Genomic DNA, 144179 nt, shown 5'->3' on the forward strand with positions numbered 1-144179 from the left:
GTCGAAAAGTGGCCGTTTCAGTATACGGAAACGAACAGTAATGAGACCTATATTTGGAGAAGAAACAATGCCTCATATTGTCAGACATTGATTTTCACATTCATATAATAATAATATAAATACTTTAAATAAATGGTAAAACAAAAACAGATTTGTTCATCCAACTCCAAATAATGGCCTGCTCTCGCCAATTTTCATTTCACGTGAAAATTGGTTGTCTTTCAATAGTTACTTGCTCCTTCTGGTTTCACATTCAGAGATATCGCAAAATAAAACTATGATGGAATCCCCCCATTCTCAACAACTGAACTGATTTTGCCTAATTATTTTACCTTTCTGCAAGCATAGCTGGTCAATCAGAATGGTCTTTTGTAGCAATCAGTGCTGTTAGTGTACCTAAATTGCCAAAAATTAAAGAAGTTACATTAAATAAATTAATACTATTTTTGTAATAGACAAGCTGCTAATCGTCGAAATTAGCTAAAATTAATAATAATAAATAAATAAAAAGAATAGTTAAGGAATCAACTTCTTCAAATGATCAAACGAATCGTAATATATATATATATATATATATATATATATATATATATATATATATATATATATATATATATATATATATATATATATATATATATATATATATATATATATATATGTATACATATATATATATATATATATATATATATATATATATATATATATATATATATATATATATATATATATATATATATATATATATATATATATATATATATATATATATAAGTTTGAAAAACGTTCATAAATTACTACTCAACCAAACATATAAAATGAAATGGAAGAAATAATATACATAATGTATAGTATACGGTCAGTCAAGATGAACATGTATAAATTAATGCATAACTGAGTTCATATCTCATACTCTGTCTCTTCATCTCTCATAAAATGATTTGATTAACAACAAAAACTGTGAATCACTCGTCATAAAAATATCACTGACAGATAAGATTACTCAATTATGACCTTTTTGGTCAACAACTGCAATACCAAAACTCTTTCAATTGCGCACTAACATAATGAAAAATCCATATTAAAAGACGAAGGCCAGATAAATTCTTTGATATCTATAGAGAAATCTGCGAAATATAAAAAAAAAAAAGGTAGATACATTGCATTGAGATAAGACAATGAAAAGTGATAATTTTCAAAACACATAATAAAATTAAATATATATTAGCTAATTATCATAATTACGTATGTCTGATAAATTTATCAGAAAGAATAAGAATATCTGCTTTTTTGATATTGTAATATGATATCTTTATATTTTATCTTTTTTTGACTAAAAGCAGTAACTTAATTTGAAATTCAATAGAAGATGTTACTTATTTTAAAATGAATTTAATAATTTTATTTTTATTAAACATGAAACTGTTTTATTTTAGCTCATTTGGCCTCTTTTGATTTGGTATATTGCTTTGATATTGGAGGGTAAATTAAAATTGTACAATTTTCATTCAAACATTATTTTGAAAAACGATTTTCAGTATATTTTAATAAAATATATGAAACAAAATTGTACATTTAAAAAAAAAATTAGCTGAATATTTTGAATCTACATAACTTCAAATTCAATTCAAATACGCACTACAATTAAAACACAAAAATTAATAAATCAGTAAAAAATATAAATATTAATCAGTCATACAAAAATAAAATTAATTTAACATCAATATAAATATTAAATAAAATTATTATAGTATTAATATAAATATTAAAATAAATATAAATATTAATCAGTAAAAAATAGATTCATATTTTATTTCATGTCACTTTTTTATCCCTTCCCCTTTTTAATTTATATCTACATTACGAGGTATATCTACACTATTGCTGCTACTACTTATTAATTTCTTAGTGGAAAGGTATTTTCCTATTTCATTTTCCAGGGTAGTGCAGGAATTGATTTATTATTGAAATCTCTCTTTAAAATTTTCAAATCAATTTTTCAAATACCACTCAAACTTTGAAAATTCTTGATTTTTACTTCCGTAAATGGAATCAACTTACATTGTATATCAAGTGCGTCGAATTAATTTAATTTTTAAAGTCATTACAATTTTCAACTGCGGAAAGGGGAAGTGACATCACAGCTCTGCGTTAGACAACGTGAAATTAGGTATTAAAAAATACGTACAATTACATTTGTCATATTCCTGTGAAGTGATTTGAATTGTCACTATTACTATAAAAATGTCTTCAGTATTATTTATAAGTATCGATATAAAATCGAAATAAATGAGCATATTTTTTAAAAAAATAAAATTCTAAGTAATTTTGAAAATTTAATGGGAAAAAATATTGATCCAAGAAAAATTAGTTATGCTACATTTCAACTAAACAAATTTCTCCTTAGGTATAAATAATTTGTTTTTATTTTATGAGTGATTAATAATAAATTCAATTAGATTTATTTCTATAAAATAAAGTTCGAACTTACTTATTTATTTTGTTTCAAGCAGAAATGAGGCATGATAGAAAATGAATGGCTGAATAGAAATCATCAGAAGCAGTATGACGCATTTCGTCTTCTTGCCATGTGTAGTAGATATGAGACAATTATCCTACTTCATCGGAATTGAATACCCTTCATTAACAGCAAGAACATATTTAGAGTCACTTATTTCCCGATTGATGACAATTTCCAGATCTTTATGTTCCTGGAATTTATCTAAGAGGGAATGTTCTGGCGAAAGGAATACGAATTCCTAACAATTTCACAACCATGCTAAAATAAGAAAAGAGAAGAGGCAAAATGAATTTTCTTCCTTCTTCGTTTTTTAAAATTAAGTATCAGCAGAGTATATAAACTAGTATAATTATTTTCAATAAAAGAAACACTTTCATAAAGTTTTTTTTTTTTTTTTTTTTTTGAAAAAATAATGTTTTATGGAATTTCTTAATGCATACTTAGAATAAGAAAGCTATACTTAAAATTAAGTATAGCATTAAGAATGAAAAATCAATATCAGTATTTAATGAACAATCAGCATATTCAACACTACTTGCTGATACAAAATTTTAAAAATATCAATAAATTTTATCCAAAAAATATTATTATTTGTATTAAGACATTTTACAATTTTAAAACGTTGTATTATCACGACGTTTTTTTAAATCAGTATTAAGGAACATGAAATATTCCATTTTCTTAGATTTAATTTTATTAGTCTTTTAGTCAGAATTACTATAAAGGTTTAGATTCGGGCCGCGATGGCCTGTTGGTAAATACTTAATACTTAAGTTGGTAAATACTTTGGCCTGTATACTTAAAATTAAGTATAGCATTAAAAATGAAAAATCAATATCAGTATTTAATGAACAATCAGCATATTCAACACTACTTGCTGATACAAAATTTTAAAAATATCAATAAATTTTATCCAAAAAAATATTATTATTTGTATTAAGATATTTTACAATTTTAAAACGTTGTATTATCACGATGTTTTTTTAAATCAGTATTAAGGAACATGAAATATTCCATTTTCTTAGATTTAATTTTATTAGTCTTTTAGTCAGAATTACTATAAAGGTTTAGATTCGGGCCGCGATGGCCTGTTGGTAAAATATCGGCGTCAGAACCGGAAGGTTTCAGGTTCGACATCCGATTACACCGAAGAACCATCGTGTAATCGGAACTAGTTCAGTGTATACCCGCCAGAGGCGAACATCCTCCCTCTATGAGGTGTGGACGTTTGGACATGGGATGCCAGCTCAGGTGTCGTTCTCGTCATCTGACTGCTGTTCAAAATTACGAGATCCGCCCGAAAATAGCTCAAGTGTTGCTGTAAAACGGGACGTTAATGTGACTAAACTAAAACCAAACAAAGGTTTAGATTCAAATAAGTTATGAAAAGATAAAACCTAGAAGTAGCCTTATTATTCATGAATTCTTGGAAGTCATTTCACTTTGTTACATCAAAATATACGCACCAAAATGAAAATACTTAGCACATTTTTGAAATTTCATTTCGATCTTTACTAATAACAAAAGTGAGGAATATATATATATATATATATATGTTATTTAAAATTAAAATATGACTTTTCAATGATACCAATATAATTGCGGCATTATACTTCCATAATTTTAGCAAATTAAAAAATTTTTTTGTATGATTCGCAAAAATATTTTCATTGTTATAAGTTGTAAATTTAATTTCATAATCTGTAAATATTTCTAAATTTATTAAAAGTGGATTGTAAAGAAAAGTTGTACACATAATTAATTTAAGATTGCATTATGGTTTTGCATTTTTAATAAGTACATAGCGTTCTTCATAATAAAACGAATTTCTTAACATTTTCTATGCTATATATATAAGTAGCTTGTATTACATCAAATGCATACTGATAATTTTTTTAATAGTAAATATATCTGGAAAACATAACACTAATTAACATTTTTTTAGAGAAACTATAAGCTCCCAAACCACAAATTCTTTAGAGAGTATTAAAATGCAGTTTTTTCTTTAAAGAATATGCCAAAACTTATCTTAAATATTACTTTTTAATATTTTTTAGTAATGTAAGTAATATTATCGCTTTTAAATGTATAACTTAAATCTTGGTTTTTTTAATGTTGATTTACTTATGTATATAGAGTTTATATGTACTTAAAACTTTCTTTTGTTAAAAAAATTATATAAAAATGAAAGAAATACATTTATATATATATTTTTATTAAATAAATAAAAAGATTTATCGTTCATCAAATTGAAATTTCAGATTTAAAATTTTGTTATAATTTTTTTAAATATATACAATATTTCCCTAAGTATTCGTATTCTTGAATTTTATTGAAATAATTATGTATTTATTATACATTTCATATTGCCTAGAGACAAATTTTAAACATTATCTGTATTCTGTTTTTATAGAAAAGCGCATAGTATGCTTAACAACATACTATGCATTTTTAAAAGATCGACACTTAAAAGCTTTAAAAAACCATCAGAAAAGTTTTAGAATACTTTAATAAAATGCTAAGCATCAATAAATACAATTTTTTGGTAATTTGTGTTTAATAGAGTATTTTTGAAAGCCACATTAGTTTTTAATGTGATAGCTTTTTACATTAGTTTTTTAGTTTTAAAAAATAGGAAAATGTTGAAATACATTAAGGAATAAAGATGTCAACAAATCGTATAAATTGTTATAATGTACTAAAAAAAACCTTTATATGAATCGGTACTATTTAAATCTGTGGAAAATTACCTAATTTTAGTTTTGCAGCAAAATAAAAAGCTTGAATGAAGAATAAAGGAATATCAATAAAAAAAGCAAATCAATCAATAAAAGTAAATCCAGTATATTTCAAATAATAAAAGAAAAAATATATGATATTCTTTTTAAAGTATATAACTTTGATGCAATTCAACAAATAATTTAATTGCGGGAAAGTAAAGAAAATCTACTGCTGAAAAATCCCTTTTTTAACCTAATCATAATATAAATATTTTTTTTCTGCAATTGATAAAAAGAAACATAAAGGTGATATTATCATTTACCACTATGTACCGTTCTAACACAACTTACCATTATAAAATATCCAGCTATGAAACAAAAGGTATCCATAAATTCAGAACGGCGAGCTTTATATGAAAAATGTTTGGATTTTTGAAAGTATAACAGCAAGACAATAACTACTTCACTCAAACATTTCTTTTTCTTGTATGCCATTAGAGATGACTACGAATGTTATTATCTTTTCAGTAGTTATTTCAAATGAAGATATTCTTGTGATGCTTCAGATGACGTACAAAATTCATTAATCCAGAAAAATTTCCTCATCATATTATTACGAACAAAGATAGAAAAAGTTGCATGATTATACAACAATGTAAATTATGTACATGTTTTACGTTTTCTAGGTAGACATGCAACGGTAATTGTATTTTCTTTGATTTGTCACGCCAGAGTGTTGAATTTAACCCACGTGCAATGGAAATAATAAACATTGATTTTTAAAACACGTTTCTACTTTTTAATTTTTTGGCTTTATTTTAATACCTTTCATCCAAATATTTCCTAAAAAAATATATTCAGACATGCATAATAAAATTTTTTAAATTCACCGTTTCTCATAAGTGTTTCTAATATAGTTAAAAAATATTCTGAAATATTTAATTCTATATAATGTACCTGAAAGTATGACTTTTTTTGGGAGACATTTTTTGAAAAATGCTGGAAAATAGTCATATTTTTGAATTTTTGCATAAAATGGATAAAAACAACAACAATGAAATTAACATTTACCAGTTAAATGACAAATATTCGAGTTAAATTAGTATGCAAGTTTTCAAAATATTGGGGAAAAAATGAGTTTTTTTTTTTTGGCAAGAAAAAGTATAAAATTTTCTTGAAGAAATTAGTGAAACAATTCTTTTTCTTGTTTAGAAGTTTATCAAATGATTTATTCAAAATATCACAGGTATCTTAAGAAATATTCCTTCCTACTTAATGAACTAAAATATAAGCTTATTTTTATTTATATATTTTATTTATATTTTTATTTATATATTTTATTTAAATATTGGGGTTCCCTTTGATAAATGGCATGAAATTTTCAATTTTGTTCGCATTGTGAAGCATTGGAACAATTATCAAATGTTTCTAAATTAACATATTGCTTATTCTGTAGGTTTAGAAATATTCACGAACTACAAGACATGCTCAAGAATTTAAATACAAAATTTTAACAAAAAATATGGATTAAATTTTAATTAACGAGATTTTTTCTAAAAAAAATTTCATAAAAATTTAAAATTTAAGGTAATAGTATTTGAAATTGAAAATGGCATAAAAACGTGAATTATGCAATCAATGTAACTTTTCCAAAAATGAATTTAGAAACGAAATTCAATAGTTTCTTTTAGAAGACTGTTCAGAAATTTAGAGTACTGTATGAAAATAATTAATATTGTCACAAAAATTCGACTTTAATCATATATGATATTGCATTGAACGTTATGGTATTAAACTAAATAATGAAGTGTACTCCAAAATGTATAATTTTGGATTAAGCTTCATAATACAGTGAAGAAATTGAGCATGCATCCTAAAAAAGTATCTCTTCTTGTTGACGATTAGGCTAAAATTCTACAGATACATACAATTTTGCAGACAAGATGACAATTTTTTTCATTTAGTTTGCTGCTTTTTTTAGCTGAGCATACTATAGACACGTAAGTAAATGGATTTGTTTCACTAATTTGCAGTTGATCTACAATTTTAATGCAAGCCTCATATACTAAAATTCACCCACATAGTCTGTTGTGTTTTTTGAGTTTTCCCTTTATGAAAATATAAAGATTTTGGAACAAAGGAAATCATCAGAATAATTTGATTAGTCTAAACTTTGAAATGCATGCACGATTCTAGTGATAAAAACATATGTTAAATATACCTACATGGCCTTATTGAATTTTTTTAGTTATCAAGTTCATATGAACATGGATAGACAAATGAATAGACTTCCCGTTCACAAATTTTACACGAAATCTGGTAAGAATGTGTAATTTTGGCATAAAAACTAAATTTTAAATCTAATCCATCTAACATATTGTTTTTTGAATTATCTTTTTCTCAAATTGACTGAATAAATGAATTAATAGCAGAAGTGTGTTTTGGAATACAAAAAATCATGTATATATATATATATATATATATATATATATATATATATATATATATATATATATAAACATAATTTTTTAAACAGAGGACGAAGAGATAGAAGACATTTTCGAATTTTAAACTTTCTTTTATTCCATCCCGGGGTGCAATTTATGTAAAAGCAGAAGCGATAAGGTACATCAACACAGAACAACATAAGAGCGAAAAGAGAAAAAGCTAATGAAATATTTATCCCCATGATTATATACTGTTAGATTTTGATCGGGATTTCTTAACACGTATCGATTTAGGTAAGGGAATTAATTATAGGAATCTTTTAAAAGATCAAATACAAATTTTTATCTCTTCACTCGGAGTGTGAGAACTTGTTGATCTCAGCAATTTTACAGAGTTTCTGTTGCATTAATTAACTAAAAAAAGGTTGAATTGGATCAGGAAATAAGAGAACATTTTAGAATGAAGTCAATATGCGTTAAATTAAGATATAAAATTAGGAAACTAATTAAGATTAAATGAAATTTTAAATTATCATTACACACACACACACACACACATATATATACTCGTAAATAAATCATGCTCAAAGTGGTTGGAAATGGTGGGGAGCTGAATACTTTATTTTCTTATAACTCCATTATGATTGAAGATAGGAAGATACTTCAAAATAACATACATTTAACTTAGCGAATAGTTTTTGTACTGAAATTTTTTCGATAGTTGAAATAACTTAGGGATTAGGGGCAGAAAAGCGATTTTCAACCCACTTACTTTGACTTCTTTTTTAATTTAACTTTCTAGAAGAGAAAATGACGAAGGGCAGTTCTCTTATACTTCTGGGCAAACGAAATCTATTTTCTTTTTCCCACACTTGCCCACAGAAATTATTAATTTTAATTCTGTATTTCTTCACTTTCAAACATTTTGACGGTGTGTGTGTGGGGGGGGGGGGTCAGAATAAAATAAACTTTAAAACTTTTAATTTTCAAAAAGTTTTATTTGTGAAAGTTTGGCAGTTAGCTTTTTATAATAGATATTTGTAATATCTTTCTTGGCGCAATTTTCAGAAAATTTCATTAATTTTTCCACTTATCATATTATTCTTCCAACCGATCCCACCGCGGGTACCTCAGAAATGAGGATGAGAGTTTTCGGTTTGGTAGTTAATTCTCGTCACCCTAGTGGGTACAGAAATGGTGGGGCTCTGGTACCTCCTACCGATGACGGGATGTACTTACCATGGGAAGGGTTGTACTGTGGCCGGTGATAGTTCCTAGGACTCAACCATAGTTCCCGCAAGTGTTGCTGTCATGGTGGTCCGGTCTTTCTGATTTTTCCATGTGCCTTTGGGCGGGTCGGAGTAGCCGGTTAAGGTATTCCTTCAACTGACCAGTGTAGACGCAGTGACCTAGTGGTAAGATCTCGGCTACAATGTCGACGGGCTCCATATTTTTATTTCACTAAAGATCCTCTGTGTGTGCAGGTCTGGTGAACGTTAAACCAAATATCTTTGATCAAACGTCCTTCGATTAATGCAGTGTGGAAGCAGGTACCAACACAGGTGCTGCCCTGGTCATATTACCGGGGTTCAAAACTAAGTGTGTGCCAAAAGCTCCTTAATGTAGCTTCCAAGTGATATTCGTATAACTAAATTTAACTCTATATTTAATGAGGGAGTTAATTTGCAGCTTTTTTTGTTAATTTGTTGCTGTTAGAATTGGCAGCAAGCAGACATTTAGTCCTAAATATTTAATATTAAAATGCTTTTATTTGAAAACAGGCATAGAAAAAGGTTATTAATTTTCGCATAAATTTCATCTGCCATTAAATTCTATTTTCCTACTCGATCAAGCCACAAAGGTGAGAATTTATATAATTATGCATACCGTATTAATAATTTATCAGCTAGGAAGGCAAATATCTAGAAAGAACAGACTGACCGCCAAAGGGGGATATTTTATGAATAAAATTATATAAAAATTATTAAAATGTTAAATAAACTATATAAGATGAAAGGCGCTTTCGAATTCAGATGGTAAATCATGTACTTACATCTCTTTTCATTAATGCAGAAGATGATGAGATTCAGCTACTAAAGATGTTGAACAACAAAAAAAAGAATTAAAAAAATCTTTTGGCCGACTTTAGAAAAAAAAAAGCAGGGTGGAGGGGGTGGAGCGATTTATTTTCTTCTTAAAAAAGCACATTTCAGTATTAGTTTGTTTCGTGCTTATGAGTTAAAACTTTTGAGTTTTCTTTTCAACGGCAGAAATAAATGACACTGTATTTTCGCTAAGTCATGTTTTATAAGGAGTTTGTGAAACAGCAAAACGTAATTTATGTTTTATGAACATGCGCACTTGTATTTAATACTTTTATTTTGTTTGCAACTACAAAACCGACTTCCATTATAGTATTATTTATAACTTAAGAATGATTTCCTTAGATTGTCTACACCGTTTATTATTATTATTATTTTAATTTTCAAATGCTGTATTCTCATTAAAAAAAATCCCTTTTTTTTATATTTCTTCTCCCGATAATTTGCTCATCTTTTCTTCAGAAGTTTGAAATGATATTATTATTTTTTTAATATAAATAATAGTGCTGTCTAAAATTTAGACAAACAACAAATTCACACAGGTTTCGAACAATATGTCCTCAATATTCCTAACAATATTTTAGGTTAATTTGCTCTCTATTTCTACTAATAATAAAGATAAATGAATGTATGCATGTGTGTATGTGTTAGACTGCATATGTGCATATGTAACTGTTTCTATGCGTATGTATGTTAACTCTCTACAGACAAATTACTTGACTTACAACCACCAAATTTAGCATATATATCTTGGAAAGAGAGAATGTGCGTCTCGGTGCGATTTTCCATTTTTGAAATTTTATTTGATTAAACTGATTTTCAGCGTTTTCCCACGATAACTTCCGAAAGTATTATTGCACAAAAATGAATTTTACACCATTTAAAATTTTTAAAAATTGTCATCTTAATGATAATGATGAATAAAAAAATTGTCTTTTTAATGATAATGGGCACAAGACTTTTTCCTAAATTTTGGCAATTTTTCAAAAAAAAAAAAAAGTGTTTGCTCAATTTTTTAATAGTTTACATTGTTATGAAATTCAAAACGTTTTCATTGTTTCATCAAATATGAAATCAATCGCTCGATTTTCTTCCATTGTAGGAAATTTTTTAAAAAAAGACTCTGTTTAATATATGTATAGTTTGCAAGAGGAACAAAAAAAATGGCGTTACAATACTGCAAAAGTTAGAAGATAGAAGGTATTTACGTTTCTAATAGTGCTTTGATGTCATAAGATGTCTCCATGAGAAAAGACTCATGTAATAATGAACAGAGCTAATATGAGACTATTAAATTAATATGACTTTGAAGTTTGACAATTTGACAGAATTATGACATTTGTTTATATCTAAACGATTTAACTGAAATTAAATATAACCAATATTCTCGGAGAATTAGATGGTAGAGAAAGGCAACTAATATGCAATATTTTTAGCAGAAAACGTTTTCTTTTGTTGCATGCATTATAAACTGCTATTTGGTAACAGAACATAAATGGCATTGTCTCAAAGGTTTAAGAAAAATACAATTAAAATAAAATAAATTAAGATAAATGTCATATAAAATGTGACTGTATTTTCATTCTTGTTAAATAGTTCATAAATAATGAGCTTTCATCATCGAGATCCAAACTATGCAAGATTTTTTGTTGTATAACAACAAATCTTGCATAGTTTGGATCTGGATTTCTTAATGGACTTCTTAAATTCATTTACCGAAAAAAATTGTGTATTATTGCCATATACTTAACGTCGCATTATGTCTTCTAGATTCTCGATTAGATGAATACAAGCCTACATATTAGTTAACAGAGAATTTTATTTTGCTAATTAAATGATATTTTGGTGTTGTTTGTAAAGTAAAATGAAATATTATTTTGATCATATTCAAATTGAAGGCCATCTAGAAGATTAACAAATGGGATAAAATCATTCTGTTTGTTCCAGGTAGTTCCCCAGTGCAATACAGTTATATGAAGAGATCACTATTATAGACGAGAGGTATTCGTACATCGTAGCAAAATACGACCCAAAATATTAACCAAAACACTGCTTTGTTTGTGACTACATACATAGACATACTCAAGATTAGCCATCTTGAGAGCTAGAACGACTTCTACTTCCTCCAGATTTGACACTTTTCATTGCTAAATATCAATAAATAGTATAAAGCCGAATATTCACATTATTTTCATGTCTTACCGAGTTGTGGTTTTGGAGTTGTGGCACTCCAAATTAATCAGCAATGCGAAAGACTGCCTGCAATGGTATGTACTGAAAGTTGGATAAGTGAAAAAAATCTATCGGTTTTCAACTTGAGCTTGTAGTGGCATGTATGATATTTAGCTTATTGGAAACACATTTTGTTACATACTATTTATTCAATTATTTAATTTCACTGGGCAATATGTTTCTTAAATTTAGTATTTTATCTTACGATTAATATACTTATTTTTCGTGTTATTTTCAAATTTAAAATAAAATAAGTTTTAAAATATGTTTTAAAATTTTTATTTAATATTATAAGCAGCTTTCATTATTCTTCAAGAAATAAGAGCTAGGAGTAAGTAAGGCGGTAACAAACTCACTGAGAACGATTTTAATTTTCATCACAAGTATATCAGCTTTTATTGTATAGTTATACAGAATAATTTTACAGCCACACTATAAATTTTGAGGGTGATACAACTTTCTAAACAAACATTTTTTGTATAAGAATGTATGTTCAGAAGTGACATGTTGAAGCACAAGTACAAAATTTGAAACGTAAAAAGAATTATATTATTTATTTACAACATCTTTACAAAGCGATTTTTACATCAATTTATACAATAAATTCTCAAAATTGTCATCTGCAGTTGTAAATTTGAATGACGGGATCGCGCGGCAGCATTGGCGAGAACTACAGTTGAGCCCTAAGGGCCATCACCGGCCACAGAACAACCTTTCTCGTGGGAAACCCATCTCGTCATCAGTAAGGGGTAGTCGACCCCACATCATTTCTCTACCTACCTGGATGGTGAGAACCTATACCATGTCGGAATCTTCTCGTCCTCGGAATAACAGGTATTATCAACGAAAAGAGGGTCAACTTTCCTGCATTCTGTTCATCCCATATGCATTAAGTGATAAGCCTTTCAATTTTCAACGTCTTTAATTTCCAGTTAGTTTTGCTTTCGCTATAATCTCTATCTTTATTTCTACCTCTACTAATAATAAAGGTGAACGACTCTCTTTTTCTGTGTGATAGCTCTTTGCAGACCAGACCGTTTGATTTAGAGTTACCAAATTTGGCACGTATATAAAATAGAAGACGGGAATGTGCATTTCGGGGGGGGGGGATTTTTTGAAATATTATTTACATATTTAATTAATTAAAAATTAAGCTTTTCCTTGATAAGTTCCAAAAATATTACCGCACAAAAAATGAATTTTACGCTGTTGATGCGCTCTTCCGTAGTTTATAAGATATGCCAGCCTTTGGAGCTACCAGCTGAATTTACTCCTCTTAAATTTCAGAAGGTTGATATTCCAACTGTAAAATCTTAACTGTAAAATCTTTAACATGTGCTGCGCTTTAAATTTGACGGCACGCCTGGCTCCTATAGGAATCCCAATTGTGGAATCCTATGAGGTCTACCAATTTTGTGTGGCCCTGAACTTGCCAGCTGAGTACCGACAACGGTAAAATGCAGTGTCAAATCAAAACTGTAATCACCTGCAGAATATTATTTAAAACTGTCTTCTTCGTGTGCTAGATGCTGTATCAAAAACTACTATCGGCATCTAGATGCTGTTCCAAAGAGTGCCATCGACTATCAGATGCTCAGTCAAAGACTGCAGTCAGATATTAGATTCGATCGTAGAGAAATCAGATGCAGCGATGAAGGGAGGGCGGGGAACGAGAGTAGTGCACCTCCACGTGGTGTTCCCTGGGCAACGGGGCAGTACCCAGGAACTGCAATGGCTAAGAGCTACTCAAACAAAAAATTTAAAATAAAGAAATTTTATTTATTCTAACAAAATATCTTTTTTTTTTTCTTTGGCTTGAAGTTATGCATTTACTTCTCTGTGTCACAAAAATTCAGTACCTGCATTAATTCAAAACACATATAGTTAATATCTTACATTGCATTTTCTTTAAAGAAATTCGATTTTTCTTAGTTGATAATATGTGCAGATTGATGGATTTCCATCATCAATATTTAAATCTTAGACCCAATGATATTACTAATATGAAAAAGTAAATATTATAAAATTATAATAAAACCTTCAAATAAGTAAATAAATATTCTTATTATTATTTAACAAACACCATGTTAAACTGATTGTTTTCTTTGTCAAAAATAATATAAGTTTGGTATTTATCTATATGCTTTAATTAGACGTAAATAGTAAAGATGAATGTGTGTATATGTGTGCTTGTGTTGGCGCTCTACAGGCCAAACCATTTAACCAACAGCTACCAAATTTAGCACACGTATAGAATGGAAGAAGGGAATGTGCACCTCCGAGAGAGTTTTTGAAATATTTAATTATAATTTTAATTAATTAAATATTAAGTTGAATTATGGCATTTTTCTGCGATAAGGGAGGGGACTCGGTACCCTGAGAATTTCGGAAAATCGAAGAATATATCGATTTTCTAATATTGAGAGAAAAATTATCCTTGCCTCTTTGACTTATTAATCTGAAAATTTTTAAAAATTTGGACAAGTATTTACTGAGAACAATAGAATTATTTTGTCTAACGCGATATCAGGTGCCACACGCATTTCCAGTGTTTGCATCAAAACTATTTCATGTGCAAGTAGCCAATTATTAACTTTTATTCAATTATTAATTAGCCAAGTTATTCACTTTTTCCCATGAAATAAAAAGCAAGACAGTTTTTCGATTCTGCAATGGTTAAACATTGTTTGTTTATAGATTTACTGTTCTGCCTTTCTTTTCGATTTAATTTCTCACTGGTTATTTTAACCATCTTCAAAATGACTAATTTCATTTGAAATTCAATAAAATGGTCTAGAATTTTCGCAGTGTATTAATAGATATTTGATAAACAGAAATGAAAATCTTTTAATTATTTTGTCGAAAAAAATTTTATCGGATAAAAAAAAATGGAAATTTTCTAATTTTTTCTAATAATTTCTATGTATGATAATGATCACTAAGAAAATATATACTAATAAATATAATATATACTAATAAAATTTATATCTTAGGACTTACAAATGCCACATTATTGCTCTGAGAAAACTCCAGCTTGAAATGAGTTGCTTTTATTTACAATTTTATTGTGTTAAAAACTTTAAAGATGTTAATCTTGATTTCTTTTTTTCCAAAATTCTGTCTGCTGCAAAATGTTAAAAGTCAATCACATTTTATTGTAATTACATGATTTTTCTTACTTACTTTTAAATGCATGCTTAATTGAATTAGGGATGGTTTTGTAAAAATTTTGATTAGAAATTTTTCTCAAAAGGTTCAAATTGAAAAAAAATTTATATTTTCGAAAAAATTTCACAAAATTTTGAGCAACCTTTTTTTTCTTCTCAATAACTGATATAGATATCAAAATACTGACTCCTAATTCTGTTAAATATATAGTAATGTCTCTTTGAAAAAAAAATGTGGGAAAAAAATTCAAAATTGTATGGAAAGAAGCATTTTTAAAAAGGGTTAATATTTTAAAAAATGGGAAAAATATTTGAATTTGTAACTTTAAATCTGAAAAATATTTTAGATTTGACTTTCTACACAGTTAACATCTGTCTATCACAAAATTTGAAAAAATTGTTGGGAATTGTGGATAAAAATTTTTTCTCTACCGAGTTCCCTTAAGCACAAAAATAAATTTTACACCACTTCAAAATTTTAAAAAAATCTTTTTAATAATACTATTTTTATAGTCGTGCAAAGTTTTTCTGGAAGTTGGCAATTTTTTAAATATACATTTTTATCTAATTTCCAACAACGGATTGTATTGTTATTTTATGAGATATTTAATCGCTTGATTTTCTTTTCATTGTTGAAAGCTAAGGAAAAAAGGATTCAGTTTAAGATTTGCTTAGTTTGTAACATTAATTTAAAAAATGAAAGTGAGAATATAGATGATGACATCTACACCTTTAATAACGCTACGATGTCATGAGGCTGGTGTCGTCATTAGATAAGTTTATATATTCAAAGGACAAAACATATATAAGACAATTAAAATAACACGGATTTAATGTGTGGCAATTTGAAGGAATTATGGTCATGAAGTTGCACCTAAACGTAACAATATCTCACGCGAATCAGCTGGTCGCAATGGCGACTAGTGATTGATAAAATTTAAAATGAATTCTTTTAAGTTGCTGGTATCAATTTAAAAATTCCGCTAAGTTAATGTTGCATATTCTAGAATCGAGACTCCAAGCAGTCCTTACGTATTTGTTCGAAAGGATGAAGTTAAAAATGCAGTGATTTGTAAGTTTTAAACTAATAATTAATTAAGATGAGAATCCGAAACCCTCGTAGAAAATTGAAAAATAGGAATTCGAAAAATCTACAATATAAAAGTATATATTTCTTTTTCTTTCAAGCACATAGAACCAAGCATGGGTGCAATTTTGGGTACAACGACTAATATTGGAATCATACGGCTGCGCTTTGATATTAAAAATCAAAGATAATTTTTTTCATTTCATAATAGTTTTCGAAATAATATATAAAATTTAATTTCAGTGTTATCCAAACCAGAAAGACGAATAATTTTTTTACTAAATAATGCTCTATTCACAAAATGAATTTCGCGCCTTTTTAAATGTGTTTCGATTTTTTTTTTATTTCATCGAATTTGCACATTCTCTATTGCGAGCTTGATTATTGACTCAATACAATATTCACTATATATATTCACTATTCACAATAAATTCACTATGTATATTCACTATTCACAATAAATTCACTATATATATTCACTATTCACAATAAATTCACTATATATATTCCCTATTCACAATAAATTCACTATATATATTCACTATTCACAATAAATTCACTATGTATATTCACTATTCACAATAAATTCACTATATATATTCACTATTCACAATAAATTCACTATATATATTCCCTATTCACAATAAATTCACTATATATATTCACTATTCACAATAAATTCACTATATATATTCACTATTTACTCTATATATATTCACTATTTACTCTATACAATATTCACTATATATATTCACTATTTACTCTATACAATATTCACTATATATATATTCACTATTCACTCTATACAATATTCACTATATTTATTCACTATTCACAATATTCACTATATTTATTCACTATAAGGATATTATACAATAATTGTATGGGTGCTCAAATGTATCTATGCTGATGAGATGTAGCTGTCTGAAGAGTTAGTTGTTGTTTCGAATGTCATTTCCCTTACTTGACACTAGTTTAAATTAATGAAGTCCAAATTTAATGCTTTATTACTTAAAATAACACAAATTTAATGCGTTAGGTTAATTTGTGGTCATTGATATCGCATTCAGTTTAGCTACGCTAACAATAAATTGTCATAGATTTAAATTTTCTTACACCAAAAATTTATCATATTAAAAAAAAAAAAAAAAAAAAAAACACCAATGAAAACAAATTGATTCCAAGGAATACAAAAAGTTATGCTTACTATTACACAAATAAAATAAAAAGAGAATTAATTGACTACACCATCCCTTATTAATAACTTAATGAACTTTCCCACTGCATATTTTGAATTTTTAACTATGTCCAGTTATAATCAATTACTATATACGCCCTATTTATTGTTTCATATTAGTTACTCTTACCGATGCTTTTGTGCAAATGGGGACATAATGAAAAATTAGTTTTCAAAAGTGGTTAACCTTAATGTTTCTATAAAAAAGAAAAGGAATTGTATGATAATAGTAATAAGTATAGGAAAACGAGTAATGCATCAGACTGAAAAAGAGGGCAAATCTATCTTCACACTTTAATGTATAATTTTGCTTCTCATTATGTTCATTTCAAATTACCGGTTTATACAGCTATCATTAGATGTTAAACCTCCATAAAAAATCTTGGAGCAAAATAAGATTCATCTTCATTTCTTTTAACCAGAATAGTAGTTACTTTAATTTTGATTACAAATATATGTTAAATTGTCCGATATTCTAGAGACTTTATTATGTTTTCACTGCAACATTACTTGCAAAATAATAATTTTAACATTAAGTAACAAAACATTTTTTTAGGATGTAAGATTTAATTGATAAGAATTATGTAAACATAGGATGCTTTATTTATAAAGAAGTATTTGATTTTCAGTTAGAAAACTAAAATAAAAATGTAAATAGGAAAGAATTATGATTTCTATTTAACATCTGTTATAAACCGACTCAAAAGAATATAAACTTATATAATATGTTTATAAATAAATGCTAATTTAAAGAGATAGTTAATACACTATAAAGAATTCAATACATATCTTAGAATCACTGCTGAATTTTAAGAAATGGCAATAATTTTATGTATAGATTATTTATTTTAATCCTTAGACTACCATCTATGATTATTTTATTTCTTCATATGCATAAATCCTTTTAGTAGTCTAAATGTTATATAGCTCTTTGTAAACAAATTCAAGTTTGCTTATAGTAATATTTTTTTCATTTGTGAATATTTACGACAAATTCAATTTTTAAAGGTATATCATAACATTTTTGAAGTAATTATTCGGAACAAAACATGTTTCTGAGTCTTTGCCCAACATGTGGTTTCTGCTTTCTCAATGGAAGTCCTTACTTTTGCCACAATATAATAATGAATGTTGTATCATGTGTAAGAGATTCTCTGTCAAACTGATATCTGGCTTATTTTCTGAAGAATTGATAGTATCCTTAAACTTAACAATGAAAGATTTCTAATCTTAACAAAAGGCATCTAATATAAACAAACTGAAAGTAAAAACTATGAATTAAAATTAAAATTTTAAAACTGCAAATTATTAATTAATTTTAATTTGGATGGAACTTATTACAAAATTTTAAAATCATAAATGACTATTATCAATTAATTTTAAAAATTTTGAAATGAAAAATATTTCAAATAGTAATATGATATTTTTATACTTTTAGGAATTCTTTATTCTTAAAGATGCAGAGAAACAAGTTTATACATTAGTGCTTATAATATAAGAATCTTTCTTCTTCTTTTTTTTGATTAAAATAACTATTTGAGTTGATTGTGAAGTTTTGATTTTAAACATGCCGAAAAATTCATATTTTCCTTCAATGTGAGATAAAAACCAGTGTGAGTGGTCTCATTAAAACTTTCTCGCATATTCTCCAATTAAGGTTTTAGCCCCCTCCCCCCTGGCTTAAAATTATGGACTGTGGGTAAGATCACAAATGCTTTGCCTGGCGTTAGCGAAAACTGGTTACAAAATTTAGTTCTTTTCCGTTGTTCACTGAATCTATCTTTCGAATATATATTTTGAACGCGTTTTTTACTGCCCAAATGAAACTAACATTTAATCGGAACTGCAATTGTAGCCAAAAGATAACATATCGAATTTCTTTGATTTAAGTCACTCAGATGTGAATTATGAGAAATGAAAGACCTACAAACGGTAAAACCATGGGTGGATTTGGTTAAAAAATTTTTAAATCTATATTTCAGATATCCAGTATGGGTAACAAATTTTATCTGCCTAACTCTTCGCGTTTTGAAGCTAGTGAGTTTACTTCTAATCGAACAGCCAGATTTACTAGAATGAATTTCATTCAAAACTCAATAGAAACCTTAAAAAGTTGATATTGGTCTGTATAATAAATTTCATCCGTCTAGCTCAAAGCGCTTTTGAATTATTGTGTTCAGAGACAGACAGATATAATGCCAAAAATGTGTTTTTCGATCTCAGAAAGGTCTGGAGATTCGTCAAAATCTCGAGTCCGGCGATTACAATCGTGACCCTCGAGGGTCATGTTACAATATTTCCTGTATATTTCGTTTACGAGATAATAAATAAAAGTGTGTGGAATAAAATGCTGTTTTAGGGAGCGAATGAGACCACAATAATTTGTTAGTTGATTTCAGAATGTGAATAAGAATTTTAAAATACCATTCAAAATATTTTCATCGGCAATAACATTTCATTAATAAAAATAAGACGACAATTTACGAAATAACCCGAAGGAAAAAATTGTTGTCGTAGGAAATACACAGAAAAAAATTAACATTAAATGAAATTTGAAAGAAATTCTACTCAAACAAATAAAAAAATGACTAGAATGAAAAAAAAATCCAAAAAAATCTTGCATACAATTAAAATAAAGGTCACGTAATTTTTAAAATAAATGTCTGAAAATGAATAACTCCAAATATAGGAATTTTATGCTATAAAATTACAAAATAATGAAATAGTTTTATTCTATTAAAGTTTAAGAAAACAATATTGCGCATTTTAATTTAGTTTTATATAACACATGTTAAATTTAGAGATAGCAAGTCACAAAAAATTAACCTGTTAATTAAGTTAAATTAAAAGCATAATAGTAAGATAAATTAAAATGATGATAAATTACCGTAAAAAATCATTTTCGACTCTTTTTCTAAATTTAATTAAAACAAACCATCACAAATTTTTTTTCAACATCAAAAAATCAAATTGTTTCACACACCTAGTTGTATTTCATCATCTTTGAATTCGATTATTTTAAATTTGACAAATGCTGCTGTTAAAGGGAGTCACGTGATTTCTTAGTAATTAATTAAAGTATATAGGAATTTCAATTGTTATCTGCTTTTGTTTTCTGTTTTTTTCACTTTTGCATGACACCATGGAGATTCACAAAGGATTCCAAAATTAAAATAATGTGAGCTACATGACGTTTGTCAGGTGAACAGCAATTATATCTTGATCTGTACCTTGATAACAGGAAATTTAATAACATGAGTTAATTATTCTATCATGCATTATAATTTTACAAAGAAAAATAATTCAAGATAAAAAAAATCCAATTTTTGAAACCCATAGTAATTAATTTTTTCATTTAAATTTTATCATTTCTATTTATCGAAATATTTCAGTACATTCGTGATTCATTATCAAGAATAAGAAGCATCTTTCCTCCGACTTATTTAATGTTCTATCCTTATAATATATGCTGAAAATGAATAAAATTAATTAAAGTTTTTATTGATGGAAGAAAATGAATATTCATAATCGCTGTTCTTGCAAAGAGTTTGACTTGGTTTCTTTTTTATTCCAAGAATTTTTTTAAACATAAAATGAGCAATAAAACCTGTAAACAAACTTTAAAGGTCCTTAACATTAACAAAATTCAGACATCGCTAAAAGTAAAACCTGATAAAAATAGAAAAGTTTGGATTGACTCCAATACTCACAAAATAAAATGTTTATTCTGAGGATAAAAAGCAGAACTTCTCTTCTACTATAAACTTGTATTAAGGAATACTACAGAAATTTTCATATTTATTACATTTTCATATCGGGGATTTTTGAATATCAGTCTGAACACATATCTGAAAGCGATTTCTTTGGCTTGATCTGTATAAGATTTGATTTAGTTATTAGCCATCTTTGGTGACCAGTTGGTTTATTCGAAATTAATCTTCCCAAATTGTTCACCTTTGGTGGTCCACTGTCCAGTACCACATATTCTTATTTGGTTTCCATAAATTTATGTTGAAATGTATTTTTTTTTATTTAAGGAAATTGACTTATTTCTTTCTATAAATTAACTTGGATCTGCCTACCAGCACTTTAATAAAATCAATGAACTGTAAAGATTAAAATATTGATACGAAATGCCCAAATATAAATTGCATGGTTGTTGTGAATAAAACTGAGAAATAATAACGGAAAACTGAAATACATGTGAAAAGGAATAACATTTTTGCTAAATTTACTTTCGAAATAAAGAAAAAAAAATCATTGAAATAACAGTTAGATTTCAAAGTTATTTAATCTAATGCCAAAATTCGTGAATTATTGTTTCAAAAAATTCAAATACGATGACATTACCATATTTTTAAATGTAACCAAAATATCATTTAAAAAAGAACTAATTATCAAAATTTTCGAAATAATAAATTTGGTAAAGAATAAAACGCTCTTTAATTTTTTTCATCAAATTTTCTAAAAGGAAAGAAACCAAAAATACAGTGAAAATAAAAATATGTAATTAAAAATAAAACAAAAAACAAATGTCATTATCACATTAAAAAATGTATCAAATTGTAGATAATGAAAAAAAAATCACTATACAATTTTATCAAATTTAATATAAATCGCTTTTTTTAATCATCCTGAATTGAGAAATAAATTTTAAAAAGAATATAACAACAAATTGTGAGTAGGTAAATATCTACTTTGGATTTAATGTAATTAGTTAAAGCATAAAAATACCAATTTTGTAATTTTTTTTCTAATTAAAAAAATTATAATTATTAAAACGAACAAAATCTTTGCACATATTTGCAAAATAAAAATCAAAGATAAAAAAATAAATTAATCCAGATATCATAAATTAATAAACACACTTACATGTGCCTAATTTCATCAAGATAGGGGGAAAATTGGATTTATATAAGGATTGCACAGGTTTATATGAAATGAAATGCTTGCCACAGTTTTTAAAGTGACTACCTACTTTTGAGGCCATTTTTTGAAGTTTTGTATGATGCTTCCTAATTAAATAGTACATAAAAATAATAAGAATCTAAAAAACAAATTTCTACGCAAGTCCTATATTTAAATTGACAAATTTGAAGTAAATTTCAATAAAATTTGACCAAAACGGCTAACACTCTACAGAAAATTCTTATAGGATAATCATAATTTTCTTTACACACTAGGCACTTTATATTCTAGACATAGCTAGAATGCAAAGCTAGAATCTTAATGCTTGAAAGAAATGAGAAAATGCTGAAATGACTTCAGATTGCATACTTTTAAGGTTATCAGAATTGCAATCTCATTACAGTTTCGTAATTTGTCTATGCAGTTATCTTTAATTTGACTTTTCCTCTCTTATATTATTATTTTTTAATTTTATAAAGGAAATTCACATGCAATCAAAATGAAATTTGCAATGTGGACAAATGCTCAAGAGAGTGAAAATGTTGTCAATTAATACCTAGAAACTAAGAAAATAAGTTCAAAAAATTATAGCTGTGCACTAGCAATTTTATAACATTATTTGTGAATTAAATCTAAGAAAAATGGTAAAAAAATAAAAACTGCATTTTATTGCGACTTCTGTTTGTAGACTGGAAACTTCCGGTTAACTTAGCAGAATGCAGCAATTTTTTTTATTAGCTAAATTACGGCTTTTAGATGAGATAAAAAGAAAAGAAAAAGTTCTGGAAAGACTAATGTTTAAACTAAACGATTTTTGTAAAAATAAAAGAAAAAAAGGAGAAGGCCTAGATAGTTTTCAACGTAGGCAGTCCTCTTAAATTAATTCCACATGCTAATTAAATTTAGCTAATTTAATTAATCCTTTAAAAACTAATTCTTTAAAAAATAAAGCAAATCTTTTTCCACTATACTTGTAAAAAATGGTAATTCTATGTATTATTTATGTTGTCATTGGCTAGGATTTTTCACTGACTTTAATAGCAAAATCAGAGGAGCTAAAATAAAATTTAGCTAGAAGAAAAATTCTCATTTCTACAATTATAATCTAACTGAACTGCTAGAAACTTAAATGAAACAACATTGATTTGTTCAACGCATTCAATAATAGGAAAATGCCATAATCACAGAAATGACTATTTGGAACAACTCCGTGTTGATTAAACCTTTGCACTCGGATGGTGACTCTCACTCACCATTCAAGACGGTGCATCATTTTGACGTTTTATTTATTTATTTTTCCAATTCCTACTATTAGTTCACACACACACTCTCTCTATATATATCTTGTTCAAATATATATTTTTAAACTTGTAGTGGATGACACTTGATGTTAACACAGTTTTTTTCAAATATTAATTAATTAATTAAATTTTTCCAGTAATTTCTATTTGGTCACCAAAGTCACCAATTCCGTCGCCATGTCGCCAAGCTCTATTTTGCCACTTAATGTTGTAATTCTGTCATATGTATATACATATTTATTTTAATTGTAATTATTTAATAAAAAGTAACCAAAATAATTTTTTTTTGTTGAACTAAGTAGGAATTGACTAATTTATATATATATATATATATATATATATATATATAAGTAATATATATATATATATATATATATAAGTAATATATATATATATATATATATATATATATATATATATATATATATATATATATATATATTACTTATTTAAATTTTTAGTGTTAAAAAAGCCTACAGAGTTGTAACAAGATGTAGATTACTTTTTCGGGAAATTCAACTTAAAACATATATATATTTTTATTTTTCAAAGCACTAAAAAATATAGGTATTTGGGAAAATTACTATGCATCGAATTACTTTTCCGAGTGCAAAGGGTTAAAATCAAAACAGGTGTTATATTATTTGCATTCAATGTTTGTTTATGAGATTATTTAATAGTTTTTGGTTAAAATCTACTTTAGAATATTCTACTTTAGAATATTCCTACTTTAGAATATATAAATCTACTTTAGAATATTTAGAATATATAAATCTACTTTAGAATATTTAGAATATATAAATCTACTTTAGAATATTCCTCCATTTGGATTACGATAGTCAACATCGTAACCCAAAAAACAAACAATCGGAGAAGTTCCGCTATCACTCTTCGGTTATTTTAGCAGCCGTTTTTGCATTAGAGATTTGGCAAGATGATGAAGAATATACAGTACATTTAACAATATTTTTTCCCTGATTTTCTAAAAATTTCTGTTTATTTACTTATTGCCATATTTTCTTGACAGCTTTTTACATGTTATAAATAGGCTTTTACAAAAAAAAAAAAAAAAAAAAAAAAAAGCTTTTTCTTTTATTTTTAATAAAATTATTTATAGTCTTAAAGCATAATTTTTAAAAAATTTTTCTATTTATTCTTGAAAATATTACACACACACATAAACAAATGATCCAATCAAATTGGACACATTCACATAAAATAAATCTTGCTCTATGCAATACACAATATAAATATAACAATAATAGTCATGGATGAATGTACTGCAACATTAAAGATGAATCCAAATCTCATTAAAAAAAAACAAAAGAACAACAACAATATACGTTTTAAATTCAAAAATATCTACTGACATTCTACCAGAGATGAACAATAAATAATAACTAAACAATGGTTATTGGGATAAGCTAATATTTCTTTCCCCGAACAGTTCTAAGATGTTCACCATATACAATATTCAGTATTTTAGATTGAATTATGAAATTATTTATCCTCTATCAATACATTTTTTCCACTAACACCTAGAATAATTAGCCAGCTATGATAGTCAATTATAACTAGAACGATTAGTGTCAATTTTCTTGGAAAAATATCACTGTCATTTGAGATCGTTTAAATAAAAGTTAGTACTTATGTATTAACTGCATACCAGTGATAAGTTGTCCCCCTCCACCTAAAAAAACTCGCCAAAGATATCGTGTTTATTGCAACCAAAGATTAATCGCCACAGCTGCCATGCTAGTATATTGACTAATGTGTTCAATGACATGAAGGTAATGCATAAGTACCCAAAAATTAGTATTGATAAGCATGGTTTATTTTTTTAGCTTATGTAAAGAGTGAATAAATAGCATTTCTTTCTTTTTTGCATTTTCAGATTCAATCAATTTCTATTAACATTAAACTTTCTACTCTTATTAATTTTAAAAAATTCGTTCAATATTCAAATCATTCTTAACCCTATCTTTTTTGATAAGATAAGAAAGCTTCTTAAAAATTTTATTATAGCAAATGAAAACAATTTCAAGTTTAAGAATTCAATCAGTGCAATGCACTCTAAAACTTTGAACTGAATTATTTTTTTAACCTTCTTTCCTCCAATAACCTATAATAATGACTACTGAAATCTCTGAAGAAACATTTTGAGACTTCTGCTGTAAGAGCAATTACGAGGTCATTCGAACCTGCAAAATTACTAAGGTGGTAACATTAAAACAATCATTAAAAGTTTATAATATTAATCTGTGTAAACCAATATCAAATTGAGATAAATAGCGCCTAGGGTGTATGATTTTTTCGACCCTAGTCATCACCAGTGGCAGGATATTTTTTTGATCTTTAATCATATTTTTCTTTAAAAAGCAACATATTCACATTAATGTTTTGTCTGTATGGCAACCCCCTAAATTGCTCCAGTCGCTATGCACCTGATGAAAACACCAGCAGCTGTAGCAGAAACCGCAAGAGTGCAAGCAACAAGATGATTTTTAAAAGCAGAAGATATCATTATGAAATTGGACAGCCACAGATGAGATATGTTTTTTGCTAAAATGATAGTTTAGGAAAAATGATGACAGTATTATGTTAATGATGTAAATATAATTGCAGTTTATACAAATATTTGAATTTTTTTTACTGGATTCCTATTTTAATACATGTTTAACATGAAAATGCAAAATTAAACAAGGGGGAAAAAATAATAGAATAAGTTTTTTAAAGCCAAGAATAAAATTCAATGATTTTTTTTTTAATTTCAAAAAGTAAAAGATGAAGGAGCCAATAAATCAGTGCAATAAACATAAATGAGATTATAAAATTGAAAATATATGATACATATTGCTAACAATTTGCAAGTGGAATGAAACTGTTACAGCTCTCACTACATATTTTATTCTCGATTTACTTGTATGAACATTAATTTTTTGGGAAATATTTAACACAAAGATAAAAACTGCATGCAAATACGATCAATAGCTAGAGATATATTAGAAAAGTTCTCATATTCCATATAGTTTTTGTAAGTGAGAAAATAAGATTTTCAAAAATTAATATATCAACATGAATCATAAATTCTAAGCCGAGATATTTTGTGTGTGTGTGTGCTGTTTGTATTCTATATGAATAAAGAATAGTTTTTTGCTCATAAAATAAATTTTCCTGTAAACTTTATTTAATGTTATAAAAAAAAATCGATTTTGGATAAAAATTCCCATCTATTATTCCAAATTAAAGAAAATAATAATTTCAAAATTATTTAGTTTCAGCAATAATTTTAATGAGCTAATTCACATCCATATAAATATACGGAAATATTTATAATTTCTACAGATAAATAATAGATTTGCTATGGAAGCCCATTAAAGGATTCAAGCATTGCACACTTGAGCATCATACTTTTCAATATATATATAATGATATTTTAAAATCTAATTTAAACTTAATTAATTTCCTAATTTTTAGCTCAATTCACCACATATTAACTTCATTCTAAAATATTCTCTTATTTTCGGATCTTTTTCCACTTTTTCTATTTAATTAATGCAACAGAAAGCTCTGTAAAAGTGCTTTCGTCAGCGGTTCCAACGCTCCGAATGAAGGGATAAAAATTGCTGATCTAAACAAATTCGTTTAAAAGATCCCTATAATTCCCTTATCTAAATTCAACACGTGTAGTAAATCCCTATCAAAATCTCACATTTTATATTCACAGGGATAAAATTTTCATTAGTTTTCCTTTATTCCGCTCTGTGTCGATGTGCTCGTCATTTATACTTGAACATAAATCATGCCTCCTGGGAAAACTGGATTATTACTTAAATATGTAGCATAATTAATAGGGGGAAAAAACCCCGTAAAAATCAACATTTCTTTGTTAAAATAATCGAATTCCAATTTCAATTTAAAGAAAATTGGAAATATTTTCCAACAGGATAATTTCTGGTTCTGAAAATACTTCATTGTTTGCACTAGCAGATATACAAAATGGATATGTCTGACAAGCACAAACTACTGAAATATATTGAGAATTTCAAATATGATCCTCTATCAATTCAGCCTAAAAACTAGAGATTTTAGTCATAACTTAGATAACAATAATATTACACTCACATAAGCTATACCAATTTCAAAAAGTTCAGCCCATACGAATATGGTAGACGTTATGGGATCTGATTTTATCATCAGTTTTTTCCGTGAACAAACTTTTAAATTACAAGCAACATCTTACACAAGATGTTAAGAGTTTCACCATAAATAAAAGCAAAAAAAAAAAAAAAAAAAAAAAAAAAAAAAAAACATGGTTCAACACACATTATGAAATTTTAAAACGAACGCAGAGCCACTGAAAGGCTTGTATTTGATACATCATTTTCTCACTCCTGATTTGTAATCTCGGCTTGATTTCTCTATGACTTTATATCTTACATGACAAAGAAAACTTTGATAATACCAGCATTAAGTTGGGATAATCGATGGTGAAAATAAAATAAAATCTCATCACCAGTTGAGAATCCACTATAGGATGCACAAAGATCTCTAGGATAATGGGAGTGTAGATTGAACAATTTTCTCTTATTCTGTCTTTTCAAGATTTTATTCTATTCAGATTTGCAGCTGATAAATGAGAACTTAGTCTTTCTATTGCTCTCATCATATTTATAAGACAATAAACACTATCCTATCATTTTGCTGACAGCGAAGCATGAATATAAATTAAATGTGAAATTACTATTATAAGATACTGAAAAGTTTTTTTTTTATTTTTTATTTTCAGAAGAAGTGATGAGAGGTAAAACCATTTAGAGAAATACAACATGCCTTTAAGCATTTTCTTTAGATGTGTAAACGAGTTTTCTATTCTTAATTTAAACGAGGGGAAATACTTTTTCAAGAAGATTCAAAGACTATAAAATTACATAGTTTAGAACTTAAAAATGCAGTCAAATAAAATATCAGTAATGTGAAGAATCACCCACATTCTTGGCGTTTTCTACGAGATTCATAAGCAGGTCAGTAATGGAATTCTCAGCGCCTATTTTGTGTTGATTGGTGATTGAAAAGGTTTTTCTTTTCTTTTTTTCCTCCCCAAATCCTTTGACCCCTGATCCTATCTATGCATCCGAGGACCCTACTGTCTTTATTTGGCTGAGCTGACAACAGTGGATGCTTTTTTTGGATAAATTTCCTTTTTCTTTACAAAAATTTAAACAGGTATTCTCAATGACTTCCAAAGATATTACTATTTTTGAAAATGTGAATGAATGCATTTTGAACTTCAGCATTCTGAAAGATTTTTTGCAATGTTATTTGCTTTAGTAAAGAAAGCTGCATTAGAATGGTTTATGAACGAAGGTTTATTTGAATACTCACGGTCTTTTTTCACCTGATTTAATTTTCCTGTGAATTCATTCACATTCATGAATGAAATTAGAGATGAATGCACATTAATTATTTTCTTCTAAAATATTTTTACTATTAATGTTCAAGCATGCCATTACAATCTTATTTATTACTTGAAAATATTGTGTAAAGTGTAAATATTGTATAAGTGAAGAGCTTATAAGACACTTTTTACAATCATCTTACATTAATAAGCCAAAACTTGCAATTCGGATCGGGATACCCTGGTTGGAAGGGCATTGGATTCGCGTCTCTTGGGTTGCGGGTTCGAACCCCTCCGGCCTAAGATTCTTCATGTGTGTGGTGGCTGACGCACAAATAAATCTGCCGTGGTCACTAAGTCCTCCATGTCGAGAGTAAAACCACTGGGGGTACTGGCTCAGGGATGATTGTTCTCTGCTTCAGGTCTAAATTACAATCTGTTGAAGAATGAATGAAGTCTGCCCCGTAAAAAGGGTTCTGACGTGTGTGTAGTTAAGTCGTATTCTTGGCCCTAAATGGTGCCACTGAAAAAACAGGAGACGCACCCTTGTCTTAAAACCACTGACTTCTAAAGTCTGTGGGCTTGTCTATGACAAGTGCCATTAGAAACAACAACAACAAAACTTGCAATTCAAAGTGGGTTTCAAGATCGCAATCCTTACTCTTAAGTCACTGCACAATTTCTACTAAATGTGGTTTCACAAAACTAATACAGGCCATTTGTTTCATAAACACATTCACCCTTTAGGGGAAACAAAATTTAATAAAAAATGTTAAACCTGCAAAAATTTCTAACCTTACCATTTCTCTTAATTTTGGAAAATTAAGAATACTGCAAGAGGCAGGTACAAATTCACAAAACTTTATTTAATATCTATAAAAATGAACAGAGTCTCAAATTAAAATTTACATTGTAAATTATTCTTTTAAAGTTTTGTTTGATTCTTGGAGGAAGAATAGAATTTTATAAATTGAAAATTTCCATTCGTTTTTTTCCCTAACATATTTCTATCGGACAAAAAAAGTCATTTCTCATCATTTTAAAATCAGTTCATTTGTAAAGCCCCCCCCCCCCTCCCATCATTCTGAGACTGCAGTCTTTACGTATTCCATGCTTTCAATAAACTTAGAGAGGGCATTACATATATGCAATTGAATCTCTTTTGTAATTTAGAAATTTTCTACTGGATAGGAATTTATCTACAACTCAACGTCTTAAAAAAAAAAAACCAAAAATATATTAATCAAAGGAAATCCCTTTCAATTATGGCATGACCATGGATTAGTATCATCAGATTCTTAGTTATTTCAATTTCTAAATATTTAAAAAATTGTCTATTTTCAACAATTTGAAATCCTGTAAATTCTACTGAACTGTAAAATACATCATTCAAAAGTTATTAAATTCTTTTCAAATAGAATTGTTTTTCTTGCATTCATTTACAATGTACAAAAACAGGAATAATATATTTCCTCTTGTACTAAGAAATAGGTTTAGCAGAAAATTTTGATCTTCAGAAAATGACTGCAAAATTCATACATTTAGCAAAGTATAGTTAAAACAGGTCCAATTCAAAACTCTACAAATTAAGGTATATATATATATATAATCCTAATTTTCATGTTTCTTGCTGTTTTTCTTTCTACATCCTAATTAATACCCTAGTGAATTCCACTTAGTTGATACTGACATAAGAACTCTAAATTTGAAAATATTAATTTCTCATTCACTTAAAAGTTTCCAAAGAGCAAGTATAACCATTTTGATATCATGTGCTGAATATGGACAATCTTGAAAGAATAGATAATCGATTGGTTTAGTTTAGTTATATTAATGTCTGTTTTAAAGCAACACTAGGGCCATTTTATAGGATGGACCTCATACTTTTGAACCACAGTCAGATGATGAACACAACACATGAGCTGGCACCCCCTTCTCCACACCACACAAGTGGAAGGACATTTGGCCTGGACGGATTTAACGTTTACCAGACCCGCTTTCGGTGGAATTGGGTCACGAACCAGAGACCCTCCAGTTCTGAAGTCGAAACCTTATCACCAGGCCACCGTGGTCCTGAAAAGATCATTGAAGATGATTCGATAATTTGAGTCAACGAAAAGAAAGCCACTAGTTTGACAAGTAGGGTCGTATATTTATTAAACCTCGTCATAAATTTAAATTCTAATAGAGGAATTGCCTTTTTCAACATGTCAATTGCTCATCTAGCAAGAGGTGCATTTTCTAATCACCTTACTCTAACATTAAAAAGATTTTCCTTCTTTCTGGAGAACACCAAATAGGTACATACTGTATAAAAAAGCCAACCTTTCATTCCATCAGCATTTAAATGTACTAAAAAATTATTAACATGCAAGCTTTGCTACCTACATTTATTAACAATGTGGAAAATTTACATTTCATGAAGTAGAGAAGTTCAATTTTCTGAATTAAATATACCCCATATCAAATTTTCCCCATAAAATAGGAAAAATTAACCATTTTTAACTGTGGAATGGCCCATGAAATTTGAAGGAACATATCGGATTTCAATTCTTTTTTAATGAAAAAAATGTAAACACTTTCATAAAGATTTGTTGAAAGCTTTAAACATTAAAATATATACTAAAATTATTCAATTATTACTTATATTTCAAATAAGAAGCATTTGTTAGTCAAAAGAACTTGGATATAGATATTTCCATACAGATGTTCTTGAAAGAAGAGTGCAAATTTGAAATATCTTAGCAAAAATAAATTTTAGTTTTGCATATAAGAATTTGAATGGTATAGTAGTATATCTCCAGCAGTTTGAAATGTTATTGAAAATTCTTGGTAGTTATACTGTGTGTCCACCACCAGAACACTTTCAGACAAATGTCTATGTTGACAGCGGGCATCATAGAAATAGGTTTTGGAAGAGAAGATCCATTGTGAGTAGGAGGAATCAGACGGAAGTCTAGGGGTTCCTTTCTTTTTTTTAGCATCAATTGAAAGAAGAAATTTGTTTATTCGTTTTCTTACTTTAGCCGTAGTTGCATGCATCTTTATCCCTTCTCTTATTTTATAAACCTTTTCTTTGGTTAATATTAACTGCATTTCATTATTAAATAAATTTTTTTCCGTCTTTTAAATTGACATCCATTAAAATGCCTTTTCAATTAAAAAAAAAAAAAAAAAAAAAGACTAAAATCACAAGCACATAATACCGTGCATAATGTTGCAAGCCTTTGCCCCAAAGAAGCTACAGCAAAACCTTTGAAAATTACTTTCACAAGCTATGAAAAGAGCTTTTCAAGCAAGTGGAGTATCGGAAAATAGTATACACTTCAGAAAAAAAATATAAGTTTCTAAAAGTTTCAAGTATATTTAGTAATGAACATTTAACTTTATATTAGAATATAAACAACCTTTTATGAAATGATCACAATTATGCTATTGCTACATTATAGAATTTGATTTTAATTACTTGCATAAAATTTAAAACAAATGAAATAAAGCCGATTTTTTTTTTTTTTTTTTTGACATGCATGATTCGACTTTAGATATCATAATTTTCTTCTTGCGCAGTCATTAGAGATGCAAATAATTATTCACTCTATTCGATTTCCATTGTTCTCAATATACATATGACAGGAATCTGATATTTTCAATATGAGTATTCAAATGACTTTTCAGCATAGTAAATTTTTTGAATTTGGAGTTACATTTAATTTTTGAACCCAAAGATTTTCAATTTTACACTAATCGTGCCAATGCAAGAATCTACCAATGCGAAATGAACTCGTCCTACATTAACTAGTTTCTTTAGGGACCACCATAACTATAGACATTTGTCTGGAAGTGTTCTTATGGTAGGCACACAGTCATCTTGCTTCCCCTTTCCAAGATAATTCTTGGATTCAAGAGAATAATTAGATTTTATATTTTCCCTAATGTTAATACCTTCCCCCTAAAAAAAATATTTAAAAAAGTTTTTTAAGAATAAAAAAAAAAAAAAAAAAAAAAAAACACCAGAGTAAAATTTAAAAACCTGTGAACTGGTAAATTGCAACCCTTTTCCCGTTTTGAACATCATTAAAAATTTGAACCAAGGTCTGAAGTATTGACTGTACAGCAACTATAAAAGAGCTACTTCTGTCTTATAATTATCTGGATTGCCTGCATAGTAAATGAACAGGATTTAAAAACAGTACAAAAAAAAAATACAGCTATTCAAATTAGAATAACTTTTATTGTCATAAAGCACTTCTCAATCACTCACAGAAGAAAATAAGATAATCAACTATAATTGGGTGAATTACAATGAAAGCAGAGACAGTTTTACAGAATAAAATCATGAGATTGGATGCAGAATATTTATAGAATAAATGAAAAAAAAATGAGAAAATTCATTACAAAAGTCATGATTGAAACATGAGGTAGAAAATAATTACAAATAATGCAGTTACATTGAGCAAAAGAAAATCAAAGTACAAAAGGAACTTAAAAAATATCACAAACTAAATATGACTACAAACTAGTTCACTACTAAAAAGTTGATCATGTATAAAAATGCATGTAGCTACAAATTTCACATAAGATTCTTCATTACAAAAAGTGTAAATCTCACCAACTGTAGCAAATGTGGAATGTGATCTATTGCTATTAGTACAAAATTAAAAATATTAAATACTTTGACTGGCAAAAAATATAAACTTCAGTCTCAAAATAGCATTTTCCCCTATGAAGGTTAGATCAAAAAATAATTTTAAAAATATAAAGCTAATAAAAATAGAAAAGTCTATGAAAAACAAGTTACTTTTATGACAATAAGTAATAAAGATTTCCATCTGTATGATTAAAATATCACTGTAAATTAAGAAAATTACAATTTTTACTAAATAGAGTAATAGTTCATAAAATTAGATACAAGATTCCAAAGTTTAAATAAGTAATTATTTGGTGTACAAAATTTGCTATACAAATATTGATCAGTAAAATGCAGTGTAAAAGTACATTCCATACAAATCATTAAAAATATTAAGTGTGAGCTTTGAGAAAAATAAAAATCTGCAATTATAAGTTGAAAAATGCAGACAGAATTGAGCAGTGTTTCAATATATGCACAGCACAAGAAAAATAATACCACATTCTTGATCAGCATAAACAGCACATACAAGCTTCAATTTAAGCAAAAAATGGAATTCCTCAGATCGAAAGAGAGAATGACTAATTCCATTAACTTGCTTCTATAAAAAGAAAAAATTTCATTAATCATTTTAAAAATTGTAAATGATTACTTGAGTACTGAATTTTTTAAAATTAGTTACTTTCTATGGATTTGTTGCTCTTAATAGAAAGTAACTTTATTAATATACTCTTAACAATAAACTAATTTTAAATAATCTTATGACATGCACATAGATTAACTTATGCAGGACCATGATCACATCTACACGATTCACCTACATTATTATACAAGAGACAAGCTTTTCACACCCCAGAAGACCATGATCACGAGCTCCTGGAGTGAACTGAGCAATGTTCAGTGAAACATTCAAATTTATGATGGACTTCATCTAAAAATTTAAATAAAATGTTTCAAATTTAAATCGTATATATACAATTGGTCAATCCCAATCACTATGCTCATTTGGTTCCTAGTTTCTTTAAATTCGATCCATGTATTTAAACAATTACATTTTTTCAGCTCTCTCGAGAGGATTGGGCATTTAAAGGATCTTGACTGATTGAACATTAGGTTTACACTGTATTTTCACTAACTTTATGAAAGATTACTTATTAGTTTATGTGCGTGTAGATTTATCTAGCAAATCTTGAATGCAAACGATAAGTTTTTTTCTTCTGTCTATTTTAGGACAGTTTCATTTTAGTCACTATGGCAAAAAGAAAGAAATATTTAAGTGACAGTGAGATTTTTTAATTGAAAGAATCGGACAGCAAAGCAGAAGGAAGCGATTTTTCCAAATATATGTGGTAGTGAACCCGACTATTCAGATGGTACTGAAATGATTACAGGATATATATATACGATTGATAATATTATTGATTAGAGCGAATTTAAATATGTAGGGAATTGACAAAAAGACAAAGAAACGCTATCTCTGGAGTTTTCTAGAAATAGTACCTACCAAAACGGTCCAGAGGCAGTTAAAGAATAGGACGTTTTGATTTTATTTTTTCACAGATAGAATTCATGTTGAAGTCATTTTCTAATCGTATGTTGATACGGATAGTAAAAAGTCAAGAATAATGTGCAGTATATAAAAAAAGTTCCTTAAAGAGGAGGAAAGGGAACCCGTTCAAGTTATTATAAATGCAAAACAGGGCTTTGTCCTGTATAATGTTTTGCAATGCATCATAGACTTCAAATTAATTCAATATCCAAGTTTCCTAATATTTTCTATGCTTTGAATACTTGTATGTAAATGCATATCATTTTCTGGAAGTATATATTATACATGGAAGTATATATTAAGAAATATATACCGTTTTAATAAAAACATTTCTTAAATTTTCATTAAATTTCACAATTGTTTTTTTAAATATCACAATAATTTTATTATTACAGTATATTTACATATTATCAATAATAAACAAAATTTCAGAAAGATCGTAATAATTCGAATTTTAATAAAATTAGGATCGGGGGGGGGGGGGGGGGGGGGGAGAGAAATTGCCCGGGCCTCAGGAATGCTGCTTTCTCCTATTGCTGGTCATAGACTGGTTAAATCGCTTTCTAAAAATTTTAAAAACTACTTGGACATTTGAAAATCTGATTATTATTAAAAAGAGAAATTTAAATTCTTTTTCTTTCAAATCAAAAATTCTTTTAAAATGGTCAAGACAAGACCCTTCCTATTCTGATCATAATTATTATACTAGGAGTTTGCCGTTATTTATGCGGCTTTCTTTAATAGGTAAAAGTAAAGCTAAAGGGAACTATAGACATTAATTCAATCAAATTCATAATTATATAATAATAAATATAAGAAAAATGTTAAACGACTCAAAATTTTGCTTTATTAAAAAGTTTAACAGATAGTAAGTAACCTGGAACTAAATATGAATCGCAAAGAGATTAGAAAAAAGGCGGTTTCAGAAATGCCATTTTTCTTATTAAATAATGCTTGTTATTTTAAGTGTTTAAATTCAAAATTATCCAAGATTTATATACAATATTTACCAGCAGGAGTATCCTTGTCTTCTTCCACTTTCTGTGTTGGCTCAGTCTTCTTTGCTTTATCCTCACTTTTCTTATCAGCCTTTACAGAATCCTTTCGTTTTTTGCTTTCAACCTGCTCCAATAAGTAAAAATACTCAAAATAATTAAAAATTCACGATTGAAAGCTTTTATTTATGACATTGAACACATTTTGCAACATTTCATACTGAAATAAGTTATGATTTTTTTTTTTTAAATAAGTAACTTATTTTAAAGTATAGAACTCCTTATAAGTCAATTTGAATAAACAGATTCCCTCTTATTTAATCTGACAGGCCTTGTAAATTGCTATAAAAAATACAGTGCAATATTACTATCAAGTTAAGATCTAAACCTTTAAGTTTATGATAATAAATATTTAGGTCTAAATTACAGTAACACGTTTTATTATCTTGGCATTTCATAACTTCCAGTAATAACAAAATAACTAAGATTAGTCTTAATACTGGTTTGAAGATAAAAATCCTCTTTTTTTAGTTTGATTATATTAAACTGATAAAGACAAATGCTCATTTCTAATCATTAATATCTAAACTGTTTTTAATCTATATTTACCACAGGCTTAGGCTTGGGTTCCATAGCTGGATCTATAGTAATTTTTCCAATATTTTTTCTTTCTTGGAGAACTTGCATAGCTTCAGGGATCTATAATATAAAATTTTAAAATGGTCTTAGTAATAAATAATCCTATAAAAACTAGAAGATAAAAAATTTATACGTAAAAAGGAAGATATACTTACATCTTCAAAGGCATAAGTAGAATCAATAATTGGTTTTATTTGGCCATCTAACCACAACTTGAAGATTTTTTCTACAGCATTTTTCACATAATCTTGGCCATTTTGCTTGTAAAGTAGATGCCTCAAGTGAAAGCCAGAAACTGATCTATTTTCATCATACAGCTTCATGGGTTTCAATTTATCTACCTGCCACCACTGCAGATAAATAATGTAAAATTAAGTAATCCTCAAGTGTTTTCTAAAAACTTCAAAAAGAAAGAATAGTAAAACTTACCGATTTTGCTACACTAAAGATGCTTTTTGTTTCTCCAGTTACAATATTAGAATTACCTAGACAAAAATACATTAGATACGATTAGGAAGAATAGTATGAAATTTGAATTTAGTTTTATTGAAAATAAAAATTTAACAGTGCTAAAAACATTTCTAGAGAGAAAAGGATTAATAAATGCTTTAAAAAACACTAGAAAACTAGGTCCTTATTAGCTAGACATTATTACCTTATAAATAGCTTGCAAATATTGAACTGATCCAAGACTCAGCCATGGTATTAATTAGTAATGTTAACAAAAATCAAACTGATCTCTTACCATATAAAATGTATCGGCCCATTGGTTTCAGAAGATCATATCCTTTCTTTGAGTCTTCACCACAAAGACAATCAAGAACAATATCCACGCCAGATGGAGCCAATCTAAAGAATATTAAATTTCAATCTTAAGTCCTGAATGAAATAGTACACGCTTTAATAATAAGAAGGGGAATAACGTCAATCATTAAATAGTAGAAACTTAAAATAAGTAAATTGATGCAAGTTTTAAGTTTATATATAACTTAAAGATTAAAAATTGCAGTTTTCAAAGTAGTGTCATGTTTACAATTGGTGAAATCTTTACATTAAAGTTAGAGAAACTGAAACCAAGTCATTTAAAAAATTTAAGATACATTAAAAGTTAAAAAGGGAAATTGTTTGCAATTCTAGATGGATTGTGTAAACTATTTATTGTTTGCAGCCATTAAAAGTTAAGTTGCATAAATCTGTAGAAATAAAAATGTAAATTTTCGTTTGCAATCTTAAATATCTGAAAGTTTGGGGATTGTGTTGAAATTTTAATATAATGTTGCATTTGAATATGTATATATTCTTATATAGCAATAATACTAGTAACAGGCAAAAATACTTTATATTAAACGGATGTTGCTGTTTTTAAAACAGCACATGTATTAAATATTTCTTATTTTATGACTAATTTTTCTAGATTGTATCATAAAATTGATTTTTCATAGATAGATTTTTGTTTCGATTTAATTATTTTATACAATACTATTTTAGGATCATGCTACATTTATATCATACATTTTAATCATTTTTCAATTTTGTTCTAAAACTCTTATTTTGCAAAGCAGTTGGTGGTGTATTGAGTTGTGTTGATTTATTTTCATTCAAATTATATTAGGAAACTGACCTCTTCAGAAGATGGAAATACGTCAGTATTCTTTAGTAAATTTTATTCAATGTTTTGCAATTCTATAAGTTATAATTTAATACTCAAAGAAACTATAATAATAGGCAAACTATATCTTAAACAGGATACAAGCTTCATTCCTCATATACTGTTAAAAATGCATAACCGAATGTCTTTTGAACAATTAAATATTGTCAACTGTAATAAGTTATTAACATTACTATTGTTAATGATACTATATTACTAAATAGAACAAAAACCAAGTATTAAACATGTTACTTTCTATAGTATAAGTTTTGAATTTAGAGAACAATTAACAATAGGGGAATATGTATTAACGTCGCCCTCAACACATATCTAAATCAAATTTGAGCACTGATTGTAATTATGACGATTGCTGGTTCACCATCCCGAATTATGGGATATATAACTAACATTTTCAAACATAAATATGGATTTTACAACTTTATATCTATAATGAAGTATTTCACGACTATTTGCAATTCCTAAGAACAAATCTTTAAAGTTCATGATCAATTGGGACCAGAGAGAGAAATTTCTTTAAAAATTAAATACTTTTAAGTACCTTGGTAAAAAACATACCCATGAACATGAATATAAACCTGTGTACCTTCTAAGCATTAGATATTTTTTTTGTTTTATAAAATGAAGTTTTTATTGAAAATTTAGAAAAAAAAAATTAAGTGTATATCCTTTAAATTCCAATACTTATTTCTGTATTTGCACAAGTCTTTTGTTATAAAACAAATTCAATCTTTTTGGTTTTGACAAAAACCTAAAATCATGAAAATGAAGAGACAATATCAAAAAATTAAGTCGACTTTTATAAGATTAACAATAAAAATCCGATATTTCAATATTTTAAAAAATAAACTATCAGATTATTTAGATGGATACTTCATTTCTGAAAATGTCGACATCGATGTAGGAACATATGTCCAAATAACATAATGGCAGGTTCTAAATGAATTTTTAAAAATGATTTTATAATAGGGAAGAATGCTAATTGTAGCATTTTTTAAAATATTTTTAAAACTAGCACAATACAGTATCGGAAACTAGAGCGATACCTAAATTAAGAAACTTTTCAAATAAAGAATTTTATTTAACGAGCTGGTTTAAAAACTAAGTTTATGTTAAAGCAAAAAAATACTTATCATGACTTAGCATTGGCAAAATAACATGATTTAATAATTCGAAGCAGCAGTTATATTGTTTTGAATTTCAATATAATAAAAATAACTGTAACAAATTAGATACAAAACTAATTTGAACAACTTTTGAAAAATTGAAGGGGAAAAATGCATTTATTCAAACAAAATTAGTAGAACTGAGAAGCAATTATTCCTGACCTTGAAAACAGTATAAAAATTTGAGTGATTTTGCTTCGATGCCAAAACACGTTAAAATTTTATGTTTAAATTTCTAACAAAAATTTTGAAAAATCTTCTTAGAAGGCTTTAATGCCCAACTTTCATACTCATAACTTCAATGGTTTATGCTGCTAAGTCATTAAAAACTTCAAGTTAAGATAAATATGTGTAAAAAGATTTCATTGAAGGAAAAAATTCTTTAAAAGTTAAAGAGGCAGGGGGGGGGGATGCTTATAAAATGATATAATCCAAAATCCTAAAGAATAAAAGTTAAAATTTTAAGTTTAGCAAGATTGGTCTGATAATTTTTAAATGTATGGAGTCATTTAAAAAGTATACCGCGAGAGAAATCGCATTAATTGAAAATTTACTGCTTTATTAAAAATCATTAGATTTTATGCGATCAACCAACATAATTACATGCCACAACGAATTATAGTTCAGTATAGTACATTTAAATCCTAATAATTCAGGAGATTGCTCCATAACATTAAGAATGTTAATCGAACATACAACATACTAAAGAGACTTCATTGCAAATGTTTTTAAAGACATCTCCTTGGTGTAGCAAATTCATCATGTTGTATTATTTTCTGTTGATAGGACCAATCTGCAGATTGATCCTTAATACATAAAAGGTTAAGCATAAACATAAATAAATTCAATATTGCAGACGAATAATTTTAGTGCTGTGAATATTTTTAAAAATTGAGTTTTTTCCCCGAGTCGCAACAAGTATGGCACAGTCAGCACTTCATACTACCTCTTTTGTATAACTTTTCCAGAACATCAATAAACCATAATGCACATTATTGGAGAAAAAGGAGTGGGGAAAGGAAAAAGGTTTTATCGAATTCAACGTGTAGAGAAAAAAAAAATATTAAAAAATGACGTCTTTATACTTCATTTCAAAATTAAGCACTTTTAAGATACTTAAAAATAGTTTTCAAATTTAAGTACTTTTCTTGATGCTACGCACCCTGAGGAATGCTGTCACCGAATTAATATGCTGCCATTTCTGTTTAAAGTAGAGTTGTGTCATGAACAAAATTATAGTAATGGGTGATCCCTTGTTATACACACAATTAAATACCCGTTGAATCAAGCGTTAGCTTAAGTAACTGCAGCATTGCTACCAAGTAAAATAATTACTTCTATTAGAAATTATTATTGAACTTACAGATTCAAACATCCATATAATTTACAAAGCATCCAGCATTGTAAAAAGTGTTTCCAACATAATGTATTTTTAAAAAAAAATCAACTGAAGCTCTTAATCATTACAAGATTTACACAGTAAGTATTGTAAACAATATTTATGTTCTAAATAATTGCAAGAGATTCCAAGCAATTTCAGACTAATTCAAAACCTGTGGTCGAAATAAAAGTTTGATCTTTCCAAAAATACTTGAAGACTTTGACATAAACAATAAACATACCATATAATCGCCGAGATATTCTTACATCATTTACTGGAAATAGAAAGGTGCTAGCTGATCTAACCTCATCTTAAAATTCATAGTCTTATAATAGCTGCTGTTTAGTAACATCAAAAGAATTGATTGAAAAATATTTTCTTATATTCAAACTAATAAGAATTTGTAGTAACTAAGAGAACAAGCTATTCTAACATCCAATGACGTCTATGAATTTAACACTATTCAGTTTAATAATTAGAGTGAGGCAGTCAGTGTCAATATTATTAAAGATAATTTTTTTTAATTCACTTTATTTACCAGGATACTACCTCATACACTGTAAACGAAAGTTAGTACGTCAATTATGTTGAGAAATATCAAGCTAAATCTTCAATACAATACAATTTAACAAAAAAAAAAAAAATTAATGATCAATAATCTTGACAAGATCTTTCAAAGTTGAAGAAAACCTCATTCCATTCATTCTTACGATTCTAATAGATATGTCAATTCAATTTAAGAGATTACAATTATTTTAATTAGAGTTTGGCTCCGAGTTTTGTTAATGATTGCAATCTTTAGAATCTGGTGGTTTAGATCTGGACGCAGATTGCTTCTTGCATACAAAATTATATGTTCGAGTCAAACCACATAATCTATATGGAGACAATCGAACAATAAACTATTTATAAACACTGATATTAAACATTAGAAATACATTTTTCTTTAATAATACTGAGCTATAGTAATGTATAGCTAGGTACAGTTAGTATGAAATAAATATAAAACAGCTATAAATGAAATAAATTTCAAGACAGTCGTATACTTTAAATTTAAAATGGGAAACTTACTTTTTGACTTCTTGAACATAATCTGCTCCACGTTCAATTAAGTGAGAGTAATAGTTCTTAATAGCTTCATGCTTATGTTTTGATGCAGTACCAATCAAGGTAACATTAGGGATGGTCTTTATGAGTTGCGCTACAGCCAAACCCTGAAAAAAATTTAATAGATAAGGACATACAGAAATTTAGATATAAAAATTTTATTCATTTTTACAATTTTTAAAATATACTAGGTGCTTGCGTATTAACGCAACCAGGCCAAAATTCGCATAAATTGCCAAATTTGGCAACTAATTCTTACTCAAACTTACAAATAGCACCAACCTGGTTGCGATAATACGCAAGTACCATATACTATTCTAGTTTGAATTCTAGGTCTAGAATTAAATCTTTAAAAAGCCAATTTTAAACTAATTTATTTTGAATTGCAAGATTTAATTTATTTTGAAACACAAGAATCGGTAACCAAGAAGATAATAGAAAAAAAAAAAAAAATTTTTAACATTTCTTTATTATACTTTTTACAATAAAAAAATAGATTTGGAAAGGTTTCCAACTATATCAATTCAATGCTTTTTATTAAAATAACAATAAATTCAACCACTTACAACTCCACCACCAGCAGAATGAATAAGAACAGTTTGATTTTCACGAATACATGCAGTATCAAATACTAGGCCATATGCTACAACAAAATTCATTAGCATAGCTGCAGCATCTTGGAAAGTCATCTCTGGAGGAAGTTTATACACAAATTTTGTGCTAACAACAACAAGTTCAGCCCATGCTTTACCATCAGAGAAAGCAGCAACTCGATCCCCAACCTAAAAAGAAAAAAATTTCTTTAACAGCCTAAAATTCTAAGATTAGAAAATTTCATTATATTATAAAGTTCTTTGATAAAATTAAAAAGTTTGAAAGTTAAAAACAAAAATTATTCTGAATATAAAAATACCTAGATATATGATAAATACATTAAGGACTATTAAGATTATCTTGTAGACTATAAGCTACAGCTTCTTATTTAAAATGGGTTTCAAGATCTTGTATACATCTTTATTAATAACTAGATATTGTCATTTACTAGGCAATTTTTATATAAATTAATGACAAGTTCTTAATATGGATTTATATTTCAGCCGAAATTAAATTCATTAATTTTTTTTAAAATCCCGTAAGTATCGGACTTTATTGACTTCGTAAAACAAGGGGAATAATATAAGAAACAAAGTCAAATTAATAAACCTTTATATTAAAGCAAACAAAATTAGTCTGTATATCATTAAAATATTTTTAACATGCAGAGTTTTCTTATAAAAAGACAATTCTTTAAACTATTTGATTCCATTATGCAATAAAAATAGAACTTGCCTTTTCTATTTACCGACTTATTTGTCATCCATTTCTCTATGGGAAAAATGGATTTATACTTTAAATAAAAAGGAGGGTTTTTTGTCAAGATAAAGTTAAAAGATGCGAGAAAATGTTTATTCCACAATGTAATTTAAACACGAATCTACGTTCTTTACAAATATCGCCTCTTTATTTTAATTGAACTAAAAAAAAAAATTCATTAGTATTTTTAGTTTCACAAAACTCGTGTATACTTAAATACATTCATAATCCGATAGGTTGCATGTGGAAACACCTTATTTGATTATTTACATTGGCATCGTAACGTTTAAATCTAGGTTTATAATTAGTATAATTAATCAATATCTATAAGTAATATTTTATATAAATTTATTAGATAATAGCATTTTAAAAAATAATGTTTCAGCTCAAAATTAACAAGACAAACCTGGACATCAGGCACTCCTTCTCCTACTGCTTCAATTTCTCCAGCACATTCATACCCCATAATGACGGGTAATTTTGGAGGATTATCAATCACCCCTTGTCGAAGCATCACATCCAAGAAATTCAGCCCGCTAGAAGACAAAATAAGCAACATTGAAACAAGCTTCAAAGTCGAGGATTGTAAATAGAAATTAAGAGTACAAGAAAAATATACTGAAAATATTTAAAAATACGCGACTAAAATTATTACATCCAAGTTATTGTATTTAATAACTTACAAGATAATTTAAGTTATCAATAAGGTCTTATTAGCTTTACAACTATTTAAAAATCCTATGAAAATCAAGATGCATAAAATTTATATAATGTATTAAAATATGTATATTATACTTACTATTACGGAAGAACAATTAAATATAAAAAACTTTTGTAAATAAAGAACTAGAAATAAGTTTATTAATAAAAGCTTATTAATAACAAAATGTTATAACAAGGTAAAAATGTAACTTTTAATTATAAACAAAGTCTAATCAATATCTGAAGTTAACTTCCATTTTGATAGAAGGGTGTGGTCATATGTACCTTAAGATTTGAAAAGACAAAGCCATTTCTAGAGACCATCAATCGAGATATTTTATAAAGACTTCTAACAAGAGAAGCCAATGAATGCAGTTCTAGTAGATGCCCATTTGTTACAAAATTCAAGTTGGTTCAATCAAGTTAATTCAAAATTCAAGTTAGTTCAATTTTTTTTTTTATTGGTTTAATATTTTATTTCCCGAGTTAAAAATCTTAGGGTTTTTTTAAAATTGTTTGAATTATATATCTAGATTTGTTTTAGATTGTAACATAGAAAAGCTTTGTTTCAAAATTCACGAACATAAAAAAATCTCCTTAGAATATACAAAAATGTAATATTAGTCACATTTGGATATCGTGCATTTGAATAGAAGTTTTATTCTCTTTATTATAATTTACTCACGTAAAAGAAAGTAATATAATGACACACAATATCAAATTCTTGATTTAATTTTTAAAATCTTTCAGTTCAAATTAAGATAATATATTAAGAAAATAAGTTTTTTTTTTTTTTTTTTTTTTTTTTTTACACAACAACATTTTTTTTTTTTTTTTTGAGACAGTTTTCAATTTAACAGTAAATACTAGTAACGCAAATAGAAAGATCTGAATTTAGTTATTCCAGAAACTTTATTTCGCAAATTAAAGTTAATATACTAATCTTAATGAATATCAGATACTAATAGCTCTATAAATTACAAGATTCAGAGAATTAAGATTAATAAGCAGATCATTTCATATACAGTTTGAAAATATCAGATATTCTGAATTTACAATGAATCTCATCAATACTTCTACAGTAAATTGATAATTAATGAACAAAAATGCACGATATTCTGCCTGACACACCCAGTTAACAAATTTCAACATCATAAAACCTTTTCTTTTTCACCATGATTCTATAGAAAAAAAAACTTTATGCAAGATTCCTTTGCTTTTAAATATGTATTAAATTACGAACTTCTGGACATAGAGAGTTATTTAAGAGACAAGAGAATCGATTGCTACAAATTAAAACTCGCTATTAGTCATAGTTTCCAATTATTGCTTGGATTACAAAAAAGCAACAGCTACAATAACGATTTTTACTTTATTATAAAAGCGTTTCCTAGTAATCAAAGATTATTATATCTTTATAATATAAACGGAATACAAGACTTTTTTTTTTTAAACAGATTTCTTAAAACTAGCAATAATCTATAAAATAGCGAAACAAACGTACATGAAGATATGCAGCGCATTTAGACTTAAAAAAAAAAAATCGGAAAAGCTAACTTTGAAGAAGTAATTATCGACATAAAACTGCTTATAAAAAATTCATCGATTATTAAAATTTAAACGCAGTATGTTTATTCGAATGAGTTAGCCTCATTATCAACATGTCAAACACAGGAAGTTCAGTCGGGCTCGCCGGTTTTATAACAAAATGCAAAAAAAATTTTACCATGCTTTCACACGAATCAAAACTTCACCCTCGCCAGGAGTAGGTTCCGGCTTGTTTTGGATTTTAATAGATTTTAAACCTCCAAAACTAGACAAAACCACACATTTCATTTCCTTGGCGGGGGGAGCTTGCTCTTCTATAGCTTCAGCGGCTTCTTTAACTTCATTTTCTGTCTTCTCCTTTGGAGCAGTGTCATTTTTATCTTCTACGACTTCATTAGAAGCTGGTTTATTTTCTTCCTCCATGTCGATTTAGAAAAAGATCAGTAAATGACAGATTAACAAATTTGCCACACCCAAATACGACTTTCAACACTGACAGAAAAAGGGGAGAGGGTGATTATATATAAAGCTTTAAAACCAAGGGGCGGCGGTGCACGGTTAACAAAAGCAATCGATGAAAATGAAAGCGTCACTTGACTCCGAAATACTTGATATGAAAAGTGGATAGTTTTGAAAAATATTTATGTAAAAAAGATAATTCAGAAGAAAAATTTAAAAAATTCTCATGTTCTTTATTTACTCTTGTAAATGAATATTTTTGCTTTTGACATCGAAATTAAAAATTATAGTTATGATTTCATTTTATAAAAATCATTCAGTTGCTTTCTCTATAACTGTACCGGTGGGAAAAACTTGCTGCAAGGCGCAGAGTTTGTATTTGGAAATGAAAATTGTTTTGATGAGTACGTTATATGTCATTTTTCTTCCTTGTATTTTCCGCTATTGTTTTCGTTTTATAAAAATAGTTGTCTGCTTAATGTAACTTTATTTATCTATCAGTTATACTAGATAAATGTCTTTACGACCCGGATTTTCTCAACAATGTGTAAAAACGTTCAACTTGTGTGTGTTATTTTTTTTTTGAAAATTTGCAGTGTGAATTCTCAATGGATTTTTTTTAATTAAATTAATTAGTATGAGAGAGTTTTGATATGATATAAAGACAATAGCTTAGAAAAATAATATTTAAGCATTCTATTAAGTATAGACTTCATAATTTTGTGATTATTCTTTCTTTTTTAAAATCGGACAAATAAAAAAAGATTTTGCAAGTGTAATAAGGTCATTTTCAAAAGAAAAAAAATCCTTTTTCTTTATTAGAAGAACTATAGAAATAGCTGACTGTCAACAGTGTTTAATTAATTTGCTATTGATGACTATACTTTATGTTTCATTGTTGAATTTAAATAAAGAAAAATAAATTATTAGAAAAAATACTTTATATGGAGTTAAACCTAAATAAGTATTATTCCAAAGCTATGTATGCTTGCTATAAAATATTAAATACAAATTTAATTCTGTTTCTTTTAGTTGATTGCATTGAACATAGAATATATTCATAAAGTTTTTAATAACATACTAGAAGCTGGAATTCAGTGTTCCCTTTAAATAAATTAATTTCTAATTTTTAACACTTGTTACTTTTCTGGATAATAAATTAAGATACTAAATAGCCATTAAATGTTTGTTCTTCTCTTGTATCAAAGAAATTTCATGCAATTTACTGTTAAAATTAACCTTAAAATTTTTCTTCAGAATTAGATATCAGTTTTTATGATCCCTGTAATATACTGCCAACCATTCACAGAAAATAAGAATATGCATCAAAGTATATTTTCCTTAACCACATCACTTATGGGGTAGTAGTTATTATCTTTTTATAATACAGTTGTGTTTACCATTAACTAAATCTGTGAGTGATAAAAATACATTATTTTGTGTGTATTTGTAGCATTCTGATTTAATTACTATCTGTATTAATGATCTCTCTGATATCCATATAATGTATATCAGAGATGTATCAGTGTATATATAAACACTCTCAATAATAATTTGAGTTAGGAATCTTAATTTATTTTATTTTAATTAGGGATTAATAATGCCAATATTCTTTAATGTTATAGAAATTTCTGTATGTTCTTTTATTGCTATGTTTCTGAAGTATTTATTTTCCTGTCTTGATATTGCTTTAACTACTATGCCCTTCATATATGCCTAGAATTTTTGTTTATTTAGTGTATTAAAACATTTGTGCTTTATTTATCAAATATATGTTACAGTTTTGTGGAAGGAATGAGGAATATAGAACACTTTCGCATATTAAAAAATAACTTAATATTGTTTAAACATTATTAACAATATTTTTTCCAATAATCTTTTATTTTTCTTTTAGATCTGACTTTAAATCTCAAAAATAGTTGTTTTATTGACAGATTATTATCAGTATGATTATTTTAATTGTAATTGTGTTAATATGTTATTTACAGATCTTGTTTAATCCAAGTTTCTTGTTGTTCATAAAATGGATGTGGATAATACAGGTTTCACCGATTTACTACAGCAAGCAGAACAGCTTACTGCAGATATAGATGGAGAAGGAGAGCTGCCAAGAGTAGAAAGGAATTTGCGACAGATAGTTGATGCAGGACAGCAACTATGGTCTCGTACAACACAAGCTGTCAGTAAGGATACTTGTGATATTAAAGCGTAAGTCTAAATGTTTATCTTTTGCTTTTAAGAAAACTATATTAATATTTATGGAATGGTTGTTGTTGAAAATCAATTATTTTTAGTCCACATGTACCATTTCTATTATGAAACCCTTTTTTTTTTTTTTTGTGTGTGTGTGTGTGTGAGAGAGAGAGAGAGGGAGAGACAAGGCTCTATTAGTATTTAACATATTTTTAAGTATGATTAGTTATTAATTATTTTTTGCCTTATTTGTAAAATATAATTCAAAGCTTTTGTTAAGAAGTATTTATTTTACGAAAAAGATGATGAGTTATAAAATTTTTCTAGTACTTTGTTTTTAAGTAATTCACTCTAAGGTTTTTTATCTATTAAACTTCTTTTTTCTAGTTTATAGTACTATGGAATTTGGATGCATATTGTTAAAAACAAAAATATTTATTCAACTTTTTTTTGTTTTTAAATAATTTTCATATTAAAATTTAGATGTACATAGTTTAAAAAAAAAAAACTGCTTTACTGTCCATCTTATATTAATGAAGCTCTTGTCAGGAACATACTTCTGTTGAATTTGTAATGTGAAGATAAGGATTTTTTTTTTTTTTCAGCAGGAAAACATGCCCCCAGAATTGTAGTTTTTTTTTATATTTTCATTTGTTAATATCTTAGTTTTGGCATAATACATCCATAAATTAAGTATTAGGGGAATGAAGAAACTTGGTCCTATTAGCATGAAAAGTGAAGTAGAATAAAGGTATACTACATTGATGGAATTCTAAATTGTTGATTTAGCAACTTAAAAAAAATAAGAAATTGCTTTATTGAAAAATAGCTCAATTAATTAAAATTGCTAATTATTTTTTCATTGTAAATTATGTGTTATTCTTTAATTGATTTGAGAGTAATAAAAGTGGTACAATTGTTCCAATCATTTTGATTCTTTTCTGCAGCATAAGAACGTTTTTATTTTCTTAACAGTTCAATTTTGCTGGGAAGTAAAGGCTATGATTTACCCAAAATTTCTCAGAAAATTGAATCTTTGACTACCGCAAGAACTTTTGAGCCTATTGAGCCCATTCGTGAAACAGATATACAGGTTAGTTCTAGAAATGTGTTTGAATTTTTTTTATTACAAAACTATAATGTTTAAATATACATTTTTCTTCTTTTTATATTGTTTAAAGTTTTAATTTATATTGCATAAAGCCTTTTGAGATTTTTAAAGCTTTTATATTTGGTGAAAACATGAAACTATATGGTTATATGCTTTTCTTTTATGTTCTTATAGAAATAATTCAGAAATTATTGTAAAATATATTTTTACCAAAATGAATACAAAAAATTTATTACTATACAAAGTATTTCTCCATCATTCTTGATATGATAAATTTAAAGATACTTTGAAGATTAATTACATATGAATAGAACATGTGTAATTAAAGATCAATTCATGAAAAATACCGTAAAATTTAACTATCTTAAGTCTAATTTTATAAACTTCAGATAATCTAAATCAATTTTGGGGAGAAATATGAAATTTTTTAGAATTGTAAAAATATTTGTACAAGTGTGACCAATGACATTTCTTTTTTCAACCAAAGGAGATAATTTGTAGGGTATGTATATTTATTGCAGTTCATGTATTATTTTAATGCATGTGCATATATCTATTGATCTTTCACACATTATTATTGTGATTTTCTTAAACGTAAATTTCATAGTTTTTTTTTTTTTTTTGGTTTATGCTTATTAATGAATATTATCATGAATTAAAAGTTTTCTAACATTTTTTTAAAATTTATATTTTAAGCTTTATCCAATCATTTTAAATTGGTTCAATTGCCTTTAATTTGATAAATGGTATTCTGTTGTACTTTTTATGATATTTATATTTTATTCATTAACTACCTTTGGTGATGAATTGATTCAAAGAAAATATTGATTACACAAAATTGTAATTGAATTTTTTTATATGCAAATAAGTCTCATTTTTACTCAGGAAGATATTTTCAGTCTTCAAATATTTTGATAATAATGTCTCATTACTGTTTTAGAAACCTTATGCAGATATGGTCATTGTGTTATATATTTCTCTTAATTTTCAGAATTTCACCTAAAATTTGAAGTACAAATAAATAACTAATTCAGGAGTATGTTTGTTGGATCAATTTGCTTAAAAATATGATAGAAAAAAAAATGTAACTTTTGTGTGTACTACAAAATATATTTCATGGTTTATGTGATATATCATTGGATTATTCGATAAAAATTTCTCTTATTTCAATTTTTTAAAAATTTACCATGCCATAATAAGAAAGCAAAAGGCCTTCTAGATAAGGAATTTTACATTTCTGTTTTCTAAAATTGGTATTTATTAAATTTGGTTGTGTTTAAAGTTTTGTACATTTATGCAGAAAATGTGGAATATACTTTTAAAATGTGTATAAAATTTATTTAGTTGTTTTTAGTTTTAAAATTTGATTTTATATTGAATAAATGTAATTTAATAATTTTCTTTTAAAATAAATGAAAAGCCTCCAACTAATTGATTTAAATAAAGTAACACTTTAGAAGGTTTCTTTTTCCATAATTTTAGTTTTTCTATTATATTTTAGTTTTCATGATTGCTATCTTTTTTCTCTTCCTAACATTAAATTTTGTTCAGTCATTATTAATTGCTGGATTTTTTTTTTTTAGGGTTTTTTAAAAAATGAACGTGAAAATGCTATGTTGTCTGTCATTGAAGAATCTAAGAAAGCTGTAAGTGCATAATTTAAGTAACAAGAGAATTGTTTTTAAATTGTTGGAAAAATTCATATTTAACAGTGTTTCTTAAAATATTAAAATTTAATGAAACAAAAATTATATTTAATGATTGAAATTTATTACAATTGTTTTCTTAGTTAGATTGAACTTGATTACTTCCAGCAAGATTATTCTCCTTTCAAATTCAGCTAGGAAAATGAAAACATTCAATTGTAAACATTTCAAGAAATTAAAAAATCACAGTTTATTTTTTAAAGTGTCATGTATATTTGAGTTTATTGAACTGTTTACAATTATATATCTGTTACCTTTTTTTTTTTTTTTTTTTACATATCTCTTTTCTTTGTCATAAAGGTATATTTGAAATGTTTGTGTTTTATCACTTTGGCAATCATTAAAAAAATAGCATTGCTAGAGTATTTTTATCTAAAAGATACTCAGATATCGAGGGAATATATTCTAAATGGAATGTTTATCACATATAACAGTTATTTTATATAAAGCATTATAAAGTAACAAAGTTCTTTTATCTTTTAATAAATAATTTATCAATCTTGCATTGAGGTTGTGTTTTTAATTCATAGCTTGTGGATCATTTACTGCTTTGAATTGTTCTCTTGTCAGATGCTATTTTAAAATTAAAGTCATTATTCCTTTTATTTTAGTAAACTATTTTATTTCTCACTGTTAGAAGTGTTTCCCAATGTAACCTTTTAAAATGTATCTCCATTATTTCATCTTTACCAACCTTGGTGATCATCTGGTTTGCTGAGATTTTAATGGTTGCTAAAAATTAAATATTTTGTGAAATTATGTCTTAATGATTTTCTCAACAAAATATTTTTACATTACTGAATATTTAAGATATGAAATTTGCTCATACCAATCTAGGGTTCATTTCTAACTAACTGATATTTCTGCTATTTATTATTTTTAATTAATCGTTCATTAAAAACTAATTAAATATTAAAAATATATGTCAAACTAGTATTTTTGTTGAACTTTATAATTTTGCTTCATCGTGACTCTGCTTAAATAATTATTGCAAAAATGTTTTATATGCCAGCAAGCTTAAAGTGTACTTATCTTTTCAAAAACTTTGATTAAAATTTTAATAGGATGCATGTTTTAATTTTCGTTGCTTTTTAATTCATCAATCTCAGTGTAAATTCACATAATGTTGTTGAGTCATTTTACTACAGAGAAGGTTAATCTAGTCTGCTATGATAATCAGCTGATTCACTACAGATATTTATTATATTTAATTCCAATTAAATCATTAAATATAATTTCATATGTATGATTATCTCAAATTATTAAGTAAAAAAAAAAAAAGTTTCTTTTATATGTTTCTACTTATTTTGTACATGGACCTTTTCAATGGAGATCAGTCAGCTTACAACTTCTTCAGTAAATATTGTATAAAAATGTTTTAAATTCCAATTTATAGTTTAAATGCTTATTTCTTAAAAGATTGTTTATTAAATATTGTTGGATTTTTTGTTTAATTTTCATAGATTTTTATCGTCGTTAATATAAGGTCTCGTGATATGATGGAGACCTTTACTCTCAATGAGGGAGATCTAATCACCTTTGGCTACCAGCTAGTTCGCAAGGAATATTGTATTTATTTCATTTTATTTCAATTGCATAGACATAACTTCATGTTCATGATTCCTGCAAATTATCAGACATTAAAAAAATATTATTTTAATTATCTTACATATGCCTCACTCACTGTTTACATGAACTTTTCAAATGGAAATCAATCTCATGACATCATAGCACTATAAAAAAACATAAATATCTGGTTCATTTATCCTCTAAATTTTATGACACTCTGCCTTCACTTTTTATAAACAACACAGATATTAAGCAAAATCCTTTCACTTTAGCTTCCGACAATGGAAGAAAATCACACATTCTGTTAGTTGATGACACAATGAAAATGGTTTAAATTTCAGGGCATTATTGTCGAAAATTAAACTAAAAAGTACTTTTAAAAATTGCCAAAATTTAGGAAAATTTTGTATGATTATTTATTAAAGAAGTATAATTTAAAAGATTGTTTTTTAAATTTTGAAATGATGTAAAATTTATTTATGTGCAATAATATGTTTGGAATTTATCACGGAAAAATGCTGAAATTCAGCTTAATTTTTTTATTAAAATTCTAATTAAAAATTCAAAAAATTGATCTGAGATGCACATTTTTACCCTCCAGGATATATATTTGCCAAATTTGATAGCTCTAGACCAATTTGTCTGCCTTGTACAGGGCCAACGCACACATATATGTACATTAATTTTTATTATTATTATATGTTGATATATATATAATGTTGAAAATATGCTTGATATCTATATATAGTGTAAAAAATATGCTTAAAAATATTTTTTTAAAAATTGATTAAAATATAAACTTAGTTGATGTATTAAATTGGTATTATTCAAAAGACAATTTTTTTTGAATTTTAAGATGATGTAAAATCCCTTTTTTGTGCTCTAATATATTTTCTGTTATTGCAGAAAAAAAAAATCATTCCATTTTGAAGTTATTAAAATATATATAAAAAAATGCTCCAAGATGCACAATTCCACTTTCTAAAGTCTATATACTAAGTTAAATGGTTTTCAGTCGAACAGTCTGGCCTATTGAGCACCAACACACTCATTTATATTATTTTAGTCACTTTTGGCAGTCACATATATTAGTTTTCTTGAAATTGTTTAAATCTAACTTCATATCTCTGCTAATGTGTAATTGCCAGACATGAAAGAAGTGTTACTTTAATTATATTGTATATGATCCATTCATTGTGTACATGAACCTTTTTAATGGAGACCAGTATCATGACAATATTAAAAAAGTAAATATGTTGTTCATCTATCATATAAATTTGCAATATTATCAATTCATGTTTTTTACCTTACATAAACTACACAAATATTAAACGGAATTCTTCTTTCTTAGCTCTTTCAACAATGGAAGAATATCCAATAAGACCAGATAGTTGATGAAACAATGAAAATGGTTTGAATTGCAGGGCGTCACTGTAAGCTATTTGGAAATTAGGCAATATATATATATATATATATATATATATATATATATATAATAAATAAAATAAAAATAAAATTGCCTAGTAATCAGGGAGGGGTTAAATTGCTTGATTATTAGAATGGTATAATTAAAAATATTTTAAATTTTGGGACAGTGTGAGATTTATTTGTGTGCAATATGTTTAGAATTTGTCACAGGGAAATGCTAAATTCTGCTTAATTTTTAACTAAAATTTCAAAAAAATTGCTTTGATCTGCACATATCTACCATCCAATATGCTAAATTTGGTAACTGTAGTTTATATGGTCTGACCTGTAGAATGCCAAGACATGCACACATTTCCTTAGTATTAGTACCAATTACATTTTTTTATCACCTTTTCATAAATTAATACATAAATTGCATTGAACTTTTATTCATTTTCAGATTTATAAAATTCATCATATTAATACTTAATTCTTATTTTTCCTTCCAGACATTTGAAAGATCTGACAAAATATTTTGGGAAACTTTAGAAAGTGAGTGGGAACAAGAAAAAATGAAAATCCTAAATGCATTAGTTGGTCCTTCTCAAGAATTGCTGGATGTGACATCAGATTCTAAGGTATGCTTTGATTGCTCTTTTCTCATATTAAGATTTATTGACTATATGTTTTCCATATACTTATTGTCTATATATTTACATTTCCATCTGCTACTGTTTCCCCATGTATTACAATCAATTCATCATTTGGCATAATAACAAATTTTCATATTATGCCAGCTGCCTTTGTGACCAGTTTATTACTCAAATTAATGGTTGCTAAAAGTTTCAGTTAAATATTTTGATTAACTTGCTTTTACTGGGTTTTTGTCAACAAGTTGTTTATTATTATTTCTTTTTAATTTTTTAAAATAGAAAGTGTTAATATTTATCATTTTGAGATTTAAACTCTTATTATATACTTAAAAAAATATATATATATTTTGTTGGTTTTTTTTTTTTTTTTTTTTTTCTATTTGCTAACAATTTTTTCCTTGTTTATCCTAGTCCTTTTTAAGTGAAACTATCAATCTCAAAACCAGGAGTGCTATGGATAATATTGAAATGCTATATGCTAAAGAGGTAAATGTTGAATTTTCTTTTCCATAATGGATTTAACAAAACTAAATAAATTTTTGATGTGAAAAGTGATGACGTAAAGTTTTAAAAAGTGATGACTTTTTTGTTATTATCACTATGTGTTTCTAAAAATTTCGTGCATTTGAAATTTATATGGAAAAAGAATGTAATCCTTTAATCTCATATATTTTTGGTAAATAAGTAAAAACACTTAATTAGATTGAAATTTCAGAATTGAATAAAGAAAGACTTAAATGTGAAAATGTAATTTAAATGTGAGCAATGGCTCCTTAAAGTATTTGGCCATTTTAAAATTTTTTTGAAATAAGATGACTATATTTGTAAAATTTCATATTGTTTAAGGGGAAACTAAAAACTATCTGTATTTTGTTCTTAACAGAACTATCAAAATTGTTTTGAACTCATTGTAGAACTTTTTTTCAAAAATCAATAATTAAAAAACACACCAAAAATGTAAAAAACATATCTTATTGTAATTAGAATACCTTAAAAAATGTTAAAGTTAGTAAATATTTTGTGTGTGTGTGTGTTTGTACATAATGGAATATTCTTGAGCATTCATAAGTTTTTCTTAGTATTTGGCTCCAGAATTTACTATTTTACTCTGTACTTATTTAACACTTTAAAGGGCCATTTTTTTCTACTCATATTATGTTAAAATATTTTTAGACTTGAAATTAGAATAAGAAAAGGGATTCATTTAGCTTATTAGCTCAATTTAATTTTATTAATTAATTTGGTTAATTAATAATTAAGTAACAAATCAAGACACATCATTTTGTCTGAGATAAAGAACTGAAGCATCTAAGTTTCAGACTAACTAAAAAAATTTGTCAGAACTTATGCCAACCTACATAATTTCATACAAAGATTGTAAAATTTGGTGGGAAGCATACTTCCCATGGCCCTAGAAAGGGTTAAGCTGTAATAATATATGTCTGTTAGAACTAAAAATATTAAAATTTCTCCCATTTATAAACAGAAAATAATTACAATAATGTATATTTATTATTGCTTAATACAGGTTTATTTATTATTTTGTTTGTGAGTGTTTTTGTCTTTGCACTCACACTTCATATATTTTCCATTCAGATTCTTATGATGCTGATGAGAATCCCCCCCCCCATTTCAGTTTGTAAACAAATTTACAGGTTTAGAATTTTCACAAATTTTTGTTCTAGAAATGATTGTTATAGTTTAAGTGTGTAAATAGTTCAATACATTTTTATGCAATGATTGAATATATTTGAAATTTATTTTAAAATTCTTATTTTTGATTATTAAATGTTTTTGCTGTATAATTCTAAATTCCTCTCTTGCTGTATGCAGGAGAGAAGCAGCTATGTATTTAATTTTAGCTAATAGTTTTAAAAGCTATTAATTAATTTAATTTGTCCTTTTAAAATCAATCTTCTAATGTATAAATATTTTTCATTACAAGCTCTCTGCTTACAATGAACAAGCTGTAAGAGGTGGATCAAGATGTAATCTAGCTCAAAAATTCCATTCCCTCTTTAAAGACATAGATGATAAGGTAATATATGGATTCAGAATAGTTTCTTTTGTCTTTTTTTATGTGCATGAAAACAATATGCAATTCTTATGTTTTAGTATTTTTGACATAATTCAAAAATATTATATTGAAATTAATGCTTTAAATTAAGTTGGGCATTAATAGGTTAAATACATTCTTGTTATTAAGTCTTTTTTTTTTTCTTGCTCTAAAAAGTATACTTTTAGTGAAAGATCATATTATCTTAGATATATTATGAATTGTTAGAAATTAAAACTTAAAAAAAAAAAGAAAAGAAAAAGAAGATGACTGCACAAACATGATTATTTATCATTTTTGGTATTTATAGAAAGTGTTAGAATTATGGGAAATGGTTGAAACCATGACTGATATTCCTCTAAAAGCTGATAAAGATGTACTAGCTGCTCGTAATTCTCTTCTTATTCAGACATCTCTTATAAGACAAGCTCGACTTTATTTAGAGAAAAAGTAAGTTTTCAAATTCTCAGAATTTTTATTTATTTTGCATTTTTTTTTAATGATACTTTGTTACATAAACATTTCTGAGTATGATGGAGTATTAACATGTTTATTCAGTTGCGTTCTAGTGTCAAAACTGTAAAAGTTCGAGAAAACATTTAACTTACAATGCACTTTTTGATGTATTTCAATACTAATTATCTTTAGAAATATAATATCCTGTAAATTTTTTAAAAACCTTATTTTGATCTTAAAACTGAAAATTTTCCAAAACAAGAAGAATTTTTGCTTTATCATAATGATTGTTACCATAACTAGTAAATTATCATTATCACAATCATTGCCATTTATTTAAAGCAATATAATCTGAATGAATGGCTTTAATTATTGTAAATGTATTATGCTTAGCTCCATTTATTTGTAGTTAAATTTCTATATTTATAATTTAAATGGTTGAACTGCTTTATAGAATAAAACCTAAAGATTACTGAAACAATATTCAATGTATAAAAAATTCAGTGCATGGAAATTGCTGGATACGTTAGTTTTTACTTAAAATTTTATTCTTTTCTAAGTGGAAACAATTAAAGATAGTTATTTTTTATAGTTAAGCTTAGAAGGACTTCAAGAAATTAAATGAACAAAGAAATTTCTTTAAAAAATGTACAAATAAGGATTTTGTTTTCAAGATTATGTCATTCATTCTGAATTTGCTTTTTTTTAAATGAAAAATTGTATTTTGCATGTAGTTTGATGATAGCAAGAAATTTCTTAGAATTAATGTTGCAATTGTTTGCTGTATTTAAATATTCAGTGATAAGTATTTTGAATTTATTTCAGATATTTTGAATACATTCAAAGTATAGTATTTGGAAATCTGTTACAAGCTGAGTTGGGTCCTAGACCTGGAGCATATTATGCCATTCGCAGTTTTCTGAAGATGAAAATGCCTTTACAACCTACTGGACTTGAGGTAAAGAACTTTTAATTAAATCAGTAATTTTTTTTTTCTATACTGAATTTACTAATATTATTGGAATTTTATTAATACCCATTAAAAAATTTTTGTAATAAAATCTTAGATGGTTATTTTAAAAACAATGCACTTATAATATGACTTTTGTTTTGTATATGTGTATTTTCAATGCAGTGACCACAGATTGTGTGTGTGCATGCATGTAAAAGGTGGATTGAATAAGCAGTAATTTTGTTTTTAAATGCTTTTTAAACTTCAGAATTTCATGGATGTATTCAAATTTTTAACTTTTGTCAATATTTCTTCATTTAAGCTATAATGAAAATAGAATCGCGAAGTTAGTAAGTAAGCAGAGAGGATGAAAGAGTGTGCATGAGAAAGAATTTTGACTTTATTTGGTTTTAGAATGAAGTCTTAAATCCCAATGCTTTGATTCCATGGGAAAATTAAAAATCTGCACAGTCCCAAAGTGACAGTGAAATAGTCTGAGCAATTAGGAAATTATTTTAAGTGTATCTAAGTTGAAATTAAACATATCTAAGATGCATTTATTCTCAGCATTTGTTAGTCTCTGTGGGAAAATAAAAGCCTGGGCAGCTCAAAAATTAAAGTTAAATCTGAATTTGAGAGTAACAAAAATACAGAAATGTCAATGTAAAAATCAGACAAAAAAAAAAAAAAAGTTGGGCAAACACCAAGCATTTTCTTTCTAGAAGATTGAAACTCGTTTGATGTTTTCTAGAAAAGCAGTATTTTACTGCTGTGGAGGGTTGCTCTAAGCCTTTTATCAACTGTTACCTCAAAATGTCAGGCATTATTAGATGTGAGATTTTTACCACAGTATTTTATTGATATTTTATGTAATACTAGTTATTACCCACGACTTCGTTCACGTGGAAATTTTGGTGTGTATGTACGAGAACTGACGGTCTGATCAAACTGTAAAATGTTATCAAACTGTATCATTATAGTGCTGTCGAAAGCAGAGTCTGATATGATATAATCAAAAAACTTGTAACTTATTGAGAAAGACCTACGGGAAAATTTCAACATTTATTTTTATTCTAATACCATAATGTATACAACATTAAGCCCTGGTTTGGCCCAGGGATTTGTTGATCGTCATTGTTAAAGTCAATTTTAAGGGAGATTGCAACCTCTTGAAACAAAATGGCAAGATGTTTGGAATAAAAGATATGAGGGGAATTAAAACGCTGTCTTCTTTAGCTGCTCCTGTAATAATGGTACCTTCTATAATATTACAGCCAAGCTCTCGGATACGAAGCCTGGTGCCGTTGCACAGTGCATCAAGATTTCACATCAACAAAGCTGGAACGTCAAATTTAAGCTCCAGTCTATGCAAAGATGCCCCTGTTAAAACTGAGGAATTGAGAAATTCAACGGGGTAGGAAGTACTATAGTCATTAGCCATCACAGTTTCTATGGATGTGTATAGTTTTGAATTTCTGACGATCATGTCTTCATTTTTTATTTTTTTTATTTTATTGACTCACTTGTTCTTTGGCGACAGCACTGCCCTCTCACACAACCATTCTTCATTATTTATAATCCTCCAAATTGAAAAAAACTTGCATGTCTTGCTGTCTTCTTTAGCTGCTCCTGTAATAATGGTACCTTTTATAATATTACAGCCAAGCAAACTTAAGTTCATCTTCTGCAGCCACTGGATAGGAAAATTCTTCTGAAAATAGAATTATCCAATCTGCATCTGTTTCTAGACGACCCTCTCTCCAATATGCAGAATCTTATTTGCAAAGACACTTGATTCATGGTCGTTGTACGCGAATGTTGCTCATAAGATGGAGCTTTTCATTCCTAGACCACAGAGGTGACGCCTTCAGACATGCGTTTATTTCATCCGCCAGTATGGCCCTCTCAATAACTGTCAGTGTTCGTCTAAAATCGCCTGCGCGCAAAATGACAATGCTGCCCATCACCGCCTGGTTGCCGCTGATGTCTTGCAGGTTTTGATTTAATGCCTCTAATGCATGCTTGTTTGACATTGTGCACTGGTCTCATACTATTAACTTGCACTGCTGCAAAAGAACTCCCCGGCCACGGTTTTTGGTGATATTGCATGTCGGAGTATTTTCGCTTGCAAGATTAAGTGGTAATTTGAAAACAGAATATGCAGTCCGACCACCGCTAAGCAAAGTTGTAGCAATGGCGAGGAAACTACAGCCAGAGCTATATTGCGGTCCTTGTGGTGATGGGCTAGCAGAAATTCAGCACAAATGTCTTACCCGTACCCCCCCCCCCCCAGGTGCGTCAAGAAAGAATAATCCCTCCTCCCCACTATTAGTCGGTGCAGAATCGTTTCATAGACTTGACGCTGCTTGGGAAGTAATAGTAGTTTCATTTCATTAAACTGCACTTCTAAGACTTCGATGTCATAGTTTAGCTACTTCACAACTTCGTTGATAATTCCCCTCTTTGCTGTGGTGTGGGTAGGCCGACATCATAGAGACATTTTCCAGATATGGAAATCATTTTTTTTCTCAATCAATGCCAAGCTCCGTTAATGATTGGGTCATTTGAATGCCATCCAGTCTATGCACGATATCTTCTTTTAAAGCGTCTTTGTATGTATCCCACAGCTGGAGGGGATTTGACAGTCCGCAAGTGCTCACTAAAATTACAAGCAGGAAAGATTAGATTTGCATTTTCTAGAAATTTCAAAAAAGTATGAAATAATAATAAATAAAATTTTTTTTTTAATTTACCTAAAAAACAAAGTACTTAAAACTGTAAATAAATTTATTAAAAGTATATAATAAAACAAAATAAAAAATCAAGTCCGAATTTCTTTAAAATCAAGTCAAGTCTATTTTATTTATCAATCGAATTTGAGATAGCTACAACAGTATAATGCATATAATTTTTAAACTTTTAATTAAAATGAAAATATAATTGTCAACAATCAAAACGCACTAAGCATGCATGAATTTTCAACACCAGTTGGCGTAACGCAAATGTGTGGATTTTCCACGCCAATTAGGGTAACGCAATGCAGATTAAAAAATTTTTATTTCCTTTATTCTGTTTTATTTTAATTTAAAAGTACTTCAGAATGAATCCGGAAGATCAATTAATTAACAATTTTTAATTTTAAATGCATCAAACACTAAGAAAATGAACAGAATCATTTGAAATAATCGATCAAAAGCATGTTAAACCTAGCCTCTTTAGCGTGGAAAAGAAAAACAACTGAAGCCCTACTCATTTGGCGATGGATAAATGAAGACTTTTGGCGGGAAAGTTAGTTTTTAATTAATAAAAAATTAACTACTGAATTAAACGGAACAAATAGTAGCCTATGTCCTATTCCAGACTATAATCTAGACCTGTTCTAAATTTCATCCAATTCCGTTCTGGCGTGATTGACTAACAAACATCCATCTATCCATCCAAACTTTTACATTTATAATAGTAGTATAGATGCATTCTGAAGCTTTTGAAATCAGTCTTTTTCTTTTTCTATCTTTATTCTTTAAACAAAACAAGAATAAAGAACCCTAAGAAAATAATTTAGGAGTATGGAAAATATAAAGATTTAGAAACAAATAATTAGAATTAATAAATGATATTAATTCATCCTGGAAATGTAATGTAAAATTTTATTGGTATTTTCTGCTCTATTTTTTAGGATGGATTAATTGATGGAAATCCTGTTTGGGCTGTCATTTATTATTGTCTTCGTTGTGGGAAAATAGATGCTGCTGTTTCTGCTGCAAAAAATGCTGGGTATTGTTAATGTTTTCTTGCATGTTTATATTACATGCAAGCATGTTTCTAGCTTGTTTATGTTACAAATTAAGATATACTTTTTATGTGTAAAGCATTTTTTTTTATCTCTTGAAATTTAAAATATTTTTGATGGATTCATACTTTTTAAATTATGTTACATATTCGAAGACTTTTCAAAATTATCTTTTAAACTTTTGCGGAAAGCAAAATATTCAAAATTCATCTATTTTTTTAAAAAAGAATCAGTTTGGATAGTAAGTTTTTTAAAAAAAATATTAACGAAATGAATACTTTTGTAAATTTGAAAAAAATGTAAATGAATAAAATGAGTTTGTAAATAATATTTTTATTCAAAAATGGAAATAAGATCTATTAACAGAAAGCATTTTCTATTTTTTGGTACCAGGCTAAAAGTTACCAAAGTATTTATTCATGAACCATTAAAAATGTATTACTATTTCTGTGAATCCTAATGCATTTTTTTTTTAATTCAGCCTTCCCCATTATGTGTTTATTAAGATTTGAAAGTTTGATTATATTTTTGCTTTCCATTTATGAATATTAGATTGTAAATTATAAAAGTTAGTTCTTATTTGGGTTTTTTTAATGGAAATTTTGCTTGTAAATAAAATTTACATGCAAAATTATATTTTGATTTCCATTTATGAATATTAGATTATAAATTATTAAGTTAGTTTTTATTTTGTTTTTTAAAATAGAAATTTTGCATATAAATAAAATTTTTATATTAATTGTATATGCTTATATTAGAAATAGAAAATATACAATTTAAATTTATTCAAACATTAATCCTGAAAGCTTGCTTATCCACACTTATTCAGGAAAGTGATATCAATTTCAAATTCTCAAAAATAATAACTTAAACTGGCAAAAGATGTTTTTGTTGCAAAATTCAGAAATTTTTATAGTTCATTACTGTATTGTTAAATCAAAAATTAGTGTATCTAAAATGCCAGATTATATTACAATATGCATCTGCTCAAATCAAAATATATGAAATAATTTTATTTTTTAAAATTTTTTTATATAATGCTTTTTTATGGAATTTTTTTTGTTAAAAAATTAAGATATTTATTGACTAATTTTATTTCATGACTTAAAATTTAAATACATTGATAAATATTTTTTAGTATTTTTTTATGTAACAATTTTTATGTTTAAATAAACAGGCATACTTAATTAGTTAACTATTTTCAACCTGAAAATGACATTTCCAGATGACTAAAAAGGAAGAACTAAGTATTTTATAATGAATAACTTTTGCACTTAAGTCTCAATAAATGTAGATTTACAAAATAAACAATCTTTTTAATTAATTTTTTTTCTAACCTTGCATTATTTATTTTAAATCTTCTGTTTTATAAAAGAAGATCACATTTAGACTTTTAAGCTGAAATTTTTTTTCTCAGAAATTTATTCATAAAACCTTTTGTTAAAAACTATCTTATGGGTTTTCTTGTGACTCTTTACTACACTTTTCTTTTAAAACCTAACATTATGATTTAAAATTACCAACCAACTCTTTTAAATGCTAGTTTATCACTGACATTCTTACAAAAGACTTTTCCTGCATCTATGAATATCTATATCAGGGAACAAATTTTTCAGTTTCTGTTCATCATTTATCTCTAAACGATGTAGACATGCTGATTAATAATATCTACGTTTCTAGTTGTATCTGCTATCTTTTCTAGTAATATCAATTCTAATTATATCTGCTTAATTTTTTATAGCTCTTGAAAAATTAAGCCACTAATAATTCAGCTAGAACATCTATTCAGAATATTATGAATTTTTTTATAATAATTTTTTAAAAATATGTGTAACATTATAGATATTTTGATATTTATTTTTGTAATTACTTTCTAACAACAATATTGCTAAATGTTTATATTTCTGATCATATGAGGGGAAATATTTGACATGATGAAATGCATCTTTCTTTATATAATAGAACTGTTGTTATTTTAAGTGAAATATAAATGATCAAATAATATAATTTCTGTATTTCTCTTTAATTAGAGATTGCCTTAGGGATTTCCTACCATTTCTTGTTGAATATGAAGAAAATGAGGGTTCACGGTGAGTTTTGTTGTGCTTTAAAGTTGGTTATAGAGTTTTTAAAGATATATTTACAATTATTTTATTTATTATATTTCATTAAAATATATGTACATATTTTATGTGAATTATTAAAAATAAATATAAAATATGTTTTTATTTTTAATCAGTTATAAAAATTTGTTTTCATATTTAGGTTAAAGCCCAATAGTGAAAGCTTTATTCAGTTACAGTATAGAAGAGCTGTTAGATCAAGTACTGACCCTTTCAAAAGGTGAGTATTTCTTATTTATCTTATTTTCTTCTAAAAATATTTACTTAAGTGAGTAAAATTATGTAATTTTATAAATTCATTATATTTAAAATATAACCAATATTCTTGAAATAAAAATTTAAGACGTAAAACTGAATTGATAGATTGTGGAAATGGGCTTGTTTAAACTGTACTTCTATAACTATAATATTTACAAAATATTTTCCGTTACTTGTGATATGAAAAAAATTATTTATTTTGACAAGATAGATTAATATCACCTAAATGATAGGATATAATTTTGTAACATATTGTCGTAAAAGGAAGATCTGCACATAGTCGGCGTAGCTCAGAGGTAAAGTGCACACTTCTAAAGCGAAGGGTCAGGGGTTCGAATCTCAGCCAAGTCACATTACATTAAAGGTTGAACTTTAATTTAAATTTCTTGTTATTCATTTGTTAATGTTGTAGAAGCTCCTAGAACTTTCTATAAGCTTCTTTGTAATTCTAGATTCTTCTGTAAAGGTATAAATTCTGAGTTCCACAAGAAGTGTGATCAGTTCTTCCCCCTGCATGTTACGAGTTGCCTAAAGCTAATAAACTTCATATAGTGTTACTTTGTGACCAGTTATTCTTTGCATCTTCATGACAAGTTTGGTGCAGGTGCAGGTCCGAGTAAAAACCATTTAACCGTGGATTTGGGTGATAGTATTCGTTCAAGCCGTCGTTTAAGAGGATTACCACCTGAATTTGGACTGTATTTTCCAGAATCAAGAAAACGATAAAAAATGCCCGAAGAATTGACACAAACGCAACCAACAGTAATTACATCCGTATACCAACAACTAAGGAGCTCATCAATGTTTTGGGGAGAATCTGGAGAAGATCCTAGCAAAGGGCTCAAGTATACGATAGAGTGGCTAAATTTAACAAATGGGACAACATGATGTGTTTTGAAAATGTTTGCTTCTTCCTCGAGGGCACAGCAAAACAGTTGTTTGTTAACCATGAGGTACCTTAAATTCTTGGGAAGCATTTAAAACTGGACTCACTCAACTTTTCGGTGATCTACAGAAATATAAGAAGAAAGCCGAGTTACAATTAAAACATCGAGCTAAATGCGTGGGTGAGAGTATGCAGTCCTACATCCAAAGCATCTTAGGACTTTGCCAAGAGGTAAACCCCCTGATGCAGAGAATGAAAAAGTACCACACCTCATGAAAGGAGTGGCTGAAGATATCTATTAGGCACTATTAGCAAGAGAGATCGCCACGACAGTCGATTTTATAAAATGGGGCGACTACATCGAGGACATGAAGCGAAAGAGACTCGGAAGGCGAAAATTCGAAAGATTTCCCAACGTGGTACCAATGGCCGCTATAGATGAAGAACAGGGGCGGCGCCAGAGGTTTGCCGACGAGGGGGCAAGACAAATCCGACAGAGGGGCAAGCATTAAAGGAAGTTAAATATTATTTAGCTTTTTTATTATTATAATTCAGATACTGACCTTTTTTTCATTGTTAAAACTGTACAAAGATATTTGTAAGAAAATGTTCTCAATTTCTTTTACCGAACATCAAAGTAGTTCCCTACCTAAAATAATTTTTATAATAATTGCAACAATGAGCAGGAATTCGTATGTATTCATTTTTTAATTATCTTTGTGACACACAGACGGGCATTTCCCTAAAATCTGTTATTCGAACTCAAAGAGGTCTAAAACGTGGAGATTCGTCAAAATCTTGAGTTCCAATTTTTTGACGATTACTGTACTTTCTCTGTACTACATATACACGAAAGTAAAAATCAATATATTTTATTAAAAAAAACAATTAGATCTTGAATATGAATTTCCAGTTTTAGGCAGGTGGTGTTGTAGTTAAATACTTTTTTCCCTCGAAGCTATTGCAAGCTAATATTTTTCCCAAAAAATGAATTTTATCCTCTTAGTTGCATGTATTTGTTTTTCTTAACTCCTTCGTATACAATAATAAATCTGAATTGCACATCGATCCTCTAAATTTTTAATTTTTTATCTGCATTAAGTAAAAGTATTAAAATGAAAAAATCACTTGAAAACGCATCGTTACCTGAAATTTCTTTCTATTATTCAAGGATTAAAATAAAAATAATTGCCCCAAATAAGATGTGCCATCTAATTAGGAAGTTAAGTAAATTCGTATGTCAAGGGGTTAATGTGTTATACATGAATATTCTATGAATAACTATTTTAATTATCATTTTATTAAGACATCTTTATTTAAAGTCTTTGAAAATTTAGAAGCATCTGAAATTATATAGTTTTTGCCGTGAATAGTAATTGAAAGAAAAAAATAAAAACGATACAAACGAGCGTAGTCATAATATTAAATGCAGAGTCTGAAGAATTTACGTCGTAATTTATTTTAAAAAATTTAATCCATAGTTGGATAAACTCTTTAAGTGTAGCTAAAAAGCTACCATACCACAAATATTTATTTTTTTGACGTCATTTGCAATCGGTAATATTTCTTTAGTGTAATAATTGTACACTGATAAATTTGCAAAAGAAATTTTAGATATTTTACTGTTAAATAAGGTTAATTTACAATTATACAATTTATTTTCTCCTTGATTTATAAAGAATTCACATAATTTGGCAATAGCAAAGTAACACTTTTTAGCACGCATATGCATAAGAATGTCAAAAGATTAGAGTTTTATTAAATTTAGTTTAATCATTAACTAGATTTTAGTAAGACAGTTCTCATAGTGAAAAGATTAAAATAAATTTCATAATTGTTACCGAGAAAGTAACAATTAGGTGAAAAAAATGACGATTAATTTTTATTCGTTGAATTCTGAATTAGGAAAAACAACTCTATCGCCCTATTCATGTATAATATTAAAGTATATTTCTCTAATAACTCTGCTTGCAGGCAATCGAAATACTCGATGAAAACTATTTTTTTCTACTACCTATGATAACATTTTCGCCGAGAGAAAAACATTAGTCCGCAAAAATGCAACGTCTTATTCACTTTTCAGCTTATTGATTATTTTGTTAAATATAGCGCATATTATAAGCTGAATGAATTACATTTAAATCAGATGTCTGAAAATCTGCGAACTTTACATCGTCGGTATCCATCGCATTGAATCCTTAGGCAAAATGCGAAATCGTATTCACCTGTCACTTTATCGGTTATATTGTAAAATATAGTACAAATTATAAATTGAATGGAGGATATTTGAATCACATGTCTAAAAATTTGTGGACTTCCATCGCATTTAGTTCATAGTTTCGGCAGTCTAGAAATTATTGGTAGAATACAATATCTTATTCACCTTACCGGATATGCTGCCAAAAGTGATGTAAATTATAAGCTTGGTGAATGATAATTCAATCAAAAGCCTAAAAATCTGTGGATTTAAATTTTTTGACATCCATCGCATTGCGTTCCTAGTCGGAAAATCAAAAATTGTCCACAAAATGCGGTATCTTATTAACCTGCTACCTTACAGAATATTTTGCCAAATATAGTCCAACTGCTTTAACCGTTTCTTCAACTGTTTACAACATATTAACTTTAAGGTAGTATTTAAATTATTATATTCGAGAATGTGCAACTCTGCACAACCATCCCGAAGTGGTGAAGATTTTTGCCGACGAACATCTCAATCTCTCGCCGACGGAAGGGCAAGCGGTTGCCGACAGGGGACAATTGCCCCCCTGCTAACGCCACCTCTGATGAAGAACCCGACCTAGTATATCTAATACGCAGGCTTGTGCAGGAAGAAGTACAACGGATGATTAAACCAACAGACAGGGGTGTTTGTGTTCCGGGGAAACCCCGGAATTCCGGGGATTTTGAACTTCGATACCCGGAAATTCCGGGGATCGTCGTTCAAAAGGAAGTAGGAATAATAATGAATTATTTATTTTGATCTGGGTAATTTTGTTTGCTTTGAAAGCAGAAAACGCAAGGTCAGTGTGGGTGGTGAAAACTTTTCCTTTCTTTCTCCAAAGGCAGTGATAATGCGTGAAAAGGGGGAAAAAACTTCTTTTTTGTTCTTTCCTTATTGCGAGTTATGACTCATTCCCCCGGTTTTCGGACATTCTCTTCTGGATTCTTTTCGGCAAGTAGGCGCGGCAGAAAAAAAGGGAGAGACTTCGTTCGACCAGATGTGCGATAACGTGACTTTGGGTTCAAAGGTCTCTCCTGGCGTGGCGCCATTAAGTAGAGAAGGGGGATTTTTCGCCGTATTAGCTATTTGTCATTGATCGCTTCGCAACTTTTTTTTTCTCAGTTGTGTAAAATTTTCGTTTCATTTATTGATGCACGTGTAAATTTTTCGTTTCGCTTATTGAAATATTTTTTTATTTATGTACGCAAGAGAATTTCACTTTGAAATTTCAGCATATGAAACAGAAATTATCCCTTAAAAATTCATATCTAATTAGTTTTACAGCATTAGATCCAGAGCTAAGAGGTAAAACCAGTACAATATTAGCTTTTGAAAAATTATCATCTTTTATGTCCCATATTTTTAGTGATAATGAAAAGTCAAAAGTAGAAGCTGAAATAAGGTTATACCAGAGTGATATTGATATCACCAAAGAAATGCTCTACACATCTGATGAAAGTGGAAATCAAGTCAAGTGTACAATTGATAAATATTGGTCTAAAGTTTTTAATTTAAAAGATGATTTCTCAAATGATTATAAGTATCCTAAATTGGCTAAATTGGTCAAAGCCTGCCTTAGCTGCTTCCATGGCCCATTAGTGGAAAGTGCATTCAACTTAATGGATGCACTTGTCACTGACTATAGAACCTCTCTTAAGATTGATTCCCTAGATGCAGTGCAGACTATTAAATATGATTTAATGGCTTCTAAAGAAACCTCATGTGAAAAATATGGCTCAAAAAATCCAATGACTGATCCAATTCACAAAGATCTCTTACAGAATATGAACAGAAGTTGGAAAACATATCAAGAGGACAAAAACATGTATTTCAGATGAGTCACCTATAAAAGTCTCTGAAAAACCTTCTACATTAGCAGAAAAGCAAACTGCTTCTACCTCTGCATGTGCTGTTCTCGAGGAAATTTCTTCAACTGTAAATGAGGAAAATAAAAGTCAACCTTCCTGCAATTATGAAGTTCACCACAAAAGAAAGACAAGCCCACAAACATCAGAAAATAAAAAAAAGCAGCAGAAATTAGATAATTTTTTTTTTAAAGAATTAATTTAGGTAATTTAAAATATTTGCATAAAATGTAGTAGTTTATATGTTTGAAAATTTATGATCATTAATTTTGCAAAAAAAGTAATTCATTGAACTTTTATAATTAGGTCATTCAATACTTCATAATTGTAATTTTTCATTTCTCCCCCCCCCCCCCTTCTCGAAACTCCAAAATGCCGGTAGTAAGTCCGTAAAAGTTTCAGGGGATTTTTTGGGGTCCCACAAACACCCCTGAACAGAGGAACCTTCAGAAGTACATCCACAATCATTGTAAGAAATAGTACAAGAGGAACATAGAGGAAATGCTAGCTGCTACGGTGTCGGAGCAGTTTTTGGTTCAGATACAAGATAAAGACGAAAAAGTCATTGTATATGCGTTCCAGAACGTTGACGAAAGCAGAAAAAAATTACTCTACCACTGAATCTCTTTCAGTGCGTCTTCAATGTCGTGCGTAATATGGGCTATCAAGAAAATTCGGTATTTTTTGGGGAGGCACTTTGCTGTTGTTACAGATCATCATTCACTCTGCTGGCTCAAGGATCCTTCCGGACGACTCGCCAGGTAGACACTTTGACTTCAAGAACATGACTTTTTTTTTGATAACGTACAAAACCGGCAGGAAACATAAGGGCGCTGACACACTCTCCAGAAATCCAATCGAAGAAGAAACTTCTATATCAGAGGAATTTATTGCTGTCGCTACTGATATGAACTTAGCCATCGAACAGAAAAAAGATTCATATCTCTTAAAAAGAAAAAAAAAAAAAAAAATCTTAGACCACCCCATCTACTGTCAAGAAAGAATTCGAAATAATTGATGGAATTTTATACAAAAAATTTTGATCCGGCAGGAAAGGAATGGTTACCAGTCATTCCCAAACACCTACGTACGGATCTTTTGAGGCATTTCCATGACGATCCTACAGCCGGACATCTTGGTTTTGCAAAAACGTATGACAGAATCCGAAAAAGATTTTACTGGCCGAGGATGTACCGTAACATCGTTCGATATGTAACACATTGCCGTGTTCCAACGTGAGTGTTCCTCAACGACCTCCAGGACGCTTAGTTTCCATCCTACCAGCTATGGCACCCTTTCATCGCATTGGAATCGATCTTCTTGGACGACTTCGAAATCTACCTGTGGAAACAAATGGATCATCGTCTGTACAGACGCGTTATGCAGTGGCTAAGTTTTTGCTTGAAGAAGTTCTATTAAGACATGATGCTCCTCGAGAAATTGTCACTAATCATGGGACGATCTTCCTGTCAAAACTAGTTTCATCCCTCGTCGAACTGTGTAACATCAACCATCGCAAGACGACGGCATATCACCCACAGACAAATGGATTGACGAAACGGATTTAATAAAACTTTAGCTGATATTTTATCCATGTATGTTGATACAGAACATAAAAACTGGGATGAAATCTTACCATTTGTAACGTTTGCATATAATACTGCCGAGCAAGAAACCACTGGTTTCACACCTTTCTATTTATTGCATGGACGAGAAGCGGAGCCAACGCTGGACACAATGTTACCATTCTGTCTTGATGACGTGGATGATAGTTATATTTTAAGAATGATTTCTAGAGCCGAAGAATGAAGGCAATTGGCCAGACTGCGGACTCTGGAATCTCAAGACAAAGATAGCCGATGTTATGACTTTAAACATCGAATGGCATTCTATGCTCCTGGAGATCTCCTGTGGATTTATACTCCTGTTCGAAAAGTCGGTCTCCCCGAAAAATTTTTGTGGAAGTGTTTTGGTCCATATCAAGTGCTTCGCCGATTATCAGATGTGACTTACGAAGTTCAAGACTTTGATTCCTCCTCTCGAAGAAGAAAGCACAAAGATATAGTACATGAAGGCCTATTATGTTCCAAACGAGCAAACCCTAAATGAGGATGAACAAAAACAAGAAGATACTATTGGTGAGAAAGAAAACTTATAGACTGGACCCATGACTCGTGCAAGAATGAAAGCTCTTAACACAGTTTGATTTTTTTTCCCAGCTAGTCGCTGTTCTTTTAAGAGGGAAGTGATAGATTAATATCACCTAAATGATAGGATATAATTTTTTAACATATTGTCGCAAAAGGAAGATCTGCACATAGTCAGCGTGGCTCAGAGGTCAAGTACGCGCTTGGAAAGCGAGTGGTCGGGGGTTCGAATCCCAACCAAGTCACATTACATTAATGGTTGAACTTTAATTTAAATTTCTTGTTATTCATTTGTTAATGTCTAGAAGCTCCTAGAACATTCTATAACCTTCTTTATAATACTAGATTCTTCTGTAAATGTATAAATTCCGAGTTCCACAAGCAGTGGGATCAGTTCTTCACCTGCATGTTACAAGTTGCCTAAAACTAATAAACTTGATATAGTGTTACTTTGTGACCTATTCTTCGCACCTTATATTATTCTTTTCAATAGAATAACAATATAATTGTTATTCTTTTTTAATTAAAATTGTAAATGAATATTATTTCCTAACTTGGTTGTTTACAATTAAATTTATTAAAATAAGATTTTATTGTATATTTGTTATGAATTGCTGATAATTCCTTCCATTTCTGAAACTTTTATTCAACTGTAACACACACACACAAAAAAAAAATATGGCTATTATATATATATAATATGTTAACTTTCAGAGCTGTTTATTGTATTCTTGGATGTGTAACTGCTGATAATAATCCTGAAGTTATGGACAAAACTGATGATTACTTATGGATGAAACTGTGTCAGTTACGGCCTGAGGAAGAGGCTGGAAATTCACCTCAAGATGCTTTCACTTTTTCAAAGTTGCAAACGCAATTACTGGAAGAATATGGTATTTTCCTGTTTTGTATTGACACATTATAATGTTTACAGTTACAAAATTTTACTATGTACATAAAAGAAAAATGTAATTCTTTTTAAAATTTTCTAATTATTAAATAATGCTAGTTAAATTTAAGCATGAAATTAAATAATCTAAAATTGTCTATTTCCTTATATTTTCAAATCTCTTAACTTTTTTTCTCTGTACACTGTTTCAGGGATGTAAATTAAACATGTTATTTGTATGATTATGAAATATTGGCATTTTCATATCTTTTAATATGTATTCAAATGCATTGATAATTTTTAGCTGAAAATTCAAAGTTCTTATGATATATTAAATAATATTTATTGTAATTTGGTCGAGGTTTAGAAATAAATTTCTAAATATATAAATATAAAATAATTTAAATTTTAATATCTGAATTTTTTTAATGAAATCCTGTGAATTTGCATGTATAATTTTAATTTCAAAATTAGGAGTAATTAATATTTCTCTTTTGTAAAAATAATGATTGTGTGTATTTCAAATGAAATTATTTGTATGAGATTTTTCAAATTTAACATAATTTTGAAAAACAACTTATGTGCAGTATTTATAGATTCTTTCAATAAGTTTGCTGCAAAACTATCAATAAAATAGAAATTCAATGTGAGAACTATTATTTTGGTGAAAATAAATGAATGAGTAAGAATTTTGTGACAGTAAATTAATAAAAAAGTTTCATTTATTTTCCTAAAAAATATTTTGGAAGTTGTTTAACTATTTATGTTTCTAGCAGATATTTTTATGTACATACTCTTAGAATTTTTATTAATGGATAACTTTGTCTTTACTAATTAGTTGATTTTACTCATTCTATTTTTTAGTGAATTTCATATGTTTGAAAAGTTTTTTTTTTCCTTTTTTAGTATAATGAAATATGCCTTGCTTTCTTTACAAGCTTAGTATAGAATAAAAATATTTAGAGTATAGAAATCCTTTCAATTTCTTAAAGATTTTTTTTCTCATTTCTTTAATTTTTTATTAAAAAAAATCTTAAAAGATTCATAAAAAATCCTTTTATGAATTAAGTAGTGGAGGAACAAGAATTTGAAGTCAATCTTAAATTTTGTATAATAAAGTAGATGGTTAAAATTATATTTTGTTAAGGAAAATATTTAATATTGACATGACATATTTTTGCAAAAAACATAGATTTCATTGTTTTTAAATTCAAATTTTATTCTTCTTGAGATTGGTTAATTTTCTTTTATGTAATAATTCTGAAGTATTTTTGATATCTCAAACATATTTGTATAAATTTATTCCTTTTTTCAGATCAGGGTTGCAACAATGTAAGGAGAACTGGGAAAGTACAATTAATCTAAAAATCGGAAAATGCCAAAAAATTTGAAAATTTCTATTAAAACTGGGAAAATACAGGAAATTTTAAGTTTCTTACCCCCCCCCCCATCTTAAAATTGCTGAACATTGCAAGAGTAAAAGATGAAACTGTGTAATCTAGGAAACTTGCCCATTTTCTACCTGTTTTGCTTTTTTTCTGTATTGATCAGTCAATTTCTATGACAGTTGTTTTTTCCCGTGAAATTTCTGGATTGTAGCTAATGAAAATGCATGAGACTGTTATTACTGCATGAGAGAATTTTCTTTGAAAGCATTTTGGCGGTGTTTAGTCATTCACACCTGGCAACCCTATTTTATTGTTCAGTTAATCATAATTATTTTGCGTTATAGTGTTAATGTTTATCACAATTTATTATTTTACAAAGTTTTAGTTTTCTTTGTTCTAAGCCTGTACCATATCTGTAAATATGATCTTGTAAACTTTGTATATTAAATCTGCAATTACAAAGCATAAATTACAGTTATGATCTGTTTAGATATTTATGAAACGTTCCTTATTTTCATGTGATATTTATTTTCAGGAGAAACACATTTTAACGCCTATCAACAACCTTATCTATATTTCCAAGTTCTTTTCCTTACTGCGCAGTTTGAAGCTGCAATTGAATTTCTATTCCGAATAGAAACGCTTCGTTGTCATGCTGTGCATGTTGCCATAGTTTTATATGAATTAAATCTACTTGCTACATCAACTAGCTGCAATGCACCTTTATGTGAGTGTTCATTAATTTTCTTTAAAAATATGTGAAACTTTAATGACATATGACTAAAACTCTTAAATTGTAATTTTCATGCATTTTGGAAACCGAATTTAAGTTTGGGAGAAAAAATAATTACAATTAGAACATTTAAAAGCTTTCTGGCACCTCTCCCCCTTTTTATCTAACTATGTTATAGAAGAGAAAATACATTGTGGAAAATTACTTTTCAGGACTGCAAAATACTGCTGTAAAATATTATAGTGCCATGACTTACACCTTAAATTTTTTTTTTTTCATCTGTGGTTTCTATATAGAATAAATGAATGCATTTGCATGTCAATTTTTTTATATGCTAGTGTTTTATTCAAAATTTTTCATGTAATGTTTCTGAACCAATTTTAAATCCACCTATATGTAATTTTGTTTATTTATGTGTAATAATATAAATAGAGGAATAATAAAAATATGAAACATACTTCTGAAATAGTTATTATGACAAAATTAGTTTTAGAAAATGCAACTTTGCCCAAATGTTTATATTTTGTAATGTTTAAATATACTTATCACGACCAGTTATTTTTTTTGTTTTGCCATTCGTGTCAGTTGAAATTATTAAGCAAATAGAGCTTGTAAAATTGGATACTTTACTTATATATATATAAAAAAAAAAATTGTATCAATAAAATGTATAAGCAGCTTATAAGTAGAAACATCTACAAGAAGCATGGATGACTTACAGGTTTTCAAAATTAGTTTAATGAAAAATAAATATGAAAGATTTTATTATTCATTTACTACCAACAATTAATTTTAATATTTTCACTTTTTTGCTTGTAACCTAATGTTACTAATGTATTTTTAAAATAATTCTTATTATACTAATATTTGAACAAATATACAGCCTTTTGCACATATATATATCTAGAATTTTGTCTCTTTGTTACCAAGGTTTTTCGCTTTATCTAATAATGTTGTTTATATAAATTCTTTTTTCAATTTGGATTATGTTCCAATTTTCTTCTCTATTTTAATTATTAAAATAATTACATTTTGTTATAAGATGGATATTAAACTATTTAATTATAATTGAAATAAAAAATTTTATTATGTAATTTTAAATGATACTCAAGTTTTATTGACGTTTGTGAGTAGTTTTTATATATTGAAATGCATTTCCAAGAAGCAATTATTAATGCAATTAGTATTGTAATTAAAAATTTAAAGTTCACTGCTTAAATAAAGCATAATGTTTTTAGGAGGAAAAAAAATGTGATCAAGCAATTTCACAAAATATAGGTAGTTTCATATGTGTTCACTATGACAAGAGGTGCTTCTTTGTTTTGAATCACTTGCTTTTTAGTTATTTTCTTAAATTCATTACTTTGTAATAATTAAAAAAAATTCTATGTGTTAATTTTCTTTATTTTTTTAGTATCTAAAGCATCTGCTGATAAGCCACCTATGAGAAGGCTGAATCTTTCTCGTCTTCTTATGATGTATACCAAAAAATTTGAAGTTACAGATCCTCGTGAAGCTTTACAGTACTTTTACATTTTGAGGTATATTTTCAAATATCGTTAATTTTAATAAAATTATTTGTTCCCCAGTGAGTTATTTTAATGTAAATTTTGTATTCAATTCAATAAATTTCTAATAAAATGAACAAAATAGGCAGTGTGATGTAAAAGATTTAATAAAAAAAAATCTATGTGTCAATCCATTTTTTAATTAAAGATCAAATTCAATTGATATAAATTAAATTAAAAAGTATTGCTTTACTTTTTTCTGTTAATGTAAAATTTGATTATTTTACAACTTTATATTTAAAAAAAAATGCTTGCCAGCTACTATCGTAAGTTTTTGTATTTCAAAAATGAATTTAAAATTTGATGTGAATACTCTTTTTTTCCCTTCCAATTTATGAATGTATTAGTAATTTAGAGGGGGAAAAGCTCCTTTCAATATTCAATATGCTTCACTGAATAATCATATGTTTCAATGAATTCTAATTTGCCTTTCCTTTTTCGAAACATTTATGTTGAAAATTTTATTATAATACTCCAGTAATATCTAAATTATTTTTTATTTCTTTTGATAATTTTCTCATGTAAACTTTGAATTTTTGTAATAGTTTTATTAAATAAATTTCTAAATATATAAATATAAAATAATTTAAATTTTAATATCTGAATTTTTTTAATGAAATCCTGTGAATTTGCATGTATAATTTTAATTTCAAAATTAGGAGTAAGTAATATTTCTCTTTTGTAAAAATAATGATTGTGTGTATTTCAAATGAAATTATTTGTATGAGATTTTTCAAATTTAACATAATTTTGAAAAACAACTTATGACATTTAATGCTATGCAATTAATAAAATTTTTTTTGTTTCTTATTTGTTTAAAATATTTCATGTTAAACTGAATTCCTATTAGTTTTATAAGAAGCTTCTCTGTTTGATTCATTCATATCTTTGATTTAAGAATACTGAAAATTTTGCATACTTTTATTTTTTATACTTAAAATTTAGTAATTATTCTTTCCATTAATATGTTTGTTTTTTATTAATTAATTTATTTTTTATCTGTCCCAGTTTGTTTTCTTGACACTTTTCTATTATTTTACTTCATTGTAGGGACTTGAAAAGTGGCCGAGGTGTAAATCTGTTTATGGCCTGTGTCAGTGAACTTGTTTTAGAAACAAAAGAAGTAAGTTACTAAATTTTAATTAATTTTTTAATGTGTTTTGTTTTGTAGTAGATCTACATAACTGACATTTAATAATTGTGTTTTGCTATTTTCTGTATAGTATGAAATGCTACTTGGAAAAATTGAACCTGATGGATGTAGAAAGGTATATTATACATCTATTTTAATATTTTTCTTTCTAATATTGAAAAAATTACCAATTGCCAATTATTGTTCCTTTAAAATATTTTTTTACTATATCTATTAAAATGTACTTATCATAGATTTATGTAAAGGTACTTATTATAGATTTTTTTTAAAAAAATCTGTTGGATGGCAGGGAAGGGGTAAATTTATTCTAAAATGAAACATATTCTATTACATAAAAAAAAGGAACATATGCTTTATAAAAAAATTCAAAGTTTTTGAATTCCTGTTAAAGGCATTCATAATCTTTCAACTTCAGCCATCATTGACACTCAGTGAGGCAGGCATAAATAAAAATTTAAAATATTCAATTTACTTTTTTTATGAAAGTTTTCGTTTAGTGAAATGGAACACAAAAAAGGACATGAAAAAGTTTTTTTTTTTTTTAATAGTTATAGAGTTTTTGTCAAACACTCATTTACTTGTAATTATTTAGCCATTTAACAATGGTTCAAAGTTCATGTTAAATTCTTTTTTTAATTTCCAAAATGTATAATTTTATATAATTATTCTTTAAATAAAGTTTTTTTTTTTTCTGTGATAATCTTTGATACTAATCTCCATTCTGAGGCCATGATTTGGTTTCTTTTCAGTCAGATTTTTTTTCCTATGATCTTATAAAAGCTTCTGTAAATTTCAGATACTCATATCTTCATTACATAAACTGTTAGTTCATTAAGATATGTAATCAGTCTTAAAACCAATAAATATATCTGAATCAATTGATTTTAATTTAATATGTTCTTTCGTTTTAGATGGAAATATTGATTTTTATATGTTACTTTGTAATAAATGGAATAAATTTTATGGTGCTCTTTTTTTAATTTAGCCTGGTGCTGTTGACAAATTCCTCAGTGACACTCAAACTATAATAGAAATAGTGGCCACTGACAGTGAGAACAAAGGCTTATATGAAGATGCTATCAAATTATACGATCTTGCCAAGGTAAGAATACATGCTTCTGTGAATATAAGATGAACATTTTTTGAAAAGTAATATTTATTAGAATATAGAATAATAACCACTTTTGTTATGTTTGCCGACTTGAAATCTTATTACATGATCAGTTTTTTTAAACAATATACATATGTATTATTCCCTTTATAAGCAATATATACATTAATGTGTGAATATAGGGGAGGAAAAAAAACGCAACTGTTTTTCACTTCTTGTTTTGAATAAGAAGTTGGTTAGAAATATATTTCATTTATTGTGTGAAGAATATTAGCTTTATTGTTAAGTATATATAGAGGGAGGGGGGGGGGACTGATTTAAAGTTATAGACTTTGCATTTTTGTTTCAAATAATCTTTAGTGGGCTGTTGTGTGTAAGTTTAATAATAGAGGAAATGTTTGATTAAAAAAAAAGTAAAATGTTGATTTTATTACTTAGCAAATATTATTGCAAATAGTCTTAAATGATTAGTTGGTTTTCGTTAATCAAAAAAAAAAAAAAAAAAAAAAAGACTGTAGTACAAATATTAGTAAAAAGACAATTTTCTTTATATGAAGAATCCATAAAATATTGAATTATTATTTATTTGTGTTTTGACAAACTTTTAATAGTTTTATATCAAAATTTTGTTACAATGTCTTTTTTTTTGTTTTGTTTGTTTCTTTGTATCATTTAGGTTATATCTATAGTACATTTGATGATTCTTAGTGTCTGTGATTTTGCTTATAATGTTAATGGGCAATATACTTGTATCTCCTTTTATTTTTCAAGGTGTATGTTATTTTTTTTTACTTTTTAGTTTTTGATTTCTCAGCAATCGTCATATTCCAAACTTTTTTCGTAACTAAATTTTATCCTTGTTTTATCTTTTGATTGTTTTTAAATTAATTCTAAAATACAGATATACTTCCAAGAATTTTTCATTCTTTATTTAAAATTACAACCTTGCAATTGGTCCAGTTTTTTATGAAAATATAATTCAGTATTGATTAAGAAATTTCCTGTTCAAATAGGATAACTTTCGAAAATATTAAAATTACTTTGAATAGAGAAAAGGATTATGCAACATAAATGAAAGGGATTTCATTATGTTAGCTGATTAAATTTTTTTAGATCTTGAATATTCAGACAAAAACTTATATAAAGTAATATGTTAGAGTTTTATTGAATTCAACAGATTTTTATTTTATTTTTTCCAAATTCGTCTGCTTAAAATTTTTTGCAAACCTATTAAGTTGGGGAAAAAAATAATTAGTATTTAATTTTGTTTTATAAATTTTGCATTGTTTAGTTACACTTATCTTGATTATTTTAGAAACATGATAAAGTCATAGAAATTTTGAACAAACTACTCAGTCAAGTAGTTCCACAAGTGAATGTAGTTGGATCCAATCGACAAAGACTTGAAAATGTGGCTTTAAGTATTGCTGAAAGGTAAGTGCTCTTATTTTTTTTATATAAATTAAAAGAAAATAAATATTTAAAAAAATTGTTAACACTTTTATTTTATAATGCATAAAAGGTTAGAAGAAATTTATTTTTCTTTTTAGTAACTTTTTAATTAATTTATTAAAAATTAAATTCATTTAATTCCTTAAAAAATATTTGCACCTGGAATGTTTTACATCATGCAGAGTCTTGATTAATATTTTGAACATTCTTGATATCATAAAGTGTTGTGAATTTTTTATTAGTACGTGGTAATGATTTCATTTGTAGCCTGATTAAAATATGCATACATTTATGTATTAAATCTTTTTTCTTGTGAACTGTTAGAATATTTTTTTCCTTGAAATTCTTTGTTAGCTGTATTTTAATATCAAACCTCTAAAAAATATTCTATTAACAAATTGTATAACAATCAAAGAAGTTTTTTTTGTTCTGTTCTGTTCTGTTCTATGTATGTTTGATTCAAATTTCTGTCATCTTAGATTTTCTCTTTGTGGATGAAAAATGTGAAATGAACTATTATTTAATAAATTCTTAACTCTTAAGGGATGGAAGTTCTGAAGATTTGTTTTCACTTTTAAAATTAAATATGTATATAAGCCATTATTTGTTGATTTTTTTAATGTTTTATTAATTTAAATACTTGCAATAATATAAAAATAAAAATTAGTGGTTAAATGTTATTGTGTTATTTGAAAATGGCAAAAATAAATTTTTGGTAATCCTTATAATGCTATCTTAACTTATACAATAAAATCTGTTTCAATATAATTTTAATTAATTGTCCATGCATTAGAAGTGGTCATGAAAAATATGATACAAATTCAGATATTAATTCAATCTCTTTCTGTCTCTAAACCTAAGCTTTTATATTTTTACTGCTCATTAATCCTTGTATTAGTAAGCAATGAGTGAAAAAAAAGAAGAGAGAGAGAGAGGGCTTCTATTAACCCTTTATTTTAGCCTTGTCTCAAATAATTGGCCGATCTACTACTGTGTTTTAATGGAGAGGTGTTGGTATTCAGTACTTCTTTAAGAAAAAATTTTGATTTCCGTGAAAGCCATATGATGATTTCATCAACAAACACTAAAAATTATTAATTTAATGAATTTTACTTGGTCATCTATGTATATAATTTGTTAAAACTAAAATTAGAAAAAAATTTCAATTTGAATAGTTAATTAATTCAAGAAAGAAAGAGCATATAATATATAACCAGCACCTTTAATTCCAAAACTCCTTTTTGAAAAATTTTAACTTATAATACTCAGATTTCTTTGAGCCACAGAAATCAAGTTTTATATATATAATATGTTATTTTAATATTCTTTTATATGTCTAATGCATTTCTCTGAAATTTAGATTTTTGTATATATATATATATATATTTCTTTAACAAACATACATATGTAATAATTTTTTTTAATATTCCCCGAGCACAAAATAAGAAATTTCTTGATACCTCTTCTCGAAAGTAAATTATGAATTATATTACTAATAATTCATAATATATGAAAAACTTAGGAAATAGTGTTTAGTATTATTTTAAGATAATTAAATAATAAAGATAGTTTCTTTTTATATTTTGTTTTAGAAAAATATTTTGATTATCTAGATTCATAATTCTATGATCCATTCTAAGAATTATGCAATTTGTTAAATATATATTTACCCATTGTGAGGTTTAACATCTTTTTGGTTTTATATTTCAGATATAGAATGCAAGGTCACACTGCAAATCCAGAAACCATAGCTACATTTTTCTTATTATTAGATCTAATGCAATTTTTTAATTACTACCACAATAACCAGTATGTTGATGCCTTAGATGTAAGTAATAGTTTTAAATTCTAATATTTATGGTAGTTTTTTAGATTATATATATTTGTTTGATGTCAATGAAAATATTTTAAAGTAATAATAGAGACTCATCTTTAAAGAAATATTTATGTTAAATTTTAATATGAATATGTATAATTCATTTTCATATATTTATGTAAAGTTTCATCTATCATTTCTGAGAAAGTTATTTAAACTAAACATAAACAATGTATGTTATGAGATATGAGGGGATATCAATAAGGCACATAATTTTGCACACAATAATAAAAAAATGCAAAGAATGACAATATAAAATGGACATGAAAATATTGCTAATTTATTAATCTGGAGTTTATTTGCCATTCATGTTCAAGTATTTGTCCCAGCAACGGATCAATTTAAAAAATCCCACTCATAAAAGGCCATTGGTACATTCATATGAAACTGTAAAGATAGGATTGGGAAATTTAGAAGAACCCACCATACAATCTTGGAATTGGCATCTCAAATTTTCATTTATTTAAACCCATGAAAAGATCCTACATCAATCAAAAGTGTTGATGAACGATCATAAAAGCTGATGCTGTTCTATGAGACTAGTTTTCTGTTTCATATTTTATCATGCATTACTTTTTTTATTGCATAAATGATGTGTATTACACAAAATTATTTGTTACTTATTAATACTGTTCATTGATATGAAAATATAAAAATTTGCAAAGAGAGGGCATATTTAAAACCATTATGCTTTTTAAAAGTTAGTATATTTATTTATATGTATAAGAGAATTCATTATAAAGATAAAAATATTAATGATTTCACCATATTGTTGTCTAGAAAAATGTGTATGTAACAAAAAAAATTATAGTGAATTGAAAAACATGCTTGAAATTATGAAGTAATGAAGCAAAATCAAATTAATATTCATTACATTAAATGCCCACATTTACTGTGTTTAATTGATAACAAAAATGTTTGCCTTCCGAAGAAATCATGAGTAACTGTATGTAGATATGTTTTATTCAGATCAGTATTTATCATTCAATGTTACTCATGCTAATATGTACTTTGATGCTGAACTGTACATTCTTTCATTCTTTATAATTTGAAAGGAGACAAATCTAATTTACTTGGAAAGCTATATATATATAATATAGCATGAGCAATAGCAATTTCTCATTTCAAAATAGATCTACTACTACAGTTTTGTTTCTAAGATGATATTTCTGAATTCAAACTCAATTGTTCAGTAATTGTTAGTACAATTTAATAGTACTTCTAGTTGATGGTAATTACTACAATATGATTACGTCTCTATTACACTTCTTGCATTATGATACTAATTAAAATTCAAAATTACCAAATATGCACCCTCTTATTCTGATATATTTATAGCTCTAATTCCATCATTTCTTTAATATGCTATATTTGATAAACATAATTTTAATAGTATATAATTTTTTTTTGAATTATTAGATAATTTAAAAAAAAATCCTGTCAAAAATAAGGTAACCTTCTTTTGCATTGAAACATTTATTTATTTTCTCATTCTATCTGGTTTATTGTGGTATTTGGTCATTCAGATTGATAATAATAATTATTGTGAACAATTATTGTGACAGCTTCTAAAATAGCTCATAGCTGCATGTGTTTCAATTTAAAACACTTCTGAAATTTTAAGTCCTGATAAAGAAATTAATGGTTTTGAGTTGATGCAAAGTTCTTTTCAAGTAAGAGATATCTAAGGGTTGAATTTGTAATAACTACCATGATAGGAAGTTGTTTTGTGTTTTCAATTTTGGTATTTAAGTTAATTATTTCTCTTAGGATCTGTAATTCTTTTTCTCATTGTACCTTAGTGATAGTTTTAATTTATAAGAAGTTTGGTGTCGCTTTTTTGTCATCAGCTATCCCTAAGATTGATTAATTTTGATGTATTTCCTTTATTATGCTAGATATTTGTGTTATTTTATAATTATAACTGTAATAGGGGTACAATACTATATTGATTTCATGAATCTTTTTTTCTTTAGTCGACTTCTCTTTATATCTAATATATTTGTACTAACTATGTACATAGCCTATGCTTTTAAAATTTTCATTCCTTTGCATATTTCTTTCTATGATATATTTGCATTACACTACATAATATTCTAATCAGCAATTTAAAGTGCATTTTTATATATCTCAGAAAATACTTATATGAAGTAAATGTACATATTCTGAATTTATTTAAATTCAGAATATTGAAATTTTTTTGATTGAATTTTTTAAAAATACATTATTTTGAATACTCAAGGTAAGATTTAAAATTTTTAAACATTATTTTCAAATACAAATTTATTTTTGTAACTTTTTTAAATGTGGCTTCATCTAATTATGTATATTTTTTCTCTTTAGACCATAAAAAGTTTGAAACTCTTACCATTTGATAATCAGGAAGTAGAGCAGAAAGTTACAGTTTTCACATCGTATTCAGAAGAGGTAAAAAATTTTGAAAATAAAAACTGTTTTCTTCATGTTTTAATCCATTTCAAGAAGTAACACTTTTAAATTTTTATTAGGTGCGAAGAAATTTCCCAGATATTTTGCTTGCAACTATGAACATTTTATATGCAGAACATAAGAAAGCAAAGTGAGAAATACCTCATATACATATATATATATATATAATATAACTAGTCATTAATATATTGAAAAAATTGTAAAATAAAAGATGAAGTGTAAAGAAAATTAATGTCTAACTACCCAACAATCTAAATGTTATTAATTTTGTAATCTTATATGTTTGTTTTTTAAAAAAATGTTTCTGAGCAGAACTGACAGTTTGTTGTTTGTTGGCAAAAACTTTATTGTGCTCTTTTTTAAGAAAATTCATTGGGGGAAAAAAAGCAATCATTTTTTACGTCATCTATTTTGTGGCCTAACTACTAAGTAAGATAGTTTCTATTTTAAACCAGAAATTATTGTTTTAATCATCTAAATAGTCATAGGTATTCAAAATGGTAATTTTCAAAATTTGGATCTATGCTTAGATTTGTCATTGTATAGTTCAAAAAGCTTTTTTAAAAATGAAAATGCTAATTGGGCATTTCGATGTGCTCCCCCCCCCCCCATCATCTTTATGAGTTTTTGAAAGAACTTGGAAGTCTTGCCTAAACTATAATTCGTTAATGACTCAAATAACCATCTTTATGTTTTGAATTTATCATTCTATCATTAAATAAATATGATCCTTATGAGTCTTTTATTATATTTTCTGATTTGAAGTAATTCCTAAAAAATAAAGACCTTTATAAAAGAAAAACATTTTTTTTAAAAAAATGTTTGAAAATGAATTTATGATGATTATATTTTCACATATAAATTTTTATTGTAATGTATGTGATTATAATTGATATTTACTATTATTTATCATAAATATATTATCTTTGTATTAATACATATTGATAAAATTTTAATTTTATAAAAAGGTTGCTTTGAAAGCATCAATTAGAATGCATTTACATTCCAGCTTTTGCTTTGAAGTTTGATCTATGAACTGCTTGAGTATAAAAAATGAGTTTGTATTTGTTTGCAAACCATGTTTCATTAGTTTTTTTTATGAAATTAGCATTAAATTATGTTACATTTTAATGAGTTTATCATTGAAATTGTTGTCTATTTTAAGGATAAGAGGGCATTTCATTTTCATTTGTAGATAAAATAATACTAATATTCATGATATATTTTATGCATTGAGAATCCTATCTTTGTGAAATAAAAGACTGGTGTATTCAAAAAACAGTTATCATTTTTTTTATTTATATTTCACCAAGATTGGAAACTCAGCTAATTGATATTGATTGAAAGAAAGACTAAATTTTAGATTTATAAATAGATAAATATATGTAGGAATTTAGCTTGTTTGACATCTTTTTCAATATTATCTAACTGAAACAAATCAATTTTCTTTTTAAGACAAACTACTAACATTGCTCAGAATTCAAGATGTAAGAATGAAAATATCAGTCAAGAAAAAGTAAGTTACCTTTAAAAATATATTTAGTAATGATCTATAGTTTAAGTATTATTTAAAATGAGAAAAAATATTAGCTTTCTTGCCATTTAAAAGTACATACATTAATAAACTCAAATTATGAATATATCTGAAATATGAGCGTAATTTTTTCCTTTATAAACATTACAATGAAAGTCAATTAAAACTTTTCTATATAGAATAAAATAAATGTTATTAATTGCACAATGAAGCTGAATTTTCCATTTACACTCATTTTTTGGTCTTTGTAAGCTAATAAAAAATGTTTATAAGATGTAAAGTAATTTTGAAAGCATTATAAATGAAACTCTACCTGATGCTTAGCTTCAGTACTCTCCAGATTTATTCTGTAATTAAATTTCTCTACTGTACATTGACACTGACTTAGCCATATTCTATCAAATAGTATTATTGAACAGAAATCATCAATAGTTGAAACTCCACCACATTTTAGGAAATGTAAAACTAAGTAGCATGTAATTTTCACTCCTAAATTGATATTTGGTAATATTATAATTTCTATGCTGTATTTAAAAATATTTTTTTTTTTTTTTATCTTTTGAGTATAAACTGTTTTTGAGATTTGGTTCTATGTTGATAATGATGTTGCCACTTTTCTTTTTATGTTTTAGATCTTTAAATCAAATATGTAAATTTTTGGATAATTTTTTAGATTTTTAAAAATTCAAAATATAATTTTCAGAATAAATGGAATTTAAAAGAGCATACAAATTCGAACTATTTTTACGTATTTAATATTTTAAACCTAACTCGGCTGTGATTACATTTAATGTGTATATATTTTCAAAACTTAAAGAAACAAAGTATTTTACTAGTTTTATTCCTTTTCCTATATTAAGTTCCAAAGTTAAACAGGAACAATTTGTTAGTCATAATATATGGTTTTCTTTATTAATCTATTCAAAATCATAAAAGTAGTTCATTTCAAGAAATGTTTGTAAATACAAAATTAATTTATTGTCAAAACTATTTACTGTAATAGCAGGTAGATTTGACATTTCTTGAATATATATAATATATAATGAAATTTAATTAAATATCTTTCTTGAAATGCTCAAATCTTGATGGTAAGATAATTATAATTAGTTGAATTCTAATAGGTTAGTTATCCACACTTAAAAGGGAACATATGGTAATAAATATTAAGATCATATAACATTTTAATACAAGTCAAAATTTGCTTATTAATGGAACCTAACAACTTTCAACACATTGTACTGAATGTATTGTTGGGTAACTTAAAGAAAAAAAAAATTGTTTATAAAAGTTTTAAAGATAGAAATTAATGTACTGTTGACACTGAATTCCACATTATAAAGAAAATGAAATGCAGAAAGTACTACTTATTCTTTTTAAATTAGTTTTTTTTTTTTTTCAAATCTAATTTTCTATTGAATACCTCTTGGAAATCTATCCTGATATTCTAAAAATTATAATAAATATAGATAAGCATTTTGCTATATAGATAGATCTGTCAATGCTAGGTGGAATTTTATTCCACAATCTATCAATCTATTAACAATTCTCATAATTACTTTTAAATTGCACGCATACCATTTAGTAGTTTTAGTTGTGCTTATTTTAATCACATAAATATTGAAAGTGTTTTGTATGTGTGTGTGCATGTACTTGTGTATTGTAGAGTGTTTATAAAAGCCAATTTTAGATGTTAAAGGAAGTTAATAGCATCTTGCTCCGGCATAAGGTTTATTTTTCAGAAGTAGTATGCAACAGTATTTATCTGCAGTTAAATTCAGAACTTGCAGATAACAGGTGCATGGAGTTATAAATGGATAAACTGCTTTAAAATTATACTAGCAACGATTTGCAACCAGAAAGTTCAGTGAACATCGAGCATATACATGGCAACTTTGAAAGTGACAGGAAACATGAACAGTTCTCCACTTTCAAAATTATATTTTAACATGTAAAATTTCTTACAACTGATCATATGCTGTAGCTTGTTTTCTGAAGATCCTTTTTTACCAAAAAAAAAAAAAAATGTTTTTGAGGTAAAAAAAAAAAAAAAAAGGAAATTTTCATGTATTTATTTAAAGACAATATTTTATAATCTAATATATAAAAATGAAATTTTATTTGTTCATACCTTATGCATTGCCAGACCGTTCATCTGATTGCGATGAAAGTTATAGACATAGTACAGTTATCATATGAAATGTATAAAAATGATTATTTGTATTTTATGCACTGCTAGACTGCTGGAATATTTTGTCTGCGGCAAACCGTATATATTATTCAGAGTTCATCTCGCACATACAAAATAGAATTATTTTTATCAATGTCGATCAAGTCAAGTTATTTATATATAATGAACCTTTCCAGTCCAAACAGTAATTTTTCTATTTATTCAGTAAATCAACAAAGGATATTTCGGTTATACAAGCGTATATCGTGTTAATTGTTTAATAAAAAAATGTGACTCTCAAACGTTCATCAATTAATATTTCTACCACCGCAGCACGTAGAAATAAGCGAATTCGAGCTTCTGAAATAAATCGAAACAAGCAATGAAGCAGATTGTTTACAAATCGCAAATTCATGTACTTCAGAATCTTGAGATCAACATGTGGCAAGAATCAAAAGACAGCATTTATATGCTACCTGATCACGAGCATCAGATTCAAAAGACCAATATGCTATAAGACCAGAAAGTCGATTGGTGAAGATGTGCCTATTCCATGGATTCCCATTATTCCCACCGACATGCCTTTTAATTTCAAACGACTGCAGCTTCTCCATTCAACTTGCATTCTCAATGACCATCAACAAGGCACAAAGTCAGTCACTTCATGTGTGCGGATTGAACCTAGAAAATCCATGTTTTCCACATGGCCACTTGTATGTTGGATGCTTACGAGTCAAACAACCGAGAAATTTATTTGTTTTGCAGAAGGAAAAACAAAAAAATGTCTACCCTAAAGCACTTGAATAATAAAGACAAAAAATAGAATAAATATTATTTGTACTTCTCTCCTTTTTATATCATTCTTCCTATCATTCATAATTAAATAAGACAGCTATTTAAATTTCAAAAGATATTTCCAAAATTATTGCTTCTGAAGCAGCAATGCGCCGGGTATCAGCTAGTTTATTAAAAATATTGTCTTCTGTTTCTATTTTCTGTATTACATTTTACTTGAAATGTTTCATAAAAAGTGACAAGTTTATAATAGCAAATGAAGTTTAATTTATGAAATCTATAAATAAATCTTAAGTATTATGAAAATGTTTTTAACATTTTTCTTATTTACAGCATGTTAGTTATCTGAGATCCCAGGCCTCTGCTCTCATTACATTTGCTGGTATGATTCCTTATCGTATGCCTGGCGATACCAATGCCAGGCTTGTTCAGATAGAAGTACTGATGATTTAATGTCTGTAAAAAATTTGTCATATTTAATAAATATTTTTGTAATGTTTTAACTTGTCATTTTGCTTCTAATTTCTGAGTAAACAATATGTTTATCAATACACAATGCATCTGAATAACTGATTTAAGATAATCTTTATAAAATGGTATATTAAAGATATCTAGGGAATAGACTGAATTTATACATGGTGTATACATATTAGAATAAAAAGTATACACGTATGTTTAAATATAATATAGATTTTAGTTAGGTTTAAAAGACCATTTCTTTTGGCACTGCATAAATTCACAAGATATTTTATAAATCAAAATGAGTAAATAGAGTAGAAAAATGCCAATTCCCAATAATGTATAAAATTTTGTGTAATTGGTAAATTTTATATTTCTGAGAAATGAAAATTTTTTAAACCATAGACATAGTTTATAAGAAAATATTTTTCTATACTTCAATATAATTTAAAACTCATTGTAAAAAGAAAAATGCTTATACTACTAAGATTACTGAATTCTTTTATATAATTGTTATACCTATCCCAAATGAATAAAAGCTACAGCAACTTGGAGATTTGTAAGTCAGATTTGAAATTCAATCATTCCAAAACCTGTGGATTGATTCATATTAAATTTGTTGCAGGGGTCAAATGTCTATATGGATTTATATACTGAACTACTTGTATATTGGCTTTGATATATAAAAACTATTTCTGTAACTTGATAAATAAAACCACTGATTGCATTTTATGAGTTTAGAAATAAAAAATATTCATTTTTAGAAACCAGTTTCATAAGATATAGGCATACTGTTTGGGTATCATTTATTAATGCAGTGAAAAAGTAAGAAGTTTAAAAACATCTCTACCCATTAAAAAAAAAAAAAAAAATGCAAATTATTTCATATAAGTCTTGGGAAAATGTCGGGAAGAAGCAGATGATGTGCAAAACAATGAGCAAATTAAGCTAATAAAATTTATTACTGAAACTGATAACCTTTTATAAGAAATAAATTATATGTACAATTTTTATAAACAAACAACTTAATAAAAAATAAAAATTATGTGTAATATTAGTCATTTTTAGAGCAATTTATTGACAAATCCGGTGTGCGTCCTTCTTTTGCCTAAAAGAAATATATATATATATCAATAATATATTGCAGATAGAAATAAAATTTTATGACCATATATTATTAATTTAATAGGCAGGATTTGACTAATGTAGTTAGAAAGATGAGGGGTATAAGGCTTCATACTTTTTTCATTATTCTGATATTATTAAGAACAAATTCATTGCAAGTATTGGAATTTTATGATTATTTATTGCACTAAACAGTGTTAATATTTTACATTTACTTTAGGCAGAACAATTTCTAACATTGCATTCTATTTTAATTTTCGTTCATAGTGCATTTCAGAACTTTTCAACATTTTTTTTTTTCCTATTTCATTACATTGAGGGTTTATCAGATTAATTCTTTCAATCCTACTATATTATATATACTCTAGTGAAATATTAAATAATACTACTCAAATAAAAAAAATTTTACCACTTGCTGCAGTGATAATTTTAATGCTTATTCTTAAAATCATAATTTCATGACAAATTATTTTGAAGACAGTTATGTTCCTCATAATTTTATATTATTAAGTAAATTGTAATTTTGTTTAATAGCTATTAATATTTACAATCCTAACAATCACAAAGAAAAATTACATCAAAAAGATTAAGATCACAAACAATTCTTTAAATGCATAAACAACTAAAGCATTAAACAAAATTTAGAAATTTTAACTTAGATTCCTCTGTAAATACCATTAACATTTACATAAATATCATTTTAAGATATATCCTTAAATATTGTAAGTGGCTCATACTCTCTTCTGCTTCCCTCTCTAATTTTTAAAACAAAAATATCTCTAATATACATGCATTATAAGTGAAATTACTTGTAAGTACATGACTCTCTTGAATAATGCTCTTTTTCAATATTTTATGAAATATATACCACACTTATGTAAATGAAAATCGTTTTTGTTATATTATTCATATGAAAGATATATATATGTAATGATATTTTATAAAATATCATTACATATATTCATATTTTTATATTAGTTGTTTTAATGAATGTTATACAGAACTAGTGCTGTGTCTTATGAAATTCTAAACACTAATAAATATTTATATTTCAAAGCATCAAAATTAAAATAAACCACAAGCAAAACTTTTCTTTTGCAAATTTGAATAAGCTTAAAGAAATTATATAAATTTTTTGTGTATATCCGATATACAATAAACAAAGAAGTAGACACAAGTTTTTTTTAAATATGAATATTAGTTGATAGTAGAACATTCTAAATATTTATTCAAATCTGGGATATAGAATCAAAAACTGGAACTTTTTAGGTTATCTGCTATGTGTTTTTCCTTCCATGTGTTTTTCCTTCCACCTCCCCCTTCCTTCTTGTAATAATATGCAATAAAGGAAAAAAAGTGGCAAATTACTGACTGCTATTATAAATCGATCAATTGTATCTTGAAGTATGATATTAATCTAAGTGATCATGGAAACCTCTCCCTCAAGGGGAAAAAATATCCCCCCCCCCTCAAAGAAACAGAATCAACTCTTGAATGAGTTTAAATCACTGATTAGGGTGATTTTAATATTTTGGGAAATTAAACAAAACTTTTTATAGCATTGAATTCAAAACATTAGAAAGAGCTGTTTGCTTTATGAAATGATATATAATTTTTATGTGATGATTATTTCAGAAGTTATTGATAAAACTCTTAAGTTTGATTTCATTTTTGTTATTTAATTAAATATTTTTAAAAATAGCACAGTTGACTTTGAAATGAAATTCAGAAAAATATGCAAATTTCATGTCTCCATTCCTTACCTTTTTGGAGAATTTTTAACAAACAATCACATATTGTTTACTTGTACATATGTAGATTGTAAAAGAAACAACAATAAAATATTAAAAATTAGTTCAAAATAAATTTTTCTTTCCTGGGAATAAAACAAGTAAATAAATTATTGCATTCAAATTAAATATGCACAGCTCACTTAACAGCATTAAAAAAAGTATGCAGCAAGTCTTATCTAGATTAATTATCCACCTACCGCTTTATAGTCAAGAAACATTTCCTTGAATGAAATGAAATCTGTAAAGCTGACCAACATATCAAATACATCACCATCTAATTCTGTTTGTTTGTTTCTAAAAAAAGCATGTACAATAATGAAATCGGTAATACACAATAATTTTCAAATTATACATATAACAACAATCTATAAATCTTTTTTTATTTTTATTTATTTATTTTTTATTTTCAAATAGATTTGATAATTACTTACATTTACAGTAATAAATCTAAATTTAAGATTTTAAAATTATTTTATGATATAAAAAATTATTCCTATACAAGCTACTTGTAAATATAATTTCAGATAATTTTACCTCCAAAAGTTGACCTTATTTATAAGTTCAAAATATATTGTGCAAAAAAAAAAGGGGGGGGGATTATCATTTTAAAGTATAAAATTTTAATTTCATACATCAATACTTTTAGTTACTAGTAAGTTGGTGCTGTTGCTGATTGTTTGGATCTTGAATCATTTCTACTATTTAAATGGAATGTTTGAGTCTTTTGAAAATGTCTAATGATAAAACAGGTTGTATCAAAATCTTGAACTAATTATCGTTACTCACATAAAATTAAAGAAAATTAGTCAAATTTAAAATCAACATTAATAAAATTAGAAATATGGAGAATTATTTTGATAATTTTTAATAATTTAAATTTTTTTTTAAATGTTATAATATTTTTCATCTTACTTACGTAATATCTTTAAGAAAGTCTTTCATTGAGAATCCTGGTATTCGTTTAAGTAAGGCTGCTTCAATCTGCCTTTCAATTAACTCAGTCTAAAAATAAGAAATTAATAGAGAATATATATAATGTTTAAAAATTTATGTTGGAATTAAAAATGCCACTACATTACTGACATATCAATTTGTACCAGAAGATAATGTATACTTACATATGCATTAAATACATTTATATATTCAAGTTTATTTTCTTCACATTCTTCAAATTTTTCATAATGCTTTTCCATAAAATTATGTTGTAGCTTTGAAAAGCTTGGATCTACATAAAAGAATATAATATGTTTCAATTCAAAATGAACATGTATCTAAATGGCAATATTTTCACATCTTTCTATGACCATGTTTTACTCTTTTAAAAAATTATTCAGGAAAATTTAATTCCTTAAATACTTTTTCATAATGAATGAATGAAATGTTTTATTTTTCATAATCTAAAAATAAAACATTTCAATGCAAATCCTTTCAACTTAATTCATATTTTTGTAGTTATGGCAAATGTTTACTTTAGATTTTGGAAATTTGTATTTATATATATTACATATTGTATTTATTTTTATAAATACTTATTTTGCTGTGCATTTGTATAAAATGTAAAAAAAAAAAAAATGAAACAGTGGACTTTTATACCCTTAATACTTAATTTACTATTATTTTTACTAAATATATGGATTTTCAATAATGCCACAATGAGATATTTTATATTTTTTATACTCAGATCTCATGTATAAAATATTTTATAACAGCATGTATTGTATCAGTAATTAAAAAAATATTTTAAAAAAGTCTAATATCATATTAATTTTTTTTATTGTTATAATGGCAAAATGCAAATTATTTTTGAAAATTTTAGTAAAGAAATTTTCAGTTTAAAAGTATCAAGACAATAATGAATTGGTTTATTCATTTTAAAAATTGTAAGTTCACCTACATTTTGAAAATTCTGAGGAAACGAATAAAAACTTTTTTTGTATTGTTTTAGTTATTTGAAATGATTCTTTTAATATAAAATACCACAAAATACTATTTCAGATTTAATTAACATTTATCTTTTAATTAATTAATTATTAAAAATTAAATAATTAATTTTTTTTGAAATGTTTGTGTGTAGGACAAGTTACATATAATAAAATATAAATTACAAATTGTGGAACGGGTAAATAGAGAATTAGAAGACTTTAAGATTAATTCCTCATTTTGATATATATATTATGGTTTGAGGAATCCTATGGCATTACTAAATCATGTTTATCAATGAAAACATAACAAAGCATTTATATTTTATGGTGGAAGCTTTGTATCTGGATATAACATTTTATGTTCTGATATACAACAAAAATTCGTTAATATCTACATACATTAAGAATAAACTACACAGAACATGTATGCTCTAAAATAAATTTCATTTTTAAAAATGGACCAACTACTTAAAAATACATAGCAGTGATATGAGTAAAAACACAGCCTATTCAGATTATTAAATAAATGATTTGACAATCTATTAACTGATGAAGTAAATTCTAGACCATATCAATATACAATTTATAAAATATTCAATTCTTACCTTATAGAAAAAAATGAAAGATATATTTTTTTTCTTTTGTCTTATGTTCAGAAAGTTCACAGTTATTTGAACAAAAATTAATAAAGCAATTTCTATGAACAGCAACAACAAAATAATGATTAAAAGTTAAAAAAGCTACAAACTAATAAGAAGGAAGATTACTAACCAATAATTATATCTTCAATGTATCCAATTACTGTATCAAACTGATAGTCAGTGTTACTGAAATGAAAGCAATTCTCACCATCTTTAAATAATTTCATCAATAAAATTGTATTTTACAAAATTGGTAATTAAATTATTAATATTATGAAAATGCTAAAGATGAGATTCTTTAAGATAAATGATTAATTTCTTAGAAATTTTTTTAAAAATTCAAGCATAATTTTTAAAAATTATATATATATATATATATATATATATATATATATGTAATGATATTTTAATTTAACCCAAATTAATTTCCAAGATTTTATCTTAATTTAGCCCAAAGTAAAAAATTCTCTTATTTCGTGATTCGGTTCCACTTTCAGTTTAATTAATCCCTTTGTAAAAATAATGTGCCATCAGTACTACGTATCAAATGAAAGTGAGAGGAAGGAATGAAGGTGTGTTCTCCGGTGTATGCTCCAGAATCGTACTTCTTAGCTTTTGCCGGGTTAACAATAATCGAAATTCACGAAAACCACAATAGTTGTTTAAAACTATATCTGATGCCATCAAAAATGAAAGAATTCCTAAATTTAAAAATTCAGCAGCTTGAATTTTTTTAAAAGTATTTTAGGTGATTTTTTTGCATATATTTGCTTATATGATCCTTCTCATGGTCCAAGAAAAATAAGAAGATGCATCATTAGCTGGAAGAAACAACTGTCATTCTAATGAAATTTAATTTCTATGTCTAATGTAATTAAGAATTTTGAAAATTTGGTTAGTTTTTTTATTGTCACTTTTCTAGAAAAATTTTAAGAATAAAAATCTAATATTCTTGCAGTTTTTGAATTATTTTTTTTAAGTAAATGAAATAAACATTTCTCTGTAATTTCTAACACATGTACTTCTATAGGATAGAATACCTGTGGAATAGAGTAGCTTTTTAAATGGTTTTAAATTGTTTTCCTGTAGTTCAAGGATTTTCCTTATAGATCTGTGATAGAAAATGAGAGGATTTTTTCTTTCCCTTAACTGGCTAGTAATCTTGAAAAGAAGCCAAATGCAAATGAGTGTTCCAAGGATTAATAATTGCACACTTTAAGCTTCAACAGCATTGCTATAGCAATTCTTCTAATTTCATTGACTTTTTTTGGGGGAAGGGGAATGGGTATTCCTCACCTTGAGTTGTTTGAATTTTCATCATACACATATAATATTGTCATGAGGGTGATTCTAATTTTATAAAACTTTTCATAGCTTCATATTTTAAGTTTAATCCATTGATATTTATAATATATCAAGCAATGTTTTGGAAACATTACTAGTGATTAATGAAATAACTCTAAAGTTCCAGTACTAGCGCTCTTTTAACTGGTGTTAAAAATCTTTTGAGTCAATTAAAAAAAAAAAAAAAATTAAGTAGAGTTTTTATAAATGCAATCAAGTTTTTTCAAAATTATATGGGAAGTTAAAATACACTAATTTAATTTATTTGTACAGAAATATAATTAACAATAGTAGCATTAAATCTTAATAAGCTTATATTTAAATTCATAATCAACAAGATATACTTGATCCTACTAAACACATTCTTCTTAAATTTTTCCAATATCTGAAAATTAGTACATTTGTTTATCATATGCATATTCAAATGAATAATAATACTTCAGAAAAAATTTTATTCTCATGTTTTAAACTCAGAAGATAGCAGCAATTAACATTTTCTCTTAGATTTCTTTTCAAATTAAAAGGCTCCAATTTTGCAACTTTCTTAATACAATTTTAGCAATTTCATAATTGTTGTTTTAACAACAGGCCATTTTAGAAAACTAAAAAAAAAAAAAAAATTACATTTAGAACTTAAAATATCTTGAATACTTAATGTATATTTCAAAATGCAAGCTTATGCAATTAGAATATGGACATTTTTGTGAAAATATAATAATACACTTCCTTTCATCTTCTTTTTGTACTTATTCTCTTTATTGTTAAAACTTATTAACAATAATAAAAAAAAAAAAACATTTCAAATTTAACTTATGCTATAATGAAGCTCCTTTTCTTATCCAATGACAATTTACATTTAAATCTAGAAAACTCTCACATATTCTAGAATAAATTTAGTAAATTTATTATTAATTTCTACTTGAAACTATTTTAACGTTATATACAAGTTTGAAATTTCACATTTTTCACTTAAAATTGTAATTTTCCAGATCATTTTGAAATGGTTCATCTATTTACATAAATATAAAAGCTTATTTTTCTTACAACTGAATGTCAATCATAGTAAGAAAATCGTGTAAATTGATTAAAAAAATAAGCATATAAATTTGAATTTGTATGCATATTTGATTCTTCCATTTCACTGTTGGAAAAATTAAGATAAAATAAGGATTCCTAATAAAATGTTTAAGGAAACATTACTGTTTAATATTAATAACAAATAACAGAATTAACAAGAGGAAAATACACATAAGAACAAAATAATTTCATAGTTGAAATTTCAAAATTTTAGCTTTTGCCAATCTAAGTTAAAAGATATATTTTCAGTTTATGGAGTATTTTCCCATGTACTTTTACTATTGAAGATTTTTCCATTTTTTTTTCTGAATTTAATATTTTCAAAGCAAAAAAACCATTAAAATAGTGAGATGAAATTTTGATATTTTGCATACATTGATTTAATTAATTATATCTTAAGTTACTGTTTAAAAAGTGAATAAATTGTTCTATATTAACCTTGTACAAACAAGTTCCTCTTCAGCAGCAGCCATTTTTTTCTATAAAAAAATAAAAATCTCTTACCAATAGAAAAAGCAAAATTACAATATTTATTATGAATTGAAAAATATTCAATAAAAGAAGTTAATATGCTTAGTAGAAATATATTATAAAAATAATACCTTTTTATGATGGAGATCTTATATATGGTAATGCATATTTATGTTAGTGAGATGAAATCCTACACTGAAAATTAGAAAGGTATTGAATTACTATGAAAACAAAATAACTGAAGGAAAATTCGATGATATTGCAAAGAAATTTTATTTGTGAGATATTTACTTGCAGTTTTCATATATATATATATATATATATATATATATATATATATATATATATATATATATATCAAGAAAAATTTAATATATCTTAAATTACTAATAATGTTATACAAGAAAAAAGGTTTTTCTTTATCCATCGATACTATAACATAATGCATCTATTAAATTGATTTTGCAGTATATTTAATAGATATCAGAACATCTATTTTGTAAGATATACAGATGAACTACAATAAATATAGGATCCTTGAAATCGAAAATTCAGCTTAAAAAATGAGTATTAGGTATGTACATTTATTTTATTCCTGTTGTTTTATTACTAGAACCTAACATTTCTCGATGCACAATAATGCTGAAAGAAAAAAAAAAAAAAAAAAAAAAAATCAGGATTTCAAGGAAACTGAATTATTTAAACTTAATTAATTCAATTAAACTTTCTGAAATAAGTCCGATGCTCAGTAATTAAAAAAATTGTTTATAAAAGATACATAAATGAGCTATAATTCTCACGAATTGCATTAACTTTTTTTTTTATCTGAAGGATGTAGCATTTCATATAAAACATTTTCAATGTATTGGCTTCCCCTCAAACCAATGGTAAATATTCTTTCAAAAATATGAAATTTTAAATGTTAGTGAATTCGAAAGCCTTTACCAATTTCAATGAATTCCAATACAGAGTTCAAATTGGCAATTTCTCTCTATATCAAGCACCTTAATTTGATTTAGTTCTGATATCCTACCAGTTTCGATTCAGTTTTTATATGCCGACCCTTTCTTGATTGTATGATTGGTTTATGAAGCAAACACGTTTTATCGGAATTTGAAGTTAAAGTTTTTAGTAATTATGAAAACATTATATCCTAAAAGCATGCAAGAAGTTATAAAAGGCACTCATGATCATAATGTAATCTTAATAAATATTGTAAGCGAATGCAATTTATTTATTTCGCTTGCGTTTGTCCTTATTTCAACCGTTATTGGTATTTATCGCAGTGTGACGTTTGCAGGGAAACTGTCGTCATAGTTACAAAAGCAGTAAACAAACATTGCTGCAAAACTGGAATCAAGAGATGTAGATTAGGGTGGAGTGGGATTTCCATAATTCAATCAAGTGTTCATAATTACATTTGTCGTTTGACTAAGGCGTGATGTCATAATATAGCAGGAAATTGTGGACTTACGAGTCAGCTGATTAAAACAAACTGGATCTCTTTGATCTTCCAGGAAGATGGAAAATTTTAAATATATCTTAAGAAAAACATTCTGAAATTTAACAGAAGTTAATTTTAGAGTACATTCGAACACAATATCCTTGTAAATCAAAATTAATAAGTAAATAAAAATTTCCTTAATACCACAAAAAAATTTCTCAAGCATTTAAGACAATTGCCTATCTGATAATCTGACACAGGAAAAAAGCATTTGGATCATTATTTCGGAACATGAGGATTGGCACCTCTCTCTCGATTAATAATAATATTGTTAACAATTTATAATGTTGCTTCCCTGCCCAATTAGTTATATTGTAAGGAAGGCAGTTTTACAGGCAGTTTTTTTTATGGATGTTTTATCCGGCCTTGGCGAACAAATAATTATTTATATCTAAACTTTCCATAAGTCTTCTAAATTAAAAAAATAAATCTATATTTGCTACTTTTGTAGAAGGAATCGTGAAAATTTGCGCACGCAAAGATGAACGTAAGCAAATTTTACTAATTGATTTTTTTATACTCTACGAAGTCCGTATAAAATGTAATTTTAAAAAAACTTTAATTCTTAATCTTTAACGAAATCAGAGTGTTTTCATGCAAATGTCCATTTTATTTTTGAAACTTTGTGATTGAAATTACATATCTTAGTGCAAATTTTGGGGAAGTAAGCGGCAGCTTCACTTTTTTTTTTAACACTGAAAAAAAAAAAAAAAAAAAAAAAAAAACGTATCTAAATTATCGTAGAGTAGATAAGTATAAATTCAGTAACGACAATAATGAAAAGTATTCTTGTAAATTATAAAAACTTAACTTACTTAAAGTATCCTTAAATTTAAAAATTCATTAAGAGTGAAGAAAAAATTGGGAAATAAAATTAAAATCAAGAAGTTTATTTTTTTAATTTTAAAATTATGTAAAAATGAAGTGTGAAAATTTTATCATAATCTTCAAAATTATTGAGAAAAACCATTAAAACTGTTATTACTTTTTAAATAAAATTATAATTAAAATTTTGAAAATCCCTTTCTTTGTGAATATTATTATCTAAGAAGTAATTACAAGCTAAACAGAAGTAATTGCAAGGTGATAGTTTTAAATTCAACGGTTTATTTATTCTATAGAGCATTTTGAAAGAATATTTTCAACACCAAAAATTTACCTCCCAAAAATGTTGGCAATTACAGATAATATAGGTTATCTACATTATCGTATTAAAATGTAATAAATATTATCATATTAAAATGTTCTGTCCTAATCGTCCGCTTCTGTGATCAACTTTAATTACTATGCAACTATAATTGAATGAATATGAAAATTTTATAGATTTTTAAAAAGTGAAAACATAATAATGAAAAAATATTTGGATGTTACTTTTATTTTATCGACATGGATTATTAGAAACAATGAAAAAATTTATATCAACCAAAGCATATATTTCAAAAACTTTCTGTATTCAAAAGTTTATCTTTACAATCAGAAAAAAAAAAAAAAAAAAAAAAGGTGTGAAAATACAAACACACCAGATAATGGTCCACAAAAATGATCGGGCACATCAAAAATCTATAAGAAAAAATTCTGCAACTTGCTTTAAATATTAAAAAAATATGTTCTATAATTTTTCATTTCTTCATTACTAATAACAAACATGAATGTGTGTGTGTCTGAGTTGACGAGCCGCACTAATTGATCACGAGCTACCAAACATGGCACATTGGAGGGTAAGAATGTGCACCTATGTAACATTTTTCTAAAATTTTAATTAATCAAAAATCCAGCAAAATTTTTTGGGATTTTTCGGCAATAACCACCAAAAAATTTACACCATAAATATAATTTTTACATCATATTAAATATATATATATTTCAACAAAACCAATTTTTTATCGTATAATTTTTATTTCTATTTTTAATCAATTAAAAAATGTTTTAAACGTATTTTACAACGATATATTTCATTGTTGAAGTGAAATTCGTATCATTTTCAGTGTTGTTACTATTATTTCATCCTTGCTCTTTTCCCACTGTTGATGATCAAGCTATTAAGATTCGGTATATGTTTTTTTATGCTGATTCATATATTAATTATAATTTTCATTATAAGTCATGCATATTTTACAGAGAAAATCATTAAGCCTGGTCGTCACCTGCGGCTAATTCTGAATAGGACCCAATACACATACCCGCAACATTCCTTTAATATAAAACAGATATTATTTAAAAAAATTCATGTTGTGACAATTAAATTGTTATTAGTAGAAAAAACACGTTTCGACTAACTTCGAAAATGTTTGATCACCTTCAACAGATACTGAATTCAAATATTTCCCTAGATATTTTCTTTCGAATAAAACTGAAATAGCTTAAAGAAATAAATCATAAAAAGCTGGAAGTCTAATGCTTTTTAATAAATTTTAATTAATATTTCAGAAATAAAGTATTTTTTAAGGACTATTTAGAGATGTAATATTAATCTTATTAATGTAAATGCAGATTTATTTTAATAGAATTATAATAAATTTAAGATATATTTTATTTCATTACTTCTTTATTATGATTTTGAGGCTGTTTCCATCAAATCGTTTTGAATTAAAAAATTGTTTTCATTAGAAAAAGGAAGCTATAATTAACTGAAAACAAGCTGTAAAAAAAATATTCTTTTTTCACAGAAATACAACTACAGAGAAAATTAAAGATTTGGTAATTCAATTTTACAACCTACCATTATCTTTGATCATTACTTAATTCGCTTAGATTACTGGCTAATTTCAATTAAACTTTTTCTGTATAACTTGTTCAAATCTGTCCCCCAAATATATTTTGAAGCATCAAATTGTGAAAGACATTAAAAAAAACAACCCTTGTAACTTTAATAGTCTTATACTGTTTTGTTTATTGTGTAAACATGTCTAAGTAATGTAGGCAAAAAAAAAAAAAAAAAAAAACCCTGAAAATTGTTTTTGTGGTGTTATATTTTTAGATGTTACACAGAAAAATAAAATAAAATTCCTTAATTTTAAACTGAAAAAAACATTTCAATTTTCTAAAGTACATTTAAACCAAGTTTGGTAGCTGTAGGTTAAGCAGTCTAGCTTGTACAGCATCAACACACATATACTCACAAATGCATGCACATACATTCTCTTGTTATAAAAAAGAGACACTTCACTGGAAAAGTACATAATAATAAAAAAGAAGAAGAGAAAAAAAAAAAAAAAAAAAAACCAGACCTTCTATTTTCTCATATAAATTAAAGTTTTATTAATAAATTTGGAAGACAACAAATGGAAAATATTGATATACAAAATTTATTTGACAACACACAGTTGGATTTCATAATAATTTACATACATGTTTCAAAAACAAGATGAAAAATTACAAATGAAAATAGATAGACACATAAGTCAATGATTAAACTTTGACAACTATTCCACGCTGAGTTAAATGAAGACACAGCAGTTGATGGTAATCCACAAATAAGCAGTACTCCAGAAATAATAGAAGAAGCCAAAGGTCTTGAGCACAGCTAAAATTTTTAGATAAAAGGAATGCATTAAAAAAAATTAGAGAAACGAGTACTAAATTATTAAAGAATTCTGTTTCTAGTTTGATTAAACCTTTATAGATTTAATAACACTACACAATAAAAAATGCCATAATAAACAGTTGATGAATTAATTTAATAAAACTGAAGCAGAAATAAGTGCAGATATGATATTCTGAAATGAGCTTTTTACAAATGAACCATTAAAAAATACAAAAAAAAAAAAAAAAAAAAAAAAAACCTTAAAAAAATTAGAGAAATATTCTTAAGATTTTTTTCTTCCTAACTTAACAATTTGATCCTATAAGATTTTAAATTTTAATTTTCAGAAACTGAATTTTCTAATTACTCTCCCCCCCCCTTTTGTCATGTATAGTATTTTCTTGATGGAATGCATAACTATAAATGAAATAGCTTTTGAAATTTTATAAATAAACTAAATATTAACTTTCCCAAATAACAATGCTTAGTTTCCTAAATATATTTTTAGAGCTAGTTCAGAGATTTATTATAAAGGAAGGGTTTCAACTTGATGACAGATATATAAACATAATTAAACAGCCATTCTGTTGTAGTCAGGCAGGGTGAACTGCATGATTGAGTTGCAGATACAAGAAATGTGTTTAATGCAAATTAGCCTCTCAAGCAATTCATGCGTTTACCCTTTATAAAAAAGATACAACTTGCTATCAGTGATAGGCTGAGAAAGAAGTGTCTCCCTTACTGTATCAAAGAGAGAAGTAAGAATTTGGTTATTGTTTCAGATACCTTCTCATCCATAAATCAGATATGCTCCAGATAAGAATACATATTTAAATCATTACCAACCATCCAACAAGAGAATAACTCATTAATATATTGGCAACTAGAAGTTTAAAAATTAATCTTTTATTTATATTAACAACATTCAATCATTTAGAAAAGTTATGGTCAAATATAAAAAAGAAATTTTTATTGATTAACTTAGAAAGCATGTTTTTTGCCAAAATTGTATATAGAAGCAAACTTATTCTCCATAAATAATTTCTTGATATCAAAAGGTTTCAACCAGTTAAGTGCATTCAACATGTATAAAGGTCAATCCGAATTTTCACTTCAGTATGATTGAAGGGTAATTTTTTATTTAATAAAAATAAAATCTTATTCACTTTATTATGAATTTTTACAAAATTTACTATGCAATAATTTGTATTGTGTTTTTTGTGTATATGTATTATCACTTGAATTTAAGAAGGGGAACTGAGGCACTTCTGATAAATAACATACTATTATAAAACAGGTTGTGTAGACTAAATTTATCTTTAAAAAATAAGCAATTTATAAGTACTTTTTAAATATCTTCAGAGAAAAAATATAACCCTTTTTTATAATAGAATTATTAGTTCAATGAAATATATCAAGTTGGGCATTAATTAAATAAGTGTCTTGTTTTATACAAATATAAACATAAAATACTACCAGAAATTTCTAAATACTTTTCACCAACACTGAAATTATGCTATTTACAATGTTTTTCTTTTAATGCAAGTTTCGTATGAAAAATCTTATTAAAAAACTTTCAGCGAATATCTTAACTTATTTAATTATACTACAATTAGTAGTATGGAGAAAAAAATGGTTATATTGCTACTTCATTAACATTCCAATTCCTGGAAAAAAAGTTAAGAATATAAGTAAATAAATCTAGAATATAAAAAATTATACTTTTATTAAATATGTAAATAAAAAGTTATTTCTTTTTAGAGATTTTTCTAAATACTTTCAATTTATTCAATGTTTTTATTAATAATTTTCCCCAACTCATTAGATTTTTTTAAGTAGTGAAATATTTCTCACTTGTCAAAAAAGTGTATTAGCTTTACATTCAAATTTAGCTATTTCCTTTTGTAAGAGAAACTCCTTTTTCCATTAAGAGATCAAGCCGAAAAGAAAAAAACAGTTGCCATTGACAACTGTTTCTTTTGCTATTTGTTTTTTCAAAAAAATAGAACAAGATTTTGAATGGACTGATGTTGCTAACATTCTGAATTCTCTAGTAATATTTGCTGAATGGATTCTACCAGATTGCTTTATGTGGTCATAGACTACACATTGTGAAACATGATATTTTTCATTCAAATTTTCCACTTCAATATTTTAATTAATGACAAAATCTCTTTCAACAGATGCTTGTTCATGAGAAAAAAATGGAAATAATCTTTGGAATTCTCCACAATTTTTTAAATTTTTGGTCTTAAATAAAGGATAAAAAAAAAAAGCTTATACTATCTTATTTTCAAAAACAAGTAAAGATGATTTGACTAGAAAAATCTATAAACTCCATGAGATTAGCATTGTCATAATATCTTTTTATCTTTTCTGATGAAAGTGCAACACAGAAAATATTTTTTTAATGATTCAAAACACTTCTTACCGATATCTTATTGAAGATCTATTCATTATGCATTCCAACATTTTAAAAACAAGTTACTGACAATCATTCTTGAAAGACATATAATTTTATCAGACCCTGCTTTTGTAGAATGTAAATCTTTCAATAATTTGTTCTTTCTTATACATGCATTCACTTTATGAATTGTGGAACAAGATACAATATTATAAAGATTGTACTTGCATTAGTAATTTACTCAAGAAATAATTTCAACTTAGAAATTTTCTTTCAAAAATTTAAAAAATACAATTGTTGTTTTACTAACTTATGCATATCAGATGCATAAAACAGCACAAATGGGTCATCACTCTGATACATTAAAAGAAATGGCTTAATACGCTCGCTAACATATGTGAAACCAGCCCAAAATGTCTCTCTAATTCTTCATTGCATATTCTCTATTAAGGGTATTTATTATCCCCTTTCCTCTGGCATAAAAATTACTGACCTTGGTAAAGGCTGTGCATGCAACGAATACACAGATTTTTATTTTCAGTGTTCAAGTATAGTAGGGAAAAAAAGTTATGCTCCATAATTTTTGGTTAGCCAATTGAATCAAGAGTAATTTATTTTCAATCTTACGGCAAGAGTAACAAATAATATAAAATAAACTTTGGAGTAACAAACATTTTTTTTTTTAAATATTTGGAAGTTTTGACTCATTTTGCTTATTCACTTATGGAAGTTCACAATGAATGAAGTAAAAATAGTTAAACAATTCACTAATGACAAGTCACTAGATAATGATGAAATATAACTAACAAATGCATTCCAACAAGTAACCATGTGAAGAAAAGCAACAATCTGAAGTTACTGATAAAAAGCAACACTTGTTTTATACAAATAGATAAAATGATGTATAAAATGAAAAAAAAAAAAAAAATCCCCTTATCTATGCCAGCAAAAGAGGTGAGAGAAGAGTAAAGTAAATAAAATGAATATATTCTCCCCATTCTACCAGAACCAGAATTTCTCTAAACTGAGATGAAATCTTTTTTACTGATCTTTGGATTCATTAAATCCATTAAACATTGAAAGATCTGATACCGCAAAGAAAATACAGTGGATACTTGGGCAGATCTAACATGATGAAACCCCCCCCCTCATCAAAATGAAAATATACAAACTTGAATAAAAAAAAAGCACATTTAGACTTTTATATAAGGGCCATAAAAAATAAGCAACTTTTAAGGACTTTTAACCCTGTAAACGATTTAAAAAAAAGCATAGAAAAAAAAGGAGATATTATATATTAGATGTTTTATGCCTAACTATATATTTTTTAAGAAGTTAAAAACTTTATTTTTCAAGATTACAAACTTTTCTAATTTAATCTGTTGGATAATTATAATAAGAATTTCTGATCTAGATTCTATGTTTAAAAACAAAAAACTCATACCTGAGGTTCAAACTTTGACCATGAGTAAAATGCTATCTCCAGCATCACATATGGAATGAATATGGTCTTTAAAAAGATAAAAAATAAAATATTAGCATCAATCATTTTAATATTCAAAATTATTAACTTCAATATAAATAATTTTAAGAGCTAAAATAATAAAAAAAATATTTGTATTATTTATTGTATTTTTATTATTACAAAAGCAATAATACAGTACAACATTTGTTGCAATAAACTACAAACTTAATAATAATTATTTAAAAGTGTATCATATATAAATTTAAAGCAATGCATTCATATTCATTGATACTTATAGTCAAATTAAATTAAATGATTCAAAATACTCTTTATAACTTTTAAACAAATTTATTTAAAAATGCTGCTTTATTCTCAGTATATGCATAAGGAAGAATTGATTCCAACGTTATAGTAGAGAAAATTTAATATTCTCTAATACCTTCTAATAACAAAGGCAAGCAATCATTGTCATGAATTAATTCAAATAGATAATTTAACAAATAGTAAAGTCACATTTTCTCATCATGATTAACAATATACTATGTCGAACTCTCTGTAGTTATAAGAAAGATTTTAATTCCTTTACACAAATATCCAAATAATTAGTTATTTTGATTTTTTAAAAATACTTCAGTCATGCATCACTTAGGATTTTATTGTAAATTCAAAATTAGCGAGCGTTTGTTAATCTAAATCTAAAAATTTCCAAGAATGTTTATCTAAAAATTTCCAAGAGTGTTTATCTAAAAATTTCCAAAAATAACGATATTTGCTTAGAGAATCATTGATTAATTATAAGTTTCAGTTTCATTTAAGGAAACAGTTTCACTCATTTTTAGCAGGTCAATGAAATTCAGTGTGTGTCAACATCACTTAAAACTCTGCAAATTTACTTCTGGAATAAGCAGCAAATTTTACTGATAAATCAAAGTGATATTAAATGACATATATATATAGTTGTTTTAAAGATAAGCTGTTTGAAGTTGCCTAAATATATAAATTTCTGCAGGCGCATAATCATTTTAATATAGATTCAAAATATCTATTCATACTGGTTCTTTTAAGGAACCTATACTAAAAGGACAAGTCGGATAGCCACCATGAGAATGATGTTACCATGAAGGATTTTCCCTACACTCAACCTTTTGAAGTCAGGGGCAACGAGAGTTCCTAGCCACCACACTATCAAGCGCTTCCTCAGTGACAGTGACCAATTTCACCTACCTCAATGGGTATAATGAATGAGTACATTGTCCAGCATGCAATAGATATTACACAAGCATACTCTTCAGAAATGTGATGGCCAGTCAGGCAGATACTTTGTTTTACTAACAAAAAAAACAAAACAAAAAAACAAACAAACAAACAAACACTGCTGAGTATGCTCAAATGCAAAATTATTTTTTAATAATCATTTTAAAGTGGCCCTCACCAAAGTTACATAAATGAGTGTTAAACTCAACAGTTTAATTGCTCCATGGAGTAAGCTATCAATCAGACTCAAGCTTCTGCTCTACAATGAAATTATAAGATTTGCCATGATGTACAGTTCCCAAATATGGGAAGCCACTTCTGTCCATAACATTAAAAAATTGCATGTTTTTCAAAGCAAAAAAACTGATGAAGATTCTTAATGCCCCCCCCCCCCCGATATGTATAAGGAAAATACTTCATAATAGTCTCTAAATTTAACCAGTTTTGGAATTTATCTGAAGAACATCAATTAAGTGCTTCCAAATAATATCCCAGGTTTGCAACAAATTGCTACAAAGACCAGCTTATGATCCTGCTGTCCCCAACTCTAGGAAAAGGTCCAGAGCTGCAATTTATTATGTATAAATCAAATACAATCTTAACAGTATAAAGTCTTCTCAGCATCAAATCATTACTTACTTTTAGATCCTTTAGTCTAGATAATCAGTATTTCATTTACAGTTAAAATAAATCAATATTATAATTTAGAAATAGAATAAAATTGTAAACTATTTCCAATAAGTTAATAAATTCCTTAAATTTCATAATGCAACATTACAATCATGATTTCTGATGACTTAAGTAGAAGACAGCTAAATGAAATAAGATTAAATTCATGAATAAAAGAACTAAAATAAAACTTTCTATAAAATAAAGTTATTTACTTTGAAAACTGGCACATTCTTTGACAATAAGAAGTATGCTTTCACAACAAAAGCTGCAACTACAGCTAGCCATACACGCAACAGTTTCAAAGAGAAAGAAGAAAACTGCAATGTTTCCATCATTATTTGAGTGCAACTACTGTTACGTCGAACATCTGACCTAGTTCTACCGAATGATCTTGTTTCAGCAGCAGATACTTTTTTAGGAAAGATGTAATTTTCAAAAGAAGATGAGCTAGAGAAGTCTCCATTTGCAGAAGATGAAGACTGAGAGTCACAAATTAGTAGTCTATTTGTGCATTTACTAGATTGATTTTCAGTGGTATGCTTTTCTCTAGAAGCAAATTCATAATCACCAACTGGAAAGTCATCATCTTCAAGACTGGAATTTCTTTGATTTATTTCACCATAATTCCTATTACTAGCAACACTATCTTCATGTCTTAGTGGGTCTTTTTCTAAAATAGAAGAAAAGTAATATATAAATATAATCATTATTTTGTAAAAAAATAAATACACAACTAATTATTTATAGTTTTATTTCAAAATACATGTGAAAGAGACATAGTACTGAACTGGGAAAAACAATTATATTCATCCTGCTTAATGCATATTTTGCCATAATTAAGGATTGAGATTTCCTTTTAGCCAGAGTACTGAACAGTAGCTTTGAAAATTCAGTTATTCTGGTTTATCACATGAATCATGTGAGAATGCCATTAATGTAGCAAGTATTCAAGGTCAGGCTAAAAGGAAATTAAGTGGATCAAAACTGCCTGTAATTACAAATTCTTCAATTAAAAGAATGAAAATTAAACAATTAAAAGAACAGAAAGGACCAAGAAAGTTATCATTTTTATCATTATATATGTTTAGACAGCATACATTAAAAACTGCAAAAATTATACATGCTGCAAAAAGTATGGTACGAATTTGAATTAGAGGTGAGCAATTTTTATTTGTCAAGAAATTAAATGCAACATTTATGACTCTACATCATTATTTTGAAGTGTCTGAGCAACCATAGCTATGCAGAATAAACTTGGTTAATATGACATTTCCTTTGGATTCAGTAGAATTGCTATAAATTCAACATATTTTGTGATAATTTAAAAAAAAAATTACAGTACCCATCCATAAAGAAAATTTGCTCTTTTTGCTAATGTATGCATTACAATCTTGATTTTCATTTTTTCTTTCTTTTTTTGGAAAACAACATCTCACAAACCTGAATGCGATATAACAGGGAAATGGGAAAGGGGGGGGGGTCACAGCTTGTTGTCACACATGTTCAATTGTACTCAGCACTTTGGGCTGATAGTCTCTCCTTCAAATTCATTTTTGACAGTTTAAAACTTTGAATTTATGATGGCACACTATAAAGCATTAGAAGAAAAGATACAAGAATTTTTAAATTAGGGAAAAAAAAAAAGATACAAAATTTTTGATTAAGAAATAAAGAAAGTTGATGCTGCTGTAAAAAAGTAAGATTTCTGAATCAACAATAACACTTTATATAAAAAAAAGTAAAAAAAAATATGGAAGAAACTGCAAATAAAAGTAAAGTAAATGGCAAAGGAAAATGGTTTGAAGGTTTTGTAAATGACAATGTTGATAAAACTACTCAAAGATTGCTTTATATGATAAGAATGTAAAATTTGCCCTTTAGTGGACCAACAATTTATGAGGAAAAAAAAAAAAATGTCTTTGCTATGCAAAGATAATTTTTAAGCTAGAAATGGATGGCTATCCTCTTATCTCCCTTTTTTTAAATACTTTTATCGTTTGCAAAAATTTTAACTAAAATTTCCACTTTGAAGCTGTTAAAAAGGTTAAATAACTTAAAATGCTAAAAATATAATTTTATATCAACAAATATTTGTAAGATAAATTAATTAACATATTAAAATTAATATATTAACATTTGCACACATACATAAACATTGGATGCAATAATACTTAAAATATTTAAAATTATAACTTTTCTATAAGAATATTTTTTTAGACTTCTACACTTTACTGTTATAAACCAATTTTACAGTATAAACTTTTAAAATTGTGCTGGTTAACTGGTTGATAACTGCTTTTCAGAAAACAATTTTAATGCTATTAAGAGTAAAATGGAAAAAAAAAAAAAATTACAAAGTTCATTAGGAAAATGGCCTATGAGAGAAAAATGTAAGGCAAGATTCCACAAATAACTTATTTTTTTAAAAAATTACATCAAAAGAGTTAAAGTAAAACAGTAGTAATTTTTTAAACTCCAACTCAATTTTAAATTATGATTGTCTTTATAATCAGATAAACTCACATGTAAAAAGTATTTAGTGAAAACAAATATCAATGCTGAATACAAATTCCAAGATATTCAAAGTAAAATCAGCAATGACATAATTAAAACTTTTAGAAATAAGAGAAAATTCTATGATGCTATGTTTATTAAGTGATATTCTTTTGACCTTCAAATATTAGAAAGGAAATTCTCTCAATTATTCATACAGCAAATGAATTACTTTTCATATATTAATTATCCATCTTCAGATAATGAATTGTTTAATAATACATATTTGATTGCAGATAAATTGAAAAATAAAAACTGAGGGGAAAACAGCAGTTTATTCATTTCTTTTCTAATGCCTGGAACAATTGTAATTTATTCTTTACAAATTAAATATACAGAACATGTTTGAGTAAGAAAAATATGGTGAAGAAAAATATGGAAAGGACAAATTAACACAGATAGTTAAAATAGTTTCCCAAGTCAACAAAAACTACGTTAAGAAATTTAAAACAGAATCAATGCAAGCTTCTTTGCACTTAGTTACTTTTAATACAATTTGGAAGTAGGGAAATGAAAGTTTTCTATTTTTTAAAACTATTTCATTAGAAAAATACAAAAATTAAAATCAAAAAATATATACAATTAAAAGAGCTTAAAATGAACATAGTGATCCTTTCCTGCTTCTTATGATTATATTGCAGACTAATTGATAATACTGAATAAATTATAAAAATGACTGATGTCGATAAATGCAATATTAAAAAAAACATATATATATAATTTGATAAAATCATTTTCGGCCCAACAGATTTATCTCACTAATATCTATTTTAATAAATTAACAGTACCTTTTTTTTTACATAAACAACCAGTGGATTTAAACCAACATATATTTAAACAACTTAAATCTTTCTTTGTAAATTTGTTTGTTTCATTCCTTGGTGTTGCCTACACCTTATTCCTTCTTTTCCAGCGTCTTTAAATTTTAATTGTTTTAGCTACATATTTATTTGAAAGCGAAAAAATAATTTTTTAATTACAATCACCTAACAATGATTTATTTCTAATACTTTTCAACAACCTCCACCTTATTTTTATATCAAAAGATTCATTGCCTAGTTAAATATACATGAGAGAAAAACTGACAAATCTATCAAATTTGATTCAGTTCATCACTTTCAACAGTAGGATTTTTAAAGAAAATAGGTTATTTATAGAATTCTAACTATCAGAATGAGAGCGATGCTTACAAATATCAATAAAAGTTTTCTTTTGAATTTCAATAATTTAATATCTTTATATGTTTTTAATCTATAAACTATTCCAGATGTCACTCTCATTAATGATTATTTAGCTAAATTAAAGAGACAGGTATTCCAGTAAAATTAAACAAAAGATTGCAATAAATATTTGTTTACAGTAAGTAAAAATTGTATATGAATATAGTTCAGATTGCAAGAATTGAAATAGAAATGTTTAGGATAAATGTAGGACAAGGACAGAATAAATTAATTAACTATATAAATTTATTTACACAGTGACTATTAAACAGACATAAATCAACTCTTATATAGTTTCTATTCTTACACTAACAGAAGGAATAATATGCATTAGTGATTTTAATAAATGATGATTAAGGCGAATATATATATATATAAATAATCTATGAGTAACCAAAAATATAAGCATTATGTAATTAAAACCTATTATTGAAACAATCTAAAATTAAAATTATTTCGGAATCGAAACTAAAAAATTATTTTGGAATCGAACTAAAAACTAAAAAAAAGAACAGAAAAAGCACCATTATATTTAGAGAGCACAAATGCAGCTACTGCTAAAACACAGATGAATTTAGACAATAAGTAATAAAAACCAAGTTAATAGAAAAAAAGTATCAAAATCAAGCCAAATAAAATAAGAATCCGGCCTGAAGACTACCTCAAGGGTCACCCTCAGGCAGGGATTCAAAATAAGGGATTTTTTTTTGTGAAGAATTCAGACTAAAATTGTCCAACAATATTGACTTCTCGTGACCCGAAAATCCCCTGAAATTAGGCCCAAGAGATACACCACCAGATTCTTATTTTATTTGGTTTAATTTTGATACTTTTTTCCCTATGAACTTGGTTTTTATTACTAATTATATAATCTATGATATATAAAAATAATCAATATTCAATCTGCCACAATGCAGTAAATTTTAATTTATGATCACAATATTTTTCAATAGCACATTTGCTACATAAAAAGTAATTAAACAACATAACTAATTTGTTATTTCTTATTATAACAGTCTCTGAGATTCAAACATCAATCAACAACAATATATCATAAGATCATAGTGAAAATATCGCTGAAACATCAGCAGCTTTATTAAATGCTTTTAGATTTAATTACATGATTATCAGGTGTTTGATGTCAGATTACTTTTGACATGAAATACAGCAAAAAAAGATTTTTTTTTTCACAATGATTATTAATAGTTTTAGGAAATATGAAAAATTATAGCTATTATTTATTAGCTTGAGAAAAATTAGAAATCACTGCTCGACTTTGATGCAATTCTAAAGCTGCCAAATGAGACTAAAGATTGTTATTATAAAAATGTACTGTCAATTTCTAAGCTTTTGTGATACAGATAGCATGTATGAGAATTAAAATTCCACTCTTTCAAAAATTTCTCAGAAAATTTTTGAATTACATTTCTAGTTTTAAATTAGGGTTTCATAATTTTATAATATAAAAAAATTAAGGTATAAATATAAACTATTTTACATATTTATTGTACTTAAACCATAGTAAAACAAATAAACTACTATGGCAAAAAAAGATGAAACAAACAAACATTGATTCTATAACTCAAAAATATTTATTCTAAGAAAACTTTAAATAATTATTCTAAAATGCAGAAAAAATTTGGCTGAATTCCTAATGAGGGCTAGATTTTTTCCTAAATGCTTCATATTTAGAATTGAAAATGACAATTTGTGAAATGCAAATAATATTTTATCATAAATCAAAAAGTAATTAAAAATGTTACATATATCCCAATATTGCTTGTAAACAACTAAAAATTAACTATACAGATGGAAGAAAATTCGTGATTCATACATGCCACACTTCATATAATTTCAAACATGTCATAATTCACTAATGATAAATTTGAATAAATTTCTAAGAATATTATTCTTACAGAAATAAAATCTAACATTATTTATATTCATAAATGAGGATATGTAGAATTTAAATTTACCACATAAAGTTTGAATACTGAGTATATATAAATAAATAATAAGTTAACTGATTGAAGTATGTAACTGAATTTTTCAAAGTGAAGTCTGTTATAATGAACAATTAATAATTCAACAGCAGATATTTTGCAATAACTGTAAATAAACTATTCTAATAACTGAATTATTAAGATGCAATTTATATGCATTTATTTTCTTTAAAGTGACAAAGATTTTATCTTTATAAAAATTATTCATCAGAATAGGATAAAAGAAAAATTTAACTATATTGAAACTAACTAATCTGGCTATAATAGAAATTAAGATTGTGAAAATTAACTTCCAGTAATAAAAAATGGAAATGATCTATCACATAAGGAAAATCGTGTTCCACCGAAAAAAAATTAGAGTAGATCAAAAAATTTTAATGAAAGTATTATTATATTTGAACAAACCTAAAGTCTCATTCGTATTAACATTAAAGATCTTTTTTATTCTTGCTTCTGAACTTTCAAGAATTTTTCGTCTACGGATTTCTCTACGACGAGCGATATCATCTGCCATTGTTTATGTGTGAATGTATGGGAATTTATTACAAACGGCATGTATGTATGTGAGAATTGAGAATGGAAGAGATATCCACTCCAGTTAACGCTCGGGTAATAGCGTATTTTGCCAGCGTAAATTACGAATGATTATTAACTCTCCATCAGAAATGTGATTTTTTTTTTACTAAAATCAAATCAGCAAAATTCGATGCTAGTAGAATATTACAATAAATAAATAAATAAATTTTATATCAAAATCACTATAGAGAAATTTGGGATAAGAATGCTTGTGCTTGTCGGAAAAAGAGCGAAAATGCACCACTGATCTGTGAAATAGAAGCCTTTTTCATATTAAAATATTATAATCAAATATTTAAAAAACCCTAATCTGTGATTTAATTTTCATAAAATTTAAAATTATTTGAATATAAATATTTATTTTTCATGAGGGATTTTAACACTACACTGGAATGATGCAAGGCGTATCAATTGCAAGATACCAAATTATGAAAAATCAGAAAATGTGGAATAATTTAAACTTTCATTTATTTATATTCTATTTTAAAAGCAGTATAAGAATACATTTCTATTCTGGATTCTTTTGAATATTAAGTTGAAAACATCATGCTGTTTTGGATTTCAGAACGAGTTTATTAGATCTAATAATGCTTCAGTATTTAGGAACATTTTATCCTTTACAGATTTTTTTTTCTTTTTTTGCCATTAGAGTCTTATCAAACATATAATCATAGATTATGATTCAAACACCTTTTCTCTTTTAAAGTACAAATGCTTTAATAACAAACTACTTCAACTTTTACATAGTCTGAGCAAGATTATCACAAGAGCACTTTCTTGATCTGCACAAAAAACAGGAATGGGTTGCTATCGTCTATTCTCTCAGCTGAGTAGCATTTTCGCCAACAAACGGTACTGCTCATCTAAACTTTTTTGAAAGTTACAGGTCATATTGCTGAAATTTAAATATTTAATAATTTTCTTTTTTGAATAGTTTTTCTCGAATTTTGAATATCTTGTGATTCAAAATCAAATTATTCTCTTTATATAGTCAAATTGTAAATATCAGCCACACGAATGGATTTGTGTGGCTACGAATAAGATTATTTTTGGCGCTTCTCAAATTTAGATGCTTAAAATTTGATACAGCAATGAATCTAAATAAGTGGAAATTATTAACTTAGAAATGCTAAATCGTGACTCAATTCTTTTTTCAGCTGACAGCTGTGATAAAGGAAAAAAAGAGCGCTTTTGCGCCAAATCATGTAGTGTAGTTTGTAATCTCCTAAGCCAATGAATGAGCCGATATCAATTATGTCGTCAAATGTCTACCGTACGGAAGAAAATTGCGGATTATGCTAGCTCTGTCATATAACGTTGTTTGTTGTGTGTGATCTCATTTCTATCGTATTCAAGATTTTCCTCTTCAGCTTAGTTTCAAAAGTTACTTACAAATCAAAATGAGTGCGGTATGTTTGCATTTTTTAAATTCTATCTATTTTATCTTTCAAATATGTATAAAAAGGTTCCAGTCATTAGTTATTAATAATGTGACGTCCTTTACCTTATTGGTTCTGATGTCAGTTTTTTAATCCATTTTATAATGTTATATTTCTTAAACTTAAGTAAATCGATGTAAACTGTGAAGATTTATTATGTGACAGAAATTTATATTTAGCGTCCAGAAAAATAAAACGTGTTACATCAAGCTTAACCCGAGTTTATCTAGAAGTTTGCTGTGCTAAGATTTACTTTTTATTGTTATTGCATTGTTTTCCATTAACTGTTTCAGTACTGGTTACACTATAGAGAAGCAGAATAATTTGTGACCATTCTGTTAACGCTAAAGTGAACTACAGATTGCGTAATTGTGATGTGAAATAAAATATGGCGTGAATTAATTTCGGTTGTTTATGTGGCATGAGCTAGCTGTTTTTTCAGTGTTGTCTTTTTAAAATTCTTAATTACTTAAGGATACAAGGGAATTTAAGAGATTAAAATTCACAAATGTGATTGAAATAGTCAGAAAATTTATTTTATTTCAGTTAAGTGGAAATTGTTTTAAAGCCTGTCCATGAAAAAATCTTGAATATTAATTAAATTTAGAATATCATAGCATATTTCATTTTTCACCATTGATTTAAATATCATCAAATTCTGGAATATGATATTAAAAAATCCATTTGTTTCTTTGAATTAACAGCACATATCGGTGTTTTGATTATTAGGATTTATTATGCTTTTTTATTAGATAAATGTATAATGCCTTAAATATGACATTAGTATTTATGACATTATACTTAACAGCTTTGTAGATATTAGTATTTGTTGTATATCATGAAGTTTTGATCTTTGTTAGGACAGAAAAATATACCTACACTATAATAAATTTTCAAAATTTTTGTGAGTTTGCTGATAGTAGATGGATTTTTTTGCATTTTATTACATTTGGAAATAATCTAAGCTACTAATTCCATTTCAACGTAAATGAACTGCATTTATTCACAAACAAAATGCAGCTATTTTGTTGCAAATATGTTACATAAATTGATAAAATTGTTTTCCTCTGATATTTTAATTCCTTTATTTTGTGCATATGTGGTCTTTTATCTCCTCCAAACTATTAAATGCATTTTTACCTAATTTGTTTTGGCTATTTTATAAATGCTTGTTTGATTTTCTTTATTATATGTAAATATTAAGAAAGCTGCATCAGAAACTCAGTAAGGCATTCTAATCAAACAACAACAACAACAAAAAATCACCCCTTTCCCTCCATAGCATTTGTGCTCTTGCTAGGCTTATACTTTTGTTTATGCTCTCCATAGAATTCTTATTACCTTGAAAATGATCTAAAGTAGTTGTTTAAAAATATGATTCAAAATTAATCACCATCTCATCTTTATTATATATATATATATATATATATATATATATATATATATATATATATATATATATATATATATATATATATATATATATATATATATATATATATATAAAATAGTTTTTTTAAAATTATGAGTCTGGATTTCTAATGAAACTATATATATAGACTTCAAGAGCTGTGAAAACATTCATTGTTCTGTGTGAATTTTTCAAGAATAATTTAGCAAGTCATCTTAATTTGAAATAATTTTTAATCGAATAAATAATTTATTAGGATAATTTAAATATCAATATTTATTTTCCTTTAATCTTCCTCTATTCTAAAGTAGAATCGGATGTTAAATAAGCTGTCAGACGATATTTGGGTTCAAACCCTGTAATTGCCAAGATCAATCGTCTGTAAGGCCCGCAGAATAAAATGTTCTAATAATAGCAGTGAAAAATGCATGTGACTGGTTCTTATAAAATGTTGCAGGTCGAGAAGACTTCTTAAAAACAGACTTCTATTTCTTGAGACAAACCAACAAACATTTAATACGTTATAAAATATCACACCAACACAGACTACGAATACAAAAGAAAATCTGAATCTACGTCTAAGCATGATCTAAGTATCTACCGTACGAGTGCTTCCGCTTTTATATATATATAGTGAAAAATATTTGCATAAATAATTGGAAGCATCATTTCACTTCATTTTATAAATCATTGTGAACGGAGTTCGAATCATCAACAGTTTGTGTACACGCATTCGGATGGAAAGAAAATATGAAACGAGCATCCTATTTTTGCTAACATAAGCTATCAAAGCTGCACTTAGGATCGATGATAGGTAACGATTGTGTAAGTCACTGATGTATTCATTAAGATGTACAAATGTATTCATTAAGATGAATTTGTTTGCCTTTAATTAATGCCTGAACCCTATGTCTACTATTAGAGCTGTAAATTTGTATTAGATGAGATCACAGAATGGTATTGATTTGAAATAGAATCACACTTGTAAACAAATTAAAGAACCCATGATGTAAACTAAATTTACTGTAAACATAACAATAAAACAATATCTTATTATTTTGAATTATAGAAGAATATAGATGAACTGTGAATTTATGTAAAATTTATATATAATTTGTTGATGCATGGGGAAAATAGTAATTAAATATTATTCACTGATTTATACATCAAAACCCTTCCTTTTCATAAATGTGAATTCTTATTCTTGAATTTCAATATTTAAAAAGTCATTTAAAATATTTCTTAATATTTTCTTTCTTTCCTTTTCCTCTTTCAGTGTATTGACTCACTCTGATAGTTACAATTGGAAGAATTTTAGAGTTAAAAATTATTTTTGTGGAAACATTTGTGATATTATTTTCAGTTATTTTGGGTATTGATAATTATTAGTAAAAATAGTGCAGACCATTTTGTCATGAGATTTAATACTGTAGTTAAGTTATGTTAGTTAAAAATAAGTTCAAGATTCTTTCACGAATAAGAATGTGATGAGTTTGACAGCATCTTAACTTTTATTTATATATTGCATATGTGTATATTTCATTGTGAACTTATTTGTGCAGTGGCTGTTTATATGCACAACATATACTTTTATGTGACACCCACAATTCAAGCGACAGACTGTGAAAAATTTAAAAGTATGTTTCTCGTATATAATGTATTAATTATAATTGATTTCCTTTTCAAAGTATGTTTTTTTTAAAAAATCCTTTATAATCAACAATTGCTCAGCTTCCTTTGCATTTTCAGATATGAATTTTTTTGACCTGGCTGCATCAATTTTTATAAAGAGGATTAGATGTTAGATTACATTGAGTTGAATTTTTGAACTTAAAAAAATCTTATGATTTTGCCAGCCAGGGGAGTGGGAGCTTAATAGTATCACCAATGCATTGAAAAAAAAATGTATTTTGTTGAATAACTCATTGAAATAAACTTAATCATGCTCACAATGTTAATAGCATCTCAAATAGGCACCAAGAAAAGTGTCCCTCTCCCACCACTTAAGAAGGCATCTTACAACTTCTCTAGTTACAGATATGGTAACCTAGTAGTTTCATTAGATTGCTGAAAATAAGAAATTTGCTTAAAACAATTTTGAAAAGTGTCATATATATATATATAGACACTTTTCAAATTTCATTATTTACGGCATTCTTCTTGACATTATCCATTCTTTAAAAAAATAAATCCACTCCCCTTCCCCTTATTTCTCAGTAATTGACATATTGAAATATCAAAATAATTATTAAATCAAGAAAGAATATTTAAAAGGTTTCTAAGAATTCCAGTAAAATAAAGAATTGTAAAATAAACTATATCAGAAAGTTGAAGAGGAATTACTATTTATAAAAATAATAAATGCAGAGATCTTGTTTATATATAAGTAAAGAAAAATTAAGGGTGGAAGATTCTTCTTAAAAATAAAGTTAAAAATATTTTTATAATTCAAAATTTTATTTAAAATTAGTTAGATTCATACTTTTAATTTTTGAATTAATAATCAATTGTTATTTATTTTAATTTTTCAATTAACTTAAAATTCATGTTTTAGATGCACAACTAAAAAAAATTAATAAATAAATTTACAAGTTGCTAGTAGAATACATTGCTTGATTCTTTGGGTTAACAAATTGTAGACAATTGAAAGGGCACAGATTAGGCATTAATTAGATAAAGCCCACAGTAGCTGAAACTTTAAAAAAGTATTTATACATTATATGTATTTTATAATTTAATACCTTTTCTGGTACTTCAGAAAGCAGTTTTGAAATTTCAACTTAAATTCTGTACATTTAGTTATATGCTAGCAATATTTCCAATTTTACAGATGGAAATATTGTGAAAAGCTATATTTTATTAAATGCATGCTTATTTATTTTAATGTTTCCATAATGAAGCTCCAAAAATAAATAAATACAAAAACCAAAGTCCAATTTTATTTGTAGCTCACCTATTCTTATTGATAACTCATCACTAATCTCAGATGAATGTTGCGGCTAATGAAGTAGTACTAATATTTAAGCTGGGTGATGATTTGAGTTCTGTTAACAGAATAGCATCTCTTTTATTATAGATTAATTCATATTCTTTAAAATTTTATGCTTTAAAATGTTTGAAAAATAACTTTAGATGTAGAAAGCATTTGAGGCATATTTATTAGCAGTTGAAGAAAATTCCTTAAATATAGGTTTAGCTTTTAAAAAGTATTGATTATTGTATAAAAAATTTGTTGGTGATATTTCTAAATATTATGTCATATGGAATCGGTTCTGCTTTTCATAGATGAGTGACGACTCGGAAAGTGGAGGTGAAGAAAACTGTAATAGAGATGAAGAAAGCCCAGAAAGTCCCAAATCAGAATCTCGTTCCAGATCTTCATCTCCAGCTGCAAGATCAGTTTCCTCACCCACGTCACCACATTCACCTGCTTCACAATCTGATGGAGAAGTTGCTCAGGATTCTCCTCCTTCATCTCCACAGTCTCCTTCATCACGCTCATCTTCTAATGAAAGAAAATCCTCGCCATCTTCACCAAATGCTTCTTCACCTCAGCGTTCACCTTCAGTTGCAAATGGACAACAGTCTGATGATGAAGCACAGGTAAGTTTTTCTTCCTTTAAATAGGTATTAACTTTATTTCAAACTAAATTTTTTGTTCCAATTTAACTTTTTGTTCAGTTTTTTTTTCACATGTCAAAATTAAATTTTTCATCTAATCACACTGGTTAGTTGAATCACTGATATCACGCACAAAATATGTTATTTACATATTTGTTTCTGATAAAACTTTGTTTTATTTATTTGCGCTTTAATGTTATATAAGAATCATCAAAAATTCATTATTATAGGATTATTAAAATGTATTGAAAAAAATGGCTACTTTTATTTATCACTAGCCGCTTTTGGCGACCAGCCGGTTCACCAGTATTACCGCTCGCTACAATTTTCAATTAAATATTTTAAGTAACTTGTCTCTTAATAGCTTCTCAAACAAAACATTTTTAATCTTCAAATTTTGATAGTCATACCAAATTTATACTGTTGTTTAGATCATTTCGTTCAATTTACTATGTATATTTTGCTAATTTGTTGTCATTTCCGGTAAAATTTCAACTTTAATTTAAAGTGGAAATGCTGAAATTGCAATTAATGTAAAGATATTTTTTAATGAAACCAAGCGTTTTATTTTATTTATCATTTTTGTTGTTATTTATTAATTATTATTATTGAATATGAGTACTGCAAACAGAATCGTTCGGTATTTAAGTCTTATGTGAACTACAAAATATTTTTCATAATTTGCGTAATATCTCAAAGAATAATTCAACAAAAATTTCTCAGATTCAGCATAAAATTCAGTTTTTAGTTTGGCTTTCAAAAGGATTGAAATGAAATCAATAATAATATTTTGTTCCGGCCTATAAATATATTTCAAAAATTATGAAGTCTAAATTTTATGCAGTAAGGTATCATATTCTGAGAAATATTCTGGACACACCAAATTTTAAATAAATGAATGAATGTTTCTATTTTCCACAATCAACTAAGACTGATTTAAGAAGTTTTGAATGTTAAAAATTTAGAAAAACTCCACATTTTCATAATCTTAGGCCAATTAATCTTGAGAAACGTGTGCGCTGATTGGCGTATTTTCTTTAAAACGATCGATGGAAAATCTAAAATTGTCCCTTTTTTTTTTCTTATATAGTGATATTCAAATTTTTATAAATCAGTCAGTTTAAGTGATTGATTTTGTTGATTGGAAATTCTATATTTAAAATATTAGTGTTTCAAGAACATTTTGTTAAACGTGATTTCCACAGCAGAAGCTTTATGTAAAATCAAAAATTCGTTATATATTAGAGTATTTATTGGATCAAGTTACATAAAATATAATCATTTTCCATTTAGACCATTTTAGAAGATCTGTGTCTATTACTAAAGGTTTACAAATTAGCAGTGTGGCCCTGATTTGAATGGATATCCTGTTCATATTAAACAAAACTTGCCTTAAAATAAAACTGATTTATTGGATTAATAATACAGATAGTGTAAAAGGTCATAAAATAATTTTTCTTGAATTTATTTTTTAGAAAAAAATATTTTATATTTGTTTCTTTTCCTATAGACACGTGACGAAAATCATATTTTTGCAGATTTCATTTCCAAAAAGATTTAATTTATTTTTAAATGGAGCTTTAATCGATGTGATGGCAACACTTTGAAAAAAGCTAATTTTTTCCCCATGAATGCGAAACGTGCTCGTGCAGCCTAAATTTTATTTTTATTTTGTACGAAAAAAATTGTTGAAAAATATAGTTAAATTATATATTTAAAAATTAATTAAAAATAGACATTTAATTTTAAGGTTAAAACATTGGTATTATTTAAAAGATAAATTTTTGATCTTTAACTTGATGTAAAAATCTTTTTTGTACGTTAATATTTTCGGAAGTTATAGCAGAAACACGCTAAAATTTCGCTTATTTTTTAAATAAATAAAATTTTATTTCAAAATTCAAAAAAATAACCCCGAGGTGCATATTCCCGGCCTCCAAGGTATACACGTGCCAAATTTCATAGCTGTTGGTCGAACGGTCTAGCCTGTAGAGCGCCAACACACACACACACACACTGAACTTTATTATAAGTATAGATGAAGAATTTCCTAAACAGTTTGTGTACATTTGAATTTGAAGGTGACCAAATGCATTATATATATATATATATAGGACATATTTCTCTGGTAACAAGTATTTCTACTTTTTTTTGTGTTAATTAATTTTGAAATAATTAACAATGTTTAAATACTTTTTTGACACTACAAACATGGAAATTGCATAAGTTAACTTAAAAAAAAGTATCTCAAAGTAAAGAAACCTAATTAATCCATAGCAGAATATGCAGATATTCGTAACTATATAATTTTTTTATTTATTATAACAATTTAATAATTTTATTTTTTTTACAATTATTTGGTGTAATATTATTTAATTAGGAGAAAAAATATGTGTGTAATTTACTAATGTAAATATGTATGTAATATAAATTTATATGTCATTAAAATTTACTTTGTTTATAAAACTATATTAAATGCATTTGTTTAAATTTTTTTCTCTTGTTTTAAATGCCAGATTGCATATGATTCTCTTAAAGTAGATTATAATAATATTAGAAGTATTTGTTCAGTGAATTAAAAGAAATGAAACAATAAAAAATATTGTTTTATTTAAAAAGTTATAGAAAATTAAAAAAAAAATTTATTTTCATAACACATTATACCTATGCTATAAGGATATTTCTTTTGAATTATATTTTAAGATCAAAATCATCCATTGTTAGATATTTTTTCTTTAAACAATGATTTTAAGAGGGTTTGGAAAGATAATAGTTGTTCTTGACATGGAACAAGAAGTCAGTAGAGTTATTTGTGCCTTTAAAAATAGAATTTTTGTCATGATGCCAAGCTTTCTCAATATTTCTTGCTTGCACTTGGAAACTATTAAGTATTTTGTAAATAAGCTTAGTGTAGATAAGTTAATTAGGCAGTGAAAAAATATTTACGGAACCCTTATTAGATTTTCTATGGCATTCTATCAAAGTGAAGAAATTTGATAAATATTAATCATGCTGTGAAATTGTTTTGCAGTGCTTTTCTTCTGACAAAATAGCATTAAGCAGCATATCTGCAAAGTGCAAGACTTCCTGAGAGGATTACCTGCAATGGACTAATCATTTTCTAATTATACTAGTGTTTGTATATACTAGTGTTTGTATATACTAGTATACTTTGTCTTTGTATAATTCATCAATCTAGTAGTATTTAAAAGAGGAGGATGCAAACTCAAATCATTCCACTTGACTGTAGATTATGTACCTTTTACTTAAACATCTTTAAATAAATATTGAAAACATGGGAATGTTAAAGTAACAAGGTAAAAAAAAATTATACTGATTACTAATGATACACTGGAAGAAATTCTAAATATTTTTTTGTTGCATATCTTTGAAGTTCCTATTACATAATTTGGATACTTTAATTATCAAATTTTTACTGAAATTTAGGCTAGCGATGTTGAAATGAGTGATGCCGAAAACCACGATAGTGATGATGAAGCAGCTGTAAAAAGAGATAGTGATAAAAATGATGAAGATGCCAAGAAAAGTGACAATGAAGCCAGTGATCATAGTGATAATGAAGAATCTGAACAGGAGAATATTCCTGAAGTGAATATTGAAAGTGCTGATGAAAATGAAGACGAAAAGCAATCTATTAAAGAAAATGCATCAGATAATGAAAGTGCTGATGAAGAGAAAGGTAAAGCATTTTTATTTATATTTTTTCTAATTGAAGTTGCTATAATTCATTTAAGTTTATAGATAACTTTTGATAATGCCTTTTAATGAATGAAATTGTTGTTATTGTTTGATTTGATATCAAAAGCATGCTTTTTTTTAATAATGAGAGAATAATGATGCCAGTAAAATAGGTGTCAATAAATGTTAAAAAATAATGTCTCTTTAATTGAGTTTGATACATGGTCTAAATAATGAGATTGCTGAGAATATTTCTAAATTTTGGATATTAAAGGATACTTATATAAAGTTATAATGCTATTATAAATCTAAATGTGAAAGTGTTTGTGTAAAAGTTTAAGAATCGAATATTAATGTTAAAACTTAATTTAAGTTATTAATGAAGCTGGAAAGCTAAATTTCAAAGTAATATTTGATGTAGTTTACATTCAAAGAGATTGCTTCTAAATTTTCGTGATTGAGTTTTACTCGCACCTTTATTTTATAGGAAAAGAAGCTTATAAATATTGTTATATTTACTCATACCAGATTTAAATGGTTTTAGTTAATTTGATATCTTGGCAAGAATTTAATTCTTTATATTTAAATCTATTTGTGTAATTTTGCGATGTTATGTGTAAGATTTTTTTTATGTATATATATATGCCTTTAATATTGCAGATGATCAAAATAGTGTTCATGTTGGCTCTGATGATGAGAATAAAAGTGATGATGAAGGTGACAATGAGAAACAAGATTTTAATAAGAGTGAAAGTGCCCATAGTTCTCCTTCGTCCCCTATACAGACTAAGGAGAAAGAAGCCAGTGAATCAGCAGATGAAGATAAAAAGAAGTCAAAGTAGGATTTTCTGAATTTTTTTGTACTTGTACTAAATAGTCAATTTTTTAAATGTATAAATTAATAAAATTTAATGAATATGTTAAAAATTGAAATTGAAAATTTTTTTTAATCCAGGAAATCTGAAAGTGATGGTGAAGATAATGCTGAATCAGGTAATAGTCTACATTTTTCTTCTTTTTTTTGAAATTTTTTCATTTAATGGTTTTTTAATCTCGCTGTGATATACATACTTGAAGCATAAAAATACCTTATCTCTTATATGGATTGATAAATTCATCTTTATTATTGGTTTTCACCTTATGGGCTTTAAGTGACATTGTAAATATATATTTGCATTAAATTGTTTGTTAATTGGATGCATTGTTAAATAAAGGGGGGAAAAACAATTTCAATAAATTAGTGTATGAATTTTAATTTTTATATATAAGATGTGCTATTTTTTAAATTTTTATATCATCTAAAATGCTGTGCAGCTTAACACTAAAATATCCTGTGTTCTTTTTATAATTTTTTTCTGATAAAAGTTAATTATATATATATATATATATATATATATATATATATATATATATATATATATATATATTATGTAATTAGTGGTGAATTAACATTTTGTGGCTTTAAGATAATGCATATTTTGATTCTCCTTTTTTAACAAACTTTTAATTAGTTTAGTTTAATTTGGTTAATTTAGTTTATTTCAGTACAATTTTAACTTAATTAGCATGTCTGATAACATATTTTAGTTGTAAAGCAAAAAAAAAAAAAAAAAAAAAAAAAAAAAATTAATAAATTGTAAAAATATTAATGGTTTATTTATTTATTAGTACTGCACATTATTAAATTTTATATGCAATTAAATTTAAGCAAATGCTTGCTGTATAGTGCTGAAATGGTTAAACAAGCATATTGAAACAAATAGGAACATGATTATACTTAATAAAGCATTAATTTTATCCTAATTGCTTATAATTCATAAAACTGATCTATTTTACAAATTTATTTGGCAGCTTGGCTAATAACACTTTCGAGTTGATCTGCTTGTGACATTTTTTAAACCCAGTGTTGCCTAGCCTGCCCGATTGGAAATGCACCAATGCATACAATAGTTTTTCCCCCTGCCTACTCTTGTGGGGAGCAGACTTCTTTTAATTTTCACTTCTTTTTTTTTATTACCACACAAAATACCATCTGGTTCAAATCCTTTTCAATTGTTGTATAATTTAATGAAAATATCTAGAATATTGTGTCATCCCTAACATTTGAATATTTATTAAAAACAACAGTTTTAAATTTATTTTCAAACATCATGAAACAGCTGGCATCACATTGCTTGTTATAATGCTTAAGGAATTGATTTAAATATATTACAGGCACTTGTCCTTTGAGATTGGTAATAAAAACTTCTGTGCTAGATTTTTTTTTGAATCTATAATCTAAGTTTTATTTAAATATTATTTGCTTGGAATAAAGTTTTTTTTTTTTTTTTTTTTTTCTCCTATTAGAAAGTGATGCAGAAAGTGATGGTGAAGGGTAAGTGCATTAAAGTATTTTATTTAAAATTTCAATACTCTAAAGTTAAAATTCTTTTTTAATATCTAAATTTTTTTTCCTTCTTTTTAATTGCGTAAACTAAATTGAAATTATAAACAACCATTTTTACTGTTAGTTTTTTAAAATTGATATTGCAAGGTTAAGTGCTAAAATAACATGTATTCGGCATTTTATATTTTAAATGAAATTTCTTTAAATTAAATTGATGGATTATACTCATGAAATTGTCTTTCTTTTGTAATTTATGTTTTAAGAGATAAAGTGCCAGTTTTCAAAAATTTATTGTTTAAGTCAAGAGATATTTAAATTATGGTTTGAATCTCTTCATCAGGTCATATAAAAAAATATTAGAACCTTGAAGTTTCTGGCTTAAACACTTAAAAAAATCATTTCGTAAGATATTTCATAATAATATAAGATATTTCATAATAATATAAATTTAATCATCACAAAATTTCATTTAAGATTACTGATTTTGTTTGAATTTAGTTTTAATTATTATCAGTTTTGTATTTTTTTTACTTTAAATATGGCACTGTAATAACTTTTTTCTAGTAATATGGCTGCAAAATGCTCCTTGTATTGAAGAAGGAATTAGGAGCAGAAAAAAGAAAAATGAAAAGAGCTTAAACTAAATGATATTTCAAATTTGGGAAAAGAAAAATTTTAATTGGCAGATGGAAATTTTCTTAAAATTTAACAGATAATAATTCTTGTAAAATTTTTTTCTGTTAAGTGCCTGCGTGATTAAAAAATTAGTTGATATATATATATAAACATCTACTCTAGTTTTTTAAAAAAATTATTTTTTTTTTTTTTTTTTTAGATCTGAAGTTGGCGGTCTAATTGCTGATATATTTGGTGAAAGTGATGATGATGAAGAATTTGAGGTCAGTTAAATGCAGTCTTGGCTATTTCTGTATAATAAAGTCGTGCACTTACTAATCTACTTAGAATATTTCTTTTGCACAGTTTTTTTATGTTTCGTGAAATAAAAAATAAATAAATTTTCTTCCTGCGTACAATTTTGTTATACAAAATTTTTTTGATTAGATAATTTTTAATCAAGAAAAATACTAATAGAATAAGTTTTAATTATCATATTTATATCTAAAGAAAATGCATATTGTCAATATAGTGGGAACTAGGTGTCTAGGAACAATGAATTATTAAAATATTATTATCTAAAAGATAATTATATTTTAAATAATAATAATTAAAATATTATCTACTTTAATTATTCATTTCAAAGCTTAATAAAGCAATATTGTTACTTTGCTGTTCCTTCAAATATATGCTTATGGCAGTGGTCTGGAGACAACAGGGATGGATTATAGAACACCCTGAATATAAATCAGAGATAGTGCTTATTGAGATAAAATATTAATGCATTTATGCTATCTTTTTAAAATTAAAAATGGCGAAGAAGGGAAAAGATAACGTGGCCTGACTTATCCTTTCTATGTTGCTATTAATGAAACATAAAAATTAAAGGATCTCCTTAGGAATAGGGGAGGAAATGTTCTATGTTCATAGGAAATATATGTTGAATATTTTAGATCTTAATAAAAATTTATTTTATTAATTGTAGATTATTTAATCTTAACTTTTGAATCACTCAAAAGATAATGTGAGGGAAATTAAAATTTGTTATTGTTGTATTTGTCAGCTGCTGATTATAACAGAAAGAAATCCTGGTTAAGCATAGCATTATTAATTTTCTATTTAAGTTTTTAAAAGTGCATACAGAAAACAAAAACAATTCTTTTTAATTTGTAAGATTATTATTTTTATGAATGTCTGTATTTAATATATATAAATATTTTAGGGCTTTAATGAAGATGAAGATGTTGGTGCTGGAAAAAGCTCAAAAGACAGTGGTGTGAAAGTTAAAAAGGAGAAAAAGAAACGAGCAAAGAGTAAGTTCGAAATGTGTTCTATATTTTAACATTATATATATATATATATATATATATAATATGGACATAACACATTTCTATGGAAACATGGATTTCAGCATTTCTAGAATCAAATTTTATCATTCTGAGAGCAATCAGTTTGCTTTTATTTAATAGTACTGCAATATTTTTAATATCTCCAGAACTTTTTGTATCAATTTATTTATTTTTATCAATTAAGCATACTTGTTTTACTTCGTGGTGTTTATGGTTGTCACATTTCATTATTAATGAAGCTCAATTTTTCCATGGGTAGCATATGTCATGTCTGTACATATATATTTTTCAAAGTAAAAAATATCATTCTAAAATATACTTTTTAAGTTAAAATCAGTAATATTTCTTTATTTATAAAAACTTTTGTGGTTTTATTTAATACTTTGTCCTTTTTAAAAGAAAGTATAGTAGCTGCTGCTTAATGTGATGATTTTGGAATCTTAAAATTTTGGTTACATTAACTGATTGATATCAATAACCAAAAATTGAACTGTATTTTTATCACATCAAGGAAACAGTGAAAAGAGTGAAAAAAAACAACACCCCTTTTATTGTAGGTTTATCGGTAATTTATATAAAAAATAATTATTAAAAATTTCTTTGTTATTTGACAACAGCAGTTCACTGTATTGTATTTTTAATATTTGTTGAATTGCTTTCATCCACACATTCATCTCTCTCTTAGTTATCAATATTTATTGCTTAATCTTGATCACAAAAAGCTCAATATTTTCCTAAAAAAAGAGTTTTCAACTGAATTTCAGCTATGCTTCAGCATTGTGATGACTAATTTTCGTTAATCATTCTTATCTGTAAAGAATTTCACTTCTGTATTTAACACTGAAAACTTTAAAAAAAAAAAAAAATTACTTTTTTAAATCAGTCGCAGGCAAAAACAGTTTATGGCTGTTAATAGATTTTTTTTTAGCTAGACTTGATGGTGTAGCTGTTCATTTAAATTGGCCCATACAGCTCTTACCTAGATTAAAGAATATCAGTCTCGTCCTAAGGAAAAAATTGACCTTCATATTTTTTTTTTTTTTTTTAACGAAGTAGAGCAAATATTTTTAAAAAGTTATTCATTAACATTGGTTGTAACGATAGGATTGGTCTATTCTCTACTTCAAAGCTGATAACATTAAACAATACAGTGACTTTATTAACCCTACAATGCTTAAATTTTTATTTCTTTACAAAAAAAAAAAAAAAAAAGTGTCTTCCGAGTATAATTTATTTGCATATAATTTAGGAAAATTATTAAAAAATTTATTTTAATTATTTTTTTGAGAAATTAAACATACTATACAGCATTCAAGTGACATTAAAAACTACACAGTATTCAAGTGAGACAAATTGCATGAAAACTTATTCTGCAATACAAATAAAAGTCTCTTTTTGCCAATATATATATTTTTTTTACTATGCAAAAAAAATATTTTGATAGTATCTTTAATGGTAAAACTATTCATATATCAGCTAAAAGTTTATATCGTTCATATCCGGTTTAAATCTACTTCTAATATCGTTATTGCTGTATCTTGATCTGTTCTACAAATGTTTATCAAAAAGCATTTAAAAAAGGATTTGCAAACACTCACTGTTGCCTTTGGGAACAGTCGTGTTTTAAACGTAAATAAAAATGTGTAGCCAAATGACTGCATGATGCATTATAGATTAAACAAATATTTTTATACATTTCCATATTGTGGTTCAAGGAATTGTTTGCAATTATATTAAGCTGTGTTCATTGTAGCATTAAGTTTTACTTTTAAATAAATTCATGTTACAGCTTGTATATGGAATTAGTTAATATTCTGAGTGAAAATATCCCTTTTTTTATTGAATAAATAGGATTTTTCTTTGTAAATTTCCAGTTTTTTAAAAAATATTTCCACTTTTTTTTTGTTCTGTAAAATATCTTGGCCAAAATTTTATTTATACAACTTTATAGACAATAGAAAATGTCAACTAATATTAAATTATCTACATTAATTTAAATGATTTTAGTTATGTCTGATTCTGAGGATGAAAAAGAAGAGGAGGATGATAAAGAAGAAGAAATTGAGGAAGCATCTGGTATCATAGAAGATGTTCCTGCACCACCCCCAGAAGAAAATGAGGTGCAGGAAGAAGAAGAACTACCGAAAAAGAAAAAGAAAGAAGAGTCTGATTCAGAAGATGATGAAGATCGAAAAATGAGGTTTATACCTTTTAACTTTTGATAAAAATTTCTCATTTTAGAATATTTTTTCAACATAGTGATAAAAATACTTAGTACTTTTCTCTATTAACATTTAAATAATTATTTTTTTTTGTGCTGTATAATTTTTATAAATGTGTACAAGATGTCCAGGGTTTAAATATCACAAAGTAATACTTAGATTCTGAGAGAATTCACATGATTCAGTGTGAAAAGATTGTTGTTGATAGTAGCTTTGGATAAATTTTTGCAATAATTGCAAACTGATGCCACTTAGCTTTTAATGTCACATCTTCAACTGCCAGGTTATTAGACATATCACTGTTGGACATTTTAGTTTGTAACATTATTAAAATGATTATGGAGGAATAAGAAGTTCCTAATAGGGATTATTAAAAAATGTATATATATCTGCAGCAGTTGAATTAATAGTACCGTGAAAACACCTAGCTAATGACTTACATTTTAGACTGTAATATTGAAATTACTGTAAAGTTGTATTGTTAAACTTTATTAATTTGCATAGAAATGTAAAGATTTGGCTTTTTTTTTTGTAAGTGGAATTTTATAATACACAAATTTTGGCCTATGCGAACGATATTGACATAATTTCAAGAACTGTTTCGGCATTAAAAGATGCTTTTCTTTCTTTTGAGCATGTTGCTAATAACATGGGACTTATCCTAAACAGCGAAATGACCAAATATATGCCTGTACTAAGTAATGGAACCTCCCACGAATCACATCTAGAAGTTGATTCTCACAAATTTCAGGTTGTCCAAAGTTTTACTTATCTTGGTTCTATAGTTACTGATGACAATAGTATAGTGAAAGAAATTCAAGATCATCTATTGAATGCAAATAAAGCCTTTTACGGACTAAAACGACTTTTTAAATCCTCACTACTATCAAGAAATACAACATTTTTAATTTATAAAACCTTAATTAGACCAATACTTACCTATGGCTCAGAGACCTGAACTCTGACCAAAGCTGGAGAAAATAAGTCATTTTTGAAAGAAAACTTCTACAAGCCATTCTTGATGGTATAGAAATCAACTATCTTTGGAGAAGAAGATATAAAATTTGAGCTATATAAAATCTATAGAGAACCAGATATAATAAAGTTCATAAAAAATAAATCGGATGAACTGGGCTTCTCATATATTTAGAATGGATGTTAATTCCATAGTAAAAATTTCTTTTACATAAACCTTTAACAAATAGGAAAAGGGGCAGACCTAAAATGAGATGAAATGGAGTTGGTGGAGATAGACCTCCTGGCTATCCAGGAAAGAAACTGGTGCACAGGTGTCAAAAATAGTATGCAGTGGAACAGAATTCAGAGGAAGGCATTGGCTCACACTGAGCTGTCTAGCCAAATATGATGATGATGATGGAATTTTATAATTAGTTGTACGTTATTCTTTCAGCATTAGCTACTCTTTTAAATTCCATTGTTTCAGACATCCAATATCGCATGCATAAAATGGTGCATTTTTAATTAAATTAAAACTGTATCATTTTCTCAATAACAGTTTTGTTAATTTCTAATTTGTGTATTGGTGAAATGTTATAACATTTATTATTTAAGTAATTTATTCTGTATTGGATAATTTCAAAGAGAATGCTTTTGTTTTTAACTTGATTTGAGATAATGCATTGATTTAAATATTCATAAGCTTGAAAGCATTTAATATTAGTTATTTTCAGTTTTAATCTTTATATACATTTAGGATTTATTAATATTTAATTTATTATGTATAATATTTTCATTTGTAGAGAGGATTTTGTATCAGATTTTGATTTGATGATGCAAAAGAAGAAAGAAGAAAATTCTAAAAGAAGAAAACGTAAGGATGTTGATTTAATTAGTGACAGTGATGATCTAATTGCTGATATTATTTCTCAAATGAGACAAGCTGCTGAAGTAAGTGTAATTTGTTGAAATTTAATATGTATTATAGAAATGTGTTCACAAATTGTAATGTATATTATACAGTCAAAGAGTGCCTCTTAAATTTTATGGATGCAGTGAATTCTCATATAATATGGATAAAATGTCGCATACTGTGCGAGTCTGCATTATAGGAGACTCGCAGTATGGTTAGTTTATCTATACTGGAGTGTACTGTAAATAGATATTCCAATTTGCACAATTTCCTATTCACACATTGCATAACTTTTTAGTGTTATTTGGAAGTCAAATGTAATTCAAATGCTTATGGGAGGAAAATAATTGTGTAGCAATTTAGAGGAGATTTTATAAACTCCACTGCTTGTTTTTTAAAAACATGTTATAGATATGTGTAGTTATAATATAGTGGAATTCAGTGGTATGTAAAAATAAAAGAAAATGAAGCTTTATAAAGTTTGAAAGTTTCAGAATGATTAACATTCTTTTACTTCCTCATATACATAAGTATTGTAAATTTTAAAAAATGACCATACTTCCTATATATACAATGAATGCATAGGCTTTTAAATTATCTTTTGAGAGTCTGTCATTTAAATGTTTATGATAAAATAATGAATTGTGCGTCAATTTAAATGTGATCCCCCCTGTTTTTATATATATATATATATATATAATAGTGATAGAATTCATTGCTATCTAACAAAAATTTTCAAAATGTTAAAGGGATTATTAAGGAGGGTGATTAATTAACATTTACTTTCGCATGTATTAAATTATACGTAGCATTGAAAAAAATTTTCTGTTCTATCTTGATAGATTCCTCATGCTTTGAATTTTCCTGAATCTGAAAAATGTTTTTCAGAATATGTTCAATATGTCTCTGTGAATTCAATTGCTCAAAAAATGCAATGAGCTAGAAGTATGAAATTTAATGTGCTCTTTATATCAAAAATATGCATTTCTATCAAATTTTGTACAAAATCCTTCTGCTGGAGTTCTGTCAATAGTAACTCAAGAATTGCTACAAGATAAATCAAAGAAAGTTGGCATATGATTTTATCATTAGAAGTATTTGTATGTATTAGAATTATTTGTAATTTATCAGCTTGATTGTCTGGTTGTACATGTACTGATGAGCATGCCATTGTGATATCTAAAAAATGCAACAAACCAGATAGTGTATCTTTAAATCTAAATGGAAATCAGTGAAATTGGGTCTAGGAAAGAGGCAAAGGTTTTAGATGTATACTATATTTTCTTTATAGCACAAAATTAAGCTTAAAATCTGTCAAGCTGTGGAAATATATGTCATGTGATAGAAGTTAAGGAGAGAATGCATTGTTTATTTAGTTACTGAATATTATTTTGTTATGCATAATTGTTTTTGACATGAAATATGATGGTTTCTTTAGTTGACTGTACAATGACTTTTTATGAAGGGTCATTCTAAAGATCTCTCTACTCTTAATATATAGATTTCCTAGTACTTGTTCATTTTTATGACCTCCCACAATAAATTGTCAAAAAATGAAAATCATCACTCACCAAAGTAATCTGAAAATCGCCAATTAAACCTATTATCTTGATGTAATCTTCAAATCACTACGTAAACTTGAGAATACAACCATCTTGTGAATTTTTGGCATTTAATGTATAATTAAGCTTGGTGATCTCTGCATAATCTGAAAATCATCAAGTAAACCAATTATAATGACATTGTTGAGTAATCTGAAAATGGCCAAGTAAATTGGGAGAGTAGTAAAAATAAACAAGTACTGATCTCTCTAATTATTGTAAAAGTGATAGTAACTCTAGAAATGGTTGAAATTTTTTTTTTTTTTATCATTGACATTTTTTTAATGTTCAATTTTTTTCTGCTTATTAAGGAAGATAAAATGCTGAATGAACAAAAGAAGACAGCAACTAAGAAGTTAAAGATTTTACCTATGGTTATGTCTCAATTGAAAAAGCAAGATTTGAAAACTGCATTTTTGGATCAAGGGGTTTTAAATGTTATTGCTGAATGGCTCACCCCTCTACCAGATCGTAGTTTACCTCATCTAAATATTAGGGAAGGAATGCTGAAGCAGCTGCTTGATGTAAATATTTCCTTTTAGTCTATCTAATGTAATACTTTATTTTTCATATTAATGACAGTTACATCTTCTGTAAATGAAAATTTTTTAATTTATAGATGGAATATTTAGGACAAAATATAATATTTCTTAGTACTTAATATTATTAGTGATAATTAGTATTAATAATGTTATTAGTGATAAAAGGAGTATTAATTTTTCATTATTCCACTGTTTCAAATCTTCAGATCTTTAAATCTACTGTTTTAATTCGGAATTTATTTTAGTTTGTTTGACTAAAAAAATGCAATGCTTTTTAACTATATAAATTATATTTAACCTATATGAATTCATTTATAGTATTGTATGCTAATTATATATTGTATTTTAGTGTTTCAGCTGAATTTAGTAAATATGCTGATATATAGTGTTTTCATCAACAATCAACAACTACAAAAATGGATTGAATTTGAAAATGTTATTTAATTTAACTGTATAGTCATTTTAAAATTCTGCTTAAAATAGCTGTGTAAAAAAGAAATGTAGTCTTTATCATAATCTTTATTTTGCTACTATATTTTCTTTTATAGTTTCCAAGTTTTGACCAAAGTCTTCTGAAATCTAGTGGTATTGGACGAGCTTTAATGTATTTATATAAACATCCTAAAGAAACAAAGGAAAATCGTGCAAGAGCTGGGAAACTCATTACTGAATGGGCTCGACCTATATTTAATGTTACTACAAATTATCATTCATTAACTAAAGAAGAGAGGGAACAAAGAGATTATGAACATTTACCAAAACAGCTTAAACGAAAGTGAGTATTATGCATATATATTTGTTTACTATAAATTTTTTTTTTTCGTGATCAGCTCAAATTTAGTATTTAAGTGCAATGATGTTCAGAATCAAAGAGAAAGGCTTTTGCTTCACATATGAAGTAAAAATAGACACAGTTTATTCTTTTTTTAAAAAATAAAGTAATCCAAAATAATAAAGTTGTATTAGAACTAAAATACAACGAGATATTACTGGGAGGATGCATGATTTTTTTTAATGAATATTATCTAGAGTCATCCTTTCTATGGTGGAAAAATAATTCAAGAAATTTAGGGCTCTTATTCTTATTTTTTGATAGTCGGTGCCTGATTTGTTTATTCATATTCAGAAAAAAAAAATTCCAGTAATTTCTGAAATATTATAAATAATTTTTCAAAATATTACTTGATGGGTGTTGAAATGCTGTACTAAAATTTTTAATGACCTTCTGTAAGCACCTAAACTTTTCAACTCTTTTTAAGAAATCTATGATAGTTTTGTTGAATTTAAATAGATTAATCAATTTTTGAAAACTTTTTAAAAAAGTGTATGGAAGTGAAAATGCATATAGGGAATGAATGCTCTATTGATGCTGATATTCCTGTAAAATGAATTAATAAGAAGGAACATTCTTACTTTTAATTTTTTAATTAACTTTTTATTAATCTTTATTAACTATTTATTTAATCTTCATCCTGGGACCTGTTATTAGAAAATATATATATATAAAAATCTTAATATTATTTTCCTGACTCTGTTTATTATATTAATGATAAAGTTTTATTGTTGGACTGTTTATTAACTTTCATTTTTTTTTAATCAGAAAAAGTGAAGATGCACCAGAAGAAGAACCTAGCCCTAAGAAAAACATGGAAGTTTTGGAGACTGAAAAAACGTAAGTAATTAGGAATGCATAATGACATTTTGCAGACATTCAAATTTGTTTGTGAAGATGTTGTCTGTCATTTGTGACATATATGTGAGGATTTTTTAAAGCATATTTGAATAGAAGAAACAGTTTATATACCTTGTACTAACTATGACTTCAATTATTAGACATTTGTTTTTCATTCTTCTCTGCCAATCAAATGAAATTGAATGGAGTTTATTTGATATTTGTATAGTTTCATAAAAGGTTGCTTAAAGGGCTTTATATATATAGTTATAATATATATTCTTTATTTAAATAACATGTATAAAAAATATTGCTATTGTCTGAAAATCAGATTTCATGCTTTTTATATTGAAATCTTGTTACCTTCCTGGGCATGGACAGATGCAAAGAGCATTGTTTAAAATATATTTATTTTATTGTCAAGATAAGTAAACTCATAATTCATAAATGCAAGCAAAGTGATTTCTCAAATTATTAAAACAAGAATAGTATCAAAAAATACTTTAAATTAGAATCCAAATGAATTTAAAATTATTTCTTGCACTTGAATGAAACTATTTTTTAACCTCAGCAATAATATTCTGTGTAATGACACTGTAGTTAAAATGAAGTTGTTTTATTTCATAGAGCTGTTTCTATAGCCTAAATTATATAGCCCTAAATTTCTGTTGTGCCATCTAACAGCAATATAGCTACTTATAGTTATCTCTTTACTATCCGTATACTTATCACTGACTATGGTTGTTTTAATTTTGTCTGTTGACCCTTGAACCAGTTATAGAATTCCGTTTATAATTTTGTACCTAATCAGACACTGAGAAGAAATAACTTTCCTAGTACTTTATTCACTCTTTGTATGAAACTACAACTGAACAACAATTTACATGAAGTGTTTCAACATGCTTCTTAGTGTTAATTTTCATTTGCAACATGTGCATTACATACCTTAAATGCATTTTGAATTCTAGGATTTATTATCTGTATGTTGCTGTTCACATCTCAAGTCAAATATTATATACTGCTTTTCATTTGTATATTTATTTATTAATGTATTGGGACACATTTTTGGAAAAATATTGTTTTTGCATATTGCTGTGTTACTCAATTAAAATATTAAATACATTTAATTCTGTGTATATCAGCATTAAAAGGAAAAAAATTTTCTTAGATTTTTACAATATGAGGAGTGTTAAATTTTCTAAATTTCTTCAGTAAATTTGGCATTTATTATGAAATTTATTATATAAATTAATGTTTATGGAGTTGGAAATTGAATATTTTAAACTTTTTTTTTGCTTTAATTTTCATCAGTTGGGTAATAAATTTTTATTTCAAATAGAACAATCAGACCTGGAGATAAAGGTTGGATTGGAAGAGCTCGTGTTCCTATGCCTTCAAATAAAGATTATGTAAATAGACCAAAATGGAATGTAGAAATGGAATTTGGGAGAGTGAGTAAAATTATTCTTTAAATTCTTATTTTATAGCCATTTTATTTATTAATTGCTTTGAATTTTATTTATTTTAAAAAGTACTGAATTTTATTTACTTTATAAAGTTGGTATTTAAAGCATAGTTGATAAGGCAGTATTGCATAAACAGAATAGTTTTTCAGTTAAACCTCACACTATTTATATTAAATTTGTGTATGTCTGAAAAAAAATCAATATATAGAAATTTTAATGAATTGAAATAATTTTTTATCAATTTCTAATTAAAAAAGATTTTACATGATTAATTTTTACTGTTAAGAAGATATCGCCAACAAAATTTATTAAAAAAAAACACGTTCAAATAGGTATGTAATTTGCATATTATATTATAGTGCATTAACCCTTTAAAGTATAGAAACATAAATTTTCTGAATTTTTAAATTATTTAATTAATTTACATGCTTAGGGTCTTAGGAAAGAGAAAATAACTTTAAAAAAAATTATAGTAGACTGCACCACAAGGGGTGGTGGTTTCACTGAAGTATCACCATGCACCTACAACATATTCTTCATATGAATGATTAATACTTTTTACTCATTTTGTAACATAATTATTCATTTTCTATTAATGGAAATATTAAAACATACAATATTATCAATGAAAACTACTTATACAATCTTACAACATGGAAAAAAAATTATAAAAAAAAAACAATTTTAATAACAAGCAATTCTCAAATAAAGCTAACAATGGCAAGTTATCTATGTGGCATTTAGACTTTAAGTACAGTCAACACTATATTCAAGTTATAAAAAAACATTATATTTAAATTAGCCATTTAAAAATTAAGAAAATTATACTATATTAGAAAATATATTTAACATCCCTATAGTATGGTTGCTTGCTAATACAAGAATGCAATTGGGAAGGGTAAATTTCAACCATCCTATTCGTAAAAACCTTACTCAAATGTAAATAAAATCCTCACCCACAAAACACATAGCAAAACCCCCATAAATTATCAGCCACTTGACTGAGAGTGTCAGGGGAAGGAAAGCAAATATGTTTTGCTAATGAATTTCAAGTGGTAGAGAATCTTATGCCGTAGGAGCGTGGTGGTATATCTCTGAAACCATCTAAAAAGATGTCAAGTATGAAGAACTTATTTTTCGCAATTTGATTTGAAAAAAATATATATGTTGTAGACAGCTTTCATACAACAAATTTATGAGTGCATTTTGAATTTGTTTTTTGCTTGCTGAAAAAATAAAGTTGAAAGTACTGAGAAAAACCATTAAAAATGATAATGTATGTAATGATTTGTACTTAAGAGAGTTATTAACTAGTGTTCTGGCATCTACAGGCAAGTATTAAAGTTAGAATATTATTTTGGAACCACTGTGCACCGAAGGGTTAAAAAAAATTATATATTTGTATACACATTTTTTTGTTTTTGTTTTTTTGGACAAAACGTTCCGCTATGCTTTTTAAAAAAAAATATAATCCTTTGCCAAAACTGCTTCAAAGTAACATTCAGTTTTATTCACAGAGTTGCAGAAATAATTCAGAATAAATAAATATAAAGTTGTGTTGGGAAGCTTATAAATGCTTCTATTGCTTCTCTTCTACATGTTTTTCCAATTATTCATTTTCAATCTAATCATCTCGGTTTATCTTGTCCAAATAAATTATTCAAAAAGTATTGATTAGTGGTATAAACAGACATAAATAATTTCTTGTCCATGTGTAAAAATTGCTTGATTTCAATATCATAATTTATAAATGATTATTAATTTCAAGCTTGGCATGCATAATTTTTTTTTTTTTTTTTGTGATATACAAGAACTATTTTTTTAATGAAAATCTGAGATTCCTGAAAAATTCCATATATAAAGATTTTTAATGTATGAAAGTGTTATACATGATTATTTAATTATATAATAACAGTATTTGAAAATAAATTACCTGTGTAGTTTTAAAGTAAATGATTTAATATTGGTGAAATGTGCAGCTTATCATCACTATGAAAAACATAGTAATTCTATATTACAAAGTTTCTTGCATTTTTAAAATAAAAATTGCAGAAATTTTGGAAGTCAAGGTTTATAATTAAGGTAGAAATTAATAATAAATTTCTTTGTATCTAATCATATCTAGTGTTTTACTGGGAACAATGTTTTATTAAACAAATAAATAAAATGCAGGTTTTAAAAATACATTTAACAAAGTTTAAAATGCATGCAAATTGGTTAATACACATTTGTGATTACAGATTAGTTAATAGACTGTGAACGTTTCATAGGGTTTGCAGTTCAATTTTCATTTATTAAGTTCATATAACTGCCTCCCCCTGTTTCATTTTCTGTACTAACACAGTGAAAATTCAAGATGTCTAGTTTTGTTTTCTGTATTACATACTAATTTTGTTACACATACAATTTTATGTAAATTCCTAAAGCATGTGATTTTTTTTTTCAGTCATCATCAAAGAAGCCTCTCACTCGTATCGAGAAACATATGAGGGCAATTCAAGATAAAAAACGTTTAAGCAAACAGCAAAGAGCTATTACAATCAGTATTGAAGGCAGAAAGATGGCTATATAGTTTATGAACTTAGAATAAGTTTATATTTATATATTGTATATGTGAATGCATTTTGGCCGTTCTTTGTATTATACTTTAAAGTTGAATGAATTTTTTATTTACTTAAATGTGCTGTGTTTTTGTTTTTATTTTGCAATTTAATGGCTAATTTATGTCTAAAGGAATGTTATCATTTTCACTCACATTTGATATAAATTGAATTGCTAATATTCTTTTTCATATTACACACATCTGAAGTATTTAGTTAAGTATTCAGTTATATACCTGTTAGGTATTAAGCAATATAATAATAAAATTTAAGAAAGGGAAACAATATTAGAATATATGTTCTTTGTCAGACAAATTTTTTCTTTTTAAAGTATAGTGCAGCTTTTTTAGTATATGGTTTGATTTGTCTTGGTCCCAATTCATTCTTATTAATCTCATTATTTGGAAGAATGTATAGCATTTTGCAGGTATCGGATTGCATCTCACTTACTGTGAACATTTTAGCACATTTATCAATCTTTTTTGAGCTTCAATAAAAATTTTCTGTATTTTCTCCTGCACATTAAATATATACAAAAGACAAGTTCTTATAATAAGGCCTTTTGAGTTGGGTAGTAATATCTGTGGAAGATATTCATTGAAAGAGAATGAAAAAAATTAATATCTGAAATATTAAGTTACTATAGTATGGGAAAAGCCATGCTTACTTAAATGACAAAATAAAGTGATTCACATTTGATAATATCTTCCAGTCAGGAAAAGTGTTAAATAAATAAATTAAAAAAAAAAAAATGATTTTTGCTGCAGCATAGTTATTTTTTTAAAGTTTTGTTACAATGTTTTTTTATTGTTATCAGGTTGTGTAGCATCATGAAAAATACTTAAAGGTCCTTAAAAAGTACTTAATTTTCTTGAGAAGTGCAAAGAAAGCTTTTTGAGATGTTCAGCACGTATTAAAAATAAAATGAAATATCTTTTCCCCACATCCCTCTTCAACAATGAGCATTGTTGTTTATTAAAATATTGGGAAGTTTATCCCGAAGGGGCAATAGAAAATTCTTATTATGTCATACTTTTTGCGACTTTAAAAAACATTCGATCTTGAGTAGAATTCAAAGAGAGTGAAGTATTGCTTTATTTATGCCTGATAAATGTATGCTTAACCTTTTTATGTATTATTAAAGAAAATAAAAAGATTTGTACAACAGACAGAAAATATGAATACAGCAAGATGAATTTAGTTCCCCAAAGAGATCTAAAAACGCTTACAGTGACGCTGTTTAGTTTGTTACATATTTGATCATTGTTCTCTTTAATATTTCGTTTTGGAGCAATGTCTTGTAAAACTTATTAAAGAGATTTACTATACAATGTATATTGAATTCTTAATCATTGCGTGAGTTGTTGCGTAAAATTAGAATACGGTGAGATTTTAACTTGAAATCATAGATTTTCAATGATCATGATTTCTTTCATGGTGTTTTTTTTTTCTTTCTTTTTTTCCCCCCCTTCTTTTAATGTCCTTGTCCATTTGAAAGTTGTTAGTTGCTGGACCAGTCTCAACAAATTTTAGTTTTTGTATGTGTAAAAAAAAAAAAAAAAAAAAAAAAAAAAAAAAATCTACTAGATCTGGTACTTAAAATTTCAAAAAAGAGTTTTTTTTTTGTTTGTAACTCATACAAATGTGTGTATATATATATATATATATTGTTTCCGATTGAAATTTCTCTACTCTTAGAGATTTATCCTGATTGACACATCATTGAAGTTAGAAACGTGAAATGTGGCAAGAAGTTGCTTCTGGGATATTAAAGACTTACTAAGAACGTATTTTTTGGAATTTTAATTAAAAGTTTAATGAAAAAATAAAAACAAGATTTATTTCCGCCATATCATTAAAGCATATTATTGAATAAAAAAATATTTTTACACCGTTTTAAAGGTTTAAAAAGGTTGTTTGAATTCCAATTTTGCTTAAGTGAATGCTTTTTCTTTTTTTTCTATATTTTTTTAATTTTTGGAAAATTAATCTTAAACTTAATTTTAAAGAGGAATTTATAAAATAAAATTCAAAACAATGTCATTTCTTGGTTGAATTGTGCAGTCACATTAAAAGTTTAATGTTATGATTTAAAAAAGAAAATGCTTTCCTTGCTTTTCAAATTCATTCAAAATTTTCAAACAAAATTCAAAACTTTAAAGTAATTTATTGAATAAAATTCTTCACTTGACAAGTGTTGGGAAATTTTATGTCCATACAGTATTTATTCTTGCACTAGCTTCAAAAATTACTATTTAAAAAATGCATTGATTGTCATTTTTTTTACTTTCATTTTAATTGTAACTACTGAGCTGTTTTTTATCTTCGTGAATTTGTTTCCATTGTTTATGAAAAATAAGAATTGCGAAATCTTTTTCATTTCGTCCTAAAATATATAATTACATTTTCTTATTTTTTAAAGCTAAAATAATAAAATTTTTATTTATTTTTTTGCATAGAGGTTAAAAAGTACGTTTTTCTTCAATTTTCGAAATGTGAAACCTTTAAAAAAACCCTTACTAAACATCAGAAATAGGAAGTGATAAAACAATTTTTTATTATTATTTTCTATTAAATTTCTATTATTATTTTTACTATTTCTATTATTTTATTAGTATTTTCTATTAAAAAATTTAATCTGAAAAATTCATTTAGAACATTGCCTTGTTTTATCGTCAATTTCTGGCAGTTTTGTCAATCTTATGATGGTAGCTATCCTGGCATACTTTAGCTCTTAGCTTTATAAGGCAGCAAATAAAATGTATTAAACTGCTAAATATGGTTTGTTAGAACAAGAGGAAATTTTAATTTGCATTCCAACCATATCAGATTTCATTTGTTGCAGCATGTATACA

General features: G+C 26.6%; 5 protein-coding genes across 9 annotated transcripts; 2 read left to right on the forward strand and 3 right to left on the reverse strand.

Moving 5' to 3' along the window:
- Positions 1-33334: 33334 nt before the first annotated feature.
- On the reverse strand, positions 33335-46416 carry LOC129960512 (synaptic vesicle membrane protein VAT-1 homolog-like). Of its 2 annotated transcripts, none has more exons than XM_056073993.1 (10): positions 46035-46416; positions 44013-44142; positions 42820-43035; positions 42218-42360; positions 37679-37782; positions 37363-37418; positions 37089-37283; positions 36904-36993; positions 36310-36424; positions 33335-34351 (listed from the first exon to the last, which is right to left on the reverse strand). In XM_056073993.1, the coding sequence occupies exons 1-10, from the start codon at positions 46277-46279 to the stop codon at positions 34341-34343; spliced, it is 1305 nt and encodes a 434-aa protein (XP_055929968.1). In that variant the 5' UTR covers positions 46280-46416; the 3' UTR covers positions 33335-34340. The 2 variants fall into 2 exon arrangements, with proteins under 2 accessions (XP_055929968.1, XP_055929977.1); XM_056074002.1 differs by having other exon boundaries at positions 36310-36421; positions 46035-46415.
- Positions 46417-46656: 240 nt separating this feature from the next.
- LOC129958139 (nuclear pore complex protein Nup93-like) lies at positions 46657-89328 on the forward strand. Of its 2 annotated transcripts, none has more exons than XM_056070368.1 (24): positions 46657-46719; positions 48304-48523; positions 49484-49601; positions 51203-51265; positions 54811-54939; positions 55366-55440; positions 56900-56992; positions 57321-57460; positions 58292-58424; positions 62095-62192; positions 64239-64298; positions 64474-64551; positions 72426-72604; positions 74524-74715; positions 76136-76262; positions 77340-77412; positions 77513-77557; positions 78428-78544; positions 79869-79987; positions 81716-81833; positions 84225-84308; positions 84389-84459; positions 85785-85845; positions 89159-89328. In XM_056070368.1, the coding sequence occupies exons 2-24, from the start codon at positions 48339-48341 to the stop codon at positions 89276-89278; spliced, it is 2478 nt and encodes an 825-aa protein (XP_055926343.1). In that variant the 5' UTR covers positions 46657-46719; positions 48304-48338; the 3' UTR covers positions 89279-89328. The 2 variants fall into 2 exon arrangements, with proteins under 2 accessions (XP_055926343.1, XP_055926335.1); XM_056070360.1 differs by lacking the exon at positions 46657-46719 and adding an exon at positions 46861-46879.
- An 899-nt stretch (positions 89329-90227) lies between these two features.
- Positions 90228-98844, reverse strand: LOC129958151 (ADP-ribosylation factor-like protein 2-binding protein). The gene is made up of 8 exons (XM_056070381.1): positions 98603-98844; positions 97789-97852; positions 97625-97665; positions 94896-94951; positions 93321-93427; positions 93119-93204; positions 92400-92496; positions 90228-90392 (listed from the first exon to the last, which is right to left on the reverse strand). Exons 3-8 carry the CDS (start codon positions 97657-97659, stop codon positions 90339-90341), a joined length of 435 nt encoding a protein of 144 aa, XP_055926356.1. The 5' UTR covers positions 97660-97665; positions 97789-97852; positions 98603-98844; the 3' UTR covers positions 90228-90338.
- A 3601-nt stretch (positions 98845-102445) lies between these two features.
- On the reverse strand, positions 102446-114888 carry LOC129989414 (guided entry of tail-anchored proteins factor CAMLG-like). The gene is made up of 4 exons (XM_056097943.1): positions 114661-114888; positions 108692-109149; positions 106533-106598; positions 102446-102684 (listed from the first exon to the last, which is right to left on the reverse strand). The coding sequence occupies exons 1-4, from the start codon at positions 114767-114769 to the stop codon at positions 102502-102504; spliced, it is 816 nt and encodes a 271-aa protein (XP_055953918.1). The 5' UTR covers positions 114770-114888; the 3' UTR covers positions 102446-102501.
- Positions 114889-115664: 776 nt separating this feature from the next.
- On the forward strand, positions 115665-141403 carry LOC129961880 (protein IWS1 homolog). Of its 3 annotated transcripts, XM_056075497.1 has the most exons (16): positions 116100-116240; positions 119244-119318; positions 120967-121284; positions 124750-125002; positions 125662-125839; positions 125957-125994; positions 127348-127375; positions 128223-128286; positions 129225-129315; positions 131359-131551; positions 133334-133481; positions 135356-135568; positions 136135-136361; positions 137187-137258; positions 138598-138709; positions 141171-141403. In XM_056075497.1, the coding sequence occupies exons 3-16, from the start codon at positions 120967-120969 to the stop codon at positions 141294-141296; spliced, it is 2061 nt and encodes a 686-aa protein (XP_055931472.1). In that variant the 5' UTR covers positions 116100-116240; positions 119244-119318; the 3' UTR covers positions 141297-141403. The 3 variants fall into 3 exon arrangements, with proteins under 3 accessions (XP_055931473.1, XP_055931471.1, XP_055931472.1); XM_056075498.1 differs by lacking the exons at positions 116100-116240; positions 119244-119318 and adding an exon at positions 115665-115683; XM_056075496.1 differs by lacking the exon at positions 119244-119318 and having other exon boundaries at positions 116081-116240.
- The last annotated feature ends 2776 nt before the right edge of the window (positions 141404-144179 follow it).

This window comes from Argiope bruennichi, chromosome 2, assembly GCF_947563725.1.
Source record: "Argiope bruennichi chromosome 2, qqArgBrue1.1, whole genome shotgun sequence".
NCBI classification, from domain to species: domain Eukaryota; kingdom Metazoa; phylum Arthropoda; class Arachnida; order Araneae; family Araneidae; genus Argiope; species Argiope bruennichi.

Excerpts from the sequence above, each read along its gene's own strand:
- LOC129961880 (XM_056075496.1), top strand. Across the intron at positions 121,285-124,749 it reads AGTCTGATGATGAAGCACAG|GCTAGCGATGTTGAAATGAG; the intron begins GTAAGTTTTTCT and ends ACTGAAATTTAG. Across the intron at positions 137,259-138,597 it reads GTTTTGGAGACTGAAAAAAC|AACAATCAGACCTGGAGATA; the intron begins GTAAGTAATTAG and ends TATTTCAAATAG.
- LOC129989414 (XM_056097943.1), bottom strand. The coding sequence starts at position 114,769 with ATGGCAGATGATATCGCTCGTCGTAGAGAAATCCGTAGACGAAAAATT. Across the intron at positions 106,599-108,691 it reads AGAATGTGCCAGTTTTCAAA|ACCATATTCATTCCATATGT; the intron begins GTAAATAACTTT and ends ATCTTTTTAAAG. Across the intron at positions 102,685-106,532 it reads GGTCAAAGTTTGAACCTCAG|CTGTGCTCAAGACCTTTGGC; the intron begins GTATGAGTTTTT and ends TAAAAATTTTAG.
- LOC129958139 (XM_056070368.1), top strand. The coding sequence starts at position 48,339 with ATGGATGTGGATAATACAGGTTTCACCGATTTACTACAGCAAGCAGAA. Across the intron at positions 54,940-55,365 it reads ATGTGACATCAGATTCTAAG|TCCTTTTTAAGTGAAACTAT; the intron begins GTATGCTTTGAT and ends TGTTTATCCTAG. Across the intron at positions 64,552-72,425 it reads AGTACTGACCCTTTCAAAAG|AGCTGTTTATTGTATTCTTG; the intron begins GTGAGTATTTCT and ends GTTAACTTTCAG.
- LOC129960512 (XM_056073993.1), bottom strand. The coding sequence starts at position 46,279 with ATGGAGGAAGAAAATAAACCAGCTTCTAATGAAGTCGTAGAAGATAAA. Across the intron at positions 44,143-46,034 it reads TTGATTCGTGTGAAAGCATG|CGGGCTGAATTTCTTGGATG; the intron begins GTAAAATTTTTT and ends TTTGTCTTCTAG. Across the intron at positions 42,361-42,819 it reads ATTCTGCTGGTGGTGGAGTT|GGTTTGGCTGTAGCGCAACT; the intron begins GTAAGTGGTTGA and ends AATTTTTTTCAG.
- LOC129958151 (XM_056070381.1), bottom strand. The coding sequence starts at position 97,659 with ATGGCTGCTGCTGAAGAGGAACTTGTTTGTACAAG. Across the intron at positions 92,497-93,118 it reads GACTTTCTTAAAGATATTAC|AAACAAACAAACAGAATTAG; the intron begins GTAAGTAAGATG and ends TGCTTTTTTTAG. Across the intron at positions 90,393-92,399 it reads TGTTTCTTGACTATAAAGCG|GCAAAAGAAGGACGCACACC; the intron begins GTAGGTGGATAA and ends TATTTCTTTTAG.